Genomic DNA, 144,179 nt, shown 5'->3' with positions numbered 1-144,179 from the left:
GCTGACCAATGGTATTTTTCTCTATTAAAAGCAGATGGCATATATTTACATGGGTAATTGTTCTCCATCCGTTTTGTGTTGCCCTTTCATCGACTTGAAATGTCCTTTTAAATAACATAGCCTTAGTCTCTTTATGGTGAGCTATATATGTGATTTCATTAATGAACAAGAGCAGGCAGTCTTTATAACAGAAATAAATTTACTGGCTGGCTGGCTTGAAAGCCCCAACCTGTTTATAAAGGCAATCTGTCTATAGTGACCGGTTTTTCTCTCTCCCCTTCAATGGTTGTTACAGACAAATTTGATACATGTAAAGCTCAGATCAAAATGATATGCCATTTTGGTCTGTAATTCATGAACCAGCTCTTTTATATATATATTTATTTTTTTTATTTACGTAGGAATATTATTAAACTATAATTGATAAGTTATTTTTTTTATTATCACAAGAATGTGTATATTCTATTATTTTTTATGTATACAGAAAACGAAAGGATATGAACTCCCAGCTAAATGAACCGGAACGGAAATCAATATCCATGTCAGTTTCTATTCGTCATTTTCAAAGTATCGCTTTCAATGGCTGTCAATCAAAATGTAAAGTCATTGATGAATTTAATTTTTCTGTATATATATTGTTCCATCGTCATGTGTCCATTTTGTCCAGAGGCCGTATATTATATATACCTGCCCTAGAGTAAAATGAAAATGCAAACGCCTTGTCATCTTACAGCATATTTGATTTATTGTGACATAAGGTTGGTTACACTGAAATATATTCGTACTAAAATTTACATGGATATCTACATGTGTATAAATTACACAGTGATAATTGGAGAGATATTGATGTGTGCAACATCAATTTAATCTAATTTTGATCGCTATGGACTACACAGTTATCATTTTGACCTAAAGTAAGCTAGCAATGTGCATGGCTTGTATGTCGTACATTATACACGGTGTCATATAAGGCCAATGTCAAAAGTCCGATATCACATTGACCTACATGATTTAGGTTAGGTTAGCCCCCAAAAATGACCACAGGAGCGGCCGACATTGTCCTCCTCACTGAATATAAAGACCACCAAAGGGGCAAAGAAAAAAATGTCCTTATAATTAAATTATTTTTATACACGGTGCAAACTTTGTCTAAATGGGCAATATGAGACAATGAGAAGGGGATACTATCATTGTCATTTTAACTAGCTAATCCTTGGTGCCCAGGGGTTACTATCGCTGTCGTTACAGGTATACCGCCATCCTCGATACCCAGGGCTTACTAGCACTGTCGTTATATCCAACTCCATCCTAAATACCTCAGGGGTTACTATCACTGTCGTTATATCTAACCCCATCCTCGATACCCCAGGGGCTACTATCACTGTCGTTACCGGTATAATACCATTCTTGTTACTCCAGGGGTTACTATCAATGTCGGCAAAACTACCCCCTTCTCGATACCTCAATTACTGTACATCCAACCCCGTCATCAATACTTAAGGGTTTATTGCCCAAATTGATCCTTGATGCCCAAGGGGTTACTATCACTGTCGTTATATCCACACCCATTCTCGATACCCGAAGGGTTACTATCACTATCGCCATTTCCAACTACATCCTCGATACTCCAGGCGTTACTATCACTGTCGTTATATCAAACTCCATCCTCTGGGTTACAGTATGGCTATGATATCAATCCCTCCGTTTTACCCCGTAGGTACTGACGTGTTATTATAATAATGTGTTAGAATGTCAGACACCTTAATCACGTGAAAATATCATACTAAAAGAATCTTTCATCCCATTTGAGGTAAGACAGGACAATCATAACCCGAGGAAAAGATTCTTAAGTTGTCAAATACGAGGCTTTGCCGAGTAATCTTATCCCAAGGGTTGATCTCCCGTCTCAAACCAAAGAGGGGGCATAATTCTGTTACCCTGTGTGAGCAAGTGCACAGACTTCGTGCAGTTTGTCTTTACCCTAGGGTGAGATAGAAAAATCTCACACCGGTAAAATTGCGGAAATTCCGGGGTAAGAGAAACTTTAATTTGAAATCTGAATATGAAATAATGACTAAAGGCCATGGCCTCTCGATACTGACATCCTCACATAAGATATGAACATGACATTATAGCGTCAAATTAGGTGATTCAAATTTAATGTAACTTATCGCTAAGTTAATAAATCAACCGGAAATAAACATTTCATTCGAAATCCGTGATATAGTTTTTTTTTCATTATAAATATAGATAATTACATATTCTTGACACCAGTTATTATTCATTATAGAAGCTACCATTTATCTTTATTTCCTATGCACCCAGCATTCTCGGTACCAGTGTGTGTGTGTGTGACCGTAAGATTAAACATGTCACTTGAGCCAGCCGGGGTGAGTGTTTAAAATACTAGGTTTTCTCCAATGAATCGATATTTCAATTCCATTACATTGTCATAATAGGATACATTTTCAATGAGATAAATCGGGATTTCTCTACACATTGTTCTACATGTATTTAGTAATCGTCCGGGAAACCAGACGGTCAGTTTCAACAAAATCGTTAAAGTTTTTGAATGCAAGTATAATCTGATTGATTTTTTTAAATCCTATTCTATTTTACGTTGCGAATCCGTCAGGTAAAATATTTTGAAATAAATTAAGTTCTATAAGTGAGGCATATTTTTATAAATTAATTAAAAGTGTAGATTATGTTTGATATAAATAAAAATCCAAAATAGTATATTATTATGATATAGCTAAGATGAATGAGTTAAGTATTAATAGGAGTTATTACCAGAATGTTATAAGGGGAGATAATTCTTTCGTATTTGTTGCTACGATAAGTAGAAAGAAGACGATAAACAGTAAATAATAAAGTTTCGAGATAATATAGCCTTTATCATAGTCAATACTCAAATTTTAGAACAATGGATAAAGGTATTTATATACCATTTCGATCCGGATCCTAATTTTAATGTCTTGAACGAATACGGTTCATTAGAAATGTATTAAAACAACTGTTATTTCTTTAAACTATATGTAACTTCAAAGGCTAAATCAGGACTAGAATGTCGTATAGTTCTTATTGTATGTTCTGAGGCAGCTCGTTATAATAAAAGAAGTATAAATGTGTTACACCCCTTGTACTTTTTACCCAGATTAATAATTTGTGTAGACGTCAGATTAAGTTTTCATCTTCTTAATTTACTGTCATAACACATTTACAGTCATAAGTCCAGCCTTAATTGGCCGAACTGGATTTCTAAAAACACCTTTCTTTTTTTAGACGTTAAACTAATTAAAACCACTGAAATCGCATTTAATTCGTTTATAAACTGTCAGAGAGTTTTAATAACCCTTCCTTAACTATTTGTTATCTAATTTTGATATCATTTAATTTCGATAATACTACATTATTTAAATATATGAAATAAAGTTTTTATCTTAAAGATTCTAATTTAGATATATTTTATTTTATGGAAGCATTGTTTGTCTACAGGCAGCGTTTATAATTATTTAGAGAACAGAAAGGGGAAGTAATTCAGCTTTTCATTCCGAGTCTCTACAAGTGATGTTTTTGTATTTTCCCTGTATCGTTCTTAAGTTATAATATTTGGGTGAATACAATTTTATCAAATAACTCGGTATGTATTAAAAATTATATAATTATAAAAGTTCTGTCAGAAATATTCCAAAAATTAAACCTATAAAAAAAAGAAAAAGAAATTATATGTTTATGTCGTGTTAAAATACAAATTTACAAATTAACTTTGTTTCAAAGATAATCTGACAGTATTCCCTTGAAGGTCATATTCTAGTGACATTTCAGATTGATCAATTTTGCAAATTAGTGCCTTTTGAATTCGTGCCGGTTAGTTTCATTGACGAAATAATTTGCAGAACTGAACTAAAAATGCAAAGCAAATGCATCCCTTGTAGATGCATGCTTGCGTACAATATATAAAATATAAAGAACAAGGAACGTCATGGGCAAAAACCCGGCCCTTAACGCACCTTATCCTTTATTTATTTTACATCGATTGCGAAACAAGTTATACAACTTATAGGCCTACAAATGGCCGGGATGCCAAGCTTGCGAGGGGTCTTAGGTGGAAAAACCGCAGTGCCCGGAAAAAAACCCACGTTACCAGCGAGCGAAATTCACATCAATCAATTTCAATGGATTTGTATGTCGATTGTCTCATTGTCAAAAATGGATTGTTTTAGCAAATATATTGTTCCTACCAACGTGTTCGATAAGTTTTCCAGTCATCGCGTCGACTTCATCATCATCGAGTGTGACTTTAGGGATTTCAGACTCTAAAAATTGCCTGACAACAGAATCGCGCCAATTAGATAAAGATTCCCTTTGTCATTCAATATCATGTAATGGGTTTCCCTTTGTGAATATAATGTAAAGAATTTCTCTTAGTCAATAGCAATATCATATATTTCCCTTTGTCAGCATCATGTAATAATCTTCCCTTATCAATATCATATATTTCCCTTTGTCAGCATCATGTAATAATCTTCCCTTATCAATATCATATGTTTCCCTTTGTCAGCATCATGTAATAATCTTCCCTTATCAATATCATATTTACCTTTTTCAATAGTATTTAATGGGTTTTCTTTTGTCAATATTTTTAATGGGTTTCCTTTTGTCAATATCATGTAATTAAAATAGTATGTCCCTTGTCTATTTCAGAAGAAGAAAAGCCGACTGCGAGAGAAGTTGTATCACGTATTCGTCCTTGTTGTCATAGTGATTCTTACACATCTGGCTCTGCACGCGCAGTACATACTCCCTTTCTTCTACGCCATATCATTACCCGTTGTCATCGCTGTTCGCATCTTCATCTACTTGTGAGTATCACAAACATCAATCAAAGAAAACTCTACTTCATGACATTGCGATGTATAAGTTACACATGTTAATGCTTTCAGCAATGTAGATAGTGCTTTCAAAAGAGCGGATCAAATATTAATTATAGTAATAAATTAATATCATTATTATATATATTCTGTATTTGCATATCACAGAGTTATCTGCCCTTGCGGGTAGATATTGATTGCGACGTCATGAATTTGCGAGCGTAACGTCATACGTTTCGGAGAAAACGACGTGAATTGCGCTCACAAAATAATAACGTAATAATCGATACCTATGTACCAGCAAGGGAGCTAACTCTGTAATATTCAAAGACGTAATAATTAGTTGTCGAGTCCTCAATTTCTCTCAGATTCTGTTAGTTATTTCGTCTTGTGATATACGGGTACAAATTTCGTGTAATGTAGTAATCTTATTTAAGATATCGTTAACAAAGGTCCTTTGAAATAGTTTCTTTAAGACATGTTACTGGTCGTAAATAATTTTGTAATAAATCCGTCTTTTATCCTATTTCCTATCAGTTGATTAGTTTTTATCGTTTTATGATATTACGTATACAGTGTCATTTGGGGACATATATGTTTTGTGTACTTATTTAGCATTTGAGCTTTCATTCATGTAATGTTCATTTCAGTAAAAACAAATGGCAGTATTTTCTACTGGATTTCTGTTACTATGCCAACCTCACGTGGTATATATTTATATGGTGAGTTTTACTGCGTTTACATTAGTTTCTATCATTTCCACCATATTGTCTGATTTTATTAAACCTGATGTTTTGTTTTCACTGATAATTATTGTAAGATTTCCATACAGAAAATTGATGGATCATTTGGTCATCTGTACAGTCTTTTAAAAGACAGACATTGTATGTGCACATACATTTTTGTATAATCTTTGTTTTCATACCAAATCTGGCTGTCTGATTAGCCATTTTTTTTTCGCAATCACTATGAAAAAAAAAATCGAGAATGGCACGAAACGTTATCGTGACGTCATAATAGAGACATTGACATTGTGTATTGATTCGGAAAAAAAAATCCCTTGAAAAACCATTATAATGTTACATTTAAACATACTTCATTTTATCAAATAGAGTACAAAATTAATTATAAGTATTGATGAAATAAAAAAAAAATAGTGACATCACTGCTTAAATGTCGCATAAAAGGGGAAATTTTCGACAATCTTCGGAATAATCAGGCAATTTCCGGAGATCCTTCCAAAGACTGTCGAAAACGATTTCCTGCTTTTTTTTTGCGATGAGAAAACTCATTTGCGTACACAAAGTGACGAGATGTTTTAAAAATGCTGTATTATTATGTGCAGGATAGCAGACTCTCCCCTGATGTTCGCTGTGGTGTTCGGGATAGCGAATGGTCCCCTCCTTTGGGCCATGGTTGTTTACCGGAATTCCTTGGTATTCCATAACCATGACAAAGTAACATCAACTTTCATACACATCATTCCCGGACTTCTCTCTTTTGTGTGAGTTCCTTTAATCCACTTCTCTTCTAATCAACAGACACAGTCATGTAGGTGGTTAAACCATTAACTAATATGCTGATATTTTAATCCCTTTTATTCTTTATGTTTTGATTCTTCCATTTCTCTATTTTTTATTTTTTGTAGTAAAAAGTGCGTTGCGATTCTTTATGGTGTAGCTACAGAACTAAATCATTATGGTCTAGGCTAAGTTACTTCTCTTTCTTCTGCTCGGTCAGTATTGACGAAGGGAAGTAACTCAGCACTTAAAACAAAGGGAAGTAACTCAGTACTTAAAAAAAGGGAAGTAACTCCGATACATGTGTTATATCATTTTTATTCGCTCTGTTTTTTTTTACAGAATCCGCTGGTATCCGGATATTACGTCACAATACTGGGTCAATACATTTAATCCTGGAAATACAGAATGGGACCCCATTATGCTAATATGGCTTTATCTGGTTCCTCTCCTCTGCTTTATTTTTCACAGTGTAGGTACAAAGGGTTTCCCCAATCACCATTACATGATTAACCTTGATTTAGTTTTCTATGTTTTATTTGCCGCCAAAATTGTATTATAGCAAATATGTCAGGGGAGACAACTTTTTTTATAAATTAAGTAAAAGGGAGACTACTCCGTTTCATAATTACAAAGAAACAATTTTAGTTATGGCATGAATATGATATTTAAAAACACGACAGATTAGATTACGGGATACATTTTAAACATGTCCAAATATTGATATCCCTTTTCATTTTTACAGGGAATGTATGCTCTAGTAATTTACGTGATAAAGAAACCCGGACCGGAGCATTTCCTCAGCTTTAACTACCTCGGGACCAAAGAGGGAGGCTGCATCCACAAAATGTTTAACTGCTGTGGGGAAGGGTGAGTTCATTTCTTGTATCGTCTGCAAAATGGAGTCAATGTAATTTGTCGGCGGTGACAAACCATTTTAAACAATCAAGGATTACTTCCCTTGTTTCACGATGGTTTGAATGTTTGATTGATCGGAATGTGATATCGCCTGCAAAAAGGTTTTTGTGCGATATCACGTGTTTTTGTGCGATATCTCGTGTTTTTGTGCGATATCTCGTGTTTTTGTGCGATATCTCGTGTTCATGCTACCAACTACAAACTTCCTTGACTCATATATAATCAATTATGCTTTTGATAAACGATATAGATCGGATTACTTATTATATAGAGCTATATCTTCCTGCCAGTAAATAGTAATCATTACTCATCAATTAGTGAGACAAAGATATCTTTCTCGTAGATCACGATTACAGAAAAAATCAATTTGGAAGACAGAGATATTTCTGCAAAAAAAAAAAAAAAAAAATAAATAAATAACAAACAAAAAAAAGTAAAAATATATGGAAGACAGATTTAAAAAAATATTTAAAATAAAATAACCCAGATATTTCTCCAAAAAATATAAAAGAAATAAAAAAATATGGATGACATTTATCTGTTAAAATATAAATAAATAAAATAAAAATAAATAGATAATGAATGTATCTATATTTACTTTGATCACATTATGAACATTTAAAATCTTATTTTTTCAGGTCTCGAAATATCTGCTATTTCTTCTCCAACTGGCTGTTCTGTTCCGTGGCCCTGCTGGGGGTGACTTTCTGTTACTATTTTTATATCGCCCATTGTCTCCTCTTGGTTCTCCTTCTGCTGATCACACTCTACAATGGCGCCAGTTACTACATGCACGTGTTCAGTGTGCGGGGTTTCGTCGACGAGATTGAGTAGACGGATATTTCGTCTTAACCACAAGAAACTTGGAAACCTAAGTAATAGATTGCATGGGGGGATGGAGTGAGCTTTGACATGGAATGGATGTTTCTTCACAGGCACAAGGAACAACAATGGGAAGTCTTCATGTTTAATATGAAGGGTCCGTTTCGAGAAAAGGCATTTGTTACTGTCCGTTGTATGGACAAAGTCTAAACATGATTTCCTCAGATACTGAACTTCACAATATCACAGTGGATTTGACCCTTGACCCGGATTTGACATGATGTTGTAAATTCCAATGCGGTGTACGTTTTGATAGAATACAACTCAAGGATTTCCATGACATGGACATCTTTATGTATTTTGTGCCTGTAGTGACTTGGAAAAATGACTACAATCAACACAGAAACGAAGACCATGTGACACCCGAAAACCGGAAATCACGTGACTGATGGAATACTTTTGGCTTACAAAAAGCATCCTCGATACTCCAGGGGTTCCGATCACTTACAATCTCTACACCCCTGGACTATCTCATAGTAAAACTTGAGGCAACATAATCGAACAGGTAATTTAGTCATTTGATGTACATCAAAAGAGCCGTATAACGGTTCACTGTGGTTGACTGTGTGGCTTTGATGTTAGGCGTCGCTCTCTCTGTAGTCTTCAAAGGAAATTTTTGCTAGCACACAGTGATTGGTCAAACATTTTCAGCTGAGCTGCCTTCAAACTCACTATGAGATAGTCCAGGGGTGTAGAGATCGTAAGTGATCCGAGCCCCTGGAGTATCGAGGATGACAAAAAGGAACTCTTCACGCTCTCTTTAGCTGATTTTTGTATTTTATAAAATATGAAGACGTGTGTTGATGTTTCTAAAATTACGATGAAGTCTTCAGTTTGTATCGTTCCTTTATTAAATAAGGTCTCACATATATCAAGTCTTTTTAAAGCCTTCAGACCATTGGTAACTTGCATTGTTAATTATATAAATAGACATCATTGGAAATGCTATTGGAATAAGGCTTCATGTGATTGAGATTTTGTAAAGATAAATCACGGGTATATCGAAATCACTTACTCATTTTGACCAATGATATTATTTTTCATAATCTCTTTGCGACCATTGCCTTATTTCTATATTTAATGGAAAATTTATGTCTGATTTGTGTCCGAATGTATTTATATAGGACGATGTTCCTCTGAAACATGGGTTCGAGTCGCACTGAGGACATGAGATGATGTATGTTGATTTCGCTGGAAACCGACGGGTTTGTGTTCCCTACATTTCAAATCAAACAGCACTTCCCAATGTCGTTGTTGGGTTGAATTGATTCTTAAAAAAACAGGGTTAATGTTTATATATACTTTGAAACTATGTGAAATAAATGTTTCATCAATGTCATTTTACCAAGCATCAATTATGAAAATGAAATCGCCAACACAAATTTAAAGTATAATGATGTAATACATAGTGTCATATTAATTTACTCCCATTGCTGTTATGTATTTGAAGCTTCAAACGTATTTCTTGTTAGAATACCATTCTGAGCTATCAGTGTAACTTCCCTTCGATTACTCCGTTAAAAACAAGGATATACAACTGATAGAGTGTAATACGGTGAATTTAGTTTCAGAACATAATCAGTTTATGTCTTGTTCCCAAAACGTTGTATTTACTTACATTGTTCATTACTTCCAGAAATAACTTGTCGTGGATCCGAATCCTGTCGGGACACTCGATAAGGATGTTTATTTTATCACAATAATTGCCAAATCATGTACTACAGTATTGTTTTATATTCAATTGTCTTTCATTTATCGATTTTACGATGATAAGCCTATCTTACTGATTTGTCTAAGCACGAACTTATTGAACACTGCACTTTGATTGGTTACCTTGTTGGGAGTTATACAGCCATACAAATTGTTTCGAATGCAAGTTTGTAGCTATCGCCTCTATGACTCCGCCTTTTCACAGGGTACCTCTCGCGAACTTTGATTGGTCAGTATATCATTGTGTGAATGAGATCAGTTTTGGAGTTGTCAGTTCAATGATGTGTTTGTTTGATCGTCCAGGTCCAAATGTGTCTTATATTGTACATTGTGTATTTTATTGTGCATGACGTATGCAAGTAGAAAATAAACATGTTTTAAAATAGCTCTGTCTTATTTCGTTTATTGTTCAATCAACAATCATGGTTATTAATGTGTGTGTCAGTTTTTCGAAGTGGAGAAACGCTGGAGTACTGATGCTCTTTTTTGTAGTGCAATCTCACTGAAGCATGCTGCCGTAGACACCGAACAGGCACATCCACGGTCACATTATACTGACAAACCAGTAGTCCCACTCCGTTATGATTCTATTTAAACGGGAACAGAAACTGGCCACTGTTATAGACTAGGGTGTACCTCACAGAGGCGGAGGGACATAGAAACTCAAGACAAAGCGGTGTTAAGGAAGACAAAGAAGAAGATTAGTAAGGAAGAAGAGAAAAATAATATCCCAAATCTAGTCGACTTTAACGAGAAAAATATTATATCCCAAATCTAGTCGACTTTACGGATCATGCAATTGGAAGAAGAGAATGGGGTATTAGAACGCCCTACCTACACGGCCACAATGTTTAGAATGTGCCATTTACTTTTCATGTTCCATTCATGTTCTATATTATAAAATAAATTTATATAATATCTTCCGGGCAAACATCGGAGCAGCACATTTCATAATTTAACGATTACCGTTAAATAACTTTTGGGAACTACAGCCCTGGCACTACGACATTAAGATAATGCATTATCTAGCTACAGTCCAACCCGGTTATTACGAATTTCTGGGGACCCTTCAAAACCTTTCGTACTATGTGGTTTTCGTATTAAGTAGTTAACATTTGTACAAAAAACATAGAAAATAAAAAAGTGAGACTTTGGACAGGGATATACTTCTGTTTTATTGAAAACTGTTCATCCCATGAATGAGGATTATAACCACGATAAATATATATGATTAGAATACATGTGTCGACACACGGTAATGACCGATTATCAAAACGCATCTATAGCTGTATAGGTCAATTCAATTTTCAATTTGTTTATTTCCGTAAGCCTTGCGGTTTATAAGACACAAAGTGCAATTTTATACATATTAGATAATTTAAATATGTACAGGAGAGTGATTGTATACAATAAAACACAAACATTAGCACACAAATATTTTACATCAGATACTATACAGTTACGGTGTATTAAGAGACTGAGAACGTTTCTGGAATGCCAGTTTTAAGAATTTTCCGAGATTAATTAAACCTTTAACATTATTTACACTGAGTAATTGAACAAGTTTGAACACACTTGGATGATAAAAATAATAAGGTTTAAGATATTTAACTCGTAGTTGGATATAAAAAGGACATTTAAGGATGAAGTGAAACTCATCTTCTTATATCATTGGTATAACAAACTGTACAGATTCTATTAGGTCGTGCTATATTTTGAAACCTACCACTTTCTATATTTAACTTATGACTACTTAATCGTATACTTGTAATACTGTTTTTATACTTTTGATCAATGGGTTTCTTTAAATAATATTGCAATCCAAAATTGTCTACTAGATGTTGATATTAAATTCCTTTTGAGGAATTCTGTATTCTGTATACAATTTCTTGGGTACATACATCATAATTTTTTTGTTCAATTAGTTTATATACAATATTACTCTGATAAGAACAAATGTACTATTCCACAAATACCCCAATCCTAGCTTATTCAATTAGGCTTGTACATTATTCATGATCCAATCATCATTATCTAATATAGGTCACGATTCGCCAACCCTGGTTTTGGCATTTCGTATTATATGGATTTAAAACAACACAAAAAGTGCCCAGGACACTCAGGAAATGTTTATTATTACCGTATCGGTCGTGCACGTGTTGGGTGTATCAGTATGTGGTTGTATTTTAAGTTTTTTTGCACTGTATATATTAATGCAATTTTTCTGACGAACCGTAAGGTTCAAGGAATAAAAAGAATTGAACCCGGGTTTTCTTATTAACCAATTCGTACTAAATGGGTAAATACAAGAATATCAATTGTAATTTGTAGGGGATTTCAATTATATTCGTATAAAACGTGATTTTGTATAATTAGAGTTTGTATTAAGTGCATGGATTGGACTGTATTATTTCTGGAAGCCGATTTAGTTTTGCAATTCTTTGTATCGTGTTATAAAACATACCACATTTTTTTTCAATCGAGTAGAGTACACCATAATATGCACACTTATCAATAAAGAGTTTGTAGGGTATAGAAAATGGTATCAAAGAACCAAATACCAGTAACTGTTCTACATTTTTGGTATGATGACCGCTCAGTATTAATGATCATTGGCAGTAATTTTTGTTAAAAACAAAAGTCCAATAACATCAGATTGAATTAACCCACCTCGTTTCTTAAGATAAAAAATACATGGTTACTAGTCACGGATGTGTTGATTATTATACACTAAGTATTGAATTGAAACAGGTGTTCGTCAAGGCTCCGTTCTAGTACTACTTTCATTTACATGTATTTTAGTTATTTTGAAACGACAATCGAAAATGTTCCAGTATCCAATAATAGAACACATCAGACTTTCTTGTTATAGTTCATAAATTATCACAAATACTAAAGAATTCGATTGACAATAATAATAAATGATTTTTGAAGAAGTGTCAACGTATACATCGCCATTGGGCAACATGGATTAATTGATTCTCCAATAAAACTCACAGTAAAATATCATTTATTGAATTGTCTCAGGATCCAAGAATATCAATTCTTTTCAACATAGGTTTTACACATATTATTTCAAGGGAAAACGTTTTTGGTTTTTGTTTTAGGGTGAGTGGGGCACTGCTATGGAACAAATGTGTTAAAGCGTTTTCATCTTGCTGATCAGATATGTAATTTACGTTTTATTTATAAAATCAATTTTCACAATCTATAAAGTATTAATCTGTTTCATTATCAGTTCGTAAATATCACACAATTACAGGTGTAGAGTAGATATGTAAGTTTTCAGCCTAATGCTAATCGCCCCGACCTGAACCTAATAATAGCAAAACAATCTTTGCCCTTCTGTACTGCTTTACGTTCTATACCCACACAGTCTGACAGTGAAACCAAGGACAGACACGAGACACATTGCACTTTTACCCAAATGAAATGTCAATCAAAAATATCTGTCATAATCTATTTCAATAGAAATATACACGGGAATTTGTTTACTATGTCTCTAAATTAAACACATATAACACACAATTATCAAATGACCGATATCTTAAATAGCACGTAAAGGACTTATAAGGTCATGTGAACGAAGATCGCTGACTGAAGTCCGCTAATGTTGATGAACGTTGATTTGATAGGTAGTGTGTAAATGTATATATATATATACCGTATTCACTGTAATTAACGCCCAGTATCACCGAATTGTTTTAATTAATCGGATTACTCTCAAAATATGCTAATAGGATGTTCTTTAACGTCGTAATGCGTCAATATTGATGACGTTGCATGAATTGATGACGTCGTCGATCAAGCTGTGTTTCCCCTACCCTAGGACAAGATCCAATTGCATATGAAGCTCGATCAACATGTCTTAAAATAGAAACTCTTGTCAAGTGTGGGAAAATAAAGCATTGTGACCATTTCCTTCGTCATATTGGTACATTACTAACCTATTAGAAATAAAATTATATGCAACCAAAAAATTAACCCCATTTGAAACTCGGTCACGATATATATAGCAATTGTGAGTCTAAGGTATCATGAGTTACGTCCCTTGTTGCTCTACAGGCTGTTTTGTTTGATCTCAGTTTAGTTGATTTCAGTTTTCAGAACATTAACTTATAATTTCACATAGAAAAACATTACAGAAAATTATGGAAATCTCTTTTAGAACGTTAAAGGCCCACTACCTTTCCGGAGCAAAACATAAAGTTTTCTTTTAAAAAACCCATTAATAACATCAGAAAATATATACCGATGGCCTAAGATGAGGTTACAACACCAAACATATGCAAGATTTCCTGCATCATATATGATAACAGTGTAGAGTAAATTCGCTGTTTTGCCGTCTGTCGCAGTAATAGTCGTTAGAATTGTGCTTTTGCCGCCCCTATTGCATGACCGTAAAAGGCGACTAAATTAAGGATCTTGTCTTAATTTTCTCTTCTTCCTGACTGACTTTATTCTTCCTAACGTCTCCCTTGACACCGCCTCGATTTTGGCCTTGAGTTGAGCGTTCGCCCCTGTGAGGTAGGCTCTGAGTTCTGTCCCCTGACCGAGACACATCAAAAGCGACTGGTTCGCCCGTTGTCAGTATAATGTGACTGGGTGGTCTATGTTGCTTAGTGTATTCGGACAATAGTTCCACTATACAAGAAGACACAACGCGAATATACCGCAGTCTCCCAAAACACGCACATTGCACTACACACACAGCATACATTGGAGGTCGTCCTTACATGACCCTAGCTGTTAATAGGACGTTAATTGAATGAAACAAACAAACAAACAAACAAAGTGATAGTCAACTACATACCCGCGGTATTTAGGACGACGATGGGAAACATAAGACGACCCGCGTTAGGAAAAGTAACAATATATTTATTTTAATCACATTTTTCTGAAGGTGATGATACGTGTAGCATTAAAGGTAAGTTAATAACTTTTGCGACTCTACAAAATTATCGATCTCTTTTCACATTCTGATTTTAAAAATTAAAAGCCGTTTCGGAAATGTTATGGGCCTTTAATGAATTTTCCTTAAAGTTTGTAAAGCTGTCCTATGTTGAATATTAAGTTTCGTGAAACTGGGCCTGCCTGTGAGAATATGCCGGTTTGAAAATATTGAAAATGTTTAATAAGAGTCAAATAAACAATTTATATCGTCACCAATTTGTGTGAAATGTAACCATTAGCTTAGTAACAAGGTATTCCATTCAATGTCTTTTTTTTTAAGAGAATAACAATTTAATGATGTGTTTTACGATAAAATAAAACAATGTAAACTAAAAATCAGTATTTACATATAATCCATATAAGGCGTAAAGCCATGGATTTTTTCCGGGACGCAGTTAATTATTTTTCAATATTCTTATATTAACATTAGAAGCTCAATCATTTCAATGATGTGTAACAGAATAAAAAGAAATACCATAATTATATTCGTCAGCGGTGGAGCATTTTTAAACATTGACCGTTCTATTTTTTTAAATTGATTAATGTTAACAGTTTCGTTAACACAATTGTAAGAAATTCCAAACACTAGAATGTTCAAAGCTGTTAGATACCTCTATATTTATAACATAATAACCAAATTGGAACTTAGTTATTTTACAAGATAAATTTATTATTTCATTTGTAATTATTTACTGTTTTTTTTTAAATATGAAATATTTAATTTATACAGTAAACATATTAGTTATTTATTTTTACAATTTAAGACGTGTTATAATGAATTATTTTTATAAAAGTGTATTTTGTTAATAAAAAACAGGGGAAAGAATACAGACTCGCATCAAAAGTAGGGACTACTTGTGTAAGAGTTACTTCCCTTTAGTCAGTAATGATGTTTAGAGAACTCCTTGATGCCTACTTCAAGTGCACGGATCCCAGATAAATTTGTCTTTATGAACTGCAAACTCGGACTCGCTTTAACACATGTTTCTTAATGACGATAAAAGTGAATCACTCATTCAAATTTTTTTGTGAAAGTAATTGTATTTACGTTTTTTTTCGTTGATAACTTATTAAAGAGATATCGATGTATCTTTTCAGTTAGAACACATACTGTGTTTTAATTGTCATAGTGAGGAGCATTTTAATTAGGTATCACAAACAGTTATCTCTTCGCTTCATTACTGTCATAGATATAAGTAAGGCCAGCTGCAGCTGACCTATTTTCTATAAAATGGTTTGTTTGTTTAATTATTGATTTACTCTGTAAGCGTTTCGAAAATGCTATAAATGGTGTATGCGCTGTCTTATAAATACGATTCATTTGTTATCATATAAATAGATATAAAAAAATATATCCAAAATTAGAACAATTTTCGTTAAATAATTATTCATTATTAAGAGGTAAAAATATAAAATGCTTTTTAACCTATGTTTATGGATTTTATCGTTATTAAAATAAATCAATTAAGATATGAAAAATAGTTAAGGGGAGACAAGTCATCAGTCTTCATGTATCTTTAAATTCTACTACTCAAGGATTTAAATGTTTCATGGTTTCTAGATTAAAAAATGATAAAATCATGCCTCTTTATGATCAGAGATTTACATAGTATATCTACACCTCTGATATGATAAATTTATGTTTTTACAACTGTTCTAAGCTTATAACATATAAGCCAGGAGTTTTAACTGATATTTGATAGATGCTCTTGAAATGTTTGAAAATTGTCTATTCATGCAACATTGGTTCTAGTTTTGTTCTTGTGTGTATTATCAGAAAAAGTGCGAGAGCGGTCAGTTCCACCATATAAAAAGGCCAGAAAAAGTGATTTGGTCAGTAGTAGGCCTACTCAATGGTCAACGGCGTTCATCCTTTTTAACACGGCTAATCTTTTTATAATAAATTAGAATCGTGAGAATTACTCAGGACTACGTGTTCGAGCTACTGGTATGTGCTTACTTTAATTTATTATGTGTAGCCAGCTGCGCCGAGCCGGCAATTTGTAAAAACTATTAAAGTTTGTTAACCTGTATGGAACAATAAAATCTATATATAATAAAATAGGAATGTTATATTTCGGTTTTAGATAAAGTTTGATTATAATGTTATTAAATATATTATATTTACTCCTTTTTAAATATGTGTTATCTAAAGATTAGTCAAAATAACATATAAAATAAATCTAAATTATCTATTATTAGCAAAATATTGTTTTAGATTTAAAAAATAATTAAATATTTTTGTATAAGAGGGGAGATAATTCATACAAACACGCTACACCAATGCTACAATGTATAGGCCGCCTAATGCCAGAAATATAGGGCTTACAGAAAAGAGAATTTGGATATTTGATATATATATATTTTTCATTTGATTTTTTAGAAATTAACGTTTTTTTTATCTAAAATTGTCATTTCTTGGGGAATAATTTTGACCACTTTTCACAAAACCTGACAGAAATCTATTCATACTTTTAGTGATTTTAGAAATATAGGAGAACCTAGCTAAATTTTGTACACATGCTCATCGTGTCTTTTATCGATTATTTATGTGATATATATGTAGGCTAATTAAGATAAATTCGAAAAATGACTAACAAATTATATGTTATTTTAATGTATTCTTCTAAAGTTGCAGAAAATAACATATAAAAATTGTCACACAGTTATTATTCAACACCTTCAGTTTTGTGATCAGGGACACTTCACGTTAGTTTATATTTAGTCCACTAAACTTGCCTATATTATTAGGTTTTTTTTTGCTAAAAAAAAAAATCTGCCTTATATATATTAGGCAAAAAAAAAAAAAACCCAAAAAAAACTAATAACACAGGTATAGGTTTTATAGCGAATTCAGTGTAGATTTATAAACTGAAAATTATGTAAAACATATTTAAAAGTATTCTAATTTTGGGTAGCGTTTCATACAAAACGATTATTCGTTTAGAGTACGCATACGACGTCGGTTAACGTCACGTTAACAAACAATATGATCTCCTTTTTTTCCCGAAAAAGTAAAGTTTGTTTGAGCGAAAATTAAACTGCTATTTCGTGTGATTTTGACTTTTAGTATGGGTTTTCCTCGAATTGAAATATCACAGAGCTAATCAGAACATCAACTTCTACCATGGTGTATTCGTTTCTATAGTTTTTCCAAAAAGACCCATTGCATACTAAGTATATAGCATTGTCTTTTTCTGGAAACCTAGCTGCAATTATTATAGCCAAAAAGACTGGTCGAAAGGTACATGTATTTTATAGTAGGCCGGGTACGTATATTCGTTCTAAATTTATCTTCAAAGATAAGATTGTTCGTTGTATTGTTTTGATTTATGATTTATGCTTTATAGACGATAAAATTTATAAAACATTTTTGAAGATGTAGGAAGCATTTCTGGTTGCACATGTCTTTTAACTTTATTGCCCATTTCGAACTCGGTAAAACAACTTGTGTTTGTTTTTCTCTCATTTGGACTTAAAACTAATAAAACTATGGTCATAGCGCATGAATGGGCGATTCGGAATAACCCAAGAACTAAGTGAACTATCCTAAGTTCCTAACTTTTTTTACCCTATTCTATAGTAGACTATATATTTTTATAATATCTTGTATCTTCTTGGGTCTATACAATGTGGAGACAGCAGCAGGCGATTATCAAAATATTTAAATAAATGAAATCAGGATTCTGCCAAAGTCAGGCAAAATTTCTTCTACAATTTACACTGATTTAGACTCGACTTCAAATGAACAATGCACGCCTGACAGCAACCGAATATTGGCGGGAAAATGTTCGTCACACGAAAACGAAACAAGACATCCAAGTGCTCCCATCATCAAGCATGATATTATAGGTAAGTCAGGCAGCGTAAATATTCTATATCTAAAATTATTTGTAGTTGTAACCTTTCTTAATTGATTTGTCATCTCTCATGCATATCTTTATTCAAATGTTGAATTGATTAATTGAGTTTTAAAAACGTTTGTGATTTGCTATTACTTGATGCCAAAATAAATGAACCCAAGGGGAACCAACATATTATCAGATCTAGATGTTCTCGTAACAGAAATGTTTTTTAAAAGACCGTATCACTATCGTTGAACTACTCATGATATAATACTAGAAATACATGTATGCACTTTTCCCGATCTAGTTTAAAATTTAATTTATGAGAAACAGTTGAGGCAAGAAAAACATGCCCACTTGCGTATGATAAACTCCGTTCATGCTATGACACTCTCTCAGAGGAACTGCTTTACTAACGGGAGCAAGGATTCTTTCTAATATAACTAAGTGTTGATGCTCATGCTTATATGTAATTCAATGGGGCGGAAAATCGGCCATATTGGCAGTTTCACGCACTTTCAGCACTTTCACTTTGTGTAAATTAGGATAAGTGTTGGGTTGGTATATCAGTTATCTGATATTGAAACACTCATCCTCCTTAAATGGTCTTGGAGAAGGAAAGAGTAATTTCACACTTTGAAATTTTAATATTTCAACACTTGTGAAATATAGAAAGGAAAATGGAAATAAAAAAGAGAAAGAATATATTGGCTCTACTTTAAGATTTAAGACTTGCATAAAGTTTTAGGGTTAGGAAACAGACAAAACATAAGAAAAGGAAAATTTTGAAAGAATGAATTGGAAAATAAGAACCTTTGCTTCCAAAAATTCCCCCCAAAATAAAAGCAATATGTGTATAAAAGAAACAAAAAAATATGGGGTTGTTGCCCCTTTCGATTTCTCATCCAGGAGAAAAAAAACCCACCAAATTATAGAGAGAAAAGGAGACCAAGATGTGTTTGTTATTGGAGAACTTGAATGGAAGAAAGAAATAGAGATCATGAAAAGTATTATTTTATCTTTCACCTTTCTCAAGATATTTCGCTTTTCCGTTAAATAGACAGTCCTCATTAAATTAATAGGTCATCAGGTTGTGTTTAAATTGATTTTTAAATTTCTGCATAAATTAGATACTTTCTTGTAAATAAGCATTCTGTGGCATGTCTTTGTATAAATATACACATGAGCTAGTATATGAAATGCTTGTTACATGTAGGTGTTTGTACATGAAACAATGATCAATGTAGATTTTATGGAACATACAGCAGTAATTCTAAAGCATTTGTTATTGAAATACTTTTCTGAGAATGAGTGATGAACTAAAAAACCTCAGCAACTGAAGCAAGAGATTTCATCATTTATCAGAACGTGTGAAATCTGTGAAAACGAGTTTGTAGGTGATATATAATGTAAGTATTACACATATACACTGATGATAATTCTGCCTTGAAAATCTTCCCATTTTCTGCCAGGACGATTTTCTGTGATGGAAACATAGCAGTTGTTATGGTAACTGTTTCCTATATAATCCTATGGGGAGCACATGGTCCTGGCTCTGGTAGGTATTTTTATTTTCAGGGGCTCCATTGGGGGGAATTATATCATAATATGATTTTGTAATATATTTGATGATATCTATATATACTGCATTATAAGAATCCATCATTATAATTTAAAGCATGAATATGATGAAGTATAATTAATTATAATATATATGATACATTTTATTCTCATTTGCTATTAATGCTACAAGATGCAATATTCTGGCTTAATGAAAAATAAACATGGTAAATAAAGTATTGTTTACATGTATTATTTACACTTCATACGTTTTCCCTCTGGTTGTATAACAGAACCATAGTGACATTTACGCCGAAAATTGTGTACATCGTATTGGTTTAATGCCTTGCTTACAGGGATGTAGGAGTTATAAACTGATAAGTTTTTATATTATCTATACACATTTGTCATTTCCTGTATGTACATGAAGTCTATAGTGTATAAAATAATATATAAATGCAAACTTGAATTTCAACAGAATTTTTTACTGCATAACGTCAATTCAATCAAACCTTATAACAAGTCTATAAAGAACAAAGAAGAAATTTTCTTTTATAGTCAAATGATCTTTTTATAATTATACACAAGTCAAATTGTTTTTGAATTTGGCCATTGGAAACACCAAACGTAGTCATATTAATCAGGTGGTCTTTATACAGAGGTGGTTATTATACAGAGATGGTCTTTATACAGAGGTGGTCTTTATACAGAGGTGGTCTTTATACATAGGTGGTCTTTATACAGAGGTGGTCTTTATACAGAGGTGGTCTTTATACAGAGGTGGTCTTTATACAGAGGTGGTCTTTATACAGAGGTGGTCTTTATACAGAGGTGGTCTTTATACAGAGGTGGTCTTTATACAGAGGTGGTCTTTATACAGAGATGGTCTTTATACAGAGGTGGTCTTTATACAGAGGTGGTCTTTATACAGAGGTGGTCTTTATACATAGGTGGTCTTTATATAGAGGTGGTCGTTATACAGAGATGGTCTTTATACAGAGGTGGTCTCTATACAGAGGTGGTCTCTATACAGATGTGGTCTCTATACAGAGGTCGTCTCTATACAGAGGTGGTCTCTATACAGAGGTGGTCGTTATACAGAGATGGTCTTTATACAGAGGTGCTCTTTAAAGCAGGTTTTACTGTATATCTCTTTAGTCTTGTGTACTATACAGTAAAAACCTGTCTTAGTGACCACCTCTGTATAATGACCACCTCCTTAATAAGACCAATTGTCAATTTCAACTCTATTTGTCTGGTGTATAAAGATTACTTTGATAGTGAGACCAATTTCTTTGTGCCTTGGGTGGTCTTTATAGACAGGTTTGACTGCATATCATATAAATTATCTATGACATAAATAATTAAAAATAGTGGAAAAAATTGACTATTAAAAAAAATTAAAGCCTTTTGAAATTAGTTCTAGTAGCTCCAAAGCCCATAAAGCTAAGATAAAGGGCTTGTTTGATAAATAATTATTATCATGAAGAAACACTTAACTTAACTAGATGAAATTTATAAAAATCATTAAAAAAACCATAAAAAGTAAAGTTCAAAAGTAAATTTAGTTCAATTAACTAAGTTAATTTTGAACAACAAGCACATGTTAATGAACACTATCGAAGAAAAGCTGGATGATTTAAGTTCTGAACACATGTGAGTCGTTGCTGTGACCCCCTGTTGAGCCCCTCCCTGTTTCCTCTCACTTGTAATGAGTCAACAACAAACAAAATGGAAGAGGAACCCTGTATACATATCATGCTGGATGGTGAAAAAGTACTTAATTGAGCTACCACTTAACTGTAGGTACCGCATGCGGCCCCTGTACTGTAAACACGCTATGACACTATTAGTCCTTGGGGCTTAGTATAATGTATTGGGGAAGGGGGGCAGTTGTTTCCATTGTCTGATGGAAATCAACAGATCAAAAGTTTGCTATGCAGTTGTTCACATATTTTTGTTCTATAGTAATATCCTTCAGAAAATCTGCCATGAATTCTTGTTGAGTTGCAGCACTCTATAGCTCTGCTCATCCTTGATATAGACGTTAGTAATGTCACATGTAATCAATTTCATGAGCTCTCAGAGAAATGCATGCTAATGGTGTGTAGTTATCAATGTGTGCTATATATATTTCCTGTTTATATGTGTTAACTGACTTAGTCACACATGTACATTTATACATCTACTTGTATATTGAATGTGTTAAGTCTGGAATGGTGATAATTAAGTACTGTTAACTTAATTATTAAGCACTTAATTAAGCATACAGACCATCACCCATCAGGTTGTATGCTATTGCAGACTGCATACCGTTCAACATCAGTTATCGGAAATTTTGATTCATGATAACATTTTACGCATTTTAATGGATCCATCATTACCAACGTCGATCATAATGTTTGGCTCTAATTTCATTAAAAAAAATTGGAATTTAGAATATAAAGGCAATTATATAAATTATATTACAGAAAAAATTATATCGTCAATGGTTGAACACACTGGTGAATATGTATTTATAATTTTACTGAAGTGAAACTTGATAACTTTTACAAGGGAGGGGGATATAAGGGGGGAGTGTATAAAGAAAAGAGACAAAAGTAAAAAAAAAAAAATAAATCTGAGAGCCGGGATAATATATAATTGTATGAATTACTGGGGTAGGATAGATTTGCATTTTGTACTTCAGATCCTTTTTCCATCTATCATACAGCTCATATAACACATTATTTTAACAGCTTGTCATACCCAATATAATAAAAGTAGGTCACGGTAGTCACTATAGGTGACTGTGACCTACATTCTGAATTTTCACAAGCATCAAAGAGACTGATTAATGTTCTTGCTGATTATCATTGGAACTTCATCCCTTTTGTTACTCAATACTGATTCACCAAGGTCAGGAGATATATAAAAAAGATCATTCTTGACCTTTGATCTATATTAACTTTAAAACTGGAACCTGTTGGAAATGACTCTTTGTTTATTAATTTTTGTTGTTTTGGCCATTTATATATATGTAATTGGATTCATTTGGGTTGAAACCTAGCAAATGATGATAATGAATGAAGGTGTAATACTGGTTATATTTTATTTTGATTCAATTTCAGTTTTGAAAATTCATATATATATTTTAATATATTTAGAAAAAATAGCTACATATACTTCAATATCTTAAGAATAGTACTTAAGCTTTAACGAACACCATTATAATTATATCATAAAATACAAATATATAGATATAGAATTATTATGAAAAAATCGCTAGAGTTATAAATCCAAATGACATGATTCCGAAATGAAATCAATTTAAAGAACCTCTTCAAAATAAACATTTCTGTTCCTACTATCACTTTTCAGTATATAGGCAGACATATTTATATTTAGTTTTTGCCAAAGGAACATGTGGTATATGAGAGTTGAATGAGTCATTGGGATTTTGCACTTTTTGTTGCGTGGAGCCTGCTGCAGCAGATGATGCTATACATGTATTGATAGTGAATTCATTTTCAAGGTCCTTTGATAAAACTTTCACTTCGTTCCCCCTCCAAAAAAAAAAAGAATGGCAATACAAAGGTTTGCGGAAGCCTCACTTACTCACAAAATGATTTCGTAACCATCTCCATCTAGCTGACCAAAATTACATAATAATGACTGGTTCTAGATTTAAGCAATGGTTAAAATAAGTAATGAATGTATTTTAACTTTTTGAGTCATTCCTCTTGTACCAAAGCTGTTTTGCCTAGAAAGTAAAATTTGAATCTTACTTTCAATTATTTCAGATCAGAAAGGGTTGATCGCTTATTGAGTGACCATTCTTCAGAGTTTTGAGATGTCAAGGGATGGAACCTCATATTCTTTAAGGAATTTGTTTCTCTCATGCTATGTTTCGTTTCGGTGATCAGATCAGTTTCTATATTGACACCTGTCGTAAGTTGTACATTTCTGTTGAGCCCAAAAATGAACATAAATGATCGATGCATGCTATTTTATATAAAAAAAGGTTTTTTCCCCAAAATGTTCTGTTTTCAAAATAAATATTCTTCTAGTGTAAAATTTTGGACACCTGAAATTGGCATTGCAATGTATGTATTACACATATCAATCAGCTGGCTATACTATCTAGAGTTTGGCTTTGGTTGTGTTTCATCGGCGCCAAGCAAAATATTCTCTCATTTTGCCAATACAGTAGAGAGCAAAAGGTGTGATACTGCAGTTGTATGGTTTGATTTTGTACCAAAATAGAATCCTTAGACAGATAGAAAAAGCTGGAGGACATGAATTGTAGATTTAGCCTTCAGTTGATAGGATGTTTAATTAAAACACATATTACATGGAATGTCGAGCCATGCAGACTGTAAAAAATTGTAAAGTAACATTATATTGGCAAGTTTTATAGACAAATAGAACAATAAAAAAGATCTCAGAAGATAGAAAATAAAGGGATTCAGGAGGCGTTTGTGAACAGATAAATACATCAAAATCTGAACTCTCTTTTCACCCCATATGGTTGCTGGAGACGTTTGTATGTGTCTGGAAGCTGAGAAACAGTCTGGTCTGAGGTGATGTGGTAAACTATAGCTACTCTCTGTCATATTGAAGTAATCTGAATGACCCGTTCCAGGGTAACTTAAATTAATCTTCTTTTCCACATCAATATTTTATTTTGTTCCCTTATTTGCTTTGCAGTGTTAAATCCCCCTTATCTATTTTCAATTACCTGATGAAAAAAATAATTTCATATTTCCCTCAATAAATTTAAGAATTTTCTTGCATCCCCTCCCTTTTTACCTGACTTCTTAATACTTTTAAAAATCTTTTGAGAATCAGTGTCCCTCCCTCCTCCACACCCTCGCAACCACCACCCCCCCCCCTCGCCCTCCCCCCCAAAAAAGGGAAGATTTTTGCACATTTTTTTCTCAGCTATTCTATTAATTCCAGAGGTGAAATGATTTATTAACTACCTCAGACCAAGATGGCTGACCTGGAGAGATAAACTGTAACAGACTCCATTTTATTGAAACCTGTTGTTCTTTTGATCTCAGCACTTTTGACATTTCTGTTACCATGACGACCCAACACTAAAAATAAACAAATTTCACCTGTTAGAGAAATAAAAGCTAAGTGATGTTCGTCTATAATTAGGTAAATGTTATGTAGGCCTGGTTGGTTGGGAGAGATATATAGGCTGATGGAAAATTTAAAGCCCCACTATCCGTATCTGTCTTATTTTCTTCATAATTTTGAAGAATGGTGAAAAACAAATCCTGTTATAAATCATGCAGAGATAGGACTTAATCGAAGTTAATATGAGTGATAATGAATTGGAAACTTTTGATAAAAATCAAATAAATATTGAACATCGCTAGGTGGGTCCGTCCCACTTAGTCAAACAGGTCGAAGAAAGCCGAAATTGTAACGTCATTGCTGAGAACGTCATGTGACTACCGTAACTATGTAACGTCTGTCCAAACTCTTCCGAGAACGGGTCATGAACTTTCCGACTTCCGTTCGGCAATAATTGTAACTTCTATGGCAACCAGTTTAAAATGAAGGCATTTTTACAAGTATCGACTTTCAACAACTGCTGTACCAAAAATATTAAGAAACCATTTTAAATATTCTTTGATATAACTTAATTTCAACTACATCTACAAATACTAACAATATCAGGGTAGAATCTCTAACTTGACTTTTTGTTGATAGTTACGCATAGTGTGGCTTTAAGTGACCATTCTCATTTAGGATCTGATATCAACTTTCTTGTGTTTTTCATTTAACTTTTCTTAATAGATCTTTTATGCAGCTGTTTGATATGTTCAATTATCATTTTAGTCATAAAGTTTACAGTTACGTTAATATCTCTTTATCATTAGCAATTTTATTAGGTCATCTGAACCGAAGGGTCAGGATGACCTATAGTCGTCATGTTTTGTCCGTCGTCGTCCGCCATGCGCCGTCCGCCGTGCGTTAACTTTTCACATTTTGAACTTCTTCTCAAGTTCTACCAGTGCAATTTGGCTGAAACTTGCATGAAATGATCCTGACATGGTCCCGACAAAGTGTTGTTATTTTTCGGGTCGATCCGAAATCCAAGATGGCCGCCACAGCCGCCATCTTGAAAACACATTTTGAACTTCTTCTCAAGTTCTACCGGTGTGATTTGGCTGAAACTTGCATGAAATGATCCTGACATGGTCCCGACAAAGTGTTGTTATTTTTCGGGTCGATCCGAAATCCAAGATGGCCGCCACAGCCGCCATCTTGAAAACATATTTTGAACTTCTTCTCAAGTTCTACCGGTGCGATTTGGCTAAAACTTGCATGAAATGATCCTGACATAGTCCCGACAAAGTGTTGTTATTTTCCAGGTTGATCCGAAATCCAAGATGGCTGCCACAACCGCCATCTTGAAAACACATTTTGAACTTCTTCTCAAGTTCTACCGGTGCGATTTGGCTGAAACTTGCATGAAATGATCCTGAAATGGTCCCAACAAAGTGTTGTTAATTTTTGGGTTGATCCGAAATCCAAGATGGCCGCCAAAGCCGCCATCTTGAAAACACATTTTGAACTTCTTCTCAAGTTCTACCGGTGCGATTTGGCTGAAACTTGCATGAAATGATCCTGAAATGGTCCCAACAAAGTGTTGTTATTTTTTTGGTTGATCCGAAATCCAAGATGGCTGCCAAAGCCGCCATCTTGAAAACACATTTTGAACTTCTTCTCAAGTTCTACCGGTGCAATTTGGCTGAAACTTGTATGAAATGATTCTGACATGGTCCCAACAAAGTGTTGTTATTTTTTGGGTTGATCCGAAATCCAAGATGGCTGCCAAAGCCGCCATCTTGAAAACACATTTTGAACTTCTTCTCAAGTTCTACCGGTGCAATTTGGCTGAAACTTGTATGAAATGATCCTGACATGGTCCCGACAAAGTGTTGTTATTTTCCGGGTCGATCCGAAATCCAAGATAGCCGCCACAGCCGCCATCTTGAAAACACATTTTGAACTTCTTCTCAAGTTTGACCAGTGCGATTTGGCTGAAACTTGCATGAAATGATCCTGACATGGTCCCGACAAAGTGTTGTTATTTTTCGGGTCGATCCGAAATCCGAAATGGCAGCCACAGCCGCCATCTTGAAAACACATTTTGAACTTCTTCTAAAGTTGTACCGGTGCGATTTGGCTGAAACTTGCATGAAATGATCCTGACATGGTCCCGACAAATTGTTGTTATTTTTCGGGTCGATCCGAAATCCAAGATGGCGTCACAGCCGCCATCTTGAAAACACATTTTGAACTTCTTCTCAAGTTCTACCGGTGCGATTTGGCTGAAACTTGCATGAAATGATCCTGACATGGTCCCGACAAAGTGTTGTTATTTTTCAGATGGATCCAAAATCCAAGATGGCGTCACAGCCGCTATCTTGAAAACACATTTTGAACTTCTTCTCAAGTTCTACCGGTGCGATTTGGCTGAAACTTGCATGAAATGATCCTGACATGGTCCTGACAAAGTGTTGTTATTTTTCGGGTCGATCCGAAATCCAAGATGGCCGCCACACAGCCGCCATCTTGAAAACACATTTTGAACTTCTTCTCAAGTTCTACCTTTGTGATTTGGCTTCAACTTCATCTGCATGAGATGATCCTGACATGGTTCGACAAAGTATTGTTACATCTCTGGTTGATCCCAAATCGAAGAAGGTTACCATGACACTAAATCTGATTAATTTCCTACATGTTAAGGCCCTTGGGCCACTTGTTTGAAATAAGATTTGTTGAAGGAAATGGAAAATGATCCTGACATGGTCCTGACAAAGTGACACCATATGAAATTAATTTTACTATTGCCAAGGTAGTCAGATGACTGTTAAGGCCCTTTGGGCCTCTTGTTTTGAATAAAGAAATGAGTTTTACATCAAATGTTTTGAAATTATTATAATTAGGTATTTAGATAACTGTATTTTATACCATCAAAGGTAAACATTTTTATTAGGCATCTCTATCTAAATTACCATTAGTTTATTGATTTCATATTCTACAAAATTTACAATCTTTTAATCTTATCAAATCAGAAGTTGATTACATACATATAAATTATGCCATATCTAAAATTTGGTTCACAAAGCTGTAAAGGAATCTCATTTCTCAAATTTTGACTTTTGTCTTCGTTCATTCAAGAACAGATAACTCCATTTGATATTTTATACTTTTATTTTATACATTAAAGGGCAGATAACTTAGTCATAACAAAATTAAACTGGGGCAACAAAAAAAAATATAAGAAATAAAGAAAAAATAAAAAAAAAAATAGTTGAAATAACTCTATTTCTCATTTAACTATGTTAAGGAGTAAATTTTTGGGGGAAATAACTTTTTTGAATGTATGTTTTCAAACTGATCAATTTCATGTTCCTAAAATAATTGTGTCATAGTGTGGATGTTGGAGTACAAACTGATAATGTATAATCAATAAAAAAACAAGGGCTGATAACTCTTCATTGAAATAAAAAGAAATGCAAATTTTTCTCATTTTTTATAAGTTTTTCCTTTATTTTTTTTATTTTTCTGCCCTATTATGTTTTTTAATGATGTTAGAAGTTGGGTTGGGTTTGTTTGGTTTATTTAAAGTGGTTTTAGCAGCCAGGGTTATTTAAGGATGTGTCAGGTGTATGAGGCAGAGAAAAGCCATAGTTCCTGAAGGAAAACCACCAACCAGCTGTCAGCTTTTTTGATGTAGGAAAACTTTGATGGTATTCAACTTCTTGGTAAATACATTGTAGTTGTTTCCATTGAAATATCAACTTTGTGGGTTTTTTTTTCTGTATTGTTTTATAGATAAGGAATTTAAGGGTCAGGAAAATTGCCAACAAAACTGGAGTAAAAATGTGACTGGTTATAGATAGTGAACCCTTAGAGGCAGAGTCTATACTTCTAACCAGATGTAAAATGTTACAGCAAGCTGTTTCTTTTCATCGGTACAGAAATGACAAAATAAATTCTTCTTTTTCGGTGATTAATTATCTGATAATACAATCTGTCAGTTCTCCTGGACTTGTGTAACTCATTCATCCCTATATAGACACATTTAGACTCTTCTAAATCAAAGGCAAGACCAGTCCATTTTGAAATTCCAGGGGGGGAATGAGTTAACAGTGGAATGTATATAGATTAGATCTATCTATATACACTATTATCTATATAGAATGATTCATGTTTAATGAAATATATTTTAGAGACATAATTAAAACTTGAATCTTTTCTATAATTAACATCAAATTATTAAGATCTGAAAAATCTTGTTTAATCTTCTTTTTAAATGCTGTATTTGCTCCAGTAAGTATGCCTTGATAATTTCATTTTAAGAGGGATTTGATTTGGATAGCAAAATGTGTAAAAACAGTGTGTTAGTTTTAGAGGAAATAGTTTTCATGTCAAGAAGTAATAAATATTTTGTAAAGATTTGTTACATGTAATATGACTGAAATACTTCTATTGAAAGGGGCAGGGGTACTTACATTGGATGGGTGCTAAATACGATTAATATGGTATAAACAATTTATTTTGTTTATAAAGGATGGCATAATAGAATGCCCTAATTCAATATTTTTTTCAAAAATTCTGTGATTATTGACTCATAAATACAGTTATAAAATTCCTCTTGTTACAAAAACAGTAATGAAATTTAGACCAGGTTTTCATTCATACCTCAGTATATATCTAAAATGATATCTTACTTGGTGAAGATAAAGGCCTGTCAGGAGGATGTTGATATGTATGTGTGTATGTTTTGTTGATATAACCGATTGATCACCCTTCTTCCATTGTGTCCCCCTCCCCCCAGGGTATCCCCCTCCCCCACAGTATTTCCCCCCTCCCCCCAGTCTCTAGCTGAGCCAGACATTCCTGGTATATACATATTGTGGAGACTGATCCCCATCAGAAGAGCTCCAGAGTCTGTTGTGTGCACAACACCGGTACAACCCGGTCTTCCTCTGCTACGGTACAGAGATGGAATCGTGTCATTCTACCCTAACCTACCCGGGCTCGGCACTTCCTCCCGCCCTCAAGGCGGGACCTGTGCTTCCCTCTAGTGGCGCCCGGACGTCGGTCGTGCTATCGCCATGTCACCCTCCCGTGTACTCGACCCTGGGTCACCTCATCACAATAGTAAGTTGACAGGTTGCCATGGCAACTTCATGTAGGTATGGAATGTACAGGTGTGTGTTATATAGGTCATGTCATTATGTAATACCTATATCCTTACAATAAGTAGATAGGTTTGTGTTTATAGATCGACAAACAGTGTTATTCAACATATACATGTACTTATATATAGAGGAAACCAGACAAAAGCAAATCAGGGTCAAGGTCACCAGAACAGTAAGTAATACTTTTTAATTCATCATGCTTTTAGATATAGGGAAAATTTTGAAAAAATTACTCTCTTCGAGTATTTTTTCTGTCATTCCAATTCTTGAAAGGCCAAGGTCATTTACTGTGTTGTGTTTGTCATGCTATTCTGTTTAGACAACAATGATTTATTGAACATTTTTGAGATAATATACAAAGGTCAAAGTGATTTACAACTGTGTGTTATAATTCTATTGAAATGCGACATAATGACAATATAATTAGAATATTTATTTTATATGCATGGTATTTGAAAGTGATCTATCAAAAGGTCAAGGTTATGGAAGAGAGGTAAAGGTCAATTATGGTGTCAGTATGTCGTTCCTGGTAATGTTGACTCATCAAAAGGTCATAGGAAACAAGACAGAGGTCAAGGTCATTCACTGTGTGGGTTGTACCATATGTTGTAATTCTATGTGACTATTTGTCAACAGGCCATCTGTTTCAATAGAGGTCAAGGCCATTTTGTGTGTGCTCTTCAAGAAGCCATCTTAATTGATATTGATCTATCAAAAGGTCAAGGGTTGCAATACAGAGGTCATGGTTACTTTACTTTACCTTACCACTGTACCAAAATATGCAGTTGCTACATGTGTATTTTATGACTTTTGTTAGTCATAAAATGAGAAGCTGAAGTGTACAGAAATATTAACTTGTTACCGTATAACTGCTTATATATTCTGACGTCAACGTCACTTTATAATATTACTGTCACAACGTCACAATGAATTCCTGCACAGCCAATGAAAATGGCTCCAGGATATATTACACTGGTGACAATGTAAAAATGTTACATTGGGGATTATCATTGGATATCAGATGAATTTAATTTTATTATTATGTGATAAAGATAAACAGACATTAATTATTGTCAGCCATCGTCAGGAGGTTATGGTTGGCTGATTTAGATTTCAGCTAATGATAAGAAGTAGTATTAGAGTTGCCCATTTTATTGACTACAACTGGGAAAGAGTTAAAAGGTTTGCAATCCAATTACAGAGCACAGCAGAGTTAACGAAGTTGGAAATTAAGCAATTATTTTTTATGTAAATTAAAATTTGCGTTTACATTTGAAGTTTATTTTCTTAATCAAAACGATTAGGCCATTATGGGTAACCCTGAACACCTCTTGTGTTTTAATTAAAATGATCTTGACCCATAATTGATACAAGTTCATTAATGACATCATAATTAGGGTATACATTTTTATGTAGATATTTCAAAAATTTTATGTGTCATAAGATTATAATGAAAACTCTTATATGGTACAAAGTAATAGAACATATTCATAATTATATTTCACAATTTTAATCAGTTTTTATAGTTTTTCTATTCAGTGAAATTTGAAGTGCTCTTAAGTTTATTATGCCTTTTTTATTACTACCATTTTGGATATAATTAAAGAATTAACCTCAACAAGTATCCAAATTACGGTAATATGATTCTGTACACAAACAAGGGGAGATAACCATGCATTCAAATATTCCTGAATTGAGTTGGTGGAGACCATATTTAAAAAAAAAATCACAGACAAGGGGAGATAAGTTTGATGTTAACATAGGATTGGGAATTTCAGTACAAAAAATATGGAAGAATGAGTCTTGTGAAAAATGCAGGCTTGAAATTTATGTACATAGACAATCAAGAATCAGATTGGTCAATTTTGTTTGAATACAAGTGAGATTATCCTGCCATAAGATTTAGCTGGAGTGATTTTTGGCACAGATAAAGGGAGACAACATTCTAAAATTTTCTGTAAACATTTTAATATTGATATCTTGAAAATGATATAATATCAAACAAGGGAATAGCTATCTGTAATGTAAATGCCTAGATATATTTCAGAAAGAACAATGAAACATTTTTTCTTTGTACTTTCATATTCAAAATAAATTGCCCTGTTGACCTTTTCCACAAAGACATTTACTGTACAGAATAATGCAGACTATCAGCTTTATTGAAATGATCATTAATTCTTCCTTAACAAACATTTGGAAATCTTGTGTTTCACTATACAGAGAGATAGTTTTTGTATGGAGTACAGAATGGTCTTGGATTTAGAGTAAGGAAGTTGATTTTTTTGTGACTTTGGGTGGACTTTCTGATAAATATCATGTGTTTTAGTGCTCGGAGACTGTATATATCTCTTCCATATCTCTACCTCTGGAATATGGCAGACTTATGTTTATAGATCCCAGTGTTGTTTTGGGGCAGACGGCACATTGGTAGTCGGAAGTCTTGTTGACTTGTACTGCCGAGACAGGATGTATTGGGAGGCCTGGATTTGAAGGTAATATAAAGTTCATCAATTACACTTTGGCAACTTTCCGGAGATCTGATAACATTCCAGTAAGTACTGATCGAGATATACACACTTGTTTGGAGATTAGCACCACCTGATAGGCAGACACTTCCAGATCATAAGTGAGGATACTATCATAATATTTGAAACATTTCATATATGAAAAAAGAAAGAAAGGGGGGAAGCAAAACAAGACGACACTTGTATTTCTTTGGTTTTCGTCGGTTATAATGTTTGAGTCTGATTTTTGAATTAACAAATATGCCACTCTTTCCAAAGTGGTGTAGTCAGAAAATCCACAGTTGGATACTTTGAGGCAAATCACCAAGCGCTAGCATACCTGGCGATTGCTGGGCTTTGAAAATGACCCAAAGGTGGAAGGCACCTTAACCACTTAGCCCCACTACAACCAAGAGGTGGAAGGCCAAGTGTTAGAATGTCATACACATTAACCACACATCAACTGTGACCTAGATGTGAAGGGCTAGTATGTAGTTTGTCGGACACCTTAACCACTCAGCCACCACAAACACACAGGTGGAAAAATGTCTGATACCTTAACCACTCAGCCACCTATGATTCAGAGATGGAGGGCTAGTGGTACAATGTCAGACACCTTAACCACTCAGCTACCACGACACAGAGGTGGAAGGCTAGTGGTAGAATGTTCGACACCTTAACCAATCCGCCAACACAATCAAGAGTAAAAAGTTGAAAAATTATAACCACGCATAAGCTTGACTAAGATGTTCAAATCAAAAGTTTGCATTCTTCGATTATATTAGTATATCAATTCATGATCAGATGAAACGATAATAGATATTACAGTATAACTAATGCAGAAAGATGAAACGTCATGGGGAGGCAAAGGTCCTCAATATTTTGTAACACCCCCCCCCCCCACCCTGCCGCACCTACAGGAGGAGATTCATTCCAACTCCCAATCATATATGCTTTATGTACATTTTTCATATATTATTAAATTAATTTAATATAATAATATTAAATATTTATTAAATCCTTGTTCACATTTATAGACAGTGGGCCAGTGTAGCTAAAAGGAAATTAACGAATACGCAAATTGGTCAAATTAACGTGTTAGCGCCGAAGGCGCGAGATTTTGGTGTTTTAGGGGTCTGGGGCTTCCCCTGAAAAAATGTTACGATTTAGAATGGCTGAGATGATTTTTACGATGTATATAATGATTATAAAGCATGGTAATTTTTCGATTTAAAGCTACCTGTATTTAGAAATGATAATTGTGTCGTCATAACATTATGCAACCCTACTCGATCTGAATACCCCCCCCCCCCCGCTACCTACGCCCCTGTAATGTCTAACTAATTGGGACCATAGAAAAGTTTCAGATTATACAGGTTTTCATTTCAAAATTAAGAAGAGAAATGCCATAAAATTGTGCCAGTATAGACAGGTAATCAGATTAGACAAGGTTCGGTTTTGACAGGACAGGTTTCACTGTACTGTCTACACAAGGTGTTCTAGAGATATAGGATAATGTGATGATGTCATGAACATACATACTACCAAGTCATAGATAGATGAATTGAAAATTTCCTGAGGTTATTGTGGTATGATTCACGTCCTAAACCTTTAGAAGTATATCTCTTCAAACAGATTTTGGCAGATTTTATTAAAAAGTCTCTGCAGATTATTTACATGTAGGAAATTTGGTAAAAAACCGGTTCTGCAGCCTGAATGTCGATGTAATATCCATTACACAATCATGGCTGCTGGTGTGGTGGTTTTAATGGAAATTAAATTCCTGCTGCAACTGATGCTGAGGTAATGATAAGGTGATGGCTGGATTTGTGTAGGATACAACAACAGAGGGAGTAGACACAAAGGAGGTGGGGGGGGGAGAAAGTTTTAAAGCAACAAGATAATAGTATTATAAAAAAAAATTAAAAATGGTTTTAGGTCATCTGACCGCCGTGCGCCGTCCACCGTGTGCAGTGCGTTAACTTTTCACATTTTGAACTTCTTCTCAAATTCTACTGGTGCGATTTGGCTGAAACTTGCATGAAATGATCCTGACATAGTCCCGACAAAGTGTTATTATTTTTCGGGTCGATCCGAAATCCAAGATAGCCACTGCAGCCGCCATCTTGAAAACACATGTTGAACTTCCTCTCAAGTTCTAACGGTGTGATTTTGCTGAAACTTTCATGAAATGATCCTGACATGGTCCTGACAAATTGTTGTTACATCTCTAGTTGATCCCAAATCGAAGATGGCTACCATGACACAATATCTAATTAATTTCCAATATGATTATTGCCAAGGTAGTCAGATAACGTTAAGGCCCTTGGGCCTCTTGTTAATAAACGTGGTTTAAATCTTTCAAGATTTATTCCATATAGCCGACTATTTTGTGATTTGAAGCTAAAATAGAAATGTCAATTTTGGCGATTCAAATAATTAATATGAACAATAAGTAATCACTATAAAATAGTCACATTAAAAGTTTGTTGACATCTATTATTTTAGCAATAGTTTTATTTTAGCACCGTTCGTGTCTGTCTTTGAAGCCCAAATTCATGTTCAGTACTAAATTTTGTAAAAGAGTATTTCAAGTATTGAACCATCCAGTTGTGCTAACTTTTTATCTGTACTATATAATAATTTACAGTTTTTCACATTTGTGCTCAACTTTGACAGGACTGAAATAAGTATATTTACAAAACTTTTATTGAAACCCCCTTGGATACCACTTTGTCTAAATTCCACTACATTCCATTTATATCAGACCATATACACATATACATGTATATATAATAGGCTGATTAAAGCTGGTAACTCACTATGCTAATGAAAGGGAAGAAGAAGATTTGAAAGTAGGACCAATACGGTACATGCTGTAGGGTACCATTCTTACCTATATCTGTTACTTATCTATGTATGTGTATACCAGCCTCCTGACTTTACACAATGTCACTAGGGATTATAGGTACACAGAAACATCTATATACATATTGTGTCTGAGATTGAGTTGGCTATCTTCCTTACAAAATAAGTTTTTGCCATGTGAGTTATATAATACAGCACCTGTTATTTACAAGGGTTGCACTTTGTCACAGCCTCCCCACTCAATAAGTTGTCTGTATATTAATCTATGCCAGAACGACTTGTTAACTATTTCACCCATATGTAACTTTGGTAGACTCTACCATTCATTGATGTGGACGAGTCCATTATGGCCTACAGTGGTGAAAGGGTCATGTAAGGACGACCTTCCCTATATGTGATGTTTGTGGTGTATTTTGGGAGCCTGTCTCCTTGTAAAAGTAAACATTTTAAAGGGCTATCTCACTGAATTGCACTGCCATAAACAACGACCAGCACACCCCACCTGGTTACATTAATGGCAGACCAGTCATTCCACTTCCTTTATGCTAAACGTTAAGCAGAAGCAGAAACTAACACTTATATAGACTATGATGTGTCTCGGCCAGGTAACAGAACACAGAACCTACCTCACTGGGACAAACACTCAACTCAATTGCAAGCATAAAGTGAGGCAGTGTCAAGGGAGATGTTAGGAAGATGAAAGTATATTTTGTGAACTTTTTCTTGTCTTGTCTTTTTGTTTCAGGTCCCTGTGGTTTATGTCTGCAGTACATGACCCATAGGTTAATGCGTCTGACACTTTTCAAATAGCTCTCCATTTCTGGCACAATGACTCTCATCCTCGATACTCCAGGGGTTCCGATCACTTACGATCTCTACACCACTGGACTATCTCTTTGTGAAATTGAAGGCAGCTGATTTTCAGAATAAATCTGAACCAATCACAGGCCACAGAGAAAGAGCGACACCCAACTTCAAGGCCACACAGTCAACCACAGTGTACTGTTATACGGCTCTTTTGATGTACACATCAAAGGACTAGATTATACTTTTTGTTCTGTTGCCTTCAATTTCACTATGAGATAGTCCATGGGTGTAGAGATCATAAGTTATTGGAACCCCTGGAGTGTCGAGGATGAATGACTCTAGACTGCAAGTCTCTAGATTATTTAAAAAAATCACTAAATTGGCTGAACAATATGTTTTTCTTTACTAGATGTCTGATTCTAGTGTTCATAAGTTTCAAAACTAGGGAGAGATAATCTACTTAAACAACTTGGGGTCTCTGCCACAGTAATTTATTCACTTCTGAATTGCTGTGACTCAAAAGTTTAAAATTATACTAACCTCCACATTTATACAAAATAGGGATGGAATTTTTATTTTGTGTGTTGGAATTCACACTTTCAATGGCGGAAAAAAAGATGCTATATATTTTAAAGGTTTCATTGAAATGGTTAAGATTAATTGATGCAAAAATGTGTTCTTTCTGGAAATATATGATGGAGGAGGGAACTTAAGTTACGAGAATTCCATTCATACTGCATGTGTCTTACCAGGCATATAAAAATTAGTGGAATTCCTCTGAAGTAAGGAAGAGGTTGTCTGAATGTCTATATATTTACAGTAAAAACCTGACACCTGTCGGTGTTGGCCAATATACAAAACAATCATATCACATTAAGCTGTACTCATCCATACATCAATCTTTATATTTTGAGAATATGGCACAAATGTTCATGCAGCATGTTGCAGTTCCCTCAACATTTGCTTTTATGTTGTTTGATAAAAATTGCAGTATTTTGCATGAGTTGATGCTCATTGTGGACACCTGGCGCTGTGATGTCTCAAGGTCAAGCATCCAAAAGATGTTTCTTCCCAATAATTCTCCTTAAGTTCATAACTTTTAAAACTTTTATTTTATTGTACATATATTAAACAATGATTTCAATTGATGTTATAAGTTTAACATGCAATGAACAGCCAAACTCATTTAAGGACGTGCCACTGATTTGTTGGTGCAGGAAGGCTAGATTGCCTGGTGATAAACCATCGACCAGCAGTCGGCACCTTGCAACTGCCGCATATGTGTTTGAACTTGCGACCCAGAGGAAGAGGGTTTGTGGAAATATGTTGAGACATTCTTAACCACACTCCCATAACCCCCCCCCTCCCCCATCCATCCAAACCACCAAGCATGAGTCATGGTTACATATCCATTAACTGTTAGGACAGTTAAAAATACCCTAGTCAGTAGTCACATTTCCTATCCATTGACTCTATGGACACTTTATGAAGAGTACCCTTGTAACATCTCCTACCCAGTGACTCTATGAACAGTTTATGAAGAGTACCCCTGTCACATCTCCTACCCAGTGACTCCATGAACAGTTTATGAAGAGTACCCCTGTCACATCTCCTACCCAGTGACTCCATGAACAGTTTATGAAGAGTACCCCTGTCACATCTCCTACCAGTGACCTATGAACAGTTTATGAAGAGTACCCCTGTCACATCTCCTACACAGTGAACATGAACAGTTTATGAAGAGTACCCCTGTCACATCTCCTACACAGTGACTCCATGAACAGTTTATGAAGAGTACCCCTGTCACATCTCCTACCACAGTGACTCCAGTTATGAAGAGTACCCCTGTCACATCTCCTACCAGTATGAAACAGTTTATGAGAGTACCCTTGTCACATCTCCTACCCAGTGACTCATGAACAGTTTATGAAGAGTACCCCTGTCACATCTCCTACCCAGTGACTCCATGAACAGTTTATGAAGAGTACCCCTGTCACATCTCCTACCCAGTGACTCCATGAACAGTTTATAAAGAGTACCCCTGTCACATCTCCTACCCAGTGACTCCATGAACAGTTTATGAAGAGTACCCCTGTCACATCTCCTACACAGTGACTCAATGAACAGTTTATGAAGGGTACCCTGTCACATCTCCTACCCAGTGACTCTATGGACAGTTTATAAAGAGTATCCCTGTCACATCTCCTACCCAGTGAGTCTATGAACAGTTTATGAAGAGTACCCTTGTCACATCTCCTACCCAGTGACTCCATGAACAGTTTATAAAGAGTACCCCTGTCACATCTCCTACACAGTGACTCTATGAACAGTTTATAAAGAGTACCCCTGTCACATCTCCTACCCAGTGACTCTATGAACAGTTTATGAAGAGTACCCCTGTCACATCTCCTACCCAGTGACTCCATGAACAGTTTATGAAGAGTACCCCTGTCACATCTCCTACCCAGTGACTCTATGAACAGTTTATGAAGAGTACCCCTGTCACATCTCCTACACAGTGACTCTATGAACAGTTTATGAAGAGTACCCCTGTCACATCTCCTACACAGTGACTCTATGAACAGTTTATGAAGAGTACCCCTGTCACATCTCCTACCCAGTGACTCTATGAACAGTTTATAAAGAGTACCCCTGTCACATCTACCCAGTGACTCTATGAACAGTTTATGAAGAGTACCCCTGTCACATCTCCTACCCAGTGACTCTATGAACAGTTTATGAAGAGTACCCCTGTCACATCTCCTACCCAGTGACTCTATGAACAGTTTATGAAGAGTACCCCTGTCACATCTCCTACCCAGTGACTCTATGAACAGTTTATGAAGAGTACCCCTGTCACATCTCCTACCCAGTGACTCTATGAACAGTTTATGAAGAGTACCCCGTCACATCTCCTACACAGTGACTCTATAAACAGTTTATGATGAGTACCCCTGTCACATCTACTGCCCAGTGACTCTATGAACAGTTTATGAAGAGTACCCCGTCACATCTCCTACCCAGTGACTCTATGAACAGTTTATGAAGAGTATCCCGGTCGCATCTCCTACACAGTGACTCAATGAACAGTTTATGAAGAGTACCTCTGTCACATCTCCTACCCAGTGACTCTTTGAACAGTTTATGAAGAGTACCCCTGTCACATCTCCTACCCAGTGACTCTATGAACAGTTTATGAAGAGTACCCCTGTCACATCTCCTACCCAGTGACTCTATGAACAGTTTATGAAGAGTACCCCTGTCACATCTCCTACCCAGTGACTCTATGAACAGTTTATGAAGAGTATCCCTGTCACATCTCCTACCCAGTGACTCTATGAACAGTTTATGAAGAGTACCCTTGTCACATCTCCTACCCAGTGACTCTATGAACAGTTTATGAAGAGTACCCCTGTCACATCTCCTACCCAGTGACTCTATGAACAGTTTATGAAGAGTACCCCTGTCACATCTCCTACCCAGTGACTCTATGAACAGTTTATGAAGAGTACCCCTGTCACATCTCCTACCCAGTGACTCTATGAACAGTTTATGAAGAGTACCCCTGTCACATCTCCTACTCAGTGACTCCATGAACAGTTTATGAAGAGTACCCTTGTCACATTTCCTGCCCGGTGACTATGATCAGCTAATGAAGAGTACCCTTGTGACAGTTTATGAAGAGTATACCTGTCACATCTCCTTCCCAGTGACTATGAACAGTTTATGAAGAGTGCCTCTGTCACATCTCCTACCCAGTGACTCTATGAACAGTTTATGAAGAGTATCCCTGTCACATCTCCTACCCAGTGACTCCATGAACATGTGCATGGTAAAACAGAAGTTGTCTTGTTTATCTAGCATGCAGACCTATTGATTTGAAAACACTCTGATATCAGAAGTTACCCTGACAAAAACACATTGCCTATTTTTCCATCTATCTCATTGCCTGCTTGTGTGAAAATGTGTTCTCTGTCAAAGAATTATATTGTTACTAAACATTTCCAGTGACACAGCTCATTGAAGCTTTTGGGTTAAGTTGTGGAGTAATGTGGTAAGTATAGTTTATATGTATAAGCACTTTCACAACTTTGAGTTTGTTTTTGTAATTAGGTTAATTTGATTTACCATCATTTGTATAGATAACAAACAGATTAATTAGGGTAATCTGGTGGGAATTAATCAATGATTGCTACACAGAAACCTAATATCATTATGTACACATGGAATGGGAAGAGGACGGAAAATGCTGAAGGTGGCAATACTTTTCTGGTGCATGAGAAAAGGACTTAGTGGAAATATTTTAGTGAAAGCTGACAAGGTGTAAACTTATTTGTGTGAATTCTACAAGAAAATTCGGAAGAGTGACAGAGTATCTTTAATATTGATCAGCGGTCAGGTGTATGGTATGGGGCAAGAATCACAATAATGTTTTGGCATGGAATCCTCTTTTTCAAATAACATTTGAACTTTCGTTATTTCTTATAATATAGCAGGAATTTCTTAAAACTATATGGCTTGAATGTAAAGTGTAAAATTTGGGCAGCAGGGTGGGGGTTTCTACTAATTAATTATATACATGCCACAAGCATGTCAATTTCGCAATGTGAAATGGAATGTGAAATGTGTTTTTCAATCCTTGATTTACATTCAAAAGTAAAGAATAAATTTCGAAATCATGAAAGTACACTTAAACCTAGCCACCATATGTGACCTTTAAATGACACAATAACATAGATTACAGTCATGACAGGTGGTCTCTTAATCCAGGTTCAATGTCAATCAAAACTTTATTGTAAATATATTGAAGTAAGTTTTAAAATATGGCTTAAGTTAACACACCTATATACTGTTTTCAACTAGCTTAAAAAGAAGAGTTCAAATGTTGAGTTTTGAAAATAAATAGCTCACATTCCACAAAACAACTTTTTAAAAATTATTTGATATTGAACTGTACTATCAGGTTAGCAACAACAGCTGAGGTCAAGGGCATGTATACAAAATTGAGGTCAAGGTCAATTTATTACACAATGGGAAGTTTACTATTGTTGATATTTTGTTTTTGTGAAGGGGGCTTATCTTTTACTCAATTCATCGAGGTGAAATTTGTTTAATTACGTGGAGAAATTTAAAATGCAGTGAACCGTTGGCAACTCTCAAAATGACATTTAATACAGTCACATGATAGTGTTGACAAAATTATAATCATATTTGTACAATTAACATGCTACTAATTACATCTATTCCATTAGTGTAGCTGATCTTTATAGTCTGTCTTGTCTGTGTGAGGTGATGCCAACTTGTAAGGCAGACTTAGACTTGATCTTCCTCCCCAACGAATCATGAATTACTTGATTGTTTACAACACAGACAAATATATATGTATATCTACTTCCCATACCCAAACTTTAGACTAAGCAGTATTCCCTGTACTGACATTAGGTACAGTTTATACAGTGCAGATGGAAGTCAGTAGAAAATGGAGATATTTCAGAAATTGGTGATTTGGTTGGAAGTGTGTAGAAAATGGAGATATTTCAGAAATTGGTGATTTGGTTGGAAGTGTGTAGAAAATGGTGATATTTCAGAAATTGTTGGATCCAGTTGGAAACAACAGTTATCTTTTCTACGCATTGCCCCTAGCAACAGGTAGGTAATTTTAGTCTGTATATATAAATAAAGGTATCGTGTATCACAAATGTGCTTATCGGTCTCAATATCTTCAGCTAGAAAAATATACATTGTAGCATTGAATACTGAGGTATCTCAACCTTTGAAAAAATGCAGAGTAATATATATTTGAAACATTTTCAGGAGTTCCTTATTCAAAGAATGATAATATTGAAAGCTGAAATGGAAACACAGCTGTGTGGCGTAAGAACAATGAACTATGTTTTTGTTTTTAGTTGTAAAACATAATTTTATTGGTGAGGAGCAAGTTCATGGAGAAATAAAGTTGTTGTTTTGGCTTTTTCGGTTATTTGTTGTTTTGGCTTTTTCGGTTATTTTTGTTCCTGATTGTGGAAAACAGAGTATGGTTTTTCTATAAGGTGGTTGGTGATGTAGGTATCTGTATACTGAAGAATGTTATGGTTCAGAAATTATCTGATCCGGGATCTTGGAACTTCTTACAACATACACAGCTGTAACAACAGTGAGATGAGAACAACGATGTGTAACAGTAGTGTCATCTTAATGTATCAAAACTAAATTAATTTGACTTTGATGCTTTTTAACCATAGTGTTACATTATCATTATGTCATTTTTTTTTAATTTACCAAAGGTCAAATGTCAGCAAATTCTTTTTTCTACATTACACAACCAATGTACATGTATTCATAAGTTTTTGTATCATGATTGTGATCGTCATAATGTCGTCATAATGCTTAATTATATAATTAGTTTGGAAAACATTTTCTTTTCTTTCTAAAAGAGAAGCATAGGTCTGTAACTTGAAAAAAGGGTATTACAACTGGAGTAACAGAGTAAGCATACCTTCTCGGCACAAGGGTAACTGTCTAATGGTGGGTCTACACTCAGCATGATGCTCGCCGAGCACTGACCTTTTTCAGCACCAGGCTTACTGAGTACTGAACTGCCTCAGCATACATCTTTCTGTCTGGTCCTAACTCATCTCAGTGCAAGTCTTACTGAGTGGTTATCCTTTTCAGCATGAGGCTTACTGAGTGCTGATCTGCCAAAGTACTTTATAAAAGTTTTAAAAACTTTATAAATATTTGTCCCAGTAACAGGCCTATGTGTGATTATTGTTCACCAATATTTACCAACGAATCAAAGTCAGAATAATTTATTAACCTTAATGAAACAGTTTCTGGAAAAGTGCCCTATTCTATAAGCATTGTATAACGCAGAGAAACAAAACATCATCATGTGACAGTCCAAACTTGCAGCGTATAACTGTATCACTCAAAATCCGTGTGCAGAGCAATACAGTAAAGTAACTTGACCTTAAGGTCAAAGGTCAAAATGGAATAAATTACCAGTGTATTATGGAATATTTAGGCGATACTTTTTAACACAGACAATAAGTTTAACATTGTCATTATGTAATTTTGATTGACCCAAAGGTCAAATGTCGGCAAAGTCTTTTCTCAACGTTACACAGCCAATGTATAAGGTTATGTATTTATGATGTATCTTTCACAGATTGAGGAACTTCGAAAGCGCCAGGTAAAGTACACCTTTGGGACGGATGGCGAGGATGTGGCCAAAAATGCCCTGAAGAAACTTTTGTTCGATTGTGAGAAGCACATCGACAAAATGGCCACCTCTCCTACAAAAAGCACATTAAGCGGGACCAACAATTTCTACCCCAATCCAATGGTGAGTTGACACTTTATCCAACATATTCCCATCATCAAATGAATCACCAAATAAAAGTCTAATATTAGTTACACATACATGGAATTTCCGTCAATTTACAAGTACACTTTCATTATAAATTCCAATGTTAAAAATATTTGATATAGAAAATATTCAATATCCTAAAATGGATGCTGAACATCTACCTGGAAATATGATTATAACAGAAAAGCATTTGTTAGCCCATTAACCCCTGAAAACTCATAATGAACTCTTCTAGCCTTTGATTTGGACGAGTTAAAATGTGTCGTCAGGGGTACCGGTGAATGATTCGAATTTGTCAAGATTTATTGAGGACATGAAAATCGTGTTTTTCAATTATTATCAACATTCAATACAATAAAAATATTTATGTTGACAATAAAAGGATTCTGTGGTGAACTTAAGATGTCTATATGTGATGTATAGTAGGTGTTGATGGAAAGGATTACACAGTGGGACGTCCAGTCTCAAGTAGTGGACGTTGTTACTGGACATTACCTGTACAGGTAAACAAACATACCTGTGGACAGGTGTAGGCTAATGATCTCTAGGTACATCCTAATGAGACATCCTAACGAGGTTACAGCGAATAAGATCTTCTTTGATATGGAATTCACTATGTTAAAAAAAAAGGTCAAAAGCTTTTCCTGACACCATACATATAGAGCTAGATGATGAAAAACATTTAGCATGCATGATCAATCTACATCAGGAAAATATTTTGATAAAAAACTTGAAAATGTGAAGAAATATTATGAAGTATGAAATGTGAAAATGGTTTGATTACTATGGTTTCCTTAGCATAAGGATTATCGCACTTGAGGAGATTTGGGGAAAATTTGTGATATTTCCTATTTGAAAACATGGATATAAGACCGTTTGAAATTGATGATGATGATGATGATGATGCATGATGATTATGATTCGGTAAGGTTGAATTTTAATCATACATACTTTTTATGTTATAAGACTGTGCTATTACACATACTTTTTATGTTATAAGACTGTGCTATTACACATACTTTTTATGTTATAAGACTGTGCTATTACCTCATCGCCTATGATTGTAGATATCCTAGTCTTCACCCTACAATGGAGCTGCCATATTTACTGTATTTATAATTAAGTTCTAAATGAAATTATTGTTATATTTTTGACTTGGTAGGTATGATGTATTGTGACTAGATAGAATTAGTCAGAGTGGGCTTTAATGCAGTCATTATTTAAAAGATATAAATCAATTTGCTGTAGTTCTTTTATGAAACATAGATAGGCTTATAGATAAGAAGACCTCGTCTAAGAGGAGGTGGTTTCAGAGGAGGGGGAAATAAAGAGGGAGGGGCGGTAGTGAATATGGTAGCTAAAATTGGATCTGAAACGAAGTATGGCAAATATCAGGCATTGCCAAAAATTTGCATTTCCTGCTACAATATAAGAAATATTTCCAAGCACGCTGGTGAAACAGGCCATTTAGACCTTTTTGTAATTACTGGTTTTTTTCAATGATAGTCTTCAATAAATAGAATTTTGATATATATCCATTTGCTGTCGTGTGTTAGATTGAGGAGTTAGAGATTGAGATGAAGAAACTTCAACAGACCAATGACACAAATCAACAAGATTTGGCTGACCAGGTGAGTTCTAGAATAGTATAGTTCTTTATTATATGGCCGTGAAAATATAATGGAGGAAAGGCATACAATGTATATACAGTACATAACTTGCTACAACAGAGAGGCTTTCTTTTATAAAACAGCATATTGCACTCTTGTGCAACTTAGCAGGTAATTATCAGAAATTTCTTTGGTTAGAATTGTCTAACATTATGGCACATTTGCACAAGCATGCATTATGATGTTTTTTTATTGTCATGGTTAAATATAATATTCAACAGAATATTAGGTCATCACATATTATATATATTATAGATATATTGATATTAATTAGTTATTCAATAAGCTATGTTTTGATTGAGGTAAGGAAACCTATTCAAAAAAGAAATTGTTTTGAAATTATTTTTTTGAAAAAAAAAGAATCACATATAAAAAGTAATGATTATCAGAGTGGGGTCAAGGTTGTTTTCTAGATGTCAACCTAAATAAAACATCTATAAGTCAGAATTCAAAGTCATTTCATGTAGAAAGAATAACTTGGAAAACAAATGATAGTTTACATATCTTTTCGATCTTAGCTAAAGAAGATCAAATCGTTGGAGCAGAAACTGAAACCTTCCCAGGAGAAGAATAAGAAATTCCTGGAGAAGAATATGGAGCTGACCATGCAGAACAGGAGCTTAAAGGACCAGATACAAGTTCTGAATGACGAAAACAAGAAAATCGTAAGTAGGGTCTATGGGCTATTTTATTGGGGTTTTCATTTGGCAAAATGCATTGGTGGGTGGGTATATAGATGGCCAAAACTTAACTTGCGAAATCTTAACATCGCTTATTATAATGTAGCAAAGTATTCGCCTTCAGCAATAATTTCTGTTCTACAAAATTGTCCCGCTATATGGTGTTGTATTTTGGGACCTTTTCATTGGAAGTCTTTTTGCACCTTATCTTGTTCTGTTTCTTTTTCCTTAAATAATCTTTGGGGTTATTTGTTCATCTGGATGAGATGCTGTGACAGATGTGCAAAAATAGGTCACTGTGACCCAACTCTGAACCTAACATCATTTAAAAAAAAAAAACTTGTCTGGGCTCTATTTTATTCAATCCACCAATGATGGACAGTAATTCTCTAAATTGTCTTGTTTTAGACTGGTTACTCTCATGTGTAAGGTTAAGAACTGCTTATCGTATCTAAATACACTATATGGGATGATTTTGTAACTTTCAGAAAGAACAATGTGAACATTCCAAGAAACGTGTGAAATCGCTGTCCCAGCAATTAAGTCATGAGAAAATGGAGAGAGGGACGGCAGAGATAAAAGCACAAGATCTGGACAGATGTAAAACTCAGATAACGGAACTCACAAAAACAGTAACGGCCCTCAGACAGACCTGTATAGTAAGTACACACTTTACAAGTATGGTTAATAATTCCCCATTTGTATTGGAGGAGAAGACTTTTTACCTGGTAATTGCTGCTGTATAATAATGTTATGTTGTTACTTATATGACTGGAAATGTTTGATGTGAAATTAATTTCTGTTCCAGGAAAAAGATCGCCGCATAGAGCTGATACAACACAGGAAAAGAAGGAAGCGGTGGCTGAGGACTCAAGCTGTAGATAAGGTACAGAAGAAAGTAGAATGGGATGTATCCATATGTGTCTGGGGACATGTAATACAAGGACTCATTGACTAAGCTTGTGATTCCAAATCCTAGGAAAATATACACATTCATGTATATTTTGTCCACATCTCACTTTGAACAAGAAAATGTTGGTAGTTAAGATATTACTACAAGTCTTCCACCTCTGGGTTGCAAGTTCGAATCCCATGTGGGGCAGTTGCTAGGTACTTACTGCTGGCCAGTGTTTTTTCTCTGGGTACTCCAGCTTTACCCCACCATTTTGTGACATTGGTACCATCTCTGACCATGACACCTGCTTTGACCTTGACAGCTGTTATAAACTTAACACCAATCTAGATACCACTCACACTATTTATTTCATTGATAAGTACATCTAAAAGACCTTCTTCATACTTGAAATTGGAATTTCAGTTTGTCTGAAGGTCAAAAATTCAGAGGTCAGGTGTTGCATGATCAGTCTGTAGATTTTACAGCTTATATGTCAGGGGTCACAGATGTAAATTTGTGTCACATCTAAGTTCAGAGGTCAGAAGTTTGAACTCCACAGTGTCCAACATTCAAAAGTCACAATTCCAATTGGTGTGTTGCATCAATTACACGTGACAAATTGCCAGATTGCAGTAGTCTCACACATACACATTGCCAGATTGCAGTAGTCTCACACATACACATTGCCAGATTGCAGTAGTCTCACACATACACATTGCCAGATTGCACCATTCTGACACACACAAATTGCCAGATTGCAGTAGTCTCACACATACAAATTGCCAGATTGTAGTAGTCTCACACATACAAATTGCCAGATTGTAGTAGTCTCACACATACAAATTGCCAGATTGCAGTAGTCTCACACATACAAATTGCCAGATTTCAGTAGTCTCACACATACAAATTGCCAGATTGTAGTAGTCTCACACATACAAATTGCCAGATTTTCACCATTGTCACACATACAAATTGCCAGATTTCAGTAGTCTCACACATACAAATTGCCAGATTGCAGTAGTCTCACACATACAAATTGCCAGATTTTCACCATTCTCACACATACAAATTGCCAGATTTTCACCATTCTCACACATACAAATTGCCAGATTGCAGTAGTCTCACACATACAAATTACCAGATTGCACCATTCTGACACACACATATAAATTGCCAGATTGCAGTAGTCTCACATATACAAATTGCCAGATTGCACCATTCTCACACACACAAATTGCCAGATTGCAGTAGTCTCACACATACACATTGCCAGATTGCACCATTCTGACACACACAAATTGCCAGATTGCACTATTCTCACTGAGCCTGTCTAGTTTGTAGTAGCACTTGTTTACGTTTCAGAGTCCTGGTGTCAAGGAGACGTTTTTCGGATATGATGAGGATGATACGTCTGTTGCGTCTGTTGACTCAGAGACATCGTTTTCCTCTGTGTCTCACGGCACACTTTCGGATGAGGACCTGTGCGAGGAGGTTTGTAAAACAAATGCACTGAAATGGGAGTTTGTGAGGGAAATAGCTTTGATACCGTATTTGCCGTAATTAGCGCACATGGCCCTTAAGCATTTGATACAAAAAGGGCACTTATTAATGCACCAAAATGTATGTTGTGGACGAAAAATCTGCCATATTTTAATCTTTCTATACTTCTGCATGCATATGCTTTTTTCCTGTGAGACACATTATTATGTCATGATTGAGATATGGGATGCAATGCTGACTTTAGAGGCATCACATGTTGTAAAACATTGTTAAATCCATAGAATGGAGGCATTTACACAACTTCAACTCTTTTCCAGAAAAGGGAAGGGGCGCTTATACAAGTTATAGGGGGAGGGGCGCTAATTACAGCAAATACAGTATATAGATATATATATATATAATAAAAAAGAATTGCTGTCTACAGATGGTGACGATGTAGATATGTAGAATTTCTGTGTACTTGTCATCACCAACCACTTCACATCACTTGAACAGTCGTTAACAGATGCATGCTGGGTAATTACAACAGTTACGACATTCCGAAGTTTATAGAAATGCTCAGCTGTAGTAGCATGTTTTATCACTCTCAGAGAAAGTATGTTTGTAATGGAGACTTGTGGTGAATTAGGGGCTTTATACCATTAGAGAATTGTCAGTGTCATTGTATTGAGAGACTGAGAATTTTAGTATAAGCAGTGTATGTTCGGGTCAATGAGGGGGGGAGTATTGGTTTGGAGGTAAGAGTGGTTTGGGCGTAGGAGGAACATCATCATTGTATGGAGAAAGGTGTTGGTAATGTATGTGTGTGGGGGGTGGGGGGTGGAGGGTTTACATCTTTGTTAGGGGGAGGGGCTGAGATTTTGGGAGGTTCATTGGTGTTGGGATCTTTGTGAGGGGTAGGGGAGCTGATGATTGGAAGGAGGGGTTGACATCTTTGTCAGGGGGAGGGGAATTAGTGTAGGGGAGAGAAGGGGCTTAAATCTTTGTGAGGCGGAGGGGTTTTGGTGTCTGTGGGGGAGAAGAGAGGAGCTGATAATTTTTATTGTCAGGAGAAGGGTTGGACAGCATTTTTTTGAGGGGGATGGGGAGGGGGTTAAAATCTGGTTAGGGGAGCACTGCATCCATATAATTATGTGCAGAAATGGATTACACTTGCAACTTTTTGGGATCCTATTGACAGGTGGCATATATAAGAGAAATAAGGAATGTAATTTTTATGACACAATCTTATGTAAGGAAGGGATATGTATGAGGACCAATGTGAGAGGCAGATGTGAACTTTGTGGACTGTGTGAAGAAAGATATGTAGAATGTTTTTCAGGAATAAAACATGTGGTTTTAATTATATATTTGCCATGCAGTTTGGTTAATAAATACCTAAACCAGCTTGTAATTGTAACCAGCTTGTAATTATTTTAGAACCTGCAACTATTTCGTCTTTGCATGTTCCAGAGTTACCTCCCTTGATTGTGAGTGAAACTCACATAATTTTCTTTGAAAACTTTGCTAACATATGACATCTCAATCAATATCTACCTTCAGGGCAGATAATTAAACCTTAATATGTAAATACAGAATATCTACATCCAAATGGCCTTGACCTTGCAGTTATCACGGGAGGAGATTGAAGGTCAGTACCAGCAACTGATGAAGGAACACTTGGAGTTACAGAGACTTCACTCCCTCCTTCTGTCACAGACGGGGAGTCACATGGACCCACAGAGGGAGAATAAGGTCAGACATTAATACTGTTATTATTAGGTCACAGAAAGGGAGTTACATACTGTAGATTAAGAGAGATGGAGCTGAATGACATCAATATGGGAATATTAATTGCTATTAACGAGTTCTTTTCTAAAAGTTATGAATGAATACCTGCACTCATATTCAACATGTAACAACCTTAAGAGTTGGGGAAAATTGTACAAATGGTTGGGTTGACTCCCTAGGGCCAGAGGGGCAAATCCAATTTGGCCAGACTTCTTCTCAGAATTCTATGAATAGATATACGTCATGTATATCATATGCATATCAACTTGATAGGCTTTATTTGGGTAAATTTTCATTTTGGATATGACCGCTTCAATGCATTACTGCAATATATGACACTGTTGTGTTGGTCAGGTTCTAATTGCTAGATAAATGTTTTCATTACTGAATTAAACAAGTGGAGAAATACAGACCCTGTGGGCCTCCTATTGACTAATTGAATATATCAATATACTAAATTTGATTGATTCTTTTTTCCCACAGTTATGTACCCAGTAGACTTTTGATGTGTACAAATTTCATTTCTTCATCTCTAGTACGTACCTTGTTGTTCAATTTTTTAACAAGAAGTTAACTCACCATGTTATTACTGACTTCTTCGTCTCTCATTACGTACCTGCACTACAGTCAGACCTGTTTGATGTGTATTTTATTTGACTTCTTCTGTCTCTCAGTTACGTACCCACCTACAGTCAGACCTGTTTGATGTGTATTTTACTTTATTTGACTTCTTCTGTCTCTCAGTTACGTATCCATGCAGCTACAGTCAGACCTGTTTGATGTGTATTTTATTTGACTTCTTCTGTCTCTCAGTTACGTACCCACCTACAGTCTGACCTGTTTGATGTGTATTTTATTTGACTTCTTCTGTCTCTCAGTTACGTACCCACCTACAGTCTGACCTGTTTGATGTGTATTTTATTTCATTTGATTTCTTCTGTCTCTCAGTTACGTACCCAGCTACAGCAGACCTGTTTGATGTGTATTATTTTTTTTATTTTTTCTGTCTCTCAGTTACGTACCCAGTTACAGTCAGACCTGTTTGATGTGTATTTTATTTTATTTGATTTCTTCTGTCTCTCAGTTACGTACCCAGCTACAGTCAGACCTGTTTGATGTGTATTTTATTTTATTTGATTTTTTCTGTCTCTCAGTTACGTACCCAGTTACAGTCTGACCTGTTTGATGTGTATTTTATTTTATTTGATTTCTTCTGTCTCTCAGTTACGTACCCAGCTACAGTCAGACCTGTTTGATGTGTATTTTATTTTATTTGATTTCTTCTGTCTCTCAGTTACGTACCCAGTTACAGTCAGACCTGTTTGATGTGTATTTTATTTTGACTTTTTCAGCTTGTATTTATTTTAGAACCTGCAACTATTTCGTCTTTGCATGTTCCAGAGTTACCTCCCTTGATTGTGAGTGAAACTCGCATAATTTTCTTTGAAAACTTTTGCTAACATATGACATCTCAATCAATATCTACCCGTAAGGGCAGATAATTAAACCTTAATATGTAAATACAGAATATCTACATCCAAATGGCCTTGACCTTGCAGTTATCACGGGAGGAGATTGAAGGTCAGTACCAGCAACTGATGAAGGAACACTTGGAGTTACAGAGACTTCACTCCTCCTTCAGTCACAGACGGGGAGTCACATGGACCCACAGAGGGAGAATAAGGTCAGACATTAATACTGTTATTATTAGGTCACAGAAAGGGAGTTACATACTGTAGATTAAGAGAGATGGAGCTAAATGACATCAATATGGGAATATTAATTGCTAAAAACGAGTTTTCTCTGAAAGTTATGAATGAATACCACTCATATTTAGTATGTAACAACCTTAAGTGTTGGGGAAAATTGTACAAATGGTTGGGTTGACCCCCCAGGGCCTGAAGGGCAAGTCCAATTTGGCCAGACTTCTTCTCAGAATTCTATGAATAGATATACGTCATGTATATCATATGCATATCAACTTGATAGGCTTTATTCGGGTCAATTTTCATTTTGGATATGACAGCTTCAATTCATTACTGCAATATATGACACTGTTGTGTTGGTCAGGTTCTTATAGCTAGATAAATGTTTTTATTTACTGAATTAAATCAGTGGAGAAATACAGACCCTGTGGGCCTCCTATTGACTAATATTGAATATATCAATATACTAAATTTGATTGATTCTTTCTTCCCCACAGTTATGAACCCAGTCAGACCTGTTTGATGTGTATTTTATTTAATTTCATTTTTTCAGTCTCTCAGTTACGTACCCATTGTTGTGTATTTTATTTTATTTGTCTTTTTCTACCACTCAGTTAAGTACCCAGTTACAGTCGGACCTGTTTGATGTGTATTTTATTTTATTTGACTTCTTCTGTCTCTCAGTTACGTACCCACCTACAGTCGGACCTGTTTGATGTGTATTTTATTTTATTTGACTTCTTCTGTCTCTCAGTTACGTACCCAGTTACAGTCGGACCTGTTTGATGTGTATTTTATTTTATTTGACTTCTTCTGTCTCTCAGTTACGTACCCAGTTACAGTCGGACCTGTTTGATGTGTATTTTATTTTATTTGACTTCTTCTGTCTCTCAGTTACGTACCCACCTACAGTCGGACCTGTTTGATGTGTATTTTATTTTATTTGACTTCTTCTGTCTCTCAGTTACGTACCCAGTTACAGTCGGACCTGTTTGATGTGTATTTTATTTTATTTGACTTCTTCTGTCTCTCAGTTACGTACCCACCTACAGTCGGACCTGTTTGATGTGTATTTTATTTTATTTGACTTCTTCTGTCTCTCAGTTATGTACACACCTACAGTCGGACCTGTTTGATGTGTATTTTATTTTATTTGACTTCTTCTGTCTCTCAGTTACGTACCCACCTACAGTCGGACCTGTTTGATGTGTATTTTATTTTATTTGACTTCTTCTGTCTCTCAGTTACTTACCCACCTACAGTCAGATCTGTTTGATGTGTTTTTTATTTTATTTGACTTCTTCTGTCGCTCAGTTACGTACCCAGTTACAGTCGGACCTGTTTGATGTGTATTTTATTTTATTTGACTTCTTCTGTCTCTCAGTTACGTACCCAGTTACAGTCGGACCTGTTTGATGTGTATTTTATTTTATTTGACTTCTTCTGTCTCTCAGTTACGTACCCAGTTACAGTCGGACCTGTTTGATGTGTATTTTATTTTATTTGACTTCTTCTGTCCCTCAGTTACGTACCCAGTTACAGTCGGACCTGTTTGATGTGTATTTTATTTTATTTGACTTTTTCATCCCTCAGTTACGTACCCAGTTACAGTCGGACCTGTTTACAGCACAGTGTAAGATAGAGGAGTTACAGGCCTTGCTGAGACAACAGGATGAGGTATATACTTTACAAGTGCATGCATACTCTTCTACTGCATGTGGACTGATATCCAGGTACTAACACTGTTACCGTGGTAAACCTGTGTCACATTCATGTCTCCCCTTGTACAGGTGTTATCAACCCTTATATCTGATACTATGGTAAACCTTACCACAAGTAAGTTATCTCCCTTTATACTAGTGTTGTCTCCCCTTATATCTGATACTATGGTAAACCTTATCACAAGTAAGTTATCTCCCTTTATACTAGTGTTGTCTCCCTTTATATCTGACACTATAGTAAACCTTATCACAAGAAAATTAAAACTCCCCTTATACAAGTGATATCTCACCTTCTAACTGTTTTCATGGTAAACCTGCATCTCATTCATTTCTCCTTTTATTGGAATGTTGTTAACACTTATCACAAGTAAATTATCTCCCCTTATGCTGGTGGTGTTATCTCCCCTTATGTCCGTTACCATTGTGAACATGTGTCACGTTTACTTCCTACTTTATTGGAACGTTCTTTACTGCTGGTGTTATCTCTCCTGATATGTTAAAACACCTTATTTACAACAGACTTAACAAGTCAGTTCCTTAGTTATACTGATAAGCCCTCTTCTCTTTTATAGATAAAATTCTACTCACATATGAGTGAGTGAATTACCCCCCTCCCCCTTTATATCTGTAAAAAACAATCTACCCAAAGATGAATGAATTACCTCCCCTTACTCTACTTTACTATGTATATTTGAGTGCATTCCCTCAATGCAAGTAAGTTAACTCTTGTCTTTTTCTTTTTTCCTGTACACAGTCTTCTTCCAGAGTTACCTCCCCTGATTTTTCATTCGCACCAGTAATTTATAGCTCAAGTTAAATTTGTATTAATGTTTGTAAGAAACTGACCTCTCATATGAACACTTTGGGAGACAACTATCCTTTGATTTATGTGAAGTTTCTTATACACAATTCTTCATATTATGTGTACATATGTGTAAAAACTATAAGCATTATACATTTTAACTCGCTTTAATTATTCCCCTGCTGGTGAAATCTTACATTCATTGGTAAAATACTATTCTCAATTAGAAGTGATTTACTTCTTAAATATTGGTAAATGATATTTCTCAAAAAACTGTGTTACTCCCCCTACGGTGTTTAAATACTATTCCCTCATACAAATGAATTACCTCCCCTTGGAATGGTTAATTCTATTCTCTTATGCAAGTAAAACTATATTCACTTGTATAAATGAGTTACTTCCCCTTATATTGGTAAATACTTTCAGACAAGTACGTCTACTTCACAAAAAAGTAAGTTACCTCCCCTTTCACTGGTAAATACATGTAATTACCCTCTTGTCTTATGTGAGTTATCTCCCTTCAATAAACTGGATAGCCTAGTATGGAAAGTAAGTTACTTCCCTTAGTTATAAGGATGAACTACTTACCCTTGGACAAGTCAATTCTTCATATGTATGCTGTGTTGTATTCTGATTTAAGTAACAAGTTATAAATTGAGAAAGATATAATATACATTATATTGCACTTAATATGTCTCATGGCACAACTCAGTTTGCATGCTCAAGTCTAGCTTTATACAAAAATATTTCTCCAATATTGTACTACAGAAATTGGACAGTAGGGGCTTCATTGGCCGAGTGGTGAAGATATCCTGACATATTACCACAAGCCCTTCATCTCTGGGTTGATAGTTTGAATCCTATGTAAGGCAGTTGCCAGGTAGTGGCCACTGGTTTTCGGTACTTACGGCTTTCCTCCACCAACAAACCTGGCACACTGCTTAAATGACCTTGGCTGTTATAAGGATGTTAAACTTATAAAACCATTCCTTAGTTTTGCTGGAAAAAAAACTGACTGATACCAGTCCTTGAAAGCCAGTATTTGACTTTATTATTTGACTATTTTATTTTATTTTTAAATTTTATTATTTTCTAATTTTATATAGGAAATCCACAGCAATCGAAATGAAAATAAAGACTTGTTGGCTAAAAACAGGAGCTTGGAAGAAAGGGTAGGTATTACATATTTAGACAATAGATAATAAATGGCTACAATAGAGCAGGTTACATGTTGTATAGGTAACTAGCTTTGGACATTTTAGTAGGTGGCTAAGTGGTTTAGGTGTCCGACATGCTATTGTCATTTCATAATGGACTGGTCTAGTTGTTGATATAGAAGAGTCTAAATGTGTCTTCAAGGGTGTATGACTTAAACACATATCTGGTTTAAGAGTGATTGTTTGATGAATAAAAATGAATCTTTTTCATGCGACTGATGATTTTTTTTATGACATTATTTTATTAAGAATATCCATCTGGAAAAAGCTCACAGTCGACTCGAACTTGAGGTGACAGAGGCAAGGGAGGTTGCAGAGAATCTAGAATTCCGCATCGTAGAGCTAGAATCACAAGAAGTAAGTTTTTTTGCATTTTTTATCTTTTCATATTCAGTCATCCTGCACATTAAAGAACTATAAACTGACAATGGTAAAGAACGGAGAAATAGATTTCTATCCTCTACTAGATTTATTTCATCTTTTGTATGTTATGAAGTTATCTGCCCTTGCTTGTAGGTATTGATTGTGACATCATGTATTTAAAAAGCGTATATGACAACATGAATTTTACTCACAAAATGATAAATGCTGCAATTTAACAATACCTCTATGCAAGGGAGATAACCAATCAATGTACAGTAATATGCAAAGATGAAATAATTTAAATTTGAACACCAACATTTAGTTACAGCCCATCAGAGGAGCTGATTTTTCCATGTAATTTGGAACATAATTTCCTATTGTTTTTGTGAAGAATAGATGTTTTGTGAAATAAAGTTTGCATGATCTTTCACAAAACTTTACTACTACAGAAGAACTTGTGTTTTTTGTATTAAGTCTTTTGCATAAAGGATTTCGTTTAAAGGATTATTTTGTATTCTTCATTTGTCCTATGGAGAAGTAATATATCATGGCCGTGAAATTCTGTATAAAAATATCCAGAATATGAGCTGTATAGTACCTGGTTAGCAGTGACATACATTTTCTAATCGGTATTGAAAATATGACAAAGATGGTTACATTTTGTTACAAAGACTTGTGATTTGAGATTAAAAAAACCCTACTGTTTCACAAAGAACTAAACAAAGATGTTCTTTATACCTGGATATGAATGTGATAAATCTAAATCTGTGATATCTGTGATATTATTTACGAAAGTCTTTGTGACTGATTTTGGCGAGGTGATCCAAACTTATGACAAAATTGAATTAATTTAATTAATTCAATTAATTCGGACATCCTTCATATATCATAAACAATTTCATGACATACTAAATGTGATTTGATTAATTATAGCTTTTTTGATGTTTGATTGACTTTTAGTAAATTTCTATACACAAATTTAATAAAATGCCACATGTTTAAGAATACATTTCCGAGCAATAAAACAGTTGTCTCCCGCTTGCTCTGTTTTTTTTTTTTCTGTTCTTCGTGGTGAGTTTACACTAATGCTAAACCTTTCAAAATAGAGAAATATACCCATTTATAATATTTACACCCCTCTGAAACATTGAGAAATACAAAATTGAAAAAAAAAAAAGATAAATTAAAAAAAAATATCCACTCCAAATGAAATAGATATCTACCAACAAAAACAACAAAAAAGTGTTTTTTTTAAATTGAGTTGTGTTCAGATTAATAAAATGTTATTTAGAATTACCATAAAAAAAAAGTATATTATGTAAATACAGTAATATGAACAGTAGAATCAAATCTTACAATAAATATAGGTAAGTGACTACTTTTTAACTTGAACATAATTAATTACCTGATGGTCACTCAGGTATGACCAAGTCTGACCAAGGGATGTGAAAACAGGAAAGTTGGCCAGACTGGAATGATGGTCACTTCAAAGGTTGGCTAGACTGGAATGAACCAAAATGATAAATGCTGGCTCACAATTTAACATTACCTCTATGCAAGGGAGATAACCAATCAATGTACAGTAATATGCAAAGATGAAATAATTTAAATTTGAACACCAACATTTAGTTACAGCCCATCAGAGGAGCTGATTTTTCCATGTAATTTGGAACATAATTTCCTATTGTTCTTTGTGCAGAATTGATGTATTGTGAAATAAAGTTTGCATGATCTTTCACAAAACTTTACTAATACATAAGAACTTGTGTTTTTTGTATGAAGTCTTCTTCATAAAGGATTTAGTTTAAGGATTATTTTGTATTCTTCATTTGTCCTATGGAGAAGTAATATAACACGGCCGTGAATTTCTGTATAAAAATATCCAGAATATGAGCTGTATAGTAAGTGACATCAATTTCTAATTGGTATTGAAAATGTGACGAAAGACCGGAAATACATTTTGTTACAAACACTTGCATTTGAGATAAAAAAAGCTGTTGTTTCACAAAGATAGTAAAGAATCAAGGATTTTCTTTCATGTTCTTTATACCTGGATATGAATGCGATAAATCTAATCTGTGATATCTGTGAATAATATTAAGAAAGTCTTTGTGACTGATTTTGGCGAGGTGTATCCAAACTTATCTTAGTTCTATATAAACTGATTTGTTAAATTGAATTAAGTTAATTAATTCAATTAATTGACATCCTTCATATATCATAAACAATTTCATGACCTACTAAATGTGATTTGATAAATTAAAGCTTCTTTGATACTGATTGACTTTTAGTAAGTTTATATGCAAATTTAACAAAATGCCACATGTTTAAGAATACATTTCTGAGCAATAAAACAGTTGTCTCCCCTTGCTCTGTTTTTTTTTTCTGTTCTTCGTGGTGAGTTTACACTAATGCTAAACCTTTCAAAATAGAGAAATATATTTATAATATTAACACCCTCTGAAACATTGAGAAATACAAAATTGGAAAAAAAAAGATAAATTAAAAAAAAATATCCACTCCAAATGAAATAGATATCTACCAACAAAAACAACAAAAAAGTGTTTTTTTAAATTGAGTTGTGTTCAGATTTATAAAATGTTATTTTGAATGAAAGATTTGATTGCTTCTGTCTATTTAGAATTGATTGATGCCTTTGATTAGGTCATTGAAGTTGTTAATTTGTTTTATTGTTCTGCTGTCGGATTAAAAACATCAGTCATTATGTGGCTAAGGTAGATAATCATAGGTTCCTGTCCTCCCTATTCCCCCTCCCCCTACCCCCCTCTCTCCACCCTAGAGCTACGATCCCCTCTCTCAGCAGTTTGTACTTTTAGGTCACTCTAAGTAAATATACACATCTATATCAACATACTAAAACAGTGTAGAAAAACAGAAAACCAATGAATGTTGTTTGTGTATGTTGGCAGTCCCTAGAGATAAATAAGCCCCAGGCATCAGGAAAACAACAGAGATGGGGTCGACATCTGGTTCATTTGGCCCTACTTGATGTCCTTGGTACATGTAACATCCTGTGATTGATGGGCTGCACAACTGAAATGTACATTTCATCAATCGAAACAAACATGGATGATTACTGAATACATTTATTTTCCACGTGGATTGGAATGTTTGGTTTTTTGTTTTTTTTTCAAGTTTTCTCTATTTGTGTATTTTTATTTTTGTTTTAAATTTAAAAGATTTTTGAGAAAGACTAAAATGGATATATAATATTTGCTATGTACAAAACTGGTTCATGTAATAGTAGAAAATACTGGATGTCCGGGGATAAAATACAGATTAGATCAGAACTTTGTACACTCAAAATTGTCTACAAAGGCCACCAAAAGAACTAGAGGAAAATGGTCTTTATACACAAGTTGAATTGTGTTGAAATTGGTCAGCTGGGACCATAGAAAAGTGGTCTTATAATACAGGTGGTCTTTATACAGAGGTGGCAGCTAAGGCAGGTCTGTACATATGTATCTTAAAAAAAAAAAAATCCTGCATATAAAGACCACCCAAGGGGAAAATGAATATTGATCGAGTGACAAAAAAATGTCTATTATTTAAACCAAACAGTCTTTATGCACAGGTAATATTGTGTATGGGACTCCAATAAAGTGGTCCTATTATGCAAGTGGTCATGATACAGAGGTGTTTGTTAAGACAGGTTTTATTTGTGTTTGTATGAATAGATCTAATGGGCACTACATGTATACCAAAAATGGAGTTGTATGATAAATTTGTCTCAGAGAATGGCATTCTTAGGCGAAGGGCTCTTGTTCTTGTTATATCACTGAAGCGGGATCGGACTAGGTTGATCATTGGTGAACAGGTAGCTCTGTCCGTAGAGCATTCGGCTAGTGTTCGGAGGTCCCAAGTTGGAATCCCAGTCTGGCTGCTAGATTTTCTTTTCTCCTGTTACATTACGTTGAGATTAGAGTTCACAAAGGTTAACTGAGGTTGATGTCTGAAAGGTTATAGAATATGTACATTCTATATTTGAAACATAATAGAATTAAAAGCCATTTACTAATAATAGCAATTGCATAAATAGACTTGTAATTGATAAACTCAAGATTCTCAAAATTAATGGAAATGGTTCATTTTTCCCTCAAGCTAATTCTGTTCCATGTCTTAAGATATTGTGTAAAAGCTGCAAAAATATAAATGGATTTTTGTTAACAGTAGTATGGCATATTGATATAAAATAAGTTAAACTTTTCTGCTAAAATTTAGTTTCTCAGAAAGTAGCGCAATGATTACCTGATTGTTGTCAGGAATTGTTTATCAGTAATACATAGACCAAGCTTTTGATTTCATTTGACATGACTGTAGCATCTGCCTCTGTGAGGATCGAAGGTTCTTAGTTCTGTTCACCAGCCGAGGCACACCATAGTTTTATAAAAAGTGATAGTTTCTATCTATATTTAGTGCTCAGGATAATGGAAACGGAACAACTGGTTTGCCCGTTGTCAGAATGATTGTGTTGTTCAGTATCTTAAATGGCATGCTTCAGTGAGATTGCACTATAAAAAGGGTAAGAGTTCCACTCTTATAAGAAGACACAATGCAAATATATTGTAGCCTCACAAAATATAGACATTCATCTGCATATAGCATAGACTATCCATGTTTTACCAAGCCCCATACCTGGTAGGCTCCCTAGTCCATCATCTCCAGCCAATCCATGTTTTACCAAGCCCTATACCTGGTAGGCACCCTAGTCCATCATCTCCAGCCAGTCCATGTCCATCATCTCCAGCCAATCCATGTTTTACCAAGCCCTATACCTGGTAGGCACCCTAGTCTATCATCTCCAGCCAGTCCATGTTTTACCAAGCCCCATACCTGGTGGGCACTCTCGTCCATTTTCCAGCCAGTCCATGTTTCCCCAGACTTTGTATTATTATCAGAGATGTTCTATAAGGGGAACTTCTGATGGCAGCTTCCGTTTCTGATAACAAACTTCCAAAATGTTGCAGGAAGTTATTTCTTATTTTTGTTTTAAAAAATCCTCCTCTATCTCATCTGGCATTAGACCAGCATTTCTAACTTAAGTATTTCTCGTGAAGTACATGTGGATCTTCCATTTCAAAGTATATAAAAACGATTTCTAGTCTGTGTAAAAATTTAGTTCATCAAAACTTGAAAGGATTTTGTTAGCATGTACCTGTTTTATTGGTGGTGTGCTGATGGTGTGCTTTAACATCTTATTATCATCAGGGTTTCATTTTATGGCAAAGCAATTAGTGGTGAAGAAAAACTTTGTTTTTGGAAAAAAAAATTGCAATTGGTAGCGTGCCCCATTTAATCCTCAAACTCGTGAACCATATAATTGTGGCTTCTTTAAATACAGTGTCCAACAGTTTTGAACACTAGATCACCCTGGCACTAACTACTAGTATTGAAATGTTAGACACCTTAACCACTCAGTCACTGCAGCACAGAGGTGGACAGCAAGTGGTAGAATGTCGGACACCTTAACCACTTGGCCATCGTGGTCTAAGATGGAAGTGGGGAGCAGCATTATTAGAATGTCAGACACCTTAACCACTTGGCCACTATAACTCTAAGATGGAGGGTAGTGGTAGAATGTCAGACACCTTAACCACTTGCCACTGTGACTCTGAGATGAAGGGTAGTGGTAGAATTTCAGACACCTGAACCACTTGACCACTAGCTGTGACCCTGAGGTGGAGGATAGTGGTAGAATGTCAGACACCTTAACCACTTGGCCACTGTGACTCTAAGATGAAGGGTAGTGGTAGAATGTCAGACACCTTAACCACTTGCCACTGTGAACCTGAGGTGGAGGGCATCATGGGAATGTCAAATACCTTAACCACTTGGCCACTGTGACTCAGAGGTGGAGGGCAGTGGTAGAATGTCAGACACCTTAACCACTTAGCCACTGTGACCCTGAGGTGGAGGGCATCATGGTAGAATGTCAGACACCTTAACCACTTGACCACTGTGACTCTGAGGTGGAGGGTAGTGGATGGGAGAATGTCAGACACCTTAACCACTTGACCACTGTGACCCTGAGGTGGAGGGTAGTGGTAGAATGTCAGACACCTTAACCACTTGACCACTGTGACCCTGAGGTGGAGGATAGTGGTAGAATGTCAGACACCTTAACCACTTGACCACTGTGACCCTGAGGTGGAGGATAGTGGTAGAATGTCAGACACCTTAACCACTTGGCCACTGTGACTCTAAGATGAAGGGTAGTGGTAGAATGTCAGACACCTTAACCACTTGACCACTGTGACCCTGAGGTGGAGGATAGTGGTAGAATGTCAGACACCTTAACCACTTGACCACTGTGACCCTGAGGTGGAGGGATAGTGGTAGAATGTCAGACACCTTAACCACTTGGCCATCATGGTCTAAGATGGAAGTGGGGAGCAGCATTATTAGAATGTCAGACACCTTAACCACTTGGCCACTGTGACCCTGAGGTGGAGGGCATCATGGCAAAGTCAGACACCTTAACCACTTGGCCACTATGACCCTGAGGTGGAGGGCAGTGGTAGAATGTCAGACACCTTAACCAGTTGGCCACTATGACCCTGAGGTGGAGGGCAGTGGTAGAATGTCAGACACCTTCACCACTTGACCACTGTGACCCTGAGGTGGAGGATAGTGGTAGAATGTCAGACACCTTAACCACTTGGCCATCGTGGTCTAAGATGGAAGTGGGGAGCAGCATTATTAGAATGTCAGACACCTTAACCACTTGGCCACTGTGACCCTGAGGTGGAGGGCATCATGGGAAAGTCAGACACCTTAACCACTTGGCCACTATGACCCTGAGGTGGAGGGCAGTGGTAGAATGTCAGACACCTTAACCACTTAGCCACTGTGACCCTGAGGTGGAGGGCATCATGGGAAAGTCAGACACCTTAACCACTTAGCCACTGTGACCCTGAGGTGGAGGGCATCATGGGAAAGTCAGACACCTTAACCACTTGGCCACTATGACCCTGAGGTGGAGGGCATTATTGGAATGTCAGACACCTTAACCACTTGGCCACGGTGACCCTAATGTGGAGGGCATTATTGGAATATCAGACACCTTAACCTCTAGGCCACCCTCCCCATCCTCCCACCTGAATATTCTGAGTCTTTGATATATTACATATTTAATAAAGATCGCTCTTTGGTGTGGAGAACTATGCACTTCCTGCTGTCTGGTAAAAGATTGCTCTATCAGGGAGTTAAATTAATCAATCAGTTCTGAATAGACCATGTCTATCTTTCACTTATAAACTAATTATAACTTAGACTGTACTTCTGCTTAGTGAGGTCAGAAAGAGTACAAATACAAGAGTTTAGAATGTTGATGATGGAAACTTTGTAAGATGGAGTTTCCATGTTCCTCTTGACTTAAATGTTTTACAGACTGTCCGATATATATATACAGGGCAAATAACATATACATTTAGCTAGTATTCATAATTGCCAGTTGATTGAATGTACCATGCAAACTCAGTCACTGTATTTAATCCAATAAGCTTGATTATGCTTAAAAAATAAAAAGTCATTTAATAAGACAAAATTTGAGCTAACCTTTCACAATTTTTTTGCGCTAAAGAAGCCATTAATCAGTTTTACAAATGAAATCAAATATAGAAACCTCCAGTTTTCAAAGTTTCAGTCTGATTTATGTCGTCAGTGAAATTAAGGCCTCAAAAAGGGAGAGGGGCGCTAATAGGGGCAGGAAGCGCAAATATTGGGTGAAAAACAGTAAGTGCCAGCTATTAACTGTAATGTATCAAAGTGGAGATTTTTGATGCTTGTTCTTTTAGGATGAGTCTGTTTGGTTTCAGCTTTAGTCTCAGAGAAAATTGCATGGTCGTTTATCTTAAAAATGATGTCAATATCATGATGTTTAATTTCATCAGGTATGAAAAAAAATGTTTACAAGCTGTGTACGGAGGGGGGGATGGGTGATGCGTCCTGTCTTAATTGTATGTTGATGAAATGTCTTTGTATATTATATTATAGAGTTTTCTCATTTGTGGGTATTTGGTGGGTATAGGTATCAGTTATGACATTGTTACTTTAAGATTGTTACTTTAAGATGTTTTCTCTGAAAAGTATTTATTTTATAATCATAAGAACATGATATACCGTATTCGACCCAATAAGCGCCCATGTCCCTATAAGCGCCCCTCCCCATTTTTCGAGGTCTTCATAATAATTTCGTCTTATCAGCACTTTTTCAATTTTTTAAACGCCCTGGGCGCTTATTGGGTCAAATACGGGAACAGTCACGATCAGTACCTGATACCTACCCACAAGGATAGATAACTCTTTAATATGTATAAACAGAATAAGTCTAACAGACATCTCTTATTTCTGAAAGAATTTAATTGAAGTATATTGCAGCTCTTAAAAACATTTAGTTTCGAATCCTGTTACATTTTCTCCATGTAGTTTTATTTCTTCAACAAATAGGAGATTGGGTGTGCAAGCCCTTTATTCCTCTTTTCCTCAGGCCTTATATGGTATTTCTTGTATTAATTATAAAATAATCCTCAGATCGCAAGATCAGACATATAAATCAGGCTCTCGAGTAAATTACCTAGTCAGGTATTTTTCTAATCAAGCTCTTGAGAAAATTACCTGGATTTTATTGTATTCACTTGTGTCCACAAATAAGTCAGTACAACAAAGAAAGTCCTTTTAATCACGTCCTTCAAAATAATATTGGGAGAACTAATTATTTATTGACAGAACCTTTAGTATTGTGGTGTCTACAAATCGCATTTTACAAAGGATACAAGTGTCATGCTTGGTAAGCCGAACAATTACCCGGAATATATTTCTCCTTTTGAATAACAAAAGAAAAACTAATTATTTTTTAAATACTATAATTATATTTAGTTGACATACAGACAAAAAGATTGATTTGAACATTGAAATGAAAAGTTACTAATTTTTTAATTATTTTTTCCGTTTTCAATTTTTCCACAAATGAAATTGTAGACTAACAATGCATGGCATTGTTGATATACATGATCCCCTGGTTCGGTTCAGGTGTTTTTCCAGAAGTATTGTCCCCGCCGTTGCTGTCTTTGTAAAGATTACGCGGAAATAAGAAGCTATAGTCGTGATTGACAGTGCAGTCTTTTGTTGGCCACATGGGATTGTCAGGAAAAGCGTTAAAGTGTCTAATCGATAGTGTTTAGGTGCCGATTTATACTTGATTGGGTAAGTATTTTCTGTACTATCTAATCTGATCAGAGTCTGTTAGATGTTTGTACAGATTCCACGGAGGAAATTTATGTTTTCACAGCAGTATCACCTGGAAAATCAACTATAAAAGTATTCTAGCTACTATATAATATATATTTCCCAAAAAAATTATCTGTACTTTTTATAATGTTTTCACTCTTTGTTAGATTCCTTAGATTTTCTGTACAAAGCATGCTAAAAGTTATTTTTTTCACACAATTTGTAACAGATATTCATTCAAATAATTGATACAGGTTTACATATTTAGTCTAATTAATGTAATAATTAGTCGGCATACTTGAAGTTAATCTATTGTAATTAGTCAGCGATCTTGTATGCGAAGGCAGTGAACCGTGATCGGCACAACAAATGACCAATAGGGTAGATATCCCTCACTTCCCACGCGACCCCTTCATACCTGTTCAGGTATTCAATAGGTACAGTTGGCCTGTGCATAACTGTACAGGTGCTCCGCAGGTAACCGTCTGACATGGGTAGTAATGACCTGTGATACTTGGCTGTTTGGTATAGGTGATGTATGTAGGTGATTCTTGTGTGTGATAAATACTGAAGTGACAGTTGGATACTGAAGCTGATAATTATTCACCTGACAGGTGAGATATACCTGTACCCAAACATGTGATCAACAATACGATAAAGGATTTATAGATATTTAATGTCGGCACTGCAGTGGAGCTATCATCTGTGTATATATTGAAGAAAACTATATCTAGCTTCACAAGAGGGTAAGTTAAATTTTCAAAGCAGTTTGGCAGAGTTCGACTGCCTTTTGTATGTGTATTCCACTTAGGTAGGAAATACGATAGAAAATACAGGCAATTGTGTACGGCAGAACATGCATATTTCATTGTTATGTATACAGTACAGTGTGATAAGGTCTGCCAGCTCAGGGCAGGGGAGCATTATCTGCACGATGAATACTGCAGGATAGACATACAGTGCTTCTGAGTTCTCTTGCTTAGTTTATGTTTGTGACAGAGGATTTGGAGAATGTTCTGACAGCTATTTATTTTCTTGCATCTGGTGAAAGTGCATGTATGACAGAAATTTTGAGTTGAGTTGGGAAAACTGTGGGTAAGTTTTGATTTGTATCAGCCATTAGATGTTGTATGTGACAGATGTTTGATGTGTAGAACTGTCTGTGTGCAGATCCAGAACACATGTGTAGTAATGTTTACAATAAGTTACACACATCTGTACAGTAGGTATGCAGGAAATCAGGTAATACACTCATGTGTACCAAACGTGTAACACATGTGTATCGTCTGCTCAGCTGTGTGCAGATCCAGAACACATGTGTAGTAATGTTTACAATAAGTACACACATCTGTACAGTAAGTATGCAGGAAATCAGGTATTACACACATGTGTACCAAACGTGTAACACATGTGTATCGGGTCTGCTCAGCTGTGTGCAGATCCAGAACACATGTGTAGTAATGTTTACAATAAGTTACACACATCTGTACAGTAGGTATACAGGAAATCAGGTATTACACACATGTGTACCAAACATGTAACACATGTGTATCATCTGCTCAGCTGTGTGCAGATCCAGAACACATGTGTAGTAATGTTTACAATAAGTTACACACATCTGTATAGTAGGTATACAGGAAATCAGGTATTACACACATGTGTGTACCACATTAGTAACACATGTGTATCGTCTGCTCAGCAGACAGATAGTCAGACATGCACTGGTGGGAGTTATTTATATCTCTGTGAAATATGAAATAACACACTAAAATATTCTGTGGATTATCATTCTGGATATTTGAAAGGTTAAGTATAGCATGTAATGTGATCGGTTTGATTGTCGGAATTCAGTATCCATCATCATTTCTTTCCTATGGGATCCATAGGTTTCCTATATATTGACCCTGGATATGTTTTATGTGGGGATCAAAGGATTGTTCCTATTGAAAACGCAGTATACCAGTATATCAGTTGTATATCTCTCCCCTGTCAATGTTTACATTTCCTTTATGGGCTCCAGGGAAATTCCCTGTTTATGTATGTATCACAAGAGACTATGCCTCAATAGGTTGTTTACTTGTTACTGTTTGATAAAGTTCCGACTCTGTTGAGATGTAAACTTTAAAATGATAACATTCAGCATACTGGGTTGATTATATTTATGTACAGGTATGTTGAGTTATACAAAGCTGATATTTACAGAAACTTATTGTATTTAATGATTTGGCTATGGACATTGGTAGTTTTGTGTCAAAGTGAAAAATGTTCTCTCCAACTGTTTTTCTTGGTCTGTCTCTAGTTGTCATATAATTACAATTATGGTTGATCAGATTTTGTAGTCCAACTTTTGGATGCCATTGAAATTGTTGAAATCTGTGGTTGCTCTGAGCCTAAACTAGATCCTCAAATTAACCTCATCCTAATAGGTCTTCAGAGCTCTCTCTCAGGCCTGACAGGTAGCTGTGTGAATGCTCAATGTCTCCTCTAGAAGATCTCTGACCAGACTGTCCATGGCCTTTTGTGGAATTGACCCCCTGACCTTCCTAGATGCTCTCTAGTCTGACAGTCTGTGGCTTGACTAGGGCCTACTGTGGAAGGCTAATGGCCTATCCAAGGCCTACTGTGGAAGTTTGGAGGCCTGACTAAGGCCTACTATGGAAGTTTGGTGTCCTGACTGAGGCCTGCTGGGGAAGTTTGGTGGGTTGACAGAGGCCTACTGTGGATGTTTGGAGGCCTGATAGAGGCCTAGCTACTGTGGAAATTTGATGGCCTGACTAAGGCCTACTGTGGAAATTTGATGGCCTGACTGAGGCCTGCTGTGGAAGTTTAGTGGCCTGACAGAGGCGTACTGTGGAAGTTTGGTGGCCTGATAGAGGCCTAGCTACTGGGAAATTTGATGGCCTGACTAAGGCCTACTGTGGAAATTTGGTGGCCTGACAGAGGCCTAGCTACTGTGGAATTTGATGGCCTGACTAAGGCCTACTGTGGAAATTTGATGGCCAGACTAAGGCCTACTGTGGAAATTTGGTGGCCTGACTGCATGAGGCTGCTGCTGTTAAAGTTTGGTGGCCTGACTGAGGCCTGCTGTGGAAGTTTGGTGGCCTAACTGAGGCCGTCTGTGGAAGGTTGATGGCATGACTGATGCCTACTGTGGAAGTTTGATGGCCTGACTGAGGCCTGCTATGGAAGTTTGGTGGCCTAAATGAGGCCTTATGTGGAAGTTTGGTGGTCTGACTGAGGTCTACTGTGGAAGTTTGGTGGCCAGATAGAGGCCTACTGTGGAAACTTTGTGCCCTGACAGGAAAGCTCTAAATGTGTGGCCTGACCAGGTCTTCCCTGACCATGTGTGTTATGACTGTGTACTAGCTCAGCCAAGTTTACACCAGCTGTGAATGAACCATATGGCAGATGTGTGGAGTTATGTTAACAAAGACCTAATTACCTGTACTACTATGGCTATGTAGGTACAGTACTGGTACTGAGGCTGTCAGTGTAGCTGTGTGACTCCTACACACACACACACTGTGGATATATATACAGAGTGATTTACTCATAAAATGTGATATATAATATTGATTCTGGGATTATTTTATACTGACAACACATAGTGTATTAGGTAAGTGAACAAGTTTATTGAGTGGTTTGTGTGAGAGGTTTGTCAGGTGATACTTAATGATATAGTCTTTGTAGGTTTGTTGTGTATTGTACATCACATCAACATGTAACCATGAAGTTATAGTTTGAAGAAGACCATTATATTTAATATTGTTTATCATTCCTCAGCATACATTAATAAGTCAACTGCGTTTTTTTAATGCACATGAGCAAAAAACTCTGTAAAACAAGAGCAGATAACCCGGTTTTTGGTTTTGTTAATTTGCAAAGTCTTTATATGAAACTTGTCCTACATTTGTTATAAACAAGGGAAGATAACTCTTAACCGGGAATTGTAAGTTACAATTGTGCATACTTACCCCTATATGTTTTTGTGATAACAAAGAGCAGACAACTTCCTATTCAAGGGTAGACAACTCGAATCCCTTCTTTTAACAGTTAGCTCCCTTTTATTTGATATGTAACATTCATTTTGAGAAGGCAAGGGGAGACAACTGAACCTATGAAAATTATAAATATTGTACATCAATTTATGTTATAAGATTTTATATATAGATACCAGCTTGTTGAATAGATGCTGATGTTTATTTTGTTGATTGACAAACTTTGAAATATCAATAACATCCCTGATTTGTTCACTAGAGATAAACTGCCTGATATATAGGAGATAAACACATATACAGGTCTGTTATTATGGAACAAAAAAACAACATGTGTACTAGCTGATTATCATTTATCTGCAAGGTGGTTTTAACGAGGGATAAACATCTGGCCGAGTGATTTATCATACAGAATATAAATGGTTTGTATATTGACATTGATGGTAGATCATGTATAATGAAAACACTTTGTGCCATTGTATCGGACCTGAGATCAATAATCAGAATGCTTACCCTATTAACCCTTATAAGCAAACAGGTGACGACCTAAAAAATGTTACATTTTTCCATGTAATTGTTCTCATGATGTCTGAATAAAAAGTGTTGACCACAAAGGTATCTGTATACCTCTACATATTAAACCCTTTAACATGTGACATGTAATTTATTACTCCCCATCCCTCACACAAAATAAATTTGGCTGATTTGTGTGCCCCCCCATATACAGAAGGGGGAGAGCATATGTATGTTACCCATGTTTGTCCTATTAGTCTTTGCTAATTAGTGAAAGTATGGTAATTAAGAATATTTTAGCTTTTCATGATGATTCAGAGGACTGTTAAGTATTGATACCTCCATCTACTCAAAAACAGAGGTGTGCTTTGTACAGGGAATATGGTACATGTATTGTTTTGCAGTAAAATATGATATCTACTCTAGAAACACATACGATCATAAAAATCTACATATTCGACTCTTTATGATGATTTTCGTCATGATCAGCAGTGATATGTATAAGACATGTCTATTTTGTATTGTTTAGAAGCTGATGTCTATAGACCAGAGCTATAAAACTGACATTAATCTGGTCAACATGGCTGTCTCTTATGATGTTCAGCTGTCATTGGCAGTGAGAGATATATTAGGTATTAAGTTTGTGATTGATTGGTATCTCTGTGGTCAATACACATTGAGTGGTCATCAGTAGTGGTCAGTGGTGGTCAGTTGTGGTCAGTGTTGTTTAAATGGTCAGATGTTTATGTCTGATCAAAGACTTCAGTGAGTGATGTGCACTGACCATTATTTTTATATTGTGTCCAGCTGTATATAATTGGTCAGCTGGAATTGGACTGGTATGCATTGGTCAGTTGTGTATTGGCTCAAGAACTGACCATCAGCCTTGACCTGCATGTTATTGGCCTAGTGGTCATCATCACTTTATCAGTGAGGAGCTTGTGATTTCCTATTAACTGGAGTTTAGTATTGTGATATGAACCACAAAATAATTGTATCCTGTGTGGTACTCTAACTCATTGACACCCCTGAAATTTCATAATGGACTGGTCTAGTCTTTGATTTAGAAGAGCCTAAATGTGTCTTTAGGGGTGAATGATTTAATTAAACTGGAATAACCTTGACAACAGCATCACTTGATCTTTAGAGTACCAACCCATTAAGCTAGGTGAGTAAATTCTTTGTTTTTGTCTTTTCCGTATATATCAACCATTCCACAGAGAATTCTAATGTTTTGTTTTTTCCATGTATTTCAGAAGTTTCATCAGATTTTGAATGTTTTCCACAGATTTTTATTTCCTTATCCTGTTACTACTTTCTACAATCTGTTGTGTTATACCATTAGATAATTATGATAAGACACACCAATGATAAGACTGTGGTGCCTGGTGAGAACCAATGGCCACAATCAGTGGATTTATATAGATAGAGCAGGCATGGGCAACAAATACACAGTAGGTGATCTTCCTCTTATATCATTTGTCATAGGTAGGGAAGGTATATGTTTAGAAGGAATGTGACTCTTGAAATTTCATTTATCCTTAAATTTCATTAGTAGAATTCATTTAATTGAATTAGAAGAGTTCATTTAGGTGTTCAGGGATGATCCATATCAATTTGTCATTGTTCAATCTACGATTATTTTTCGTGGGTCCTTTTCAATGGTTTTTGTGAAAACAATGGGTCCCACAGTGTTATAGATACCCATTCCCAGAAATTTCATTGGTCCTTTTAAAATTCTGTGAGTCCAGGACTCGGGATGCGCATGTAGATTGATCACTGTCAATCTGTCATTTATTTGTAACAATATACTGTAAAGAGATAGGGTAATTGTAGATATTGTAGTAGCTGGTAGCTAACATACTGTTCCCATATCCCCACCCAACCCCTAAGTATGACTTCCAAGTTCTAAGCAATTCTAGTCAACCTGTCTCAAATTCTTGAATACAAAAGTGAAAACTATCATGTTTATGAAGAACATTTTAAATCTGGCTGGGTGATTACTGGTTGTGTAATATTTGGAGGCTCTGAGTTTGAGTCTCACAATTGTACCATACCTGTCAGTGAACAGGATTTGGCTGGGTGATTACTGGTACATGATTTGGAGGTTCTGAGTTTAAACCTGTGATACCATTCTGTGGAATTACGTATATAATTGGGCTGGATGAACCTGTTGTACTACAAAGCACTCTTTGAACAAAATTTTAAATTATCAATTTACATATATACCTTGACAGGCTTTTACCTGTGTTAGATATCAAAACTCCTTATCATGTATGTTAGATAGAATCTATTTATAGCAGTAGGTTAATTATCACATGTAATTAATAATGCAGTTATTTAATTACAGCAATAAATGATAGATTACACATTAGAATGTGGAATGTATATATGCCAGTTCATGATCAGGCCTATATACTTCAGGAAGCACTCTGGACAAACTTATCTCGTTCAATTAGAGAAATATGTTAATTGTCTTAAGGTATGATAATTTATGATCTTTGAGTTTTTCTGCTGTAGTTACCTGTACAAATTAGCATCTGTGCACATGAATAATAGATTAACATGGATTGTTGTGGTACATATTGAATCAATACAATTTCTATAGTCTCGGTCAAATAATTAATTCATGCTGTTCTTTGGAACTTTCTGGCCATCGACTGTAACTTGTACATGTAGATCTATTGAATAAATCTAGATCATATTCTAGTCTAGATCCATTATTATATGCATTATGAGATTGTATGAATGAAAAAAAAGATGGACAAGGTTTGTATAGGTATTCCAGAAATAAAATGTATAAATACCAATGTAGTCCAATAGTATTGTCTCTCATCAATTAGGCTAAAGTTTGATAGATTTTCATTTGAATAAAAAATAATTTAAAATGTAGTTATTTATTGGTTATTGCCTAGTATATGAAATCCTGTAGCACCTTCCTAATTTAAGCAGATACAACTAATTTTACAAATGTCATTTTTAGGAAGTTAAAACACATAATGGTCAATGTTGGACTGGTCATCACTTGACCAGTAAGTGACCATTAGTATATATATCCTCAGGTTATTTATATCCGTTTAAATGAGTACAGCAACTCCTGCATGTCAAATGTCATTAATGAAATATAATAAAAACACACATAGATAGAAAAATCGTAGCTCAAGGGGCTAACATAAATAGAATATCATAAGTTCGTGGCCCTTCGGGGCAAGTAAGGAAATTCTTCAGTGACGTGGTCAAAATAGCATATATGATTTCATTGGATGGTTCTGGATGGCAGTATGAAGGTATATTGGAACTCTTATTTATGTTATATAAATATTCATCGAAGATACATATGAAATATCTGTGGATATATGCATTCTAAATGTTGGTGGTAAATGTAAAATTTTATTGCTCACTTTTGATTTGGAGTTTCTGCTGAGGAATTTAAGAAAATGTTTTTGTTAATTCACAGTCAGGCTGGGGTATAAACAATATTATTATGATATACTAAGCAATATTATTTGTGATGCTTTGCTACAATTAACATGATAATTATTTTAATCAAGTTTAAAGGGTTACATGTGGGTAAAGTAGCATTATTATCTTTTCATATAAATTAGATGTTGAATATGATGTCAATGAAGGCTTTTAAAATTGGCAAAAAATCTTTCAATGTTAATTGCCTATAGATTTAGCACAGTGTTCCAACAATTGTCCAAAATAATGATTGCCTTAAATTTTTCATGGTATTTGATTCAATCGTTGTTTAATTTACATATACATGTAATACAGCATGTGGTCTTAACCTTTCACACCAAACAAACATTAAATATGATGTTAAGACTTTATTGCCCGAAAATACTTAAATGTTTGCCTCATTTGATTTTCCTGTGTTCCATGGCCCCAATTCTCCAAAACAGTGATTGCCTTTAGATTTCCATGGTGTTTAATTGAACCTTTTAATTGATGTTTAATTGTTTACAAGTTAACAATCTCATGTCTTTATAGTTTGGTAAATACCTTTAACTTATTGACCCCTAAAAGTTTATAATGGACTGGTCTAATCTTTGATTTAGAAGAGTCTATATGTATCTTCAGGGGTGAATGAGTTAATTGTGTACCTGTACCAGATAACTGTGTTTTGGTACATAAGTCCGACCTTATCACTTCTGGCGCCATTGTTTGTTGAGAATCAAACACGTTTATTGTTTCCATGTTGTTGATATTTTGTTGTAAATTAAGGCCTACCATATTTGATCAAGTAAACGCCTCATTTATGTTCCTAAAACCTTTTTATGCTCCCTCTCCACCTGCCCCTCCAACTTACCCCAACGATACCACTTGAGATGCCCCTTATACATATTGCTAAGTTTTGGGTCTAGTTATTTAATATAATTCTTTTATATAAAGAGAGTTTGTCTTCTTTAGCACACTGAGTGCTAATTACAATCAGTTTGGTATAAAGTTTGTCCATGGTCATAGTGTTAAGCATGTCCGTTAGGGTCTCGGAGTTCTCTGAAAGGTCTCGAGTTAGAGCCACCCCATTCAGATCGTGTTTGATTACGAGATAAATTATGTATAAACCTGCTGTATAAACTGCCATTGGCTGGAATCAGAGATATATATCGCACCTGTTCATAGGTATGTAAACCTCAGTTTTTATATACCGGAGCTTATAGCCACCCTAGGAGATGTGTCTTTGTTTTTATATCTCGGTGTTGATGTTGGCTCGGTAGCTTGTGATGTGAAGATTCATTCCTCGGATGTACATGACTTCAGAGTGTATATTGACAAGGTTTTATAAGGCTTGTTTGTATCTGGTAGTGTTTAAGGTGTAGCTAGATATACAACAATCACTCGTGGATTTATTGATATCACTGAAGAAACGTAAACGTACAGGTAAATAGATATATATATATATGTCTGTATCATAAGGCTATAATTCTATTGTAGTAACACATATCTTACAATAGTAATTGCATGTCTCCCAACAGCTGTCCATTCAAGTTTCAGGTACTCAAATAGTTTATGACCATGCGTTGTAAGAAAATGACAATTTGATTTACAAAATATCTATAGGAACTAAGATCATACGTCAGCAAAATGTTTCATGCTGTTTTTCTTATAGCATCCTATATAGTGTATAATACAAGTCTTTCTGTCTGATTGAAAGTCTGAATGTCTAGTTTGGTTTCATATTTTTCATTGTTTTGTTTGACTTTTGATCCTTTATTCAAAGCCCATGTGGATCATTTATCAGGTACTGTTACACTAGGTTGAAGGTTTTCCTCTGGGTAATTTATCTTTCAATCTTTATAATCAAAGTTGGTTTGATCATAAATAACCCTAGATCAGTTGATAGAGCACAAAACAAAATCATTTCAAATCATATTATGATGATCACCATTTGCTATTCCGCTACAGGCCTTTTTGGCCTTTTCTGTTTGATAACGACCCGTTGGACAATATTACCTGGGTGATGCGTATATTTGTACTGTACCTGTGCTATATCCAACAAGACAACATTAAGTATTAAAACCTATTACTCTTTTGCTTCCCTGGAGCCCTATTAAGACCATAGCAATAAAATCTGTCTTAGCCTGCATCCCAAATAACAAATCAATTATTCATCATCTTGTTTTTATCCTTCCAATGTAAGAAGCTTAAGATATATCAATGTCCTGGTATTACTGTCATCTTCTCATTAGAACAAGGAGAGTATAATTATCTGTCCAATATACCATACAATTGTTGACTTTGATTTATGTGGATATGGATGTTTATTAACCTGAAGAAATTTATCATCAATCCAATAGACCATGCAATTGTTGACTTTGACTGAGATGCATTTGGATGTTTGTTCACCTAGAGATTTTCAACATAGGTTGATCTTAGAACAACTTGAGTATAATTATTTGTCCAATTTACCATACAATTGTTGACTTTGATTTATGTGGATATGGATGTTTATTAACCTGAAGAAATTTATCATCAATCCAATAGACCATGCAATTGTTGACTTTGACTGAGGTGCATATGGATGTTTATCAGCCTAAAGATTTTCAACAGAGGTTAATATCTTAATTTTACAGGTTTAAATTGCTCCACATCTGCAAATATATATAATCGTACATAAACTTGCATATTTCTTCAATGTGGCATCTATCATGTATTTGCCATCATAAGGCCATAGTTTCTTTTCTCCTGAAACTCTGGCTTTCTGTCATTGCCAATCCTGTTAATGAGTAACCATAGCATTAGTTATCCAACACAAAAACTGCTAACCAATCGTTAAATGATAAATCTGATACCAGAAGTATCAGCTGAGTTAGGCAAGTCTTATCTTTGATAATGTGATAGATAAGGGGAGATAATTAAAATAAATTAGAACTTCCGATGACCTTGTAAACACATTATATCTCTAAATACACCCCTAGATAACAGGCCATTGACCTAAGGAGGTTCTACATGTAGAATTGAGAAGGGATCTGATACTCACAAGATTATCATTTTAGTATCTATATAAGATTGCCTAGTGGATGAAGATTATCATTTGAGGCATAGGTCAGATACACTGTATTCGACCAAATAAGAGCCCAGGACATTTAAAAAAATTGAAAAAATGAAAAGTTGCCGTAAAAAAAGAAAAATGAAAAAATGAAAAGTTGCTTAATAATATGAAACTATTGCAAACAGTTTTGTGTAGTTTTGGTCTTTATTTATGTCCAGGCAATTGAAAAAGGAGGTAGGGTGCTTATACAAGGACATTGGGGCTGAATACTAGGTCGAATACAGTATACATTTTGTATATTGCTTTGAGCTATATGTTTGCATTCAGTAAACGATTTGTAGCAGAAATATATGAGGTTCGAGGTTTGAATCTGGTTTTGATGCTGGTGTACTTGCTTTTCTCAATAAATGGCGTTCTTGCTTTACTCAATAAATGGGGTTGAGTTGTTTCAACTGGTGGTCCTGTAACTTTTGACTTAGGATAAGCAGATGCAGAAAGGCTCAGATCTATAAATAGTTTGTATACACACACATATGTTGTATAAGCTGGTAGAGTCCATCATTACTACATATTTCTGTTTTTTAGATTTCGATGAGTCATGGTCTGACTCTGTGTTTATAGCGACAACACACTAACTTGCTTATGTCTGTCATTGTAGTGGTATGATAATGTAGAAGTTGTTTGTGAAGCTCTGTTACCATAGAAACTAGTCACATCCTATTTGGAAGAGGGAAAAGGGACTCCAAATTTGACAAAATTCTCAAATTTTACAGTTAATTTTTGCCTGCTTGGGAGGTGGGGGGGGGGGGGGGGGGAAAAAAATTGAAAACACACTTCAAAATAGTGAAGTTTAAAATTTCTTCTGTTTGTTGTAGAGATGATCAAGTATCTGAAAACTTTTTGCACTATCAAGTCAGTAGAAGCTGAGATTTCCTAATTCATGATCTTAAAAGTTCAATTTAATTCTTCCTGTAGATGCCAATGTCACCTTGGCATAGGAACTGGTTGATATTCAGTTTGTGTTGACTTTGGAGAAGTTCTCTTTATACATCCTAAAAGTGTTGATGAGAAAACCAGAGGTCATGGGTTTGAATCATAGAGGAGGCAGCACTGAGACAATGTTCTCAATGTCACCTTGGTGAAATATACTACCTCGGGATGCATGTCTTCAACTGAATAAGAGTCACCCTGAAATCTACATGGCCCCTTATGCGTATCTCTGTTTCAATACAATATCTTCTGAAGTTTCCAGGGAGAACAAATGAAGTTTCCAGGGAGAACAAATGAACGTCTTATTAAGTTTAGACTACAAGACTAAAATTGTTTAATCAATATTTTCAAAGGAGATAATTTCTCACAACTTCCATGCTCCTCAGAAATTGACTGTGAAGAGACAACATCCGTATGGAACTATCTTTGATAGATAAAGCAGATATGGGCTATTTTGCAGGATAAAAACTATTTAGAAATTACAATATGTAAACTGTGAAAATATTAACTTTGTACTGTATGAGAATTTGCAAATTTCTCTCTTTATGTTTTCCATGATGTTGTAAGTTGATATATTGATATGAAGAGTACAGTATATTTTACCTATTAACTTTATATAAACAACACGTTTTTATCATAAACTTCCCCATAACATATATAACACAAATTGACTTGGGCACCAAATGCTTATAAATGGATCATAACTTGATGTATGAAGAGTATGTAGTATATTGTTGTCATAAACTTGATGGTGATGTTTTAAAAAGTTTTTGTAAACATTACATTCCTAACATGAATTTCCCTATAACATAAAATGCAAGATGACTTTGGCAGCCACTGGTTTAATGAATAGCGTGTCAGTTATTTAGAGATGTTACATATTTTGTCTGTCAGTGTCTACTTAGGAGATCTTCAGGCAGAAACTGAAGCATCAATTCTTAAGAAAACCCCAGTAATACTTTCAGTGGGGTGTCTATTATAAGTTTGCTTTATACTTTCTATAAATATTAATGCACATATTCCTAAATGATAATACGTCCAGAAATTCTGTCTGCACCGAAGCACCAGACGAAATTTATGTTGCAGTGCTGCATGTGTATTATGTAGATTTCATTTTATGCAATGTACATTTATATTCTAGGGATAATTTCCCCCAAATTAATTTCCTTCTCCAAAACCATAATGAAATTAGTGTATCTGATCTTGACAACTCAATTTGTGTTTTTAAAAATCATCTGAGGTGCAGATAGGATTCATCCCTGAAATTTAGTAATGGACTGCTCGAGTCTTTGAGTTAGAAGTGTCTAAATGTGTTTTCAGGGTTGAATGAGTTAAATGGAATCTACCTCTGAATAAGTAGGTTGTGTAATGGACATGGTGAGACATTTGGAATTGTTGCACATGTGCTAGCTATAATTGGAGAGTTTGTCAGACGTGCATTTTGAAACAACAAGAATGTATTTCAAGTATAATACATTAGTGTCAGTTACATAACATTGCAAAAACTTACAACAGACATGCATGCATTCTTTTGTTCCGTCTATTAAATTGTAACATAGACAGTCAAGTGGCTGAGTGGTTAATGTGTCTGACATTGAACAACTAGACCTCCACCTCTGGGTCACAGTGGCTGAGTGGTTAATGTGTCTGACATTGAACAACTAGACATCCACCTTTGGGCCACAGTGGCTGAGTGGTTAAGGTGTCTGACATTCTACCACTAGACATTCACCTTTGGGCCACAGTGGCTGAGTGGTTAAGGTGTCTGACATTGAACAACTAGACATCCACCTTTGGGCCACAGTGGCTGAGTGGTTAAGGTGTCTGACATTCTACCACTAGACCTCCTCCTCTGGGCCACAGTGGCTGAGTGGTTAACTAGACATCCACCTTTGGGCCACAGTGGCTGAGTGGTTAAGGTGTCTGACATTCTACCACTAGACATTCACCTTTGGGCCACAGTGGCTGAGTGGTTAAGATGTCTGACTTTGTACCACTAACCCTTCACCTCTGGGCTCTGAGTGTCTGAAATTGACCAACTAGATTTCCAATTTTGGGTTATGAATCATCCTTAGAAAAGTTATTATATAAACCTTAGATAATAATCAAATTTCTATCCGTTAGTCTTACCGTATATAAGATATAAGCCATTTACCCAATGAAGTGGCTATCATTATATGGTAATCACAATGTTTTAATGGGTAGAAGAAAACACCTGTTTTGTTAAGTTCTAAATCTGATTTTTTTTTCTTACGCAAAATTAACCTTTAAAGCATATGTTAAAATGTTATCTATGAATTACTAAACCATTGTTATCTACATACAACCCTGAGGCCAGATTTTTTCGCCTTCATCTACATCATTAAAATGTTTACTGACTTTGAGGGGATGATCCTGATCAACATTATCAAGTTTTTGGCAAACTTTGTTGTTTTGTGCAAATTTAATGTCAAGTGTGAATGAAAGAAGTCTAGGAAAACAATGATTAGTACATAACAACTCACGTTTTAAAAATGTCAAGTAGTCGGCTTTGTTTCATTAAAAAATAGTTGGTCAACTGGCTTGAAATTAATTTTCAAATTTTTTTATTTTTATAGTTGATGCATAATCATATGGCTACAAATCTGTAAGTGGTTAAGGTGTCTGACATTTTACCACTAGCAGTGCACTTCAATAAATCTCATTGAAATGGCCTAGTGGTTAAGGTGTCTGACATTCAACAACTTGTCCTCTACCTCTGGGTCACAAGTGTGAATCCTACATCGGATAATTGCCTGTTCCTTAACGGCCGTTCAACATGCCTCTAATACTAAAAGTCCTTCAAATGACTGGAGCTTTTTAGATTGGCAAGTAAAAAAAACTTCATCAACTGATTCATTGAACATTTTCTTTTAACATTACGTCTGAGAACAGGATTCTAATTCAGGTAACAATAATATTGTATTAAGTGTTGTTAATTAATGGATATAAGTAACATTATACACTTCAACTGATCGGCTTACACTAGTCTATAGGATAATCTGTGGGTATATTGAAGTACTCCCACCGTCGGCGGTGGCGGGGCAGTCGAGGAAAAGCCAAAGATTATGTACACAAGTGTTATAATCTAGTGTAAAATGAAACACCTCAACATGACTAGGGTAAGTGGGTACAATTTGTTATATCACTAATATTGGGAAACTTATAATTCATAATTCAAATTTGTAAAAGTTAATTTCAAAATTAATGCCTCAATTTCAAACATTAATATGATATATACAGTAAAAGCTGCCTTAGTGACCACCTCTGTATAAAGACCACCTGCTTAATAAGACTATTTTTCGGGGTCTCAAATGACCAATTTTAGCACATTTCAACCTGTGTATAAAGACCACCAGTCTATTAAGATCATATTCCGTCTGTCCCTTGGGTGGTCTTTATAGACAGGTTTGACTTTGTATTAAAGAAATACTTAAAATTACAGAGCGTCATTTAATTGTCTACTATATGCATCTGCAATATATATGTTCATGCATGGTTGTACAATATGTATGCAAATGAGCAGATGCGAACTACGGTAATTGCTTAGTTGTAGGATTGTATTACAAGTTACTGGTAGGTTTTAATTTTGAAATATTCAATGTCATTTAATGCACAGACGTTACTTCTGACCAGGAAGAATACTTTCATCTGAAGGATGTCTTTGAGCTGTTCAGTTTTAAGTTAACAATTTACAAAGGTTCAACATCAAACAGGAGAAGATTGATTTACAACTAATCTTTGGTTTTAAATTTGTGACCCAAAGGTTTTTAGGGGTGGTAGTAGAATGTCAGGCTATTTTCTCCACTTGGAAGATGTTTCATATTAAGTTGTTTTGCAGATGGTTACTTATTGTTATAAATGCCTTTAATTAAGGATTGTTTGTGGGAACATGCATTCTTTAAGTTTCAAATTTTAGCTTAAAGTTAAAATTTTGAAGTTTTAATCCTAAACAAACAAGGAGTAATTCACTTATAAATAGAATGGTGTTTTCTTTTGTATATTTAATATGACTTATTCTGAAATGCAGAATGCACAAACAGAAAATAAGATGATGCCAAAAGCTACAGAAAAAAATGAATATGAATAACTTGAAGAACATTGCTATCTTGATAAATTGATATAAAGAGGCAGGTGTTTGAGAAGGGAGCCAGGTCTTGGTGTTTATGTAGGCCCTGTATATGTAGATAAGTGTACTAGGTCAATGTTTACATGTAGGCGTAATCTTAATTCAAAGACTTTCGCCTACAAGAATTAATTCTGTAATATTCCGGGGTCACAAAGTTTGATATATTGTTATCAAAGATTTGTTGTGTAAGCCCTATTACCAGTGCATGTATAATACAATGAAGAGTGCATCAACCCTCCCCCCTCCCCCCTCCCCCCAATATATATAACAACCCAGGATAGATCTCCAACCCCCTCCCACTTTCACCCCTGTCTTAACTATCGTGTACAACATACCAAGTTGACCCAATATGCCACCCTGTGCCACTATATATACCACAGAAAGCCACATAATGGCAATGCTTATGCCGCTCAATGCCACTATACATCCTTATGGTTATAAATGCCACTCAACATATGACTATACAATCCTATGCCACTCAATTTTCCTAGGTTGAAACATCCTGTAGTACTCAACCCTATGCCACCATGTGCTATTCTGTGCAAACCTCTCCACGGGTGCCACATTATTCCACCTTGTGATAGCTGTGCCACTCTTTACCACTACATGCCACTCTGACCTCTATATCCATCCTACCCCATACTACAAGCTACTATACCACCTTTGCAACAATCTTTAGTATCCTATAGAAACTTGTAATAGTATCGTCCTCCATTTAAATTCTGAGGATCAAGTCAAGTGCTTTATTCGAAGTCAACATTCAGTTGTTCATTTGTTGGCAATGATGAAGTCAAAATAACCTTGATTGTACTCCTAGCTAAATCTGCTTACTTTAGAATCACAGACTGGCCTCAGGTTAGTTTTGGTCACCATTCCAATGATAATGGCCATGTAAAATACTGATGACAAAGTTTGCACTGACTGACCCCTTGCACTTTTTGTTTCCCTAATGTTAATTTCATTGTGGAATTATTACAAAATCAAATATATCTATGAATGAAATATACAATGATGTACATTTCAAATAAATACTCAATGTGTCATGGTTTTCTGCATCTCATTTCTTGATTTAATACTGCTGCATGCTTCTGTCCATTTTGGTGACCACCGCCACACACGAAATGAAGGGGAGAGGAGAGATGTAATCTTACCCATATCCATCTCAACCTGTTTCTTCTCATCCCATCCCATTTCAATATTTGAAGACAGGAGGTTTGAGTCTTATAGATATTTCTAGTTTTAAAAAGATTTTCTTGGAATTTTACTTATTTTAAAATTTCCTTAAACTTTGAACAAAAATTTGCCACCGTTAAAATTTTATTTTAAAATTTGTGACATAAATTAATCATGTAGATCTATGTTGACATGATATGACATACCAAACGAGTTGTATTCATATCAAAAGTGCCATGTCTGTATATTTAATGACAAGAAACCTTGTTAATTAAAACCTAAAATCCTTACAAAAAGTGAAGTTAGATATTTATTTCTATGCATACTTGTGGTTCTGAAACTATCAAAACAGACAGTCTAATTTGCATTGGAAATATTACATGCATTCATTTACCTGAAAGTTTGTTGATTTATGAATTGACCAGGTAAGAACGAATACCTGTAACGAATGTCCGTATTCTGATAGCGGTAACTTACCTGTATATGTATGTAAATATCAAGTACTTAAGGTCGTCAGTGACTTTCAGGTGTGGACAAATTCCCCGAGGACATAGACAATTTTCACCTGTTTGAACTGTAATTACTATATATCTGTCTACCTGTCGACGATGTCATTAGCTCAAGTGTCACATCTACCTGGCCACTTCCAGTCAGCGACTAGAGCGACGGAACAACAGGTGTTATAATTGGTGAGACGTAAATGAAGATGAAGGGAGTTCGTAAATTTTCACCTGCATAGACATAGGAGTTGTATGGGAAACGGTTCTTAAGGAAAGTCTCAGGGATATATATAAATTTACCTCTAATAGAGAAGAGCTCGGCTGACAATCGGATGATGTTTCTAAAACAACAGACTGAAGATAAATCTGAGGGATACCCAGTTTTGAAGTGACTTCATGTAACATAAAGTGTCTACCTGGATCTTGGATATTGAAACCTGTATTATCTTCCAAACGATACTTCTGTCTCTGACATTGACACCTGTAACACTTTCCAAAGGATACCTGTATCTTGGACCTGTATCTCCTTGCATAGGATACCTGTATCTCGGATATTGACACCTGTACCTCCTTACATATGATACCTGTATCTCGGATATTGACACCTGTAATATCTTCCAATTGATACCACTATCTCTGATATTGACACCTGTAACACTTTCCAAAGGATACCTGTATCTTGGACCTGTATCTCCTTGCATAGGATACCTGTATCTTGGATATTGACACCTGTACCTCCTTACATACGATACCTGTATCTTTGGATATTGACACCTGTAATATCTTCCAATTGATACCACTATCTCTGATATTGACACCTGTAACACTTTCCAAAGGATACCTGTATCTTGGACCTGTATCTCCTTACATACGATACCTGTATCTCGAATATTGACACTTGTACCTCCTTACATATGATACCTGTATCTCGGATATTGACACCTGTAATATCTTCCAATTGATACCACTATCTCTGATATTGACACCTGTAACACTTTTCAAAGGATACCTGTATCTTGGACCTGTATCTCCTTACATACGATACCTGTATCTCGAATATTGACACTTGTACCTCCTTACATATGATACCTGTATCTCGGATATTGACACCTGTATATCCTTGCATACGATACCTGTATCTCGGATATTGACACTTGTACCTCCTTACATATGATACCTGTATCTCGGATATTGACACCTGTATATCCTTGCATACGATACCTGTATCTCGGATATTGACACTTGTACCTCCTTGCATACAATACCTGTATCTTGGATATTGACACCTGTATTATCTTCCAAACGATACCTGTATCTGGGATATTGACAATTTTATGACCTGTTAAAAAATACCTGTATATTATAACTTTCTGATTAGTCTGATAAAGGTTACCTGCATTTTGCTTACACACACCTGCATACCTTGATCTATGATACAGATACCTGTTTCATCTTTTTAACGAAAGGATATACCTGTATATTGAAAGGAAAACCCAGTTCACTTACCAATGGAAAGTTAATTTTGTGACCTTATATTTAAAAATTTATTCGGTGAAATTGTTTCCTTAAGGTCATTTCTGTGAATGTTAATGCCAGGGAGATGTGCTTTAACTGTCAGAGATTGAGATTAACGGAAATTCGGTGACCTGGGAAAACGTGTTGTGACCCCAAGGGGCTGGTGTAACATTGGATGTGTCAGAGGATGTAATAGATTACCTGTCAATTTTACCTGTATAGGTCAATTACACACCTGACATCTGACCTCATTCTCATCCGATTGACCGTGATATCATGGTCCACCTGCAAGTGATAAAGTTTTGGTAAACATAAGAAACTGACTGTGTTGTGTGGTAATTTTGAACTGTGTTGGTCAGGATAATCACCCTTTTTTGAAGAGATTTCCTCCATCCCCCATCTCCCTTCCCCACCCTTCCATTTCCTTTCCCATCCCTCCATCTAATTTCCCTTTCCCATCCATCTAACCTCAACCTCTTGCCCCTCCATCCCTGCCCTTCCTTCTCCCCTTCCTGCCCTCCAAATCCTTTCCATTTCCCTTCCCACCATTCCATCAAACTTCCCCTCCTCGATCCATTCCCACCTCTTGCCCCTTCATCCCTGCCCTTCTACCTGCCCTTCCTGCCCTCCAAATCCTTTCCATTTCCCTCCCCACCCCTCCATCTAGCTTCCTCTCCCCCATCCATCCCATCTCTCTCTCCACACTATCTACCATCCTTGCCTTCCATCTTCCTCCTTACCCCTCTACCTTCTTCCCTCTCCCCATCCATCCATCCCCCACCTCCCCCTCCCCCCTCCTTCTCCCCATCTATCCCCCTCCCTCTCCCCATCCATCCCCCACCCTCTCCCCATCCATCCCCCACCTCCCCCCCCCCCCCCCCTCCCCATCCCCATCCCCCACCCCCCCTCCCCCCCCCTCCCCCATCCACTCCCCATCCATCCATCCATCCCCCTCCCCCTCCCCCCCTCTCCTCATCCATCCATCCCCCTCCTCCTCCCCTCCCCTCTACTTGCCATCCCTATCATCCCACCACCACTGGTGACTGTAAGCCTATGTTGATAATCTATAAATAGCTATTCGTGTTTTACATCTCTTGTTTACCTTTTGGGAGGATATGTCTCAGCCTCTATCCAGGTGAAGGTGTTTCTAAGTCATTTAAAACAGACTATCTCAGTCAGGTGTGACTCTCACCATACTGGACAAAACTGACCATCCTATTTACAGATTGAAACATGATGACCTGTTAGATAGACTAAATTCACAGCAGATCAGGATTTTTAAAAAGTTTAAATATCTGAAATTCCGAGTAATATACACACCTAGACTATGTTGTAATTAATTGTTAACTTGATTGACTTTCTGAACACAACAATTCCTCCGTTGGCATGGAGACTAAGTTTTAAATGCTGCTCTACACGGTGACAAACATCCTACATTGTGTTTTACAATGATAAGCTGGGCCACTGTAGGAGATGGGTTTAGTGTGGGCCAGTGACTTTGTCTCCTTGTAAATTCTGTCTGACAGTTATAACTGTGGAATATACTGTGATAATTTCTGAACAATGGATGAAAATGGAATTATATACAAACAAATGACCCCTATATATGACTTCTATGACGAGGAGGACGACGATGATGACTATTTGTATGTAAGTACGATATATAATGTTTAATATAATTCTATCCCATCAGTAAAAATTTTCATATTATCTCAGCCATTTGATTTCTACTACACTGTAAATGTACATTATTCACAACTCCAGATGTAATTCTGTATGGTTTATAAAATGGTGGTTTATGGGCAATCATTTGATTTCAAAGTTATTTAATAAGGCCAGAGTTCCCAATGAAAACCCACTAACATGCAGTATCCTTAAACTGCCCCCATTATGAGGCGCAAACTTATGACCAGGACATGGATAACTAGTGGTAGAATATGTCAGCCACTTTGACCAAAGATTGTGGCTTGATTGATAGTAGAATGTCAGACACCTTATAACCACTCAGCCACTTTGACCAGATATTATGACTTGGTAATAGAATGCCAGACACCTTATCCACTCAGCCACCAAAGATATGAGTGATCTTGTACACTTATATCAAGGGCCAGCATATTATGTGTCATCATATCCCATCTCTTAAATTAAACCTTTCATAAAACACCATAAAATGTTGTCTCTTATGGAATATTGCATATTTTTCTCCATTCAAAGCTCTTGATTCTGAAACCATTTTAAATCTTGTATGATAAGTTACACATGACTTTGCTATTAAAAGATTTAAAACTTTTTGAGGAAATCTGTCATATTTATGACACATAGGCTGTATATATTAACGCTAATTAGCATTAAACGATGGGGTTTTAAAACCTGTATCAGATGGGTCCACCCCTGATATGATTCATGCCTTGTGTGTTAGGAATGTCTCTCACGACACAAAAAACGTGCCATACCAGGCTAACAGACGATTTGTAATATTTTAGGTTACAGATGTTTTGTCGAAATAAATACCAATTTAATCGTGGGCTTGCATGCTGTTATGATTCAAACTGAATGATTTCGTATTTCATTGATATCTATCATGCGGATATAAAAATCCTATAGATGTCATAGTGATCGAGATAAATAGTTTTGTGCTAGAGCTTTAAGTCAGACAGGTGATATATCTTATAATTTTAGAATTTAAGATTATTATGGATGCTTGTTATGTCATGTAATGTATATATAGCATTTGTTGAGAAAGATATTTTGTGAAGTTTCCCTTTTGAGTAGAGGGAATGGGAGAAGATGATGGTTGACAATTATGGTTGAAGGATGAAAATATCGGCTCCTAGCTTGCTCCTTAAGGTGTTAATATCTGCTTTCACATCTGACCATGCAATTGAAACTATTTCTTATGGTTCAAGAACAAATAAGTAGGGAAAATGGATTCTCAAATCTTGTGTTTGTTGGGGCTACAAAGATGGATGTAGGTAGCGTATTGTTATGATAACATATTACTGAAATGAAAAACATGCGTAAACGATCTCTACCCTAGTTTCATAGACTGGCCACCAGTCTCTAGAATATTTAACAAATCACTAAAAATTGGCTTGATTATTTTTGTCTCTACTACATGCCTGATTCTATCTAGAGACCCTAAGTTTTAAACTAGGGGGAGATAATCTAGTAAAGAACTCTGCTGAGAAAGTCTTATCAGCAACTTAGGGTCTGGTGGCCAGTCAAATTCAGACATTTAGCCAAAATAACCAAGCCACATTTTGGGGATGTTTTTTAAAAAAGACTGTGATGACTAATTGAACATTCAATAGAAATAAGGTGTTATTACTTGAAATGATTGTATAATCCACTCTTCCTCGATTGATTTAAGTACTCCTCCAGAGATTGTATAATCGGTCCTTGTGGTGGCCTTACTGTACCCTTACATCTCTTCAGGTTATCTCAATGGTCCATTATACCCCTAACTGTTCTTATCATCTACAAATAGGGATGATTGATGGACAAAACTTTCTTAAGTGTCCTAGTATCTCTTAGAGAGTCCTATACGGTAAATATTCAGGACTATAAATAGACCACCGACTTTATCTTAACTTTCTTAATAATCACTCTTTAACATCTTATAAGTGTCCATGCTGGTATCTCTTAAGAGGGTCATTTATGGCAAATGTCCAGGAATTATGATACATCCCTAATTTATGAAGCTGTTTAAATTTGTTTGATTAATTAATTAGTTAATTGCAATAAATGGAATATAAGGTACTTCAATCAAAGCAGTTAATAAAATAAACTTATATAAAGTGAGAACTTTCAGAGTTAGGAATTCATCAATAGATATAAAACAAAATATGAAACATTTTTTATTTTTTCTATTGGCACTTAAAGTGAATAGTTGGGCAAAGAAAACCAGTCTAAATGCGTTCATTGGCCTTCCAAAAGTTCTCACATATTAATACGACGGCCAAGTTCTGCTTACGTTTCCCAGTTCTGACCATTATAGTAAAGGAAAGTTGAAAGCATTGAAAGCGAGGCTGCGTGTAAATGTAACTACGGACATAGTCAGCCGGGAGGACGTATTAGGATTCCTATACTTTAAATTAATTTCTTCGTACGCAGACAGATTTTGGCGAGAGATTTTATTTTTCCATTTCATAAGAAATTATACTGGATACATTCACACCATTTTTACCAACTTTAGCCATCCATGCCCGACTGTTCACTTTAAGAGAATTTGTAAAATAAAATAAAAAACAAGAATATCAGGACTGAATTACAAACTATCATAATTTAAGGATATACACTGTAGCTGTCATAATGTATCACAATATGACAGCTAACAGGTATATATATCAGGTTTATTTATTCATCTGTATGTAAATATTTTGGAGACTTCCTTACATTTGTAACATAGATTTTAAACAAAAATATTTACTGGAATTCAGGGAATTTTTAATTTTGATCTTATTAACTTTTCATAGAATTACTATTTAATTGTGATGATTGATCTTTGAAAGAAAACATTTTCGAGCACATCATAGACTGTTGTTTTAATGACTGACAATATTTGTAATGATGATGAAGCTATTAATTAATTGAAAACTTAATGACAAACTTGATTGATAGGTTCATGAGGTCTGATATAGAGTTGTCATTTCTGTCCTTCAAAATTTCTAGTCTTTCATGATCATGATCACGAACATTCCTTATATTAAAAAGGAAATTTCTTAACTTCAAATTTTTTACAGAAAAGCATTTCAGAAGTTAATTAAAGAAAAGTTCCTTGCTCTTAAAATTTGTCTTAACTTCTGTAATGCTTTCCTATGAAGAATTTAAGTCTAGGAATTCCTTAAAGTTCAAGAATGTTTGTGAAACTGGGTCCTGAAACTGGATAGTTGTTAATCTTTGAAACAAAGACTGAAAAAGAAAACTTGTACAGTGGCTATACATCTTATCATTTACACCAGAGATATTTTCATCACGGCTTCTACATAAAGTACAAAGTTTATTGTGAGAAAAGAATCTCAGAGGTCAAAAAGAGGTGACCAAACGGTAATTAGATATTCTATATGTGTTAAAAGAGAAATATTCTTGTCAATATTATCCCATATCAAAGGCCAACTGGCAGGAGATTGGTGTAACGGCCAGACTTTGTTTATAGTAAGTTAGGCCCTTCAATTGTATATGTGGGTTTTTATGACTTGGCCCTTTATAAATAGTTTAATCCAGTTCAAAGGCTGGAGTAGTTCATTATGAATTTTCAGGGGTGAATATGATTTAAGGAATTTTGAATTTTTAATTTTTTTTTTCTCAACTAGAGTAAATGATTGACTAATAGATCCTAAACAATGAATTACTATCAATTTGATGTTAAATGCAATTTTAAAAACTGGTCAGTGTACAGAGTTGTTGCCCTTGGGTTAGTTTGTAGATTGCTGACAATAAATGAAATTAGTATTTGATGAATTTTGCAAACATTCCTTTAGGAACAAATTTTGTGTAATTTGAATTTGCCATTTACTAAAATGTCAGATTCAGTCCTGATTTTATTTGTGTCAAAAAATCTGCAGTAATGTTGCTTGATTCGCCATTTTCCCCAAATAACCAGAATAAAAGCCCATCGAAATGTCCAAATATCAAGGGTTGTGTCCCCTTGTAATTTATATTGTACCACTATCCAGAGTTATGGCCCTTGTAATTTACAACACAATATCTGGAGTTATGGCCCTTTGTAGGTCATATGTCCATTTATTTAAAGTGTTGTAACCTTTTGACTAGAGGCAGAACACTACCTGATAACTTAGATTTATTGTTTATCAGCTTAACAGTTCATTACAAAGCCAGAAGGTATATAGTTAGATGTATGACCTGACAAATACACTGAAGGCAGAAACAGATGTGATCTGGAGATAGATATTGTGTCATTTACATAAAAATACTGTTTTTATCTAGAGATTATTACATTAAAGCTGCTATTATTCCTATACAAGCCTTAAAACTATATAACTTATAGGCTTTATTGGCGAATATGTCTGTGGCATTATCCACTTTAATATTGTAAAAATCCAAGTTCATCAAAATTCACTTATATGAATGCATTGATTTTGTGGCAGGTCATATTTTGCCTTTACGGTAATCCACCTGTGGTAATATTATAACAAAAGCTGCACGTTTTAGGAGAAATTATTGGCTTAGTTATAGAAAATTAGGTATTTTTGCCTTTGGGTATAAACAAATACTTGTTAGTATGATGAGAGTAAATTAATGTTAATTGGCATTCATATTTACATAAAACATCATTATAACAGAAAAAAATAGATTGACCTGAATTTCTTAATATTAGGTCAAAAAAACTCATTAAGTACTGTAGAAGTGATTTATTCGAAGTAGAGGGGTGAATATAATTTCTTAGAGTATTCTCATACGAAATGAAATGGGAAGAAACTTTTAAAAATATGTTTTGGGGAAAAAACCTCAAAAGAATCAAAAGGAAATATATGAGAAAAAAAGGTCATTTGCCATTGAGAAAAGTTGAAACAGGAACGTAATTAAGTTTTTACACATTTTAAAGAACAAATTTATAATTTATAATATTTTATAAATGTTTCAGTTCTTTGTAAATATACAATAGCCATGTATTTCTAGTTTTTAATCATATTCAGACCAATGTACATGTACATTTGTATATATCTCTATGCGTATTTTGTAAAGCAAACCTTTCTTTTGTTTGCTCTCGTATACATGTATATGTATACAGATACATGTAATTATTTTTCTCATACAGAACTGGTTTCTCTTATCTGATACATACTCATGTAAATTTACTATGTCTAATTTCAATGTATTGGAAACCAACAATGATATAGCATTCGGAAATGTTTTTTACGTAGTCTTTTGTTGCCGTTTTTCAATATGCATAATAAATTTCCAGCCAACGTCATCTTAGAAAGGAAGTTGTTAAATATTCGAAATCTTAAATGATGGAATGAATGCAATATAAAAATGAGGGGAAAATTAACTATTTTGGTATTGGAATAAATTATAAATCATTTAAATGCGGAAAGGATAGGGATATTCTACATCAAGATCATAACATGGCTAAATCCATCATCTACCATAATTAAAAATCCTGTATGTAGAATTTTGTCTTTGCATATCAAAGATTTTTCTGTTTTTGCAGATAGGTATTGAGACTGCATGCAGATGTCTTGCATTTGTGGACGTAACATCATATATTTCAAAATAATACAACAAGTTTCACTGACAAAATTTTGACACTTTTCTGCAAGGAAGATAACTGTAATATGAATCGATAAAATATCCCTATCATGAGAAAAAAGACTCGTTTTTTGTTGTAAAGAATATTAAACCAGAGTCTTTAAAGTCAGGGCATTTACAATTGTAAATTATCAATGCGTTTGTGGACATATTTAATGATACAAGTTTCGCTAACAAAATAATGATGTCTCTCTGTGTAATGTTCTTTATCCTCCTTTATCCTCCTATTATGTAATATAAATTTAACGATGTGTTTCTCTTCTTTACAGACAGGGGACCATAGAAATGAGGTGTACCATGTCCTCGAGACCATCCCAGAAGACCCTGCCGAGATGAATGACCAAAAGGACGGGACGCTGGCTCCGCCCTACAGCAGGGATGGGGCAGAAAGTCCGGAGGTCATGGGTCAAAGGTTACAGGAACAGGAAGTGGTAAGCAAAGTTTGAACCAATATAGTTTTAAGTTTGAGACGGAATGCTAACTTTGAAACTCATATTTTCATTTGAAAATGTTTAGATTGAGAAAATACTATTCTATTAAATGGCAATTCTTATGCTACATCTATCTCTGATCATGGCTTAATTTGGGAGATGAACATCACTCTACTAAAGTTTAAGAAAACATTTCATTTTGATTTTTTGTTGCCATTTTCATTCCATTCCATCCACCGGTACTTGCATGTCATGATAAATTTTTATGTGAAAGAAGTAGTTTGAAGAAAACAATATGGCAATTCATTCTTTTTGGTAATATAGTATATAATGTCATTCAAAATGGATTGGATATGTGCTATCAATAAATTCAAAATTTAAACCAAACTTTTGTGAAGATATATAACAATTGAGCTCAAAAAGTGAATGTCTGAAGAGAATAGAAAAAGCCTTTCATTCAAAACTCATTCACCCCTGAAAATTCATAATGAACTTTTCCAGTCTTTGAATCAGAGGAGTTACGTTGTGTTTTCAGGGGGTGAGGGATATAATCCCATTAAAATTCATCCAATATAAAAGAGGAGAAAGCCTGTTGTAAATTTTTATTCATTGTTGAGTTTTGAAATTTAATCTGACTGCACTTTCAGCATATCAAGACATTGGAGCAGACGGCCAGCGAGCTCCAGAAAAAGATAAGCTCCCTTCAACAGGAAAAGTCTCGTCTGGAGGATCATGGAGGCTCGAACAAGCTCAGTCTGGAGGAACGTGAGGCTCAGGAAGTGCTCAAAGTCAAGGTAACCAACTGAGTGGGAAAAATCTAAAAAGATATGTTTAATGGTGTCAATCTGAACTCAGTAGTAACATTCTTATTATTGTATTGTTTCACCTCTTCTTTTGACTTTTTATCACAGTTTGTTGTTTTGTTTTGAACATTTCTTTTCTTGATATCTGATAATTCACAATAAACTATTCAATTTAAAATCTAATTTCTATTTTCGCAATGTCTAAGCATTCTTGTTTTGGAAATGTCTTGCACAAAATTTTTGAATTTAATGTAGACATACCCATAGAAGAGCTGAAAAGGTGAATAAGTAAATATATAGGTATAGACGACAATCTACTTGAAAAGAAATTTAAATGATCTACATTATGCTGTTATATGCTATTATAGTGTGATGAATAAGTAACTTGTAAGCATTGTATTGGCTTTAGGTATTCCTCGGTGTTCGGAACTCCTAATTCCCAAGGTCTTGTTTAGCTTGAGGTCACAGGATCCCTACATTTGTACAAAGAATTAATATTTATCATAAAGCTGAAAATTGAAGTGAGATAAGTTTCTGGTTCATTGATTTCAAAATTTCAGTTTGTTCATGTCAATGAAAATTGTTTCAATACTGTCTTCCATTCCATTCCATTATTGCTAAAGTTGTGTTTTGTATATCCAAGGTTTTTAATGTTATTTGTCTTTTCTGGTATAAAGTTATAATTATACTTTTATAAAAATAGATGAAAAGTAATAGTTTTCAGTATAAAAAAGGTAAATCAGTTTATCTGAAAAGAATAAGAAAGGATAGAAACATTTGAGAAAATCAAATACCTGGTAACAGATTTTCAGAACTGAGGATGACAGTATAATCATGGTGACTCAATAGTCCTCCCTGATGTAAATGAAGGTGGTGGTATGTTCTGTAACCATGGTGATGGATCCCTGAGATTAACAACAACAACCCAACAACCAATCAGCTAGCAGCTTCTATTGCAATGGGTGCTTCAGTTACCATTTATGGTTATGTGAAAATCTTACATAATTTTTGCAGGATTCATTCACACAAAACAACTTGGGCTGCCGGGAACTAACACATGGTAACCATGGTAACGGACCTATCTGTAACCTAACTGACAGTAACCATAACAACCAAACAACTAGTAATCACCATCACAACAGTAACCATAGCAACCATCAAACTAGGCCTGACCAAATTACTGAAGAAGATCTAGGGAAGACAAATCACTGCCTAAAATCAGATAAAACATTTGCCTGTGGTGTAACTCAAACTGATGATGCAAAGAAAGAAAATGTTCCACAGGACATAGGTACAAACTATGATCAGATGGGAACACAGACAGATTTGGTAGAGAAACGAGATGTTGAAGTGATGACTGTTCCAATAAAACAGAAGAGTAAGTCGCCTAGTCCTGGCCGACGGTCACCCTCACCTGACCCACAGGAACAGTCGCCAGCAGAACTGACCAATTTCAACAGCCATATCATTCAGCTAGAGCAGGACCTAGTCAAACTCAGGGACCAAAACCTCGCCTTACGAAGTCTCCTCCAGGACAACAGTAGTTTAGACAGTAGTCTACTGCAGGAAGATGAAGATTCAAATGGCAGTGAAACCATAGAAACCAAGATGGCTGAACTACTTGTGATATTTGAGGCCCTTCAAGAGCGTATTTACTGTTATGAGACTACAGAACGACAACTTAAAGACAGACTGAAACTGATGGAGAGAAATGTCAATGATTTAGAGGTCAGCGAGGGGTCAACACGAGATCAGTTGGAGGATGCAAAAAGATGCGAGACTGAGGCTAGGAAGTCACTTGCAAATGCCAATCACAAGGTCAAAGAGCTCAAAGAGATTATATTGGACAAGGACTCTATGGAAACAACTCTTGCAGAAAAGGTAACATGCTTGTGGCATGGAATAACATCTTGTTGGCATCCGAAGCATGACATCAAGTGTAAGATAAGGATTGCGTTTTGAAACTTTTCGCTTCATACCCAGCATGCAGAATTTTCTGATTTATAAAACCAGAAAAAAACATGACCTCTATATGAAGCATGGAAGATTTACAGCCTGATGAATTTCAACAAAAACATGTCAAGTTAAAATTTATGTATCTGTCACTAATAACCTACTAATGTATTGAAATCATATGTATGTGACCTTTGAACCTGTTAACCTTTAACCTTCACTGACCAAGCTTGTCAATTGCCATTCTTTAGAGGGTTAGTGTATGCATTAATCATTTTGTCTGCTAATGTTGGATGACAAAACATTTTTGATGTTCAGAGAAAGATTAGATCAAAGTTCATAGAAGGGAACATTTACTGTTATCTAAAGATTCCGGGGTACAGATGGAAAAATTCGGGAAACAAAAAAAGCATGTTTCTCAGTAGTATTGGGGTATGCATGTAGCTATTCAATCTTGGCATACTAAAGAGTTACCTCCCTTACAGGTAGGCATCCATTGTCAGGTGATTGTTTTGTGAGCAAAACTTAGGTCGTTTTCTCTGAAAAGTATGATGGTACGCTAGCACAAGACATCACGATCAATACCTAACTGCAAGGGCAGATAACTCTTGGAATATGGAAATGCAAAATATACTAACTGATATAACAACACACACTATCTGAATCTTTAATCTTCGAGCTTCCGATACAGACAAAGTGCATATGATGAGATGCATGGATTCCTTATATATCCTAAACATTGTTGTTGAAACAAGAACAAGAATGAAGACAAAAAACCTTCATATTTATATCCTTATACTAAAAAGGTCTAATTGAACTTACTTGAACAACAATTTGCATGAATTAACCCAATCACCCCTGAAATTTCACAATAGACTGGTCCAGTCTTTGATTTAGAAGAGTCTAAATATATCTTCAGGGGTGAATGGGGTAATATATCCATAACATAAACAGCATGCATTAGGTTGTTTATCATTCAAGTATGTAGAGGATATAGAAATCAAATTGCTGAGTAGACTCTTTTGATGTATTTGACTATATTTTGAACAATTTGGAAGTTTCTTTTGGTGTTTGCAATCAATTCCCCTTCATGTATTATCTTTTCTTTGTTCATATTATCTCCCCTGTTTCTGAATAAACTAAAATTAAAAAAAAAATGAAAGTACTGTTTTGATCCTCAGGTATATTATTTAGATTTTATGTCATTTATAGAATAATTTTCTTAGTTAGTTTATTAGATGCAAACATTTTTGCCAAATTTATTCAAGAATTGTGGTGCATTATCGGACCGAAAGCCACAACATTTTTATCAAATTTAATTATTAGACTCTGAGACTGTGGTGCATTCATAAAATATCATGGTTTTCTTGTGAATGAAAATTGCGTAATTGCTTTCAATAATTTATTTCAAAGGGATTTGACAAATTTTCCTGTGAAAAAAATATTAAAGAACAGTCAATTGCCTAATATATTTGTATTCTGGGTCATGGAATTGCATCAAATCCCTGTGATTTCTCTTGTTGAACTGACACTCTCCACAAAAAAGTTGCAGACATGTATTTATGATGGGAGACTTATGTTTGTCTTGAGCCATGGCAGCATGTGTATATGAATTAAGCTGTTGTAATAGAATCATTTATGCATTTCATTAGCCGAGTAGTAGGCTATGATTTACCAAGTCTATGACATAGAATGACAAGAAAGCTTTTCAAAGTTTAAAAAAAATAACAAGCTTTTTTAAAACCCTGTATTCACATTATCCTTCAATGTAGGAAACATTTGGGACTAATTATTAATTTCTCTGTTGCAGATTTTAAGAATTAATTTTTGAGTTATTATTTCTTTTGCCATGAAATAGTTTTTGCGTGTCATCTTTTTCAATGTTTTAAAATATGTTCAACATTAAAAGACATTAGCTGTGTGTAAAGTTTGTTTTTGTATTGATTGTTTACACAAATGGTACATATCATTTTCAGAAATTGTTTAATGGAGAACATTATTCGCATATTCATTGTTGCATGACATTGCTGAATATAAAAACTCCATTACCTTATTTGACTCTATAAACCCCCATGAGGTTTTAGAATTTGAAAAAAGGGGGTGCATAATAGAACCTCATTTGGACTAGCCTTTCATAAAAATATTGTGCAAAGTAAGCATTAAATAGATTTGCATAAGAAATCAAATAAAAAAACCAACTATTCATATATTTAGTCCGCATTAAATTAGAGGTAAGTAAAATTTAGGCATCAAAAAGGGGAGGGGTGCTTACATGGATGGGGTTGCTGATTGGATCGATTACAGTAATAATTTTATAAATGTATCATAATTAATCATCCCCCTGACAATGTGTTATTGGGTGTTACAGGTTCAGTTCCTGGAGCAGGCAGAAGTTATATCGTCACAGAAAATCAATGAACTGGAACAACGTAACCAAAGTCTGCAACAGCGGCTGGATCTTAAGGAAGAGCTCGAGTCCGACCTCCTGCTAGTCGAGACTCTCAAAGAGAGGCTACAGGAAACCCAGTCTGAAAATGATGAACTAAGCATTAAACTGTCCGAAATGGAAGAAAGTGAGGAAACATTAAAAATCAATTGGATGAAAGTGGCTGAAAATGATGCAAACAGAATTCAAAGTCTTGAAGAAAAAGTGAAAGTTCTTGAAAATTCCACGCGGGAGTTGAAATCAAGGTTACGTGAACAGCAGGATCGGTCTCCAATGCCAACGAGTTCTGAAGGACCGTCGTTAGCAATGGAGTTAACCCAGAGTGAGACTAGTGAAATAACGTCGATGGATCAAACTGATTCGTCGCTACTCTTTAGAATTTCCTCCCTAGAGGAGGAGCTACAGACAATGAAAGAATCCAAAAATGCCAAAATTGAAACTTTACAAGAAAAAATTTGTCAGCTAAAAGAAAACGAAATCAAACTCAGTGAAACACTTGGTGAGATGGAGATTGAGGAAAGAGAGCTTCGTTCTCGTCTCAAAATGTACGAAAATCGTGGAAGTGCAAAATCAGAAGAGGTGTATGTAGATAAAATTAAAGAGTTAAGTCGCTCACAGCATAATCTTCTGGATCGTCTTGATTCAATGGAGGATCACGAGGAAAGTTTGAAAATACGCATGCAGGAAACGGAAAGTTCTTTACAACGAAAAATTGACCAATACGAAAGAGAAATCGCACAATATATGGAACAAGAGGAAGAAATGTTGTGCCGTGTTCAGGAATTTGAAAAACATGATGATGAACTCATGGAGAAATGTAAGCAATATGAGTCACAGAAATCAGAACTTGAAGCTGAAATTGAGACTCTGAACAACCAGATGGATTCTTATTGTGAACATGAACGCGAACTTATCAAAGCTGGGGAAACTCTAAATCAGGAAAACGAAAAACTAAGTCAGGATGTTAAAGAGTACGAAATTAAAACAGAAAAATTTGAACAACAGATCGCTCAGATGAAACTTGAAAAAGATGCATTAAATGCAAAGGTCAAGGACATTTCTTCCGAACTGAAGCAGGTCAAAGTTCAATGTAGTGAGCTTACACAGAAACAGGAGTGGTACAGTAAAGAACTTGGCCAGGTTCGTACAGAAAATGATGAACTGACAGAAAAGTTGGAGACCGTAGGAGCTGAACTCGATCAAGTCAGATCCGAAAACGATGATTTGAATGAGCGGCTCATTGAACTGGATTCTTCTGAACAAGAGTGCTTAGAAAAAATTAGGAATATTGAAATAAAAAATGCCAATATTAAACATTTAGAAAAGAAAGTTGATGTTTTAGAGGAGGCAGAGTATAGGCTGATGGATCGTGTGTCTGAACTAGAGGAAATCGAACGAAGTTTAAGATCCAGATTAGAAGTTGTGAAAACGGAACAAAGTACAGAGACAACTGAGAGTTACTTCCCCTTATCAGATAGTTCTGGGAATGAGGATGTTGTAACTAAGATTGATTCTAAGCCTGTTGTGGAAACGAAAGAGCAAACAACAGATACGTTTGACCTTGGGGATGCCTCACAAGGGGGCAAGGTCACAGGGCTCTTCCAAAGGTTACAGGAACTTGAAAGTGAAAATCAGAGTCTGTCAGAAAAACTTGTTTCTCTAACAGCAACAGACGCACAAGTGAAACAGTTGTCTGAGAAAGTCAGGCTCTTGGAAAATTCCGAGGATAGGTTGATGGATCGTGTGATGGAACTGGAAGAAATTGAAGACAGAATGAAATGCCAACTTGCCAAAGCCGGAAAAATTTCCGGAAGTAGTGTAGAAAAATCTGATACAGAAATTATTGAGGAAGCCTCAAATAAAATTCAGACCGGTAAAAATTCACCTTCTAGAGCAGATGAAGCTAGTCCAGATCGCGACGAATTTGTGGATGCTCTAGAGGAACCTGATACTAGTTTAATGAAACGTCAACTTGAAAAAGCGAAAAAGTCATCCGAGGCTATTCCTGATTTTGATGCTGATATGGATTCCATTGAGGATGCAGACGACAGCTTAAGAGAAAAGATCAACAAAATGTATATGGAGAAAGAAAACCTTGCAGGACAGATGAGCAAAATGGAAAAACTAGTGGCTTCCTCCAAAGAAAAACTTGCTGCTGTTGAAAAAGAAATGGCAGAAGAAAAGAAAAAATTAACTGTCTCAGAAAAATGCCTCAAGGAGGAGAAACAAAAACTGTCCTCAAGTGAAAAACTGCTTTCAGAGAGCAGACGTGAACTGGATGGGTGTCAGAAATGTCTCGCTGAACAAACTAATAAATTATCCTCTTTAAAATCATCTGAACAAAAACTGTTAAGAACTGCAGAAATAGAACAAATCAGGTCTAGGGAACTAGAAAAGGAACTTTTGTCTACGCAAGAAAAACTCAAAGACGTTCAAATAGAATCTGATCTTAAAATTTCGCAGTATACAGAACAAGTTAATCAGATGGTTGACCAGGAGAAACGCTTAAAACAGGAAGTCAATGATTTGTTAAAAGGAAAAGAAATTCTCTCGAAACAAATTGATGAACTTCAACAACAGTCTCACTCTCAGGATCAAGTGATATCTAGTCAAAACTCTATGCAACTTAAAAATCAAAATTTATCAAATTCTGCCAATCATGCGTCTGATTCTAGTCATGTGACCACATACAGTTCTCAGGTTGACAATGTGGGCTTAAAAGCCAAAGACAACGAAACTGATTCAAAAGTGCTAATTTTAGTTCACAAATGTCAAGAACTAGAATCAAAATATCAAGAAAAATGTGATTTAGAAAGAAAACATGTTGAAAAAATTCAGGAGTTAGAACGTTTGTGTGATAGTGTGGATTCTCGTAGTTCGAAACGTAGTGTTCACGGTATCAACGAATTGTCTCCCCATGACAGTGGATTTATGACTGATAACGAGGCTGGAGGTCACGACCTTGTAGGTCAGAGTTCACAAGACCAAATAAATGCATTCCATGATGTTGTCAAGGCTACCGTCCAAGATTTGGAAACCGCCTTGTCGGATAATGTTGATCGAACATTCCCTGCAATTTCTAGTCCAATGGTAAGTACTCAATCACATTACTGTACAACCAAACATTTTTGTGAGTCAATTTTTCGTAATTTTACACTTAAAACATTTTTTAATGGTTTTAAATTTTAGCAATCTGGATTTCAGGGTATAAATGATTTAAACTTTTCTCAATAATTCATCGAATAAATTTTGGCAATCATTATTATTATAGTCATGTCTTGCAAAAATATTTATACAAATATATCTCATATTTTAGGTAATGTTGCAGGGTTGTTAACTTAAAGATAAATAACAAAAAGACTTTTGTATATACGTAGTATAATTCCATCATTTCACACTGTCTTGTCTAAATTCAAATTGTTCTTGATTTTGAGAGATTTACTGATGTATTTTCTGTTCTGGTGCCCACAGTCCAAAGGTTCCAGTCCATTCCATACAACGCTCGCAAGACTGTCTCGGTGCAAATCATGCTTGTTGGAGCGGCTTGTCAACTACAACAAGATCAGGTAAGCTTATATAGCATAGCTAGTATACAACATTAGAATTTTTGTGGTGTTGGTGTAGAGATGAAAGAGTTGTCTCCCTTCCCTGCATAATGTATAGAGATTTTTTGTAGCTTCCTCTATTTGATATACAGTTATTAAAATAGCTTGGGAAATTTATTTAGCTTAAAGTAAAACACTGTCGCTTATGATCAATTATTCCATCCTATCAAATAATACATTTGATGGACTTTGGAAATATTTTCAAAGTTTTTATGATAAATACACAAAATCTGAAAATATAAAAATCTGAAAATTATGTATCGGAGAAAGTATTAAATATACATTGTTTTAGACATTGAAGGGTTCGCTCTTTTTAGATTTTTTTCTTATGCTCATACATAGCTTTATGACTCATAATTCTCAATAAAAAAAAAAAAAATATATATATATATATATATACAATAAATTTGACATAAGACATATTTTTGAAAACACAGATATCTTGGCCTTGCCAGATACAAGCTTCTATTAGACCCAATATTCTTCTGCATTAGGTCACAAGCAAACTTAAACTAATATTCTGTGACGGCTGGTACATATTTGTTTGAAATTAGCCTAGCAAAGTAAAACATGCAATAGATGATTTTTGAAAAATAGATATTTGTTTTGAGTTCATCCTAGATTCCTCTCTGTGTAGCTTTGGTTAGCAACAGATGTGAAGGGTAGAAACAAATCAATAATTCAAAACTATAACATTAGCCCCTTCTGTCCAGACTCGCTATATCACCCTATATTGGTATACTAGGCAACCGGGCTGGATCAATATCCCTATAGTAGATCAATACACCCATCTGTATCTTTTACACCTGTGTAGTATTTATAGGTAACCTTGTCAACGCATCTCCCAATTGTACTCTCCTGAATTACCTCCCTTTGTTGCGATGGTCACTTTCTCTGTATCAGAGCCTATCAGGCATGGTAATCTATTTACTCAAGGACTTGGTGACTTTGTCATTGTAGTGTTTGGTAATATTATATCGAGTAATCCATGGTCAGATGGTTCATTGTGTAGTGGTTGCTAACACAATTCAACAAAGCTAATTAATAAAGTAATGGTTCACATAACCTGCTGATTCCTCATTTTGATTGTGTATAAATTCTTGGTCACCTTTCCATGGCCTACCATACAAGTTCCTTAGATTTCCTGGTTTCTGCCAAGAGCATATGCCCCCTCCAAAAAAGTTATTTATTCAAAATGTTCACCTTTATTGCCCAAAGTTTATTACCAATTTCCTATATTTGTCTGTAAATGTATGTCATGAGGACACATTTAAATTGATCAAATTCTTGGGCATGAAAAGTTTATTACCGGTGTCATGTATATAAAAGGTATCTCCTGAATGAAAAATTATCCAGATACTCTAAATACCCCTAGCAAAACACAGCCTTTTTGCATAAAAATTACTACCCCAGCATCGCTACTAAATACTGAAAATTTTCATTTCACAATTGATTAATCATCTAAAATGGTTGAATTTTTTATCAACAGCACTATGTGGGAGTATGCATATAAAAAAGCAAATGAATGAAACCATTTACAATCATTTACCATACATAATCTGACGATTAAGAGCTATTTATACATATAACAACCCTAAGTCTAGCTGGTATAGGTCCTATGTAATGTTTATTGACTCTTAATGCTATTGTTTACCCTTCGTATATCCACAACAATAGGGTTTTCAGCATAACAATAAACTTGTGTCATTTTACATACAAACATTTAAATGTCTGTTGAGGCATGTAATGATCCGTGACAGATTTACACGCTGAGGTGTGTTCAATGAACCATGGTGGAGCACACGTGTGTATGTTTGGGATTTACTGTTAGGTATTGACAGGTTTTGGCTTGTTGTCCTCCCGAGACCCACCCACCCAGGTAAACAAATCTCCAGGTAAATCGTTACAGGTATGTGTGCCCTGTCACCTGTATACATTATCTCGGAGATATTTCAGAGATATCGGTGAATTTTCGGGATTTATGGTCTTGCCCTGTGCTACTAATCATATTATTGGATTTACGGAGGATCTTCCATGTGTTATGGAGTAGGGTATTACTCTACCATGTGGTTGTGTTTTGTAGTGTAGAATTTGGTCGTCTGGTCGTGTTCATTTCTCTTCTCTATATTGGTAAGTAGGAATGTGATCTACTTTCATTTACCATGTGCAAGTGTGTGATATTTTGATGTTCATTACGATAAAGGCTCCGATATCTTTAATTGAATCGTTGACAAGCTTGTATCTTACTGTAGATTTAGGTAAAATCAAACTGACAAGGAACACTGATTCCCAGGTGATTGTACATAATGACCAAAGAATGTTATATATGTCATGGTGTCTGTATACACTTTCTTTGGTGCTCATGTATGTAAAATAAAGATGGTAGGCTTATGTTTCACTCATTGTCAGTATAATTTGACCAGATAAATATCCAAATTTTATATACAATTTTTTTTCTCGGTATGTTTATATGCACTATAAAATTGACACCATTTCTGTCTTATACTAGCTAATTACCAAGAAGATCAACACGAATATCTATACTGTAGGCTAATATTCAAGTTAACTCCAACACACATGCTTTTATCACCATACAAGACTGTCCTCACTGCTGAAATGTTTGGCTTGATTTAATTGTTGCCGGCATCATCTAACACTCAAGGTCGTTTTAGGACATGCTAATGAAGGTTTGATGGTAAAAGTTAGAGTACTTGGAGGAAAAACCACCAATCGATGGGTATAGTTGCCTACAACTGCTCAATATGTGGGCTTTGACACATGCAACTCTGATGGGATGCTATAATAAATATAGAAAGCAAGACAATATGTTCTTAAATACCTGTTGACACTTATCATGTATATAATTATTATCTTTAATAGTTGAAAATGTCTCTGTCTAAATGGTGATGTTGTAATATCAGTATTTTTAGGTCAAGCCCTGGGTTTGTTTTCAAGTGGCAGTAATGATTTATTGATATGATAGTTTACTATTCTTGCACCTTAAATAATATGGGTCATAAAAATGTTTGTGGTCGTGAAAATGGATCTGACTCTATCTTTACCAATCCTGACCTGTTTTTCTGCTTTAAATTGTAATGGATATCTGAATTGCTTTTATTGAAATTTCTAGTATGTGTGCTAACAAGTTTGGTATTTAAATGTTTGAGTATCAGTTATTGTATCAAGATGGCATTCTTTAAAACATGAAGACCAGACCATTACCCAAATTCATATTAATAGTCATGAACTGTATCTAATGAAGAAATATGTTAGTGTAAACAATTCATGATTACTAAAAGACTTCACTGCATTGTATTGTAGTTCATGAATTCACGAACATGTACCATGAGCATTCATAAAAGTTCATATAATCATGAACAACATGTATTTTAGGTTAACTCTCAAAGTTCATATCATCATGAACTGTAGGTACTAACATATGAATTGAGAAGAAGATGCAATTTTGAAATTGACATTGGCATCCCAATAGAGTTTTAACACATGTACAACCTGATAGCAATTCCAATATTTACATCCTGATTAGAACTTAAATATCCCAATAACATCTTTGGTTAGCAGTCTGTGACGCTAATTTTTCTACTGCTTGTCATTTTGACAAGTAAACCCCAAAATTTTACTAGTACGATTATATGATAAGTCACTAGTCCAAATTAAATATACAGCCGTTTTGCTTCAGCACTTCAAATTCAGTCATGATCAGTTTACAATTTTTTACCCAAATTGCAGTCTAGATGCTTTAGTTAACACAAATTCTCAAGATGATGCATCCGGACTGAAATAATCGCATAAAGAATGCACTCAAAATGTGTTGAAAAATGCAATTTACCACCGCTCTTGTAAATGTAGTATTTAACAATATTAATTGAATGGGGAGCCACTAGTCCAATCGGACTAGGTCATTCCAATTGGTTCTAGTCCTGCTGTAAAATTACTAGTCATGGGCATCGCACTAGTGCTTAAAGTTGCAGACTTGGTTAGAACCTTATAGCTAGCTGCCCTAGTAAATGGTTCCACCCGGTGCCCATTGACGGTTACACACCTGAAAATTAATTAGATACAGGTAAGATATTAGGTTAGGGCCACATTGCATCATTTATGCATGACTTTTGGGGTCAAAGCTCACTACAGCAACCTGGTACACTTAAGCTAGCTGCAGCCTCAGCAACTGTTAAGAAATACCAATGAACATCTGTTTGTGCCATAATCACAGACTTACATATCTCACCTGTATACTGTTTGGTGTTATTCTCACCTGTGAAACCTAAAATGGAGCGATATTCTGATTGGATGTGTTGGAAGTCCTGTCCTAAATCTGTTTGTGAGTAGAGAGGTCAGGTCACCAGTGTATATATGTTATAATTACCTGGTTTGTGGGATAGATCGATTGACTTGGATGCATCCAGGTAAATAATGCACACAATTTCAGTCTGGTGGAACATTGTAGAATGGAGATATATGACTCCGACAGGAGGTGTTGGGGGAGGGTTGAAATATTGCCAAATGTAAAGTTAGAAACTTAAGACTGCTCCAAATATTAAAAAATACCATATACTGAGTCTGTTTGTTTCGATTTTCTGTGCTTTGAATTTCGTTTCGAATTGGTACTTCATTTTAAGAATAACAAAGCAATGGTTCTGGACAGAGCATTTTGTTTATGGTCAAAATGTTGCGAGCTTGTCAATAAATGCAATTTATATTGAATATCCATATTACTATAGCCATGGTGAATGCTATGTAGCTGTTATATTAACTAGTTCTGTCATAAGAGCATGCTGTCAGACTTTATTTCTCTTATGTGATATTGCAAATTATTTATATGTAATAAAAGATCTGGGGAGATTTTTCTTTGAGTGTTTCAAGTCAAATATATTTACCATAGGTTTACCTACACATGTATATTTCTTAGCTGGGCTACAAAAGAGACTGGAATTCTATTTTGATAAGGGGATATTGTGGGTTTGGAGTTGTTCCTTAGCCGCAATGATAGTGAAGTATTTGTCCATTGTGTAATAGGATTATAGAAGATTACAGTACACACTAAGATATATATATAGGTATTCCTTTAAAAGCTTCATATTGATCTTTCCTTATAGTAAGTTTTATCTGACCATTGTAGCAATGAATATAGATGTTGTGTATGAGAAAGAAATTGCATCAACGATAAATTTGTTTTGTGAAAAATATCAAAGATGAAATATTTTTATCTCTTTAATAGTTAAGGGATAATAACATCACCTTGTTGTACACCTCTGTGATTTACAAGAATTCCCGCCAAAAAAAAATTCTCAGACCTATGAGTCAAGGTAAAATATATCTTATTATAATGTACTGTACATTGGTAAGTATGACTCTGGTATGCAACATGCTAACATCCTAATTGGTTTGAAGTTATCACCTGACAAAAATTATTGAAAGTATCATCTAGTGTACCTATTTAATACTTGACCTTGATCTAATGGTAAGGTGTAATGTAGGCATAATACAACAAACGTTCATCAAAAATCTAATTTGGAGAGTAACAGAACTGAAAATGACAGGAGGTCATGAAAAGCTTAGTTATACCCCGGTAACGGAGTTAAGGGAGGGTATATTGGAATTGCATTTTCTGTCTGTCTGTCTGTCTGTACAGACACAACATTGCCCAGCAAATTCCTCCTAAACTTTTTGACAGATTTCGATAAAATTTGGTACACCAAACCCTGACATAAAGTGGAGTTGAGAAAACTATATAGGGTTCTGCAATGTCCCCTATTAATGAAGTTATTACTAAATTTGTGCAGCGGCAGGTATTGGTTGTCCACTCTGGCGACAGTTCTAGTTGATTCAGCCTTCATTTAGAACAAAACTAAGTCAGAAATCTAGACCTGGTTGAAAGATTTGTGGATTACTGAAGTCAGAATTAGAATTACTGAGTCATATAATCCCTAGCCTTAAAGGGTAGATGGATTAGGCAATCAGGTCATGTGTGTGTAATATATATACTGTTATAATGGATTATGATATAGTCAACTTACACACTAGGATATACGACTTCTGGTCAGATTTCTACATATTGACCAGCAAGCAGGATCAACTTAAAGTAAATCAAGTTTGAATGTTTTAGTGTTTGATATTCCAGGATAGAAAATGGAAAAATGGAATACTTTCCAGAAAGTGGTATCTCTGTCTCACATGAGTTTGAGATGATGAAAATCTAGGTATTCTGTGAGAGTCAACTAAATGGATAGAAGCAATAGTCTTGCATAAACGTTATCATGCAGGTATCACAAGGAACTTAAATTATTCACATTTCAATGTAGTATCTTAACTTTCACTGGGCTTTGTTCAGTCACAGATTTAGAGGATTTTAAAGTTTATAGTGGTAGTTTAATTTAATGCTGTCTTTGAAGTGCATATTTTTGTACAGCCCTAATTTTTGTGAAAGGGTACTTTCAGTATTGAACCACCGAACTGCACTAATTTGTATCCACACTTATTTTATTTTGTAATTTTGTTTCAATAATTGATAAAGCAAATTTATTGCATTATAAAATCATTTTCAGTGCCCCTTTTCAACTTCTGGATCTGCCCATTTATTTTGGACTTTAGTTAAAATGCAGAAAGTTGAGAAAATAGTTAAAGCTGTAACTTTTGAAAAAAACCATTTGCTACTGGATTAATAATGAGGTAAAAATGGTATAAAGCTAGTATATTAATAATTCAAATTAAATGGTCAAAATAAATTCAAAGTAAGATCAAAATCATTTCTATGGAATATATATTCAGCCACTATAGGGCCTTCTTTAGTCTGAAATAACACTAACACAATGTGGTCGTCTACATGTTTGTTTACATCTATTGTGCGCAGGTATGAAATGTCTCAGCCCGTGTGATGTATACGTGTGATGTATACGGCGGGTTATTTCGACCCAACATGCTATGTGCACTAAATCAACCCCAGTGTTTAAACAAAAGTTATAAACACAAGATATGATATAAAACTGGATTAAAACTTCTAGTTGATGTCTATTTATACAAGTTTCCTTTTTCCACAGATCGTCACTCCGCACTGGTGACACAGGATCTGATGCCGACCTCAATCAACAGATAAATGTTCTCCAATCGTCCGAGAAACGACTTCAACAACGAATCCATCATCTAGAGCAGTCAAAGGCTGACCTTGAGCTCAAGGTCAGGAATGCAACCTCAGAAAGAGGCTTTGGTGCTCAGGATCGTAATCATGTGACCTCATCTTCAGATGGGAGCAGGCAGGATCTGCTGGATCGGATTACAGCGTTGGAACAGAGCGAGAAACATCTGAAGGAAAAGTTACAGGTTGTTACTGGTGTTCCCATGACAACAGTCACCATGTTGGACCAACCGGAGGATATCCTGAGAAAACGAATTGGAGAGCTGGAGAGATTGGAGAAACACCTTAAGCAACAGGTACTGTGTTACTGAGTGCTTTAAATTCGTTGACCGGGTAACATAATTGAAGTGTTTCATATTTTACATAACAGTACTGTAATTCAAAATATTTCACTGGTGTTTTGGATTCGTGGATTTCAGAAAAATTATGGATATACTGTAAAAATGGAAATTTACGTGATGTTAAAATTTTTGCTTATAACACGGAAATCTTTAACTGTGGAAAAAATTTCAAAGTTTAAATCTGATGCTTGAAGTTCGAAGAAGTGTATATATTCGGAAAATAAAAATATTTCAAAATCTTAACACTTACAAATCGCGAAATTACACGCGTATATATACAGGCTTACAGTAGCAAAAATACCCTCCCCCCCCCCCAAAAAAAAAAAATGTTCCTTCTAGACAGGAGAAAGGATAAAAATAAAGTAATACAATTAGAGGGCTTATTTTATCATCAAAACTTTAGTAGCTGTGGCTATTTACACATTTAAATAAAAAGTACCGTTTGCATTACAGAAGAATTATGAATAATATCCTCTTTCTGAATTCTTCAAAAAAGTCCAGTTACTTAATCAGAAAATTTTACAAAATCATCTCAAATTTGTTTTCATAGAATACAATTTATTGTGACCTTGAGTTTCTGTACATGACCTTGAATTTCTGTATGTAGCCTTGACATTATGTATATGACCTTTACATTCTTCAAAAATGTTAAGTTACACTATCAAAAAACAACACAAAATTATCTCAAATGTGTTTGCATAGAATACAATTCATTGTGACCTTGAATTTCTGTACATGACCTTGACATTCTGCAGGTGTTGGACATGGAACAGGACCGTGAGGAACTCCATGAGATTGCCAGGAAAGATAAAAACCTCATCCACGACCAAAATGTCAAACTGCGTGAGCTAACTCTTTCGGAGAAAAATTTAAAGGAACAGGTAAATCAGTTTGAAGCCTCGGAACGAAGCTTATACAATAAAGTCGAGGAACTGGAGGACCAAATCTCTCGTCTTGAAGACAGGATCTCCGAACTGAAAGTTATGGAAATGCGACTCAAGGAATTGGTTCGGAAATATAAGCTGGATGAGGAAGTTTGGCTGAGTAAGTCGGAAAACCTTGAAACCTCCATGACAGAGTTGAGTGTTTCCGAGGCAAAAATGAAAAAACAGGTGCAAAGTTTGGAAACAGAACGGAATGCACTTGCAGAAAAAACGGAATATTTACACTTAAGGTTGAAGGAGTTGGAAAATGCAGAAGCTAATTTAATACAGCGGACAAAGGACCAAGAAAATAAGGAAATCATGCTTAATGAAAAGTTATCTGAGCTTCAAACACATGGGTCTAGCACCGACCAACAAAACTCGGAATTACAAATGGTAAACGTTGATCTGACGCAAAACTTTAATCACGTCGTTCAGGAAAACGGTGCACTCACACATCACATTGTTCAGTTACAGAACCAGGTTCAAATGTTAGAACAACAAGCTATCGCCCTCAAGGACACTGAACTTCGGCTTCAACAGGAAGCCGAAAGTCTCGAGAAAAGTGAAAAGGAACTTCAGAAGAAGGTCAAGGACCTTCAGCTGAAGGAGGTCGATACGCAGGGTAAGCTCCGTCAGGCAGAAGAAGAGGAGACAATCCTGAAGGATAAACTCAGCAAGCTCCAACGTAGTGAGAATAAGTTAAAGTATAGGATACAGGAACTGGAGAACTCAGGCACACAGGTTAGAGAACTTTTTAAAAAAAATGGAAATCATTTCATGTATTAGAATGTATTCTTTGAAGATGTATATATACCATCAAAACTCATGAAATATTCATTAATGAACAAGAAATTTTCATTTTATTTACAATTCTCAAGGTGTATCTGTTGATGAACTCTGCATTCATAATCAAAGAACTGTTTTCTTTTGATTCAAAAAGAATTGAATTGTTGAGAATTAATTTGATTATATTGCCCCTGAAGACACATTTGGGCTCTTCTGCTTCTAATACTAGACCAGTCCATTATAAAATTTGAGGGGTGAATGAGTTATTGTATTGAGTTTAAAAAAGGTTCATTGATTACATTGCACAGAACTGTAACAGTACATTGTACTTAAAATCAACGTTTTAAAATTACTAAACATTGTTGTTTCGACCAAATTACACCATTGCTGATTTATATTTCATTCTATCCCGTTGCCATAGTTACCACTGGACGCGCCAAGCTCCCTCAAGGTTCCCAGGAAGCTGGAGGACTGTCAACGCCGTTTGATTATCCTCCAGAACCAAAACGAGAAGCTCAAATCTCGTGTACTCGATTATCAAAACCTTTCGACGTCTAAATCGGCAGTGAAGCTCCCTCTAGTGGAGTATCAGGAGTTACAAACAAAGGTGGCTCTGCTGGAGCAGACGGAACTCCATCTCGACGAAATGGAGCAGACAAACGCCCAGCTGTTAGATACAGTCAAACGGATGCAAGAAGGGCAGGTAAGGACAAAGGGAGATAATTAAGCTTGAACAAGTTTCTATTTGTTACCTTTTTTGAATTATTTTTAAAGATATGCTTGTAATATTGTGCTTTATTCTTTTTCACTTTGTAGTTCCACCATTGAAAAAAAAAAAATTATTAGCACATTTTCGAAACCATGAGAAGAGGGCTAGTGCCTATTAGCCACCATGGCCCCTTGGGAAGGGAATAAATGTAAATTCATACCTGGGAAAATGATTACATCTCAAGAAATTGTTACTTTGAAGAAAGCTTCTGGAGGGGGGAGGGGGCGATATCACTACTTTACCAAAAAAAAAATTGTGGGGAGGGCGGTATACGAAAAGAGAAAAATAACTGTTGAAGTATTGTTCAGACATAAATGCATGTAAATTTAACTCTTTTTTCTGTTTCATATGTATATACATATAGAAACTGTATAATGACTTGTGTTGTTCATGTTTTTTTTTCTCAACAACTGTTTCACCTTTTGAAATTAGTATGTAGATGCTACCAGTAGTTAAATTTATAAAATAATTGAATTACACTAAGATATATTTTTAGATACTCACATAGACACATTTATCACTTTGACCTTGAGTTGACCTTCAAATGACCTTTTCTCACCTCCAGCTTGGCATGTTGATCACATTTTGTTTACTTTCATTTCTGACCAAACAGGACGTTAGTAGTCCTGAACTCGAGGCTATCCAAAGACGTTTGGCTCAGTCTACCAAGACAATTAAGGTAAGTCGCAGGGTTCAAGTTCGCACTAGTCCTCATAAGGTCAAGATCAGATAAAAGTAATTGCATTGCATTCATTTATATGCTATCAATATTTTAAAGAAGTTTAATTATTGTAGAAGTAAGATTCTTTTAAAATTGGTTCATTAAAACATGACCCGTTTAAATTATTTCACTGACATAGCCCTTTGTGTATTTCCCCAATTGTAATGTAACCTTTCAAAGCCATTCTCCAACATGACCCCTTGCAGTGAATGCCCTTACCCAAACACAGCCCCTAAAGTTCATCCAAAATTTCAACACAATTTGCCCCGAGTTAAAAGATGACTTAAATGGTTATAATGGTGTTCTTTTTCTATATCTCATCAGTGGTCTTAAGACAGATTTGACTGTTTATTGTATTGTCAACATCGTTGTCGACAGGCGATGCGACAGAATGTGCATCTATCTCTGGTCCCAAATGATCAATTTCAATTTGACCTGTGTATAAAGGCCACTTGGCTATAAAGAACATTTTCCCTCTGTCCCTTGGTTGGTCTCTATAGACAGGTTTGACTGTGTATGTATTGTCAATATTGTCATGACAGGCAATGCGACAGAATATGCACAGTGTGCAGTGGAAGGACTTGGGGCCAGTCGTACATAATGGTGAGTTGATTATTCTTATTATGATTGTCTGTAATCCAAGTTACCACCTTCATTTTGATTTTTGCACCGAAATCAAATACGATCCTGGAAAATGTTTTTTCTTTACAAGGACACTTGTAATGTAGATATCTATCAAAATCTCTTATCTGTGACGTCTGTATTTAACATGCATCCAAATCATATATATGATCCATGAAATGCCACACATGGACACAAAAGACAATTGAAGTGTATGGAGCCAGATGTGGACACATTTGTAGATCAATAAGGGGCTGTAGGTAATATATCTATAAAGAACATTACGTACCAGGCACAGCAGCTGGTCACCACCTCTTGTTGTGCTGTAGGTATCCACTGTGTCGTCTGCTTATTTCTTTCCTTTGAATTGAGTTTATGAGGAGAAATTTTAATGAAAATATATTTGGGTAAAATGATCTTAAGTTTTTATATGAATGTGCTACCTTCATTTCTATGTCATTATTCTTTTAAATCTAAAAGGTTTTTTGTCTTCCATGTAATTTTAATGGGTTGTCTGTGGAAGATTGATGTTAATGAATTGACTTTGTCATGGTATACCAGTTAGCTACAGGCTCGTCTATTTAACAGTTCTATGATAGAATCTAGGATATTTAATGAAATTAATTTTTGTCATACCTCAGTATCCTTTTGTTCATTTTAACAGGCATCTCAGCTGACCAGGCACAAGTCTCACACATGGAGGCTCCTGGTCGCCTAGCAGAGAGAGGAGCTAAGGGTCAAGGTCAAATGACCAGGTCCGCCAAGGCCGGACACCCTACGCAATCGCCGGTCCAGAGTGACCGTTATGATGTCATGAATTATGATGACATGTCAGACGCTAGCACCGTTGACGAGGGCAGCGTCCATAAGGTAAGCATCGTGTTGTTTAATTGTTGTCTCAATCTTGACTGTTTGCTTGAAAGATTTGTTTTAATTAACCCATAATTAACCAGCATTAAATGTTCTTTTTTTGTTCAATCAAATTTTAGTTTCTTAGAAACTGTTTTAGATTTAACAAGCACTGTGATTTAGCTTTTCATATTGATTAACATTTTCTTTTTTTTAAAGAAAGAAATATTGATTTCTGTTAACTTTACTTGATAACCTAATTATTGTGATGAAATGAGACTTGCTTTTTAACCAATGTAGATACCAGCAGGGTAGTTTGACAGATTGTTTCACTCGTGTGTTTGCTTATCGATCACAAATTCTAGAAAGTTGCCGTCACAGGAATGTTATTGTATCGTAACATTATAACAACAATTGACAAAATGTTACACGTTCGTATGTAGATTTCACTGCGTGTTAAACTGTGTTGTATGATCATTTTCACTGCTGCTAATGTAAGGTTGAGAAAACCAGTGTTCACATTCGCCTGACTAAGGACGGCAGGTTTGTGGTGCTGGGACCACACGAGGTATGACTTTAAGCACCTCCTAGTACAGGAGAGCTCGGATAAGGGGAACAACAAGTGCTTGCCTGCTTTTGTGTTAGCAGCTTAGAATCGTTCTGTTGCTTTCCTGCCATACCGAACCAAAACCTGGGTTTTTGTCCTCAATGTGCCATCCATCGTTGTAATGTGTATGTTAAAGTTTATTTTTGAATGTGAAATATCTTATTTTAATCACAGATATATAGTACCTTTGTTTTTGCAAGATTAATAATATAACATTTTCAGTTTAGCATGGATTCATGATCACATTCAGATTCTGGTGTCGTTCATAAGTGTCTAAAGATAATTAATACTTCAGTGTTTCAATAATTCTATGCTTTACAAAATCTAGCCTAACAAATAAACTCATTTACCCCTGAAGACACATTTAGACTCTTCTTAATCAAAGCCTAGACCAGTCCATTATGAAATTTCAGGGGTGAATGAGTTTAACATATGGCGTTGTTGCTGCATGCTGAGCAATGTACGTTTAAATATGTCTTAATATGCTTAGCCATGTGAGGTGACAATGAAGGTCTTAACTTGTCTGTTAGGTTACAGCAAGATATGTACATAAATATGTCTTAGCACCGTTTACAAGTGTAGTGGGACTAGACTGAGTTGATTATCCAGTGACCAGGTAACTCAATCGTTAGAGCATCTGGCTAGTGTTCGGAGGTCTCGAGTTCGAGCACCATGTAGTCTGGCTGCTACATTTTCTCCTCTCCTGCTACAAACTCCAATGTTTTCTAGGGCAAGGAGTTTGAGAATGGAGGGAGGTGTGGAGCGGAATTGGACTAGACCGATCATACAAGTAGCTCAATCGGTAGAGTACTGGCTAGGGTTCGAATCTATGTCTGACCGCTACATTTTCTCCTCTCCTGTCACACATACATAAGGTTACATACCGTGCGTTCCATTTGCGGATTCGTACCAGTTGCACTAAAGTGATACAGTACCGCCAAATGGAACGTGTTTGGATTTTTCCATGATGGCGGCACCGATATGAAAGATATGCTTCGAATATAAAAGCTAAGTATTTTCGGTGTTAACAATGAAATGAATATAAAAATAATACTAAATAGTTTCGGCACATCTTGAAATAAACAATCCATGTAATTTTATTGGATATAAAAACGCTCTGCCTTGTTTTCAACAAAGAAGACACTCCGGTGATAAATGAAGAATCTGGGTCCGCCATCTTGGATCCAAGTGGTACGCTTCTGAAAACGAACCAACGATACCGGTTCGGTTCTGCTGGTACGGCGCGTTCCATTTGAGATACAGCAGATTCGTATCGATACAACTGGTACGAATCTGCAAATGGAAGGCACGGATAGTTATAGTGTCATAACTGTCCAAGGTTACAGAGCATGCCGTGGTATTGTGTGTTAACAATGTGGTATGTCAAAGCTATAGTTTGTATGGTTGCTGGTGTATAGGATATAATACTTTGTGTAGAAGTTTTAAGGAATTGTCTGTTCCACAAACCAGAACTAGTGGTTACTATAAAGTATTATTTATACAAGTTACAAAGGAATATACCGCATAATTATGTTTGTTTCATATATGGATTTGCTGGAACTTTATAGGGTCCATCCGGTCTATAAAGACCACCCAAGAGACAAAGAAATATTGTCCTTATAGCTAGGTGGTCTGTATACACAGGTTGAATTGTGTATAAAATGACCATTTGGGATCCTGAAAAAGTGGTCTTATTAAGCAGGTGGTCTTTATAAAGAGGTAGCAGCTATAAGGCTGGATTGACTGTATGCTGGTTACAGAAAAATACTGCATATGTATATTTAATAAACAGAACTAGATTAGTACCTGTACACCATATTCAACCCAATAAGGGTCCATGTCCCTATAAGCGCCTCTTCCACTTTTGAGGCCTCAATTTCAATTTCCCAGGCATAAATAAAGACCCAAACTATCAAAACTAAATAGGTTTGCAATAAATTTGTCTTATTAAGCACCTTTTCATTTTCTTCAATTTTCTAAACGCCCTGAGCGCTTGTTGGGTTGAATATGGTATGTTCAAAAGGAATATGTATGTTCAAAAGGAATATTGCATATGTCTTCAAAGTATCTTACAGTGATACAGGTTACATGGAGATTAGCAACAAAACGTAGCCATAGATTTTTACGAAAATGGTATAGATAAATTGACATAAAACTAGTTGTTATAGATTTAGGGAGCTTCTGGTAAATAGGTGATGGTCACAATTATAGCTATACACAGGATGTTTTTGTCTGTGATATTTGTGTACATGCATACGTTGCTTCAACTGCAGCTGTTTACATGTTTATGAAATTGGCATCTTGTATCATCAAACACAGCCATTCCCTTTACCAAAGTTGTCATAAAATTTTCTCATAAATGATATTATACTGTATTTGCATATTGCAGAGTTATCTGCCCTTGTGGTGAGGTATTGATTATGACGTCATGTGTTTCAAGCGTAACATCATACTTTTGGGAGAAAACAACGTAAATTGTGCTCACAAAATAATGACGTAACACTGGATACCTACCCGCAAGGGAGCTAACTCTGTAATATGCAAAGACGGAATATATTGATCAGAAGTAGCTCATCACCAATGTAAATCTGTATTCTGCACTATTTTTGAAGTCATTGTTATTTTCACATCCTATAGACTTATTGACCAATCGCTAGGCAGTATTTACAAGTAACCACACCCCATGATTGCACATGTACCAAATCATGTTTGTAGCATAAACACCATGCAAATAATAAATTTCAAAATCACAACTCTACACTATCTATATGATAAGTGGTTAAAAATTACTTTTTATTCAGTACAAAGGATTGGAGTTTTATAGAAATATTACTAGAAATATTGATGTCATTTTTACACAATACATCATATTTGATAATTTCATAATGAACACATTTTCATGGAGACCTTCGGTTCAGTCATAGCAATAAGTTTCTTTACCTTTGGAACCAATATGAAGATACCCTAGACCCTTTCAACAGCCAGGTTTGAAAGTACATTGTATTAGGATTAACAAAAAAACAAAAATCTTTTTATCTTTTGCAGAATAATATAGTATTTTATATCGGTTATCTCCCCTGATGTAGCGTTTTGAGAGTTTTGATTCAGGTACTTGTAATGTATCTCAGATTTCCTAATGGTTTTTTGTCTGGTCTTTATACTAAATATGGGTCTTTTGTTTTTGTTGTCAGGCTGCGCGGGGACATAAAAATGTACCCAATGCACAATTAATATCGGATGATCGACAGCGGATGATTGATGATCTGGTCAGCCATCTTGATTCTGCTGAGAATCCATTAGAAGAGGCACATTGGAAACAGGTTGAATCCCTGTCACCCAGGGCAGCAGGGATCAACCGTCGAGACAAACGTTGGGTCAACGTTGGCAAGGCCACAAGTCTCAACCAATCGAGTGCCAAATCAGGGTCCCGCTTAAACCCAGACGAGGAGCTAGTGTTAGGATTAACCCTCCCGTCTGAAAGTGAAAGTCAAGCTAAATATAGCACACAGAATGACACCGATTCCACTATGGCAAGCCCTTTGATGAAAAGGAGAAAATTTCGCCCCACAGAAAGTGTCGACTCCGAAGCCCCGCCACCACTGCCACAAAGCCAGCCACCATCGTTAAACTCCACATTCAATACTGCCGATAATTTCGCTAACGCTGGATTTCCTGGACTGGAACAGGAATTTCCGGATGAGATAATGTACGAGCAGGATTACCATTTGGTATCTGCTCCGACCCCTCACTCCATGATGAGCGTGCCTGATAGTGGACACGGTACCGTGTCAACATTCAGGAGTCAGGCACTGCAAGACAGAATCTCGGAGATTAGTCATGCTTTACAGGTAATTACAGGTGTTAATTACAGGGTTAAATTACAGGTGGTAATTACAGGTAATAATGACAGGTTTTAATTACATATATATTTATTACAAGACTTTTACTAAAGGTGCTAGCAAGTTCTATACCTTAAAAGAAAAAAAGGAAAGAAATCAACAAATTTCATAATTTTGATGTAATATTTGTTGAAATTGAGGAAAAAGAAAAAGGGATTGTACTTGTGTTTCTTTAAATTCTTTACATAGACATCAAGGTCAGTTTTCTCTTTTTACTGGGCTAGTCACTTTAGTTGACATTGAGATTTTAATTGAGATTTTAATTGACAATCAAGATTTTAATTGACCTTTTGATATAAAATTTAATATAATTGTCATTGATTATGATATCATTAGCTCATTAACTTATTCAACTCCCAACAGAAGAAGCCGGGAGTGAACAGTGAGGTCACAGATGATGAAGGTGTCATGATCTGGAAAATCAAGGTGACTATATTTAACTTGGGAGTATAATTTGTGATTAACTGATTTTCTAAAAGGTGCTACATTGCTGCTGAATAGTAATTTTTATTGAATTAAAACAAGTTTGACAAATTAATATTTTTCTTTTGTAACAAAAGTTACTTATTTTACACCATTACCTGATTATTGTAATGTTTGAGCTTCTAATTTAACTTTTTAGATCCAAATATTTAAAATCATTAACTGAATTGATGGCACTATGCCCTATATGGAATTATAGGTACTGATTTTGCAGACAAGAAACAAAAAACAAAATATAAAATAGACATATATTTTAAACATCAATTATTGTTGAATGATATAGATATTGTTTATGCCCTTGGGTGATGGAGTATATTTAATAAAGAAATATTAAAAAGAAAAACAAATTGATCAGCAAAATACAATTATTCTAAAACCCTGTTTATATTTCAGACCTCAGAAGCTCTTCGTCAAATGGAGAATTATGACAAGGAGAACAGATATCTCAAAGAAGAGGTGGGTAATGATTCAAATATATTGTCTACCCAAGGTTTTCTACAATAACAGTATACAATCAGATTCCATCCAATTCATTTAAATAGTTTTACTTTAGAGAACCCCAAAGTTCATGTCTCAAAAAGAGAGCCTTCTTGAACCCTTACCCCAAACACTCTAAGTAACATTTCACCTTTCATTGCTGATTGTCTCCCCTTGTTCTGCATTATCACCCTTCCCTGAATTGCCATTTACGTTTGCATTAAAAACTAGACCCTATTACTCACATGTATAGATAAAGCATAATAATGGCCATTGCGAAAAACAGACTCCTGACATTTATCTGTTGTTACTATGGTTAGTACCCCCTGATATTTCCATTGTTGCTATGGTTACTGTATCCCATCATACCTTTGATATAGCTCCCTCCAGCTGTAAGACGTAAAGCCAAGGTAAGTCGGCCATCTTGAAAGTTGTCTTCACCATAAAAAAAAAATCTTTTTATGCACTACATGTTGTGAAATTTCTTTCTGATCTCTTTGAAATAAGACTTTCTTTGAGATTGGAATTTCCTAGTTTTTGATGTGGAATGTAATTACAATGATGTTATATTGTTCCACGAAGGAAAATGTTTTGCATACATTCACATTATTTGTCTTTTCATTCCATCTTTTATTCAGTCATTCCAAATTTGAGAAATTTTCTATTAGTTTAAAATGTCACCATTGCATGCTGGGATAGCTCACTATTCAATCAGCTTGACTTATGAATGTCAAGGTCACCTGTCTAGGTCAAGGGCAAGGTCACATACGTTGTTCAACTTTTGTGTTACAGTTTAAGATTAGGTTTGTTGTGACCTAGATATTTTATTGTAAGAGAAAAATATAGAAGATGCAGATATCATAGAAGTGTCATAGATAATATATATGTGCCTCTCTGTAGTTTATTGAATCATTAATTTCCTTTTTTATGTCTCACAGATATCTACTGCAGATTCTGATTGTTGGGTTTTATCTCATGAAGTATATGTCAAATATACACTTGCTACATTTTACCAAACAAAATTCTCAGTAAACTGCTCGTCTTTCTAATGTTGTTGTAAAAAGTTCTGTAGATATTAAGAAATATTAAAAAAAAATTCAAGCACAATTTCTAAGAATTTTAATATAAATCTTTTATCTCTACAACTATGAAAGTATCTGATTTTGAACGAAATCCAAACAGTTGTTAGATGCCATTCCATATAGGGCATAATGCCTGGACTTTTTAGGATGTATAATTATATTAAAAGTTTTAAATACTTCTATTCTAAAGTAAAATAAGAATGATGCTCACACTGTTCAATGATGGTAATTCTGTATTTGCATATTATAGAATTATCTGCCCTTACGGGTGATATTGATTGTGACGTCATGTGTTTGCGAGCGTAGCGTAACACATTTCAGAGAAAATGACATGAATTGTGCTTACAAAATCATGACGTAACAATTGATACCTACCGGCAATGGGGCTAACTCTGCAATATGCAAAGACAGAATAATGTTAAGTAAGTAACTACTGTTACTGAAGAAAAACATAAATCCATCTGCTCCTGTTTTTATTAAAAGATTATAATTACCATTGGCAGTATCTTTAATAAACTCAATTGAATATGAAAAATACTTATAATGCATGTATACACACACCTTTTATGTGTATGGGAAAGGCTGTCCTGTAATATATAGCCTTCAATGTTGATAGAAATAAATGTGTAGATGTTACAAGTTCTAAATGGTATACCTTCTGCTTTTAGATAGCAAAGTTGGAGAAAGATTTGGAAAACAAATCTCGATACATTCTCATCTTGGAGCGATTCCTGGACACGCTGTCTGAAACCCTCAAACTAAAGGTAAGACAATAGATTTGTTTAGTTATAAGTATATATCATGTCTGGATAGATAAAGAAAAAAATATAGAAACAAATTTGGACTTGCCTTTCATAAAATAATTCTTCAAAGTAAGCCATCAATCAATATACAAAAGACATCAGTTGGGAATAATAATATTTCCAGTCTGCATTAATTCAAAGTAAGTGAAATTGAAGCCTAAAAGAAGGGGGAGGGAGCTTATAGGGATGTGGGCGTTTATTGGGTCGAATACAGTATGCACAGTAAATTTATATTACCATTAATTTGTTTATAGTGTCTTCCTCATTTTATCACACATTGTATACAGTTATACCGGTAAACTATAAAAAAAAGTATGAATTCATGTCCCGTTTTACGAACTCCTATAAAATTCCAAATCTTACTTCAATTTCTAACAGGATACTAGAAACAGTAAGGAAGTCATCCAGATCGTAGAGGCCGAACTAATCAAGGTCCGTGAGGAGCTTGCTGATGTTGGTCACAAGAAGCTTGATTTGTCGCAAGATGTTGTTGCTCTTAATATGGAGCTCAACAAACGGCAACGAGAACTTGTCGCTAAGGTAAGAATTGTCACAAAAATGAAGTTTACACACCGCTGGGTGGTGATTTTTCTCCAGGAACTCTGACTTTCCTCTACCAGCAAACCTGGCAGATCCTTTAACTACCATGGTTGTTTATGGGAAGTTTAAACAAATAAAACCAAATTGACTAGTAATTTAAAAAAAACAACCAAGAGATCACATTGCAGAACAGTGTTTTATTGATTGATTTTGAATAGATGATGTGATGTCATTGTTTTGTTTCAAGAATATGAAATCATTCTTTGCTTTAATTTGGACTGTTAAAGTTTGATATAAATTTGTATAGATTATAGAAAAAAAATTTTTATGAAAATTTGTGTTTGACAGAGAAATGAAGCTGATAGCTTGATGCGCGAGTTACGACAATGGCAGGAGGAATGCCGTACGATCGAGGACATGCGAACTAACGCACTTGACTCCCTCCAATGTCTTCAACAGGAAGCAGAGGAGATCAAGGAACTGGAGAAATCTCTAAAACATGCCAAAGATGAAAACAACAAGCTTCTAAAACAGGTAAAGACTTTTACCAAAGCCCAGGGAGTTTTGTTCTCACATATAGATCTGTAATATCTTTACTTTGTGTTACTTGAAGACGTTTCTTAATCTTGTTGGTCCTAACATAACTTTACACTAATCATTAAAATTACTGGGTTACCACAAATCTATTCAAATGCTTGGATAACTCAATACTATTTATGGTTCTTGACAACTTCTAGATACTGTACATCATCTTTCTTTCGCATGCAATTTACTTTCGCGAATTTCAAGATCCAAATAAATTCGCGAAAGATTCTCTTCACAAATTAAAATACAAACATTTATATCGAATTTTCTAATATTTAATTTTTGATTCCGTGAATGTTTATCTATGCAAATTTATTTTGAAGAGGAACTTCTGAAAAGCAGCTGCAAAAAAGTTAGTTTACATTATATAAAAGTTCAATTTTACCAAATCTGAAATTAATACACTAAACACTGCCAATGCTAAGTTGTAATAATTTGATTATGCTTTGCTAATGTTGTTCCCCAAAACAGTCGAAAAAACTCAAAGGACGTATAAAGGATTTAGAGATAACAGTCGCAGAAAACACTCGGCTGACTGACCAGGTGTCCTCTCTGAGGTCCGAGGTTGAACTCATCCCGCAATTAGAGGAAGATAATTCTCATTTGGAGGAAAAACTTGACGAGTGTTCTAAGCTTTTAGAAGATAGGGTAAACATACTTGTTGTAAATCACCAACGTTAAAAAAAATCACAAATAAACCATAAAATGAAATTCATAAAGGAAATTAATTGGATGGCACTGATTGATTAATTGAAATTCATGAAAAAAATTGGTTAAAACTGATAAAATCCATGAAATTCGCCAATTTTGAATATTTTTCAAAGAATATACCTAAAGGAAATTTTTACTTTCTGCATAACTTAGTGCTTCTTTGCATACACAAAAGTAATGAAAGTAAAAAAAAAATGAAAACAAAAGAACGATTTAAACACTTTGAGAAAAAAATAACAGAAAATTGTTATCTGAATTCTTCTTTATTTTTTAAATCCTTACAATTATAAATTCATGAAAAAATAACACAAATCATATTCTCTTCTTTTGCCTATATCAGTCGGAAAAGATAAAAGATCTCTTAAGAGAGATATCAGATTGTAAGGGCAAAGTTGTCTCCCTTGAACAAGATAACATTTGCCTTGAGAAAGACATTGTTGGTTACGACAATGTGAAGGCACAGGTAATATTTCTAAATCCATTGATGTCTGCATGATCCAAGCATGGTGGTGGAAATATTGATTTTTATTTTAAATTATTTTTCCTAGCTTAGGGATGGAGGGATCACTCCACCCTCACCCCAAAACCCATCCTCCATATCTGTACTTTCATATAGGTTTGCCAGCATTTTTTTTTTTTTTTGATACAAAAACCTTGATAAGAAATTACTAACCTTGATTTATCCACCCCTGAAGACACATTTAAACTCTTCGTAATCAAAGACTAGACCGTTTCATTAAGAGATTTCAGGGGTGAATAAATTAATGATCTTTGCACAATACACTTTGGCTTTAAACTCAAGACCCAGAGGTGGAAGACTTGTAGTAGAATGTTCAATATCTAAGCCTTTAGTTTCTTCAACCATCCTTAAGAAAGTGATATCCATGTTTGAATTTTTCTACATTTTGATACAGTTTTCAGTTGTGGGTATTTGAATGTGAACTGCCAAACAACATTTTGATCATAGAATTTAGCTGGTGAAACTTCTGTTCTACAAGGAAGATTTGATTCCTTCTAACTACGTAAAGCTCATTAGCATTCAGAGAGGCTTTTGCATTTTGTCCCAAATTGAACCTCCTACCATAGAATAGGGGGCTAATGTTTTATAACTACCCTGATGTCCATGCTCCTACATCCCATTCTAGTTCAGGCTATCATTTGAGACACATTGTATGTGTGGTGGAATACAATGAGATGTTTCACTTTATTAAATTCTATCATCACTCACTGGATGTTGTCTTTCTAGGAAGAAAATTTTCAGATATGCATGGTTCACAAGTTTTCATATGAAAAGTCTAATAATCAAAGTCTTCATATTTTCTTTGTTTTCTGTGACAGAATATAAAACATCACTCGTTTTCACGATAGGTTATATGTTGTATTTAGTGAATATCACATTTAACTGTCATTTATACTATTGAATTTCAGTTCACTTGCTTGATCATGACAACAAACAATTTCTTTTCTAGTTCCAGGCAGGTTTACAGTCATTGGGATATTTTAGATATGATTAATTAATATGTACAGAATTGAATATTTTCACCATATACATCTAACCAGTGTCTGCTGCGAATGCATTGTGAAACAATGACAATTTAAATTATGATTATGATTATTATCAACTGTACCATTTTCTAACTCACACTTTTTGTGTCGCCTGCAACGCAAAGGCGACACTTAGGTATCACTATGTCAGTGTCCGGGAAACGGTTTGCGTGCAATAACTTAATAAATTATTTATTGTCTGATTTCAACCAAATTTGGTATATTGCTTTATATCAATGAGAGCTCAGATGGGTTCGATACTGGTCAAAATCCATCAATATTTGCAAGAGTTACAGAACTTTAAAATTGTCAAAACATGGTTTCCGTTCGATAACTTCAGTATTTATTGTCTGATTTCAACCAAATATGGTGTATTGCTTTATATTAATGAGGTCTTAGATGAGTTCGATACTGGTCAAAATCCATCAATATTTGCAAGAGATAAGGGACTTGATAACTTCACCTAATTATTAACAATATTTTCAACTGTAAATAACTATTTTTTTGTGATGCTGTGCAGGCGACACATCCACTTCCATGGAATTCTTGTATATCATACATGCTTTAACAAACTATTCGCCTCATGACATATTGCTTTAATACAACTCTAAATCATACATCATAGAATGCTGAAGTTCTACAAAACCCTATATCAAAAAGCCAATACTGATGTCAAATTTTGTCTGAACACTTATATTACATGTTTGGTAGGTAATATTAGATGGAATGCTGATCATAATTTTATGTTTTGCAGTTCTCTCAGATGAAGCAAACTAAAGAGGAGGCCGTTCTGGCTCTTGTACCGCTGAAGTCTAAAGTCCATCGTCTTTCACAGAAATGTAAAGATAAGGTAAGGGGAGACAATTTATGAGAGGGGAGATAACTCACGATAAAATAGATTATGTGAGGGATGGTGGCTAATGAATCATAATGAAACAATGTAATTTGTTTGTGTTAATGAATGACTTTGAACCATTAAAATTTGTTAATTGTTTGCTTCACTGGCCTTAAAAATAGTTTTATATTGTCTATCTAGAGTAATGCATTTTATGCAAATAACTTTAAAAAATAAATTTTGAAGTTCTTTGAGCTAAGTTTAACATGAATGCCCTTGAAATCTATAACTTCAAAAGAAGGCAATTGGTGACTTTCCTTAATAGCATTGACCTTGAATTTCAATACAGAACATCAGCCTTTGACCTTTGAATTTAAAAAAAAAATTACAGGATGAGCTGCTACGTCGACTGGGTGAAGAATTACGGAAATTTAAGGGGATCAGTAAACCTGTAGTCCTTCTTGAACAGCTCCGTCACATGGAGGAACTAATGGCTGGTGAGGAATACAACAAACCTGACGAGGATCTGCAGCGATCTTCCTCGGTATCCTCTTTTAACGATGTGTTAGATCATGGTGCATGGAGTGACTCAGAGTTATCTCCCCGTAATATCAATGGACGACCCGATCAGTATGATCGCCACCAGAGGCCACTACCATCACAGCAGCTTCCTCTGATTCACCGGCCGAACAGATTGCCGGTGTATAGCCTAGAACAACAGGGCCACAAACAGCCACCTGCCGGACACATGCCCCGCCACCCAGCCTATGTGGCTGTGGCTGATTATGATCCGAGTACATTCTCCAAGAGTGGCCGTCCTCGACTGGAGTTACAGCTCACAGAGGGCAACACTGTCACAATCACAGGTTAGTTAATTCAGATCAAATTTTTCTCTGTACCTTTGTGTTATAAACAGATAAAAAGATTTTGTGTATGTTTCTGATTGAAAATTAAATATTTATTTCATAAAAAAATTAAGATGACCTATGTTTATAAATGTTTGTTTGTGAGCATAACAAAGACAAAGTTTGTTGATATCTTATGACAAATTATTTAAAAACTGGTATGTTCTAATTATTACATTTTTACCAAATAACATAGATAATCCTGAAATAGAACTGTTTATTTACACATTATTCAATTTTCTGAGATATAATTTCTTTGATCCTTTGGAAGTTAAAGATATAGTGTATTAAACATTATGAAGTTTCGGCCTAACTTTGATAACTCATTTACCCCTAAAATTTCATAATAGACTAGTCTTAGAATAAGATGAATTCAAATGTATATTTAGGGGTAATCAGGCAACAAAGCAAATCAAACATTTGGTAGGTCTGATGACAACATGCTTCTATGTCAACATTTATGGATTAAATCCGTAACACACAGCACGATGTTGTCATGTCATAATCTTCTTCATTTTTTTTTTCATTTCATAGGTCCATTAGACAGCCATGGGTATTATGAGGCTGAGGTCAAAGGTCGTGTAGGTTTGGTACCTGCCAGTCATGTTCAGCCGGAGTCGGGGATAGAAGATCTGGGAAATCTGAATCCGAGTCCTAACGAACGGAGGATACAACAGTTACAAAGTACGCCGTCACATCTCGATCCCAGCCCAGAGAAAATCCTCAACATGCATGTCCAGCTCCAGAAATCACACCAGCCCCATAGATACTGTAAGTAGTATTTTTTTCATAGAAAAGAAACTCACATAATTATCTTTCTTCATAAGACTAAGACTTTTATAGAAATTGTCGTTTTTGTGATAAGAAAATTTCTTCTCTTTGTTACTTATAAATGGGGAGAAATATATGTGTGTTTGTCAGTCTTAACAATAATAGGCTATCTAGGTTGTCATTTTGATGGATTTGTTCATGGATATTTAAGAAAAATTAAATTGACCACAAAGTATTAAAACCATAATAAAAGCAACTATACCATATTAGTATTATATTAGAGATGTCAGTTTAAAAAAAATACATGTATATATGAAAGAATAAAAATATCTAAGACATGCAGTTTCATTTTATAATGGTCTTTATCTCAAGTTGATATAACATCACTGCTTCTACCTATACATAATGATGATATTTCTGTTATTTTAAACTTGCAGTGCCACCAAAAATCATATCTCCAAAACACGGTGTTCATCTTAATGGTCATTTGCCGGGAAATCTTTCCCCTCGAGTGCAGAAAAATTCACAGCTCTCACCTCAGTTTAAACAAGGTGAGTTTTATCTGAATTTTAAACTCGTAATCATATGATACTACTTAAATTTTGATGTTTAAAAAAAACAAAAACATGAAAGATCTATATGTACAATATTCATCTTTGCATATAACAGAGTTATTTCCCTTGCGGTTAGGTATAGATTGTGATGTCATTATTTTTATCAGCAGAAACAACTTCAATTTATATGACAATCAGTACCTACTGGCAAGGGCTGATAATTCTGTTTTATGCAAATACAGCAGATAAATTCACAGGAGAAATACAAATGATTTAAATCAATTCTCAAACTTAAATCATTTAACTTGGTTCCTTTATTATGCCAGGTGTTCCAGAACCCCCTACAGACTTAAAAGCTGAGAAGACTGCTGGAGGGAAAAGCATCTTACTCTCATGGACACCCCCTAAACTGAATGAACTTGCCCAGAGTAATAGGTCACAGGTCATCGGTTATAAGGTAGGTCATAGGTCATGTTTAGTAATTCAGTAAACTGATATTTAACAAAATGTTAAAGGCACATACAATTTGCTCCCTAGCTTTATACTTTTCTTTTTCGTTGCAAATCAAAAGCTTCTAAAAAGAATTTGAATAAATGTTACGGGATAATGATGTCCTTGAGAACTGGTTTTGTCATCTTTTAAACTACAATTAATCAAATTTCTTTCGCAGCTAATTTCGCGATTTCCATTTAAAACCAAGTTCTTAAATATTAACATTCGTAGATTTAGAAATTTGAACAGAATTTCCGATCAGTATGAATAATGTGGATGTTAATCTGCGGAGAGTAATTTATGTGAATTTACTTGAATCGCAAAATTCGCAGAAGTAAATTACAGCGAAAGAAAATTGGTTTACAGCATTTTTAGTGAAAATTTATAACTCCAAAAGTATAAATGAAGATCGTGAAGTATTATGTACTAAAGCACAAGGGAGATAACTCTACTCAGTTGTAAATATTAACTAACACAATGTTTGATCTACCAGATCTATATGAATGGAAAGGTCCAACAGCAAGTGAACAGTCCCCATCTGTCCAAGGCTGTAGTGGACACTCCCGACAATGGTCAGTCTGTCCGACTGGGCATCCAAACGCTCACCACAAATGGTCCAGTGTCTGTCGTCAAGGAGATCAGCTATCGCCCTGACAACAAGAAGGAGGCCACAGAAGGGGAACCAGAGGGGGAGGACCTGGTACATCACCTAAACAGTACTGACTTCCGAGCAGGAAAACGACATATGGTATGAAAATATTTTATCAATATTTCATGACAAATTATTAAAACAACCTTCAGAATCCAACACTTCAATTTCTAAATAGTTTGTGTTTTACTCATAACTTTCTGGTATGTGAAATTATCACACATCATTTTAGCTGGTTTGTTTTAAATGACTCTAGATTTGAATACAATTTCTTGTTTCTTAATGAAAATACTGACACCTTTGCTATTTAGAATTTTTGTATTCATTGGTTATTTTAAAACAACCTTTATTCAATTTATTTTACGTTCTGTCAAAAACAATTTGTTGAATTGATAATTGCATTGCTGATATGTTGATAAAGGTCTGTTGCTAGTTTTCAAATCTGAAAGTGAACACATACATCCATGTATAAACTGGTTTATAATCTTTATTCACTATCAATGTTGCCATGGTTACAGTTTTTGGGTGTGTATGACTACGACCCCTCCCACCAGTCACCGCGTGAGAACTCCAGCTACGAACTCGCCTTCCATGCTGGAGATGTCATCACTGTGTACGGCAGAGAACGTCCAGATGGCTTTTACTACGGAGAGGTAAGGGTCAAGGTCATAGGTCAAGGTCACTTACAGTTTATTTTGTAGCGGACTTTCATACAAAGATAGTCTTTACTTTCATAATATTCCGTCTTTGCATATTACAGAGTTAGCTCCCTTGCAGGTAGGTATCCATTGTGATGTCATTATTTTGTCTGCAAGACTATATAACTCTGTAATATGCAAATAAGGAATATTCTAGTAATGGTATATAGTGATAAGGTCACCATTATGTTATGAAATGATATGATATGAGGATGATAATGATGTAAATGATGATGATGAAGGACGATGAGGGTGGTGTGATGATGATTACAGAAAGATGATGATGATGATGATGATATGATGATAATGATGATGATGATGATATGATGATGATGATATGATGGTGATTATTTTGGATTGATAATGATGATGATGATTATGAATTGATGATGATAATGATGATGATGATGAAGCTTGTGGCCCTGTGATTATCCAACAAGTTTTCGGGTACTATTTCATATTCTCTCATATTGATATTCCCAGATCAAAGACGACTCATATATTTCATACTTAAATCCAGCTTTAAAAATCATTGAAGATGGACAAAGAATTAACATAAGAATATGAATTAAGGATGTAATTTGAATATGACATTGCCTTTGGTATTTTTCAGATAAATGGTCGCCGAGGACTAGTGCCGGCCAGTTTCATGGAAGAGATTCCAGTTAACAGTGCTGGTGTCAAGGTAAGCTATTAACAATGAATTCCTGAGATTTCTAGATTATCCGACGGTTACTAACCCTTCATTTGTACGTTACAGAGTTATCTGCCCTTGTTGGACAACACCACAATCAATACCCCGCCTCCAGGGCAGATAACTCTCTCATATATAAATACAAAGATTGAATATGGTAGGGAAACAAAGTTGACATGCTCTGTTGTAATGGCGCTAGATCTATCTGGTTATATTGCATAGCTATGTATGGGTGTGTCTTTTTATAAGGAGCTTCAGTCTGCAAATAAATCATTTATTCTTTTGAAGAACCCATTGTAATGCTGTCATGAGCTTATAATACAACTTTACAATACTTTCCAAGCTTTTAATACAACTTTTACAAGAATTTTTGAGCAGATTTTTACCAGACTGAAAATATTCAAAATGTAGTATTCTGGTGTTCATTGTTTTGAGAAAATTCAGTTGATAATAATAAGTCGTTTATTTATGATTTTGAAACTGTATAAATATGTATGTTTCAATGAATGAAATATGCGATATTTATATTTCAGTTGTCGCCGAAATCTCCAACAGCGTATCGAGGCGCAGTGGAGACGAAGCACACCCATCAGCGGACGTAACCAGCATTAATGCCAGTCCAACCTGGCACACTACGAAGATAACTGTGATATTTATAGAAATCATGTGAAAATTTGGTGCAACTTATATTAAAGGGGTAGCACCTATAAAAATTGCAAAATACGAAAAATTTATAAATAGTTGTGCAAAACGAGTTTGCTCTTATAATTGTAAAATTTTCGTTGTTACCATTTGTGAATAATGGTACGTGTATTTAACGTTGATATTAATCTTATGTGTTTTTTGTATGTGTTATGTAACACTAGATGTTATTTTTCGTTAGCATGACTATGGTTTTTTCTCTCCATAATTCCTAATCTTTGTGCAGCAAAAGTTAAATATAAAATAGTGGTTAGTGTCATTAAAGAATATGAATGTCCAGGTGCTTACATTTAATTATTGTCAATCAAAATAATTCTGTTCAATTCTGTGTTCTGGTTCATCACGTTACTGGGTTTTTTAAAAATATTTTTAAACTGAACATTTTGGAATCAAACCATTGGAAACTTTGTGGCTTCTGGGTTGATGGAGTTGATTAGTATCATTTGAAGGATATACTGTGCTTAAAAAATTTACAATTTTTAGCCAATTTCTGTTTCACAAACATTTCTTGATTCTATACTGAAATTTTTTTGAAGTCTACATGTAGGCATATTAGCCAATTTCTGTTAAACGAACATTTCTTGAATCTACCTCAAATCCAGACTTAAACTCCATTATATCATTTTCAGAAAAATCTTAAGAATCAACATTAATCGATAGAAGCTTTTGAATTTTTCGATTGTTTGAAGTACTAGAGTTTAAGTTGAGGCGATTCTTTAAATCTTTTGTTGTCGCAGAAGATTTGTAGATTCTAAAAGAAGTTCTCTATTTTGAAATGTTTCGTAGAAGAAGAAAAAGTTTGCACAGTTATTTATCATGGCATTTCTTAATCATTTGTAGATTCCAAGAGAATTTCTCACTGCCACAATTTAGAAATGTTGTGTTGATAAGGAAAAAAACGTTTCCCTAATTTGTTATCGTGACATTTCTAAATCAAGATTCAAAGAGGTTCAGATTAAAGATATTTCAATATCAACATATGGCATTGTATTGATATTCATTTAATTTTGTCATTGACTGATAAAGGTCAAGGTCACAAAGTGGATCACATGGTCAGTAGCATTGTGGGATAGATATTGGGAATGTTCACTATTGTTAAGATATTAATGGGTAATATACAGAATTATCTACCCTTGTGTAGCATTAATTAATATGCATGAGGAATTTTGTCATTTTCTATGACATTTTTCTCACATTGTTTGTAAACAATCAATTCTTGTTCATGGGAACTAGATGTTCTGCATAAGTGAAAATATATCAGTATGTATTCTGAAAAATGTATGGATTAATTATTCTTAAATTGCATCAAGTATGCAGTATAGCAATTATATTCAGTTCAGAAGCCTATAGTTATTGTTGTAATACAGAATGCTATTTAACCTGGTCACCCCTAAAATTTCATAATGAATTGTCCCATCCTTTATGTTAGAAGAGTTCAAATGTCTTCAGAGGGGAAATTTTCCATATTTTTATCCACATCGTTATACAGATACATCGTGATGGTTTGTTGCCTGTGAAAATTTATAAATGATTTGTCCTGAAATATTTCTGGAAGAAAATTCTCCTATGATATATATATATACAAAACATGGTTTAATAAACTAGTTACTAATTGTTCATCATTATTTCATGAATCAAAAATCCAGTTTTGAACTATGGAGTATAATTATCTCCCTTTATCAGAACTCTTCACCAACATTTGTTGTTTCAAGTTTCTATACACTGTCACTATTTATTACATATGATATTCCTGGTGAGCGACACGGCAATAAAATGAGTGCAAATATTAACTTCTAACACAAAGCGTTTAGATTTAATACAAAGTCCATCGAATTGAATTGTTCTTCTTAATGCATATAATTTCTGTTTGTTATTTATATTTTTGTATAAGTTATTGACAAAAACGTATAACGATACATTAAAATGTCTTATATCGTGGAAAGAAGTTTTGTTTTCTATATCTGACATGGTATTTCTTTTTACAAATATACTATAAATCTGCGAAATTTTGTGGAATTGTTATTTTCATTCATTACCATCACGAATAGAGTAACTTGGATCATTGAGCAGGCATGTATTACAGAAAGCTTTGGTTTTTATTCCAAATTGAAGTTACAAAGAAATGCATTTGTTTCAATATAACTTCGGAATCTAAATTCCATGAAATATTTAACACAACCCAAATGGTGAAAGTCTACTTTTGAAGAATTACAGAAAACAACGTCCAATAAGAAAACGACTGGTAGAAGTTAGTGGGTTGATCATGAATGACCCGAAATCTCCCCATTGGTACTCCCAACCTTTTGAAACATTACGGAAAATAACGTCTGATAAGAAAACAAATGACCAGTCAACCCTTATGTTATGGGAGTACTCCATTCGTAGAGATCTCTACAGATTTCAAGGTCACATACAAATGTACGAGAGGACACCTTGGAACGGTCATGATGTGGAAGTCTGAAAGGACACCTTGTGATGTTAACGATGTGAAGTCTGAAAGCACGCCTTAGCTTCCCAACCAATCCTGTGTCCATCTATTGGAGCTGTCCTGTCTAGTAGATGTTCCAAAGAGCCTCACTTTAGTGGGTAAAGGTTCTGACAGGCATACAGTTGACAGTCCTTCAAACCTTGTGTAGGATACTGTAAACAAACTTGTTTTAGTAGTACTTTAATTTTAGAGCTTTACTCACTGTCTTTGAAGAGCTAATTCATGTACAGTGCTAACTTTTAGATATTTCCGCATTTCCTAGTATTGGCAACAGAATTGCACTAATTTATATTCACGCCAATAAATTATAATTTAGTCTTTCACATCGACACTAAAATTTGACTGGTAAAATAAATACATGTACATTTACAGCAGTTATACAAGTCAAACAAACAATCTAAAGGTTCCTAGGTCTGAATGATACACTTTTAATTACCTTTGTTATTATTTTGGTATAAGTTCCTAATGAATGGTTTGTTTGTTCTGATGTTGATGTCATCGAATGAAAATTTGTGGCAATTGAAAAAAAAATAGAGTTGATAGTATAATGAATCGTCATGAAAGATGTAGAGCAACTGTACAGCTGTTGATGAAATAAGACCACATTTGAGATAAATGAAATAAAAACATTTATTGGTCGATGTATACATGACATTAAACATACATTACAAAATACTCCCACGCCTTATTCACTGCTGTAACTAGCACCTGTTTCTCTGCAATAATCTTACCATAAGCACACCTCATTCTTTCTAAAGAAGTGAAGGAATTAGTAAAAGGCAACTTTTGTGACAGCTTCTCACCATATATACACTTACAGATAATTCCATATTACAATATTGACATTTAACTTACAGATAATTCCATATTGACACTTAACATATCAGAGGCTTAAAGTATAGTGATAAATATTACTCTCGGGTCACAACTGACCAATCAGCACACAGTATTTAGCCACGCCCACGCTCGCATCACACATGTATGTGAACCCATTTAATGTTGTAGCATGCAAAATGCAAAGTCATAGGTGATACCCAGAAAATTTGATTGACAGCTTGAGAGCCATCATTTATCTCCCAGGAACTATGTTTTAGTTCTCTTACAAACATTTCCTTATACATGTATGCATTTTCAGAGCAATATTTTGAGGTAATCTTGATTAACAAACCATCAATTTTCTTTCAAAAATAATGTCTTTGTTCTATTATCAACAATAATACATTTCCTTTAAGAGCAATTTTTCAGGTACCCAAAGATCCATCAATTTTCTTTCAGAAATAATGTCTTTGTTCTATTATCAACATTTCCTTTAAAGAGCAACTCTTCAGGTGCCATTGAATGAAATATTTATGGCAAATACAGCAGTGTGCTTTATCTCATTTAATCCATTTTCTAACCATTAAAACATCAACAATATCTATCCCGTCTCAAAATTACAGACACATACATCAAATATGAACTGGTCTACACTACACCACTATGGCCGTTCTCGATTAGACAGTATGACTGGTTGGACCTAATAATTCATTTTATGAATTAAACCTGATTTGAGTTGAGACCTGGTGATTTTATATTGTTTTCAGACGAGCCTTGGCAAAGCCCTCACAGGCCTGTATCAAAATCTGCAGGTCTGTCAGGATCTATACTTAAAATAATGAATTTTACAAACGGTCGAACCGGTTGTTCTGAATAAACAAAAACGACCCAGGTATGTTTCATGTAATATCTAATGACAACTCAACAAATATCTAACAGTTAGAATATATACATAACTAATCATACTCTCATTATGTGACCCTGTACTTTGCAGTAGTTTTCTGCGCTTAGACATACATTTCAACGTTGTGAAAAACTTCCATCCTAAATATCAGTTCCAATAGATCGGTCGTAACCAGTCAGAGCGTAGTGTAGGCAGAATATACCAAGTATTTGTCCAACAACACTTCATAATTTAAGTTTATGAAAAACTTTCATCCTTTGTATCAAATGCATTAACTGGTCGTAACCTGCCAGTCGTAACCTGCCATAACATAGTGTAGGCAGAGTATACCGAGTATTTGTCCAACAACACTTCACTAGGTAGCTACCATTGGTCACCAGATAGAAAATTCACAAGAATTTCCACGCATAGAAATTTTAGACACTTAACACTATGCTGTTAGTACTTTGATATAACACTTTATACCAACAGCTTGTCCCGTTGAGTCCTGTCGAGGACAGCAGTATTGTCTTTTTTTGTACCTGAATCTTTTTGTTGCTATGGCCATCCATAAAACAATCCAGATATCAGTCTCTAGTTATTGACCTTGACCCTCAAGGTCAGGGGTCATGGATCAAGGATCAGATGGAATACCAAACACCTTGACGCTGCCACGTTCATCGCCACGATGCCCTTCGTACTTGTCGTCGCAGGCGAATGCCAACAGGTAACGCTTTGGATGCCAGGCCACAGTGAATGTTGGAGACTCGCACGCTATCTCAGTCACCTTCTCACCTATTGATTAAGTAAAACAATAAGAGTGTAACATACATTTGGCTTTCTTTCATGTGTGATTTACTTTCATTAAATTTGCAGCCAAAGTAAATTCACAAAAGTTTTTTTTCACAAATCTTTATCAACCTGACTTATATTTAATGGTATTTAAATTAATTGGATTTTCAATAACTCTTACTTACAGAACTTAAAAGCATCATGAGGATGTTGAATTATTTTTACATACCACTTTCAACCTCTGCGATATCTATAACCAGATCTTCAGATGCGGATGCTAACAAACATCCATCATGGCTGAAGCTCAATGTCCGCACTGGCCAGTCCAATCTATAAATAATCATACAGCAGGTATCAATAGATAGTGAATTTTTCACTATGATTACATTCTAGGTCATTGAATATGATTAATTGTCACAAAGTTCAATCAATAAAAATTTCATTAAACTTGACTTAGTATGATTAGTGTAATCTTTAAAATTATTACAATTCTGTATCTTTAAACATGCCATGTATTAGCAACGGTAGTCCAAGAAAAGAAATTTGTTTTGAATTTTACATGATTTCTACATTTCTCAATCAAACTTTAATACATTTCTCAAATATTTTCCAGCAGTCTTCTTCATTTTCAAAATGTATTATTTCCAGCATATTTTCTTCACATGCAAAGTGTATATTCTCCCCAAATAATGAATAATTTTCCCCACATACCTTGAAAATGTCCGTACACACACCAGCTCACTCGTGTCCCAGAGGCTGACGAGAGCATCTGCACTTCCTGTGGCGAAGTATTTACCAACTGGGTCAAACTCTATACAGATACAGTTGGCAGGGTGAGCCGTCAGGGAGTACTGTAGTTTTAGTTCTGGGTAACTGTGGAAAAATACAGGGAATAAAAATCTATATACATGTATACAGTAAATCATGTTTATAACAAAGTTATTTTCATTCCCCTTCAGTATTCCTGTTAGATGTTTGCAATATGTCGATAAAGTTTTATATGTTTATAACGAAATAATTTAATTTCATAGACAATTCGCGTCTATGAAGGATGTCCTTCCGTTTTTGTATCTGTATATGAGTCCTTTTTCAAATACTTAATATTATAAAGAAAGGTGATATCGGTACCTTAGGATGTGTATACTGCCTTGACCACTGGTCAAGAAGAATAAATCTCCCTCGTTGTTCCAAGATATCTCATTAACCTCAAATTTGAACTGTTCCTCTGCCTTTGACCTGTGACTTCTGATATCTATGAATGTGATAAGGTCGTCTTTGTTGCCGACGGCGATTGTACTTCCATCAGGTGACCAACAAATGTTGATGTTTTCCCCTGAAAAAATTAAACAACAAAATCTGCCATTGACACTTACATGTAAGATGGGGATCCGAGGCCCCTAAAAATCTTATATTTGGCCTGTGTTCAGCTGACCCTTGGATGTATGAAGGTGTCCAAAGATCAGGCCAAATATAGATGTCCGAGGGTCAAGTTAGTTGGCATCACATTTTTCAATCTAGGTCATATACACAGAACATGTCAAGTCCTGTCCTTGTGGATCAACCTAATGAATTAAAACAATTATACAAGGCTTCTTTCCAAGTTTGAAAAACATGCATGAAGTGATTAGGAAGGCAATGCTCCATGCACAATTTGCGTATAAACCCGCAAAATGGCGCTTAAAATTGTTCTCCTAGATGCCATACCAGCACATACGATTTATAACCCTTTCGACAGTTACACATGTGTTACAAGACTCACAGTTTTCAACCGGCAGTTCAATAGTCAAATCTCAACTCTTGTTGCTAAAGTAATGACTGAAAACGAAAGTAGAATGTTTCTGATTGGTTCGATATCATTATTCAAAATTCTCGGGATTGTGAAAACATAATGGCCCATACAAAAAGAAAATATCCCATTGATTTGTCATTGATTTGGTTGGCCTTCCTAATCACTGACCAAGCGAGCCTAAAAGCTTGTACCTTTTGTGTTGACTGTAGCTACAGATTTGTTGGTCCTTGCGTCCCAGATTCTGACTGTTTTGTCACCACTGGCAGTAACGAGATGGTCTGGATGTTTGGGGTGCCAACACAGCTGATCCACACTGTCACCATGACCACGAAAGGTCAAGTCTTTCACCTGGAAATCGTTCAAAAATTAATCAAGGAATATATCAAATATGCACATAGGTTCCCAAAAAATAACTCCAGATGATTTAATTAGATTTCCTCTTCCTCATACCAGACGCTAGATCTGTAGTATTACACAGGTGTCTGTCTCATTTTATCATCCTAATTAGGAGCCGTCCTGCTTTCTCATACCTGATATTCCAGGGGTTACTATCACTGGCATGATATATCCACCCTTGGAAAATATCAACCCATATCACAGTATAACTGGAGGCAACAAATGACATATGGGTAATTTGATCCTTTGATGTATGTGCACCAGAGGAAGTGGTGTAGATGTTGTTCTCTCTGTCTCTCTAGAGACCTGTGATTGGTCACTTTTTTTCTCCTGACCTAGCTCCAGTTTTACTATGAGATAGTCCTTGGGTGGATATAATGTTAGTGATAGTAAACCTTGGAGTATTGAGGATATGCTTTCCTATGATGATTTTTTTAAGAACATAAGAAGCATTCCATGGTAAGTTTTTTTATGGTAAACAAACCAATCAAAATCTTTCTAGGGATATAATACCTATCAAGTCAAGCTTATTTGAATTGGGTATTTTCCAGAAGAAAATATTCCAATAACTGTAGTATTCGAATAGGTGGAGATGGTATAATGATTTTGCACCTCAGTTTGATCACCTTCATAAATGTGAACAGGCAAATATATATATATATTGTTTCCTACACATGATAAATACGTTAATTATTCACACTTAAAACAAACAAAAAGATATCATTTTATTTTTATCTTGAAACATATATCATCGAATTTCGCTGAAATACATTCCAAATTCAAAAAATTTCAATTTTATTTTTAGAATTTCCTAGATATTTTATTCGAATAACGGGAGGTCATGCACAGGGGCCTGTAACTACTGTTTATATTATAACATATATTTTCAGTCACTAGGTAATTTACGTAATATCCCTGGTAGTTACGGGCCCCTGTGATTAGGTGGAGTCCTCTAGATCTTAGCTACTGTTGCAGAAAAGATATCACCTTCTTCTACTTCTACCGGTTATCGACCTACTTCAACATGGTGATCTGAAGATTATGTCGAGTGGTTGTGGTGCACGAAATGTGGGAACTGGAAATTAATATTTGTGTTTTGAGATGGGGATTTGAATAAGGGTACAGGTTCAGAAGATATAATTTGTGTAGGGAGGTGGTTCCATTCTTTTATTGTTCTTGGGAAAAAAATTCTTTTCTGGAAGTTGTTCTGCATGATGTTAATCGAAATGATAAGTGGTGGTTGTGTCTTGTGGGTCTTTTTATTGGATTGAGGTGCTTTGTTGTAATAGCAACCTTCTGGTGGATGATCTTAAACATCATGGTCATTCTCGTGTCTTTACGGCGATCTTTGAGACTGCACCAGTTTAGTACTTCCAACATACTTCCGACACTAGATGTGTTATGGAAGCGGTTGGAGACAAAACCATTTCCACCTTATCTATATCTTTCTTTAAATAGGGGTCCCATAATGCACTAGCATATTCAACCTGAGTGCGGACCAGGGACTTGTAGGCCTTTTCTTTGATGGAACACTATGATACTTTGAGGTTCTGCCTCAGGAAGCCAAGGTTGGAATTAGCTATTTTACTGATGTTGTAAACATGGGTGTCCCATTTTGTATCTGAATTAATGGCGACACCCAAGTATTTCGCCTCAGTCACATGCTCTAGTTCTTGAGCATGAAGTACATATGGGTTAAATTGACGGTGGGTTTGGTGTTTTTAGTGACAGTGAGGACTTGGCATTTCCCAGGATGGAAAGCCTTTTTTCATTTTTTCTCCCATTGGGGCAACTTGTAAAGGTCTCTCTGCGGGTATATATGGCACCCTCTGTGGATGCAACTGCTAAATACATAATGGCATCATCTGCAAAGAGCCTGATGGAGGAAGAGATGCCATCTACAATGTCATTGATATAATAAAGAAAAACACTTGGAACAAGCACTGGGGGGCCCGGATCTTACTGGACAGAGTTGGACATTTCCCCCTCGACAATGACACATTGGGATCTATTATTCAGGAAATTTTGTATCCAGGTGTTAGTTTTTCCTGTAACACCATAGCCTTCCAATTTATGAATTTCCTGTAACACCATAGCCTTCCAATTTATGAATAAGTAGGTCATGACTCACCTTATCAAATGCCTTACTAAAATCCATGATCAGAATGTCTCTCTGTTTACCATGTTCTAGATTTGTTGTAATGTCATGTCATCTATGAATTCAATGATCTGGCTCTCACATAATCTAGACTGCCTAAAACCATGTTGCAAGGGATATAAAATGTTGCTAAAATCAGTCATAAGGTGATATCTTTTCCACTACAACAGTAGCTATCTAGATCAGTATTACAATAAATTTTAACAGGCAAATTAATTTGCAAACTGTGTCAGCAAATCATGTGTATTTAACACCAAAGGAACAAGGAGTACCGATTGTTGCAAAGAATTTTAGTGACTTATCACTATAAATATTGTAAACAATATTACATAGCAAAGATAGATCAAAGCAAAACTCTTAGTACTGTAACGTTAACTGAGTATCGTCGATAAGTAGGGAGTAGGGGAATTACCAATCGATCTCGTTCCAGCATAAAAACATTGACAGTTTTGTCGAATGATCCCGAGGCAAGTCGTCTCCCATCACAGTTCCATGCTACTGAATGAACTTTTGCCGAGTGAGCCTGTGATTCTCTTACTCTGTTGTTACTTTGGAAATATTTTCGCGTGTTTTCCAAGTAAGTCGCCATTTTGAAAAACTAATTCCGGATCAGGAATTTTATAAATATCCGTCTAACGCTTATAGTGTAAAACGGATCCGGAGTTTGGAAAAGGATTCCGGGTCCTTTTGGGTCTTGAAAGTAACGAATTTAAACCTATTACTTAATTTAAAATTAAACCATTTTAATTATTTTTTAATGAAATGTATGATCAAGGACGTAAATGAACATATAAATCCTTGGTATGACAATTCTTCAAAAAAAGATAGATAATAAGTTAAAACAAAGATTATAATTATCACGAGATATTTTTTGCTCAAATTGCACTATGAATATGACCAGAGACATAGATAATTTAATCTATCTAAATCTCTGATATGAGTTTGATACACGTAATGCACAGATCAACATTTTCGTCATTAAATCGGGTAAAATGCAAGCCATTTTGGTGTGACAAAAAGAGAACTGGATTTCGTGTCAAAATTATTCTGGGTCATTTAAAGAAGTTAACTGCCTTTGTTGAGTTCGGGTTCACAGTGTCAGGATACAGGGACCCATTCTCGATATTCCAGGGGTTCCGATCACTTACGATCTCTACACCCCTGGACTATCTCATAGTAAAACTGGAGGCAACAGAATAGAACAGGTAACTTAGTCATTTGATGTACATCAAAAGAGCCGTATAACGGTACACTGTGGTTGACTCTGTGACTTTGATGTTAGGCGTTGCTCTCTCTGTAGTCTTCAAATGAAATACTTGCTAGTCTGTGATTGGTCAAATGTTTTCCGCTGAGCTGCCTTCAATTTCGCTATGAGATAGTCCAGGGGTGTAGAGATCTTAAGTGATCGGAAGCCCTGGATAATCGAGGATGACAGGGACCAAACCTGACTGATAGTAGAAAAGCAAAGATCAAGTGGCCATCTTGAGGACAAATAAAGCAGAATGGGGCGGGGTGAGGGCATCCTCGATACTCCAGGGGTTACGATCACTTACGATCTCTACACCCTTCGACTATCTCATAGTAAAACTGGAGGCAACAGAACAGGTAATTTAGTCGTTTGATGTACATCAAACGTGCAGTATAAGTCTGTTTGGCTTTGGTGTTGGGCTTCGCTCTCTTTGTAGTCTTCAAAGGAAATTTTTGCTAGCCTGTGATCGGTTCAGCTGTTTTTCGCTGAACTGCCTCCAAATTTACTACGAGATATAAGTAATCGGAACCACAGGGATCTGAGAATTAGTTACAGATAGGCCTAATATAATCATGGACCCACCGGAGTGCCCCAAGACCGTTTTTAGAGTAGATCTATATAGTGCCATGTAGAGTATGATTTTACCGTTACTTTTATCTAGACCTCTAAAACGTCTAAAAATGGTCTTGGGGCACTCTGATGGGTCCATGATTATATAATCTGTAACTAATTCTCAGATCCCTGTGAGAGAAAAAAAAATATATCTGCTGAGATACGATTCACAGTCCAGGACTATATGGTCACTGGCGGTACTATATATGGCAAAGGTAAAATCCAGCGTTCGAAATTAACGCCTGTCCTTCTGCCCGTGACCAACAACTTTGCAGTCGGGCAGACAATTTTTGTCATGTAGCTGGTCCTTTGACTTGCAACTTTTGGTCCAGATAGACGATATATACAAAATAAAAAATAGCAGCAGAATTGTACAAACGTTGATATGGTGGCATATTTCTTCCACCGAGTTGCCGACTTACGAGTTGTCGACAGAATTACATTGTAAGGCATTATGTTGATATATTACAGGAAGGTACATAAATATTTACATCCCTCGATACACTTATAGACACAACGAATTTTTGTTATAGTCTTAATGGCCAGATTCAACCTTTGGGCTAAAAATCTTCCCGGGACGCGGTTTTATCTCCAAAATCAGGATATATCTGCATCTATTTTTTTGTAGTAAAAACGTAGTATAAAAAAGTCACGTGCTTATACCTCATTCATGCCATTGGCCGGAATATGCAATTGTATTATGGGTAACTCGTGATCACGTGATTGTGTGTTTACTTCCAAATATGGTAGTAGTTTGCTTGCCATTTCTTCGGAAAAATTGATTTATTTGAAAATATTTAGACTCCAAAATGTTATCAATATTGCATGCATATCATTTTGACTTAAACATATGTACTGTTTTACTATAAATAATGAACTGAAATGAGCTATAAAACTGCCATTTCCACGTTTGTAAATAATGCGAATTGACCAATTCAATAGGTCTAACCGTCTAATCTAGGATCAGCGAAGATCGGCTACTCCCGGCTAAATTCGTAGAAATCTAAATTTATATTTATATACATTATTACCTGCTTTAGGTTCAGAACAGATACATATAACACAGAGAAAATAAGATCTTCGTCAAAAGGCCAAATACAGGTCAGAGATATCATCATATTTGGAAGTAAACACACACTCATGTGATCACTAATTACCCATAATACAATTCCATATTTATTTCGGCCAATGGCATGAATGAGGTATAAACACGTGACTTGTTTTATTACGTTTGACTACAAAGGAAATCTAATACATGTACTTCTACACATACTAATTAGGAAATGATGTGCATGCACGGGCTTGTGTGCTGGTTAGTTCGTCATAATTGCTCTTCATAGATTGAAAGGTCTCAAGGCCCTCTACCAAAATTGTAAATTTCATGGCCCTGGGGTCTCGAAATTTTCCCCATGGGAGAGGGTCAAATTTACCATAGTTTATATAGGGAAATACATTTATGAGCATTATTTGCTCAATTTTCAAAGGAAATGTAGCAGATGTAACGGAATCAACACAGTGGTAACAGAATTGTCCGCCTGACTGTGTTTTGTGCTACACAAGCGCATGCTATGGGACAGTAGACAGGTAAGTCAAATAGTCAGACTAAATTGAATTCTTACAGATAAACACTTTGTTGATAGATCAATAATATGAGAGCCATTAAAATTTAATCTGTTGGAAAAGATTTGGTTACATTGTAAATACTGGATGAATGATGCTACGAGAGGCGCATGTCATTAAATGAGTTTATATTTTATTTCGAATTCTTTATTAAAGCGCTGTTGGCTTTTCCTAAGTTGGACATTGAAATGGTGGAAGAAGGTTTTTTTCATGTCCTTGGCATTGCAGTCCTAAATTCCTATATAATCTACAAAGAAATGAGTCAACGCCCAGTTCTTCAAAGGAAGGTACATGAAATACAAGTAAAATACAACGTCAGCTGATGAAGCAGATGTCTTATGGGATAGAAACATAGCTGTCTTAAGACAGAATAGATTCAATAATTTGGGCTTTGAAAATCAGGGTCCGGAACTTTGATAATGTACATATGAATATTTTAGAGATGCTCCACCGCCGATAGAACATAAATGATACACATCATATGAACAATAATTGGTGTTTAATCGCGTGTATATGTCTAATTAACACACAAAAGAATAATTTAAAATAATTAATTACTGCGCAATCAGTACTTCATTCCATATAGGACATAGTGCCACGGATTTTTTTTTTGGGATGCACATTATGCTCCACCGCCGACAGAGTATAAATGATATTCATCATTTGAACAATAATTTGTGTTTAATCGTGTAAATCTATGTCTAATTAATACAACAAAATAATATAAAATAATTTATTTTGC

The 144,179-nt window shown here is 35.2% G+C and overlaps 3 protein-coding genes across 4 annotated transcripts in view; 2 read left to right on the top strand and 1 right to left on the bottom strand.

Moving 5' to 3' along the window:
• LOC138335343 (uncharacterized) overlaps positions 1–10,289 on the top strand; it is an 11,814-nt gene extending 1,525 nt beyond the window's left edge. For both annotated transcript variants that reach the window (XM_069284383.1, XM_069284381.1), the window contains exons 2-7: positions 4,708–4,865; positions 5,525–5,596; positions 6,220–6,378; positions 6,737–6,866; positions 7,140–7,264; positions 7,951–10,289. In XM_069284383.1, coding sequence (XP_069140484.1) covers positions 4,708–4,865; positions 5,525–5,596; positions 6,220–6,378; positions 6,737–6,866; positions 7,140–7,264; positions 7,951–8,146 — 840 coding nt within the window. In that variant the 3' untranslated portion in view covers positions 8,147–10,289. The remainder of the gene's footprint in view (positions 1–4,707; positions 4,866–5,524; positions 5,597–6,219; positions 6,379–6,736; positions 6,867–7,139; positions 7,265–7,950) is intronic.
• Positions 10,290–30,202: 19,913 nt separating this feature from the next.
• On the top strand, positions 30,203–132,248 carry LOC138335342 (golgin subfamily B member 1-like). Its single transcript, XM_069284380.1, has 40 exons — positions 30,203–30,438; positions 43,827–44,003; positions 45,584–45,658; positions 46,216–46,362; positions 46,866–47,036; positions 47,186–47,263; positions 48,635–48,763; positions 50,381–50,506; positions 53,842–53,925; positions 55,878–55,943; positions 56,238–56,345; positions 92,471–92,632; positions 93,280–93,426; positions 94,450–95,316; positions 97,757–100,924; positions 101,306–101,400; positions 108,495–108,885; positions 109,686–110,597; positions 111,064–111,345; positions 112,025–112,090; positions 112,675–112,735; positions 113,418–113,623; positions 114,102–114,170; positions 117,401–118,057; positions 118,472–118,534; positions 118,985–119,047; positions 120,819–120,914; positions 121,332–121,493; positions 121,842–122,027; positions 122,550–122,726; positions 123,130–123,252; positions 125,089–125,184; positions 125,561–126,035; positions 126,609–126,845; positions 127,283–127,396; positions 127,726–127,856; positions 128,385–128,639; positions 129,059–129,193; positions 129,852–129,923; positions 130,466–132,248. The coding sequence occupies exons 1-40, from the start codon at positions 30,280–30,282 to the stop codon at positions 130,532–130,534; spliced, it is 10,857 nt and encodes a 3,618-aa protein (XP_069140481.1). The 5' UTR covers positions 30,203–30,279; the 3' UTR covers positions 130,535–132,248.
• Positions 132,249–134,502: 2,254 nt separating this feature from the next.
• LOC138335341 (THO complex subunit 3-like) lies at positions 134,503–140,581 on the bottom strand. Its single transcript, XM_069284379.1, has 6 exons — positions 140,369–140,581; positions 137,594–137,750; positions 136,742–136,946; positions 136,325–136,486; positions 135,843–135,943; positions 134,503–135,616 (listed from the first exon to the last, which is right to left on the bottom strand). The coding sequence occupies exons 1-6, from the start codon at positions 140,543–140,545 to the stop codon at positions 135,456–135,458; spliced, it is 963 nt and encodes a 320-aa protein (XP_069140480.1). The 5' UTR covers positions 140,546–140,581; the 3' UTR covers positions 134,503–135,455.
• Between the last annotated feature and the right edge of the window lie 3,598 nt (positions 140,582–144,179).

Source organism: Argopecten irradians, chromosome 11, assembly GCF_041381155.1.
Source record: "Argopecten irradians isolate NY chromosome 11, Ai_NY, whole genome shotgun sequence".
Classification (NCBI taxonomy): domain Eukaryota; kingdom Metazoa; phylum Mollusca; class Bivalvia; order Pectinida; family Pectinidae; genus Argopecten; species Argopecten irradians.
Note: the sequence above shows the minus strand (reverse complement) of the source record. Positions and strands in the feature narration are given on the sequence as shown.

What these genes read in the sequence shown, in the direction of transcription:
- LOC138335341 (XM_069284379.1), bottom strand. Translation starts at nt 140,545, where the DNA reads ATGGCGACTTACTTGGAAAACACGCGAAAATATTTCCAAAGTAACAAC. An exon ending in TGCTGGAACGAGATCGATTG is followed by an intron (nt 137,751 to 140,368) that starts GTAATTCCCCTA and finishes AACGATTTCCAG; the next exon opens with GTGAAAGACTTGACCTTTCG. An exon ending in GGCAGTATACACATCCTAAG is followed by an intron (nt 136,487 to 136,741) that starts GTACCGATATCA and finishes ATTTTTCCACAG; the next exon opens with TTACCCAGAACTAAAACTAC.
- LOC138335342 (XM_069284380.1), top strand. Translation starts at nt 30,280, where the DNA reads ATGGAATCGTGTCATTCTACCCTAACCTACCCGGGCTCGGCACTTCCT. An exon ending in TGGTGCTGGGACCACACGAG is followed by an intron (nt 114,171 to 117,400) that starts GTATGACTTTAA and finishes TTTTGTTGTCAG; the next exon opens with GCTGCGCGGGGACATAAAAA. An exon ending in ACAACAAGCTTCTAAAACAG is followed by an intron (nt 122,028 to 122,549) that starts GTAAAGACTTTT and finishes TCCCCAAAACAG; the next exon opens with TCGAAAAAACTCAAAGGACG.